General features: G+C 51.9%; 1 protein-coding gene and 1 long non-coding RNA gene across 2 annotated transcripts; one reads left to right on the forward strand and one right to left on the reverse strand.

The window, feature by feature from the left end:
• Window positions 1-7,401: 7,401 nt before the first annotated feature.
• On the reverse strand, window positions 7,402-80,489 carry ECE1 (endothelin converting enzyme 1). The gene is made up of 17 exons (XM_031663981.1): window positions 80,256-80,489; window positions 79,974-80,060; window positions 68,791-68,932; window positions 62,066-62,278; window positions 49,684-49,805; window positions 48,109-48,255; window positions 46,618-46,683; window positions 45,034-45,225; window positions 36,616-36,758; window positions 34,400-34,514; window positions 27,189-27,299; window positions 25,810-25,908; window positions 24,910-24,987; window positions 22,444-22,547; window positions 15,475-15,587; window positions 14,679-14,749; window positions 7,402-7,569 (listed from the first exon to the last, which is right to left on the reverse strand). The coding sequence occupies exons 1-17, from the start codon at window positions 80,307-80,309 to the stop codon at window positions 7,402-7,404; spliced, it is 2,025 nt and encodes a 674-aa protein (XP_031519841.1). The 5' UTR covers window positions 80,310-80,489.
• Window positions 80,490-136,186: 55,697 nt separating this feature from the next.
• Window positions 136,187-138,547, forward strand: LOC108584302. The gene is made up of 2 exons (XR_004183120.1): window positions 136,187-136,301; window positions 138,024-138,547. It is a non-coding gene; the product is annotated as an uncharacterized LOC108584302 (long non-coding RNA).
• The last annotated feature ends 3,648 nt before the right edge of the window (window positions 138,548-142,195 follow it).

The raw sequence follows: 142,195 nt of genomic DNA on the forward strand, positions 1-142,195 counted from the left end.
GCCAAGATTGCACCACTGCCCTCCAACCTGGGTGATAGAGTGAGACCCCATCTCAAAAAAAAAAAAAAAAAAAAAAGGATTTATCAGGACATAACCTCATTGTAAGTGGAGGAGCATCGGTACCACGTCCTGTGACTAAAATAAACAAAAGTGACAACAGCCTAATTCAGGCAGGAATATTAATGGTCCAGGAATCTCAGGAATGAAGGTTTGGGTCACCCCACCAGGCAAAGAACCATGACCAGATGAGGTGCTTGCTGAGGGAAAAGGAAATACAGAAAGGGCAGTGGAGGAAGGGAATTATAAAGACCAGCTCTGACCACATGACCAGTTGCAGAAATGAGGACAGTAATAACTATGAGTATTTCTTCCTTATTTTGTTATGAATGTTTGTATATAGATTAACCAAATATTTTTGTTTTCTTCCCTCTTATTCCCTTATCATCTAACATGAGATGTATTAATAATTTAAGCGGGGTGCAGGGGCTCACGCCTATAATCCCAGCTTTTTGGGAGGGCAAGGCAGGCAATTACTTGAGGCCGAGGAGTTTGAGACCAGTCTGGGCAACATGGCAAAATTCCTGTCTCTACAAAAAATACAAAAAATTAGCTGGGGGTGGTGGCGTGCACCTGTAGTCCTAGCTACTGGGGAGGCTGAGGCGGGAGGATTGCCTGAGCCCAGGAGGTGGAGGCTACAGTGAGCCGAGATTGTACCACTGCACTCCAGCCTGGGTGATACAGTGAGACCCTGTCTCAAAATAAACAACTAAATAAAATAATAGTTAACTTTATACTACGGTATTTAGGTTACAGGATATCAAAAGAGAAGAATGAACATTATCCAGGGATTTTGTATCTTCTCCTGGGGAAGGGTTGGTGTGTTTTTGGTTGCATGCAGGATAGTTGTACCATGTTAGGTGTAAGTACGACTTTGTTATTGTGTGTATTTGGAAATGAAGTGTGGTTTAAGGATATCAATGAGGAAAATTAAAATTCTTCCATGATTTTTAAAACTATTTTCTTTAGCCTCAGTCTAGTTAGTCTTTCCTACTAGATTGACTGATGGATTGATTGATTGACGGAGACAGACTCTCACTCTGTCACCCAGGCTGGAGTGCAGTGGTGCAATCACAATTCACTACATCCTTGACCTCCTGGGCTCAAGTGACCCTCCCACCTCAGCCTCCAGAGTAGCTGGGACTACAGGCACATGCCACCACACTCCGCTAATTTTTGTATTTTTTTGTAGACGGGGGTCTTGCTACAATGTTCAGGCTGGCCTCAAACTCGTGGGCTCAAGCAATCTTCAGGTTCCCAAAGCGCTGGAATCACAGGTATGAGCCATTGCACCCAGCTTCCCTATCTTTTTAAAAAAGAGATGGAGTTGCAGCCTCCTTTTTTTTTTTTTTTTTTTTGTGACAGGGTCTCCATCTGTCACCCAGGCTGGAGTGCAGTGATGTGATCTCAGCTCACTGCAACTTCTGCCTCCTGGCTCAAGCAAACCTCCCACCTCAGCCTCCTGAGTGGTTGGGACCACAGGCATGTGCCACCACACCAGGCTAATTTTTGTATTTTTAGTAAAGACAAGTGTCTTGCCGTGTTGCCCAGGCTGGTCTCGAACTCCTGAGCTCAAGCGGTCCTCCTGCCTCGGGCTCCCAAAGTGCTGAGATTACAGGCGTGTGCTACTGCACAAGTGCCCCCTTTATCCTATACCAATTCCCACATAGACACAGAAGTATTGCTTGCTGTCTAATCCATTCTAAGTGTTCAATTTCTCTATTCCCACACCAATACCATATATGTAATTTACTATCGCTTTATAACATTTTGATCGGGCCAGCTACTTCATTGTTCTATTTTCTCAAAAATGTCTTGCTTGGCTACTTTTTTTTTTTTTTTTTTCTTTTTTTTTGAGATGGAGTCTTGCTCTGTTACCCAGGCTGGAGTGCAGTGGCGCGATCTCGGTTCACTCCCGGATTCACGCCATTCTCCTGCTCAGCCTCCCAAGTAGCTGGGACTACAGGCACCCGCCACCATGCCTGGCTAATTTTTTGTATTTTTAGTAGAGATGCGGTTTCACTGTGTTAGCCAGGATGGTCTCGATCTCCTGATCTCGTGATCTGCCCGCCTCAGCCTCCCAAAGAGCTGGGATTACAGGCGTGAGCCACCGCGCCCGGTCTACTCCCTCCTTTTAAAGCAAGGCAGGAGCAGAATCCGGGTGAGTTTTGTCCCTGGCACGGGTGCCTGTGCAGGCCATCACTCTGTCTACCATGGGATGTAAATCCTGGGTCAAGGCTCACGTGGAATTTCTCCTGTCTAGGAATTCTTCTCTGGTCACCCTAGCCCACCAGGTTGTCCTGTCCCTGGCACTGGTGTATTGTGGGGTGGTCCCTTCAGTCACTTCAGCCATATGTTGCTTATGGCTATCTGCCCTCCAGCATCCTTTGATCCCCCTGTCCATGTAGCCAAGTCACTGAGCCCTGCTATGTGCCTGGCCCCCAGCCAGGCACTGGGCCGCTGGAAATGGTGCTGGCACCTCCATAGCCCAGAGAATTGGGACCTCTGTGTCATGGATTGAATTGTCTTCCCCCTCCAAATTCATGTCTTGAAGTCCTAAACCCCAGCACCCCAGAATGTGACCTTATTTGAAAATAGGGGCCGGAGGCAGGTGGATCACTTGAGAACAGAGTGAGACTCCATCTAAAGAAAAAAAAAAAAAAAGGCCAGGCACGGTGTAATCCCAGCACTTTGGGAGTCCGAGGCGGGCGGATCACAAGGTCAGATCGAGACCATTCTGGCTAACACGGTGAAACCTCGTCTCTACTAAAAATACAAAAAACTAGCTGGGCGTGGTGGCAGGCGCCTGTAGTCCCAGCTACACGGGAGGCTGAGGCAGGAGAATGGCGCAACCCAGGGAGGCAGAGCTTTCAGTGAGCCGAGATCGCCACTGCACTCCAGCCTGGGCAACAGAGCAAGATTCTGTCTCAAAAAAAAAAAAAAAAAAAAAAAAGGCCAGCTGCTGTGGCTCACCCCTCAATCCCCACTTTGGGAGGCCGAGGTGGCTGGATCACCTGCGTTGGGAGTTTGGAGAATCAACCCCACTGTCATGGAGAAACAATTCACCCTACCAAAACTACAAAAAATTAGCCGGCATGGTGCATCGTAGCCTGTAATCCCAGCTACCGAGAGGCTGAGGCAGGAGAATCGCTGAACCCGGAGGTGAGGCTGGTGGAAGTCGAGATCATGTCATTGCACTCCAGCCTGCAATGAGACCCAAACCTTGCTCTTGAAAAGAAAAATTGAAAAATAGGTCACCAAGTTGATGTAATTAGCTAAAATGAGGTTACTTCCTTCCTAGGGTTGGTTCAATCTAATATGACTGGTGTCTTCATGTGGGGAATGGACAGAGACAGCAGGCCTGCAGGGAGAACACCATACAGCTAATGAAGGCAGAGGTCCGGTGATGCTTTCTACAAGCCAAGGAGCACCAACAGTTGCCAGAAGCTAGGAGAGCCTTGAACCGAAGCTCCTCTCACAGCCCTTGTGGAGTCAATGCCGCCAACACCCTCATCTTTGACTTTGAGTCGAACTGGGAGCTGGCGTGTCTCAAGTTTGTGGTACTTTGTTAGGTGGTCTCTAGCAACCATACACTCTTGATAGAAGCCTGTGGAGTTTCCTGATACTGACTGGGAGGTTAGGAAGGGCTCTAGAGGAGGAGATGCTTGAGCTGGAGTTTCAAGGATGGTGGCTACCTGCAAGGGACATCTCCAGGTAAGAGGAAGAAACATATGCAAACCTCTGGTGGAGGTGAAGACCACTAGAGACTCTTCCTTGAACTTTTCTCTCTCTCTTTCCTTTTTTGAGGACAGAGTCTTGCTCTGTCGCCCAGGCTGGAGTGCAGTGGCACAATCTTGCTCATTGCAACCTCTGCCTCCCAGGTTCAAGTGATTCTCCTGCCTCAAAGCCCTAAGTAGTTGGGACTATGTAAGGCTGCAACTGCTGTGCCCAGCTAATTTTTTTGTATTTTTGTAGAGACGGGTTTCCATGGTCACCAGTATTGGTCTTGAACTCCCCGACCTCAAGTGATCCACCTGCCCAGCTCCCAAAGTGCTGGGATTACAGGAACCACTATGCCCGGCTTTTTCTTTTTCTTTTTTTTTTGAGATGGAGTCTCACCTACGCTCCAGGCTGGAGTACAGTGGTGTGATCTCGCTCACTGCAACTCCCATCTCCAGGTTCAAGCCATCTTCCCACCTCAACCTCCGAGAGCATAACATAGTGTGTGCACCCATCACACCTATTAATTTTGTATTTAGTAGAGCTGGGGTTTCACCACTTGGTCGTCTGGTCTCAAAACCCTGACCCTGCGATCCACCTGCCTTGGCCTCCCACTGATCTGCAAGCAGAGTCACCGCACCCGCCCCTCCTTGAACCTTTCTTTTTGATTTCTCCTACTGCCCGTCTCTGCCCACATCTGAGACCCGGCAACCCCTTGCCTGAAAGATAACAGAAAATTATTTTTACCAGGAGGGACCCTTTGGACCCAGGTGGTGATGCATCATTCTCACCAGCAGGTGATCACAATACCAGGTGAAGGAAGGGTGGTTGGGGCATGGGTACTGACCAACCTTCTGGCATTTGTCAGGGTCGAAGGTCCCTGCTCTCAGGGGCAAGTGCACCCAGCCCTGTAGAAGCAGGGTGTGCCCTGTGCCGCCCCTAGGACACAGAGCAACTTGGGAGGACAGACACCCAGAAACATGGCCCTCCTTAAGGTACTTTATTTCATTACAATAGTGCCACAAAAACCAAGGTAGCACAAAACACACACAAAAAATAGATCTCAGCCTCAACTCCATGTCCACGACTCCAGCCAGAGAAGTTAGCCCCATGGCTCTCAGGCCTAAGGGGAGGGGTCTCACTTCATCTTCCTTAAAGCTTTGGAGGGGGTACTAGCAGTGGTGGGCTTCACCCCTGTTGGGCCTGAGCCCTTCTTCCCCAACTCCACCACTGCCCCTCGGCAGACCTGAGCCAGGAGGTGGTTCTCATTCCCTGGCTGTACCCCAGCCCTGTGGACACCTGCCTGTGTCCGGGTTCAAGCCCAAGGAAAGGTGCTGATTACTGCAGGACCATTCTATGTGGAAGGCAGGAGGATCAGGGGAGGGAGGCAGAGGGGACTGGCTGGGGAGAAGCCCACCTCTATGTGGCAAGTGGGACCACGGCCTCCCACCCCAGCCCTTCCTGGTTCCCGTCTCCTCCGCAGAGCTACCAGGATTGCTTGCTGGGACCAGGCCTCCCTGAATTAATTTCGACACTCTTTTTGCACCAGCTCGGAGGCTGACCCCGAGGTGGCAGGCGCAGTCCCTGTGCTACCCGCTTCTCCTCTGCAAGTGGAGGCTTCCAGCTCCCAGGTGAGGGAACCCACCGTCCCGGCAGGCTGGGTCAGAGGCCCGCGCCGCTGAGGTGGAAAGGCGGTGGCTGTGGAGGGCAACGCGGCTGCCCCGCCTCTGTCTTGGGCTCTGCTTCCCACTGGACGGCAGAGACCGCCTAAAAGCTTCCACTCTGGTGGAGCTAGAATCTGCTGGCTGGAGAAGCTGTGGTCTCAAGCAAGGGACGGACACCACCGCCAGACTAAGCTGAGGGAACCTTCCTCTCACAGTCTCTTGGCTAAAAGCATCCCCTCAAAGGGGAGTCCATCCATCTAGCCAGTACCATCTTGATTCCAAACTCCAGGGCCAACAATGGACAGCTACCCAGGGTAAAGTCCAGTGTTCTGCAGCCCGATGCCCCACTGCTGACCTGCAGGCCAGAGCTCCTGGGCTGCCGGGTTAGCCCTGCAGGCACCGGGAAATGGGGTTGCCAGCCCAAAGCCCATCAGGACACCTGGGCGTAAATCTGAGAGCCAAGGAGCACTAGGGCAGGCTGCTCCTTGGGGTGGAGACTGGTGGCTGCAGCCCTGATAAGGCACTAGAGGGACCGACTGGTCCTGGGAGCCAGGCCCAGCCATGTGGTGGATGACGGTGCTTTAGAGGAGGGAGAGGATTTGGGTCCCGCGGTGAGAGCTGTTTTCTTTTCTTTTTTTTTTTTGAGATCGGAGTCTCCTTCTGTAACCCAGGCTGGAGGCAGTGGCGCAACTAGCTCACTGCAAACTCCTGCCTCCTGGAGTTCAAGCTTACTTTGCCTCAGCCTCCTCATAACTGGGATTACAGGTGCCCGCCACCACACCCGGCTTATTTTTGTATTTTTTAGTAGAGATGGGGTTTCACCACATTGGCCAGGCTGGTCTCGAACTCCTGACCTCAGGTGATCCTCCCACCTCGACCTCCAAAGTGCTGGGATTACAGGAGTGAGCCACCCACTCGGCCTATTTCTTTCTCCTTTCCCTGGGGAAGAGGTTGGCCAGACAAGACCCTGGTGTGGCTGGGACCGCTGCAGAGAGGAAATGGGCCCCTGAGATAGACATGGACAGCCTAGTGTTGGGTGGACCCAGGAGGGGACAATTGTGGCCAGCAGTGTATCTCCGATAGAGTTCACCCCTGCGGGCTCCTGCAGTCTGGCTTGTGTTTGGCACGCCCAGATGATGTTTGAGGGTCCTGACCTGGTCTTCATTTCTGCCATAGCCATCAGTCCCCGTTGCAGCTTTGGGGATCGAACTTCCTGCTAGGCTCCCACTGTTGACCCTTAGGACAGAGGCAGGCTAGCTGAAGGCAGTGCCCATGAGCTGGGACCTCCCAGAGTCGGGCCTCCTCTCTGCCTGGCCTCTCCACACCCTACTGGAGCCCCCCATGCCTCTGCACGAGGTGACAGGAGCTGAAATCACACATCCCAAGAGCCAAGGTCTGATTTGAGACTTGCTTGTGGCTCAGGGATCCCTGCCTGCCCAGCTCCCACAGGGAGTGGGAAGAGGGATCCCTGCTCAGCCCAGCTCCACAGGAGTGGGAAGAAAGTAAAATAGGTGGGCTTCCCTGTCCGCTGTTATTTAGAAACAGAACACAATAAAATATACCACCTTTCCCCAAGTGTTTAAATGCAAGCCCCTGAAGATTTCCAGTGTATTCACAATGTGTTTCAAAAAATAAGCCCAAAAATATATCTTGAAAGCATTTGACACAGTGGTATTTGTGGCGTATCTGGCGCTTGTCGCAGGGGGGCCCAGGCCTGACGGGAGCCACCCGGCCCGCCACCCGAATGCCTCGCTGAAGGGTGGTGCAACGTGTGCCTGGATGTCCGCCTTTCAAGGTGGGTCAGATGGTGGTTCGTTGAGAGACCATGGGCTCGGGTTCCAGCTGAAAACCCTCCAGTGCGGGAAGCAGAGCCCCGGTGGCTGCTGGCTGAGCAATGCCCTGAGGCTGGATGGGGTTGCCTCAGCCCTCTTCCTCCGCCTTGGCTCTCCGCCTATCCTACTCAGACTTCGCATTTGTGAGGCGGGTTCATGGGCTTGTTGTGGTGAGTGGAAGTGTTCTGAGAACTCTTTGAATTGGAGAGGGAGCCGACGACCCGGAAGCGCAGAGGCTGTGGGGGTCGGTGATGAGGCCTTCGTGGGAGCTCTCTGCAGCGGACGGAGCACCAGACCTTGAAGGACAAGAGAGGTCAGGGTCACTGCGGGCCCTGGGCTGCCAGACTGTCCCCATTACAACAGCAGGAGGCTGCAGTGGCTCACACCCGTAATCCCAGCACTCTGGGAGCCAAGGTGGGAGGGCTGCTTGAGCCCAGGAGTTCAAGGACCAGCTTGAGCAACATGGCAAGACCCCATCTCTACAAAAAAAAATTAAGGTGTGGTGGTGGTGCACTACGGTCCCAGCTCCTGGGAGGCTGAGGCAGAAGGGATCACTGGAGTTGGGAAGTCAAGGCCGCAGTGAGCTGGAGATGAGCCTGCATTCCAGCCTGGGTGACAGAGGAGATCCCGTCTCAAAACAAAACAAGGCTGGGTGTGGGAGCCATGCCTAGGATCCCAGCACTTTTGAGAGGCCAAGGGCGGAGTTGAGTTGGGAATTGAGACCAGCCTGGCAAAACATGGTGAAACCCTGGCTGTGCTAGAAATACAAAAATTAGCTGGGTGTGGTGGTGTGTCCTATAATCCTGCCAAGCACGGAGGATGAGGTGAGAACCACTTTGAACCCGGAGCTGACGTTACAGGAGCTGAGATCATGCCATCACACCTGCGGCTGGCTGCACCCAGGAGACCCGCCCAAAGCCAAAATTCAGAAAAACAACAATTGTGGGATGAGCCCCGAACTGATCCTGAGATCCCGGAGTCAGGAGGGACTCTGGTCAGGAAGAGAAAGCGGGCTGGTGTAGGGGCTGGTGCCACCCCATGCCAGCAGCCCTAACGGTTGTCTCCAAACTGTTTCTCCTTCTCAGCCAGCATCTCTGTTCGATCGCCCGCATTCGATTCCATCTGAAATGTGCTGACCGTGTCCGGAACACCTCAGTTGAAAAGCCGGATTTAGTCCAGATCTTCGTTTCCTGGCAGAACAAATTGTCTAATGGCCTGGTAGCTGGAGTGCCAGTAGAAGGGCTGATGAATGCCGAAAGTGAAGGTATGATTTGGGTATTTTTTGAGACAGAATCTTGCTGTTGCCCAGGCTGGAGTGCAGTGGCGGCTGAAACTTAGTTCAATTGCAAACCTCCTGTAATCCCGGGTTCAAGTGATTCATGCCTCAGCCTCCTGAGTAGCTGGGACTACAGGTGCCACTGCCATGTCTGGTTATTTTTTGGTATTTTTCAGAGACAGGTTTCACCATGTTGATCTGTGGCTGGTCTCAAACTCCTGACTGTGATCCGCCGCTCGCTGCCCAAAGTGCTGCATTACAGGCGGGCTGCTGTGCCTGGCTTGGCATCTGTATGTTTAAGAAATCTCTAGAACCCTAGGAACCTTAGCTGGTCCTGAGGATTTTCCGTCCTTCATTGACCAGATCCAGGAATCCCTTTCACTGGTACTTTTGGCCCTCTGTGCATCTCTCTAATGACAGCACATGCTGCAGACGTCCAGTGACTTCAAAGTCCTCACCAGGGGAACTTGCCTTCGGGTTTCTGGGATCTTGAAACATCAAGATGGCAGAATGTACCATGTGTGGCATAAGCTCTATTTGACTCACCTGTGCAAAGCCCAGGAAGAAGAGCTGGCTGGTGAGGCCCAGGGTAGGCAGCGCCTGCTCTCAGCCCCTGCCTCTTCACCCAGTTCTGCAAGCCTGGGAGGAAACCAAAGCTCAGGGTCTGCATGGCAGGTGGTAAAGGAGGGACTCAGTGAGTTCCCAGGAGCCCCCCCATGTCAGGGCAGGTACTAGTTTCCCGGGATCTGGGCCTGCCCAGCCTAGGAGCCCCTTCCTGATGTGCACTCCATTTAGCCCCATGGCTTAAAATACCTTCTCACGCACTGATGGCTCTCACATTTACTTCTCTGCTCCCAGCCTCTCCCCTGATGTGGTATATTTAACTGTGCCAGCTGGACAGTCAAGATGCATCTCAAACTTAACATGGTACAAAACAGAAGGCAGCACACGCCAAGACACACACACACACACACCTTCCCCTATCATGGTCAAGGTACCACCATCCATCATCTCACAGGCCCCAAAACCCAGAACGTGCGCTTCTTCACCTCTTCTTCTCTTTCTCTCACAGGATCACCGACCACTGCCTGCTCCCCCTCCCAGTGCTCTACTCCTCTGTCTCCTGGCTGGACAACCTCACAACAGCTTTCATCAGTCTCTCTGACTCAGGCTGATCCAGTTCCATTCCCTCTTCCTGCAAAAGTGCACCGAAAGTGAACCCAGGGAAGCTATAGCTGGCAACCCTCTGTGGACGGCCAGAGAGTGGGAGTACGTTACCTTTGTGGGCTAAGGGTCGCCATTGCACGACTCACCTCTAAGTGCAGTGGTCAGCCATATGGCCGGGCGCTGTGGTCACACCCCTGTAATCCCAGCACTTTGGGAGGCCTGTAGCGGTGGATCTACTTGAGGTTCGGAGCGCCGAGACCAGCCTGGGCAACAGGGTGAAATCCCATCCTGCCTAAAAATACAAAAATTAGCCGGAGGCGCTGGGTGGCTGTAATCCCAGCTACTGGAAGGGGCTGAGGCAGGAGAATCACTGAAACCATGGAGGTTGCAAGTGAGCTGAGATCATGTCAGGCCCAGCCTGGGTGACAGAGTGAGACCCTGTCCTCAAAAAAAAAAAAAAAAAAAAAAGCCACAGACATGGAAACAAATGGAGCCAGCTGTGACCCCCAAGAAGCTTCATCTACAAAAACAGCCTCATAGCTAGATTTGGCCCATGTAAAGTTATAATTGACTTGTTTTAGTTGTTTTTGTTTTTTTTGAGATAGGGTATCACTTGTCGCCTGTGGTTGGAGTGTATTAAGTATTAATCTTGGTTCTCTGCAACCTCCACCCCCAGGTGGCTCAGCTGCATCCTCCCACCCTCAGCCTCCTGGAGGAATCATCACAGATGCACGCCCACCTTTCAGCCAATTTTTGTATTTCTTTTTGGTAGAGACGGGTTTCACCATGCTGCCCAGGGTTGGCTTTGAAGTCTAGTTTGTGATCCACCTACCTCGCCCCAAAGCTGGGATTTGCAGGAGCCATGGTGCCCAGCTGACTCCTGCTTGATGCATTTCTATTTTTTGAGACAGAGTCTCCCTCAGCCCAGGCTGGAGTGCAGTGTACAATCTCGCTCTCACTGCACTCCATTCCAGGCTCAAGCAATCCCTCCTACCCTCAGCCTCCCATAACGGGCTGGAACCACAGATGCAACATCACCATGCTTACTTTTTTTTTTTGTATGGTGGTGAGACAGGGTTTGGACCGGTGCCACCCAGGCTGGACCCTAAAGTTGAGCTTTCATGCATCCACCTACTCCTCGCCTCCCAAAGTGCTGGATTACAGGTGAGCCACCGCACCTAGCTTGGCCTTTTGTGCATTTTATTTTTATTTATTTATTTTTTTACATTGAGTCTCGGTCTCTCAAAGCTTGTTAACACCTTAGGCTTGCAGTGCAGCCCAATCTTGGCCTCACTGCAACCCTCTGCCTCCCCGGGATTAAGTGATTCTCATGCCCTCAGCTCCTCCCAAGTAGCTGGGATTACAGGTGGCCAGAGCCACCTGAGCCCAGCTTAACCCGCTTTAAAGGATAAGTTGAGTCATAGCCACATATTCCTCTATTTTAAAACCCTATTGTGTCTCTATCATAACTCTAGGACAAAACCCAAGCTCCTTCCTCAGCCACAGCCACTGCCCAGATCTGGTCCCTGCATTCTCTGCACTCTGCCCTCGCTCTTATCTTCCCATCCTGGATCTGCCAGGTTTGTGTCTAGTTCGCGGGTCTCTGTGACCTGCTCTTCCTTTGCTGAGACCATTTTCCCAGCTTTTCTCCGCTCTTTCCTCATCGCAGGTCCAGTCGCAAATGTCGCAACCCCAGAGAAGACCTTCCCGGCCGCGGCCAAAGGCCCCCCATTATTCCTCTTAATTCTCATATTGCTTATTACTACTCCCCAGTTTATATTCATCGCCTTATCAATAGCTGATACTATCTTACAGATTTATTATGTATTTATTTTGGTTTTCTTCCCTTCCAAAGCCCACTATGGGTATAAGCTTTTTGTAGTTTAGTGATGAGTTTGTGTCACGCCCTCAGATTCTCAATACCTTTCATATTGACGGTGACTTTAAGCAACCTTAATATCCAATATTTCAACAGCTCAGCTTGCTTATTCAAACGGATTATAATACCTAACAGCAAAAGCTAGAAATTCGTGCTTCCCAGTGCCTTAAGAAGGCTCCAATAAATGGCCAGCTCTGCTGATTTCTGCTCTTACCGCTGCCAGTGAAGGCCTGTCTTTGCCCCTCTCTGACAGACACCTACTGTTCTTCTCTCGCGGGCTCTGTTACTCTCCCATTCCACTCGGGGAGCATCTCCTGAGTACCCTCTGGGGTCAGCCTGCCCAAATCATCTTGCTTGCCCTCCCAACAACCCAATAATGCAGTAGTAGCTAATCAGAGCCAAGTCAAGTGAGGCTCAGAGTGTTCAACTTACTCCAGAACCAGGACTTGAACCCAGAACTGGCTCCACCACCAGTGTCCCTGCCTTGGCTGCTTAGTCCCCCAGGGGCCTCCCCCAGACCCACAGGCTGACTTGGGTGGGTGGCCTCCTCCCCTGCAAAGGTGAGAAACAGGCAGGCTCTTCAGGCTGTGATCCAGCCCAGCCCCGTCCCAGTGTCTCTTGCCAGCCAGACCTGTAGCCGCACAGCCGCCCAAGTGCTAAGCCTCTTGTGGCGGGGCCTCACATCAGCCTCCCCAGCTACTGGTCCTCACCACCCCCATTTCAAGAAGAGGGAAACAGAAGTCGCGATGGCTGCTGTGCCCTGCCCCGGGCTGGGTTGTCCGCGGGATGATCCTCTATGGACAGGCATCTGGATGGAGCCACGCTGGGCCCAGAAAGGGCGGGGTGGCTGGGCTCTCACCCGATAGGTCACTTCTTGAGGCCCCCGCTAAGCATCACATGTTCTCCCCTTGTGGTGTGCCTGCTCAATTGGCCTCCCCGCTCACGCTTGTAGTTGCTGTACTGTTCACACCATGCACCCCTGGTTCTGACGCTTGAAGGCCTCCCACGTGGGACCAGTTCTCCACCACGGTCGGAGGTTCCCATCTTGTCATACTTCCCGTCCTGTGGGTCAGAGGGAGAACGTGCCTGGCAGGGAGTGGCAGATGGGACCTGTGCTACTCCTCCCCCTCTCCTGGTGAGAAGTGGTTCATCCGTCTCACCCTCGGCCCCCAGCCAGCATGGGGAGACGAGTCTCGGAAAGTGCCGAGGGACATGGATGGGGAGGTCACAGAGCGGGAGAGTGATGGAGAGAGAGATCCAGGGAAAGCCCCCATCGTGGGCTCTGAGGCTCAGTGGGCTTTGCTTATTTCTTTTTTCTTTCTTTTTTTTTTTTTTTTGAGACAGAGTCTCACCTCTGCCACCTTGTGCTGGAGTACAATGGCGCAATCTCAGCTCATGGCCACTGCAACCTGTGCCTCCTGGGTCTGGGGCGGACTGGGTGCCTCAGCCTCCTCGAGTAGCTATAGGGATTACAGGCAACATGCCACCATGTCTAACTGATTTCTGTATTTTTTTGTAGAGACGGGCTCACCATGTTGGCTGGGTTGGTCTGGAACTCCTGACGCCAAGTGATCTGCCTGCCCGGCCTCCCAAAAGTGCTGGGACAGGTGTGAGTCACCGCATTCCTGGCCTATTTCACCACTGCCTAACTGATCCTGGAGTAATGATGCCTAGCAAGAGGCAAGGATGGAGCCAGCCTAATTTAAACTGGCAAGAGCTCCAGGCCACTCCAGGTTCTGCCTCTTTCCATCTCCCTGGGGAGTCCCCAAGGTAGAGGCAATGAGGAGGATTTTGGACATTAGTTGGGGAGGAGGGACTGACTTCAAAGCCCTGATTGCAGTTGGATCAGAAGCCCTGGAGTGGAGAAATGTCCACTCCTCTGCTGTCCCTAATAGGAATCCCAAGTGCCGGACAACTTCCACGGAAGGGCACCTCACTCACACTTCACAGTCCTCCCAATCACCACGGGAGGTGGAACCATCACGCCTCTTTGGCAGAGACAAGGGCTTGGGGCCTTTAAGAAACATTGCACCTGCTAAACTTCATATACACCTCCAGCAGGTGCAGAGCAAGGATTTGAACCCAGATCCTTCTGTCTCCAAAGCTAACACCTGAAGTGAAGGGTGCAGAGCCTGTAATCCCAGCACTTTGGGAGGCTACAAGACGGGCAGATCACTTCAGGTCAGGAGATGGAGACCATCCCAAGGGCGTAGTGAAACTGCTCTCTACTAAAAATATGACATAAATTAGACGGCTAGGTGGTGGGCGCTCTGTAGTCCCAGCCACCGGGAGGCTGAGGCAGAAGAATGGTGAGAACCTCGGAGGCTGAGGCCAGGTGAGCCTGAGACCACACCACGCACTCCAGCCTGGGCAAGAGAGACTCCATCCTCAGCACAATAATAAATAAATAAATAAAAAGAAGTGAAGGTACAGAAAGCAGAGGCAGTGCCTGGAAGATGACCTGGCCCAGTCTGAAGGGGCCTCAAGGAACCTGTGTGTAAATACCAGGCAGTGCGTGATCATAATCATAGTCACTGTAGCCTCAAACTCCTGGGGTCAAAGTGAGCCTCCTACCTCAGCCTCCCAAGTAGTTAGGACTACTAAATTTTGCCACCACGCCACATGGCCTCTTTTTACTTTCTTAGTAGATAAGCATTTTTTGTATTTCCAGTTGAGAGGGGAGTCTCGCTTCTGTCACCCAGCTGAAGTGTACTGCACACACCAGCTCATCAAAACTCCCAGCCTCCTGTGATTCAAATGATTCTCCTGCCTCAGCCTCCCTGAGTAGCTGGGATTACAGGCACCAGCCACCATGCCCAGGTAATTTTGTATTTTAGTAGAGACAGGGTTTCACATGTTGGCCAGGCTGGTCTCAAACTCCTGACCTCAGGTGACTTGGCCTGCCTTGGCCTCCCGCCAGCTCTGGATTACAGGCATAAGCCACCATGCCTAATTCTAATTTTTTTTGCAGAGATGGAGTCCCAAGCAGGCTGCCCAGGCTAACCTAAACTCCTACTCTCAAGCAATTCTCCTAAAAGCACTGAGGACGGCAGGCACAGCCATCGCCCAGCTGGAAGTCGTACCTTGATCATCAAAAGCATGAGCCGTTCATGGCCCACTATTTGGCTGCCCTGGATGCCACCAAAGTTTGTTACTGGAGGTGATGCTTTGACAGGAGGGCCTCTCCCTCTTGCCTGCAGGTATGGGAACCCAGTTCCTGGGCTTGGAGAGCATAACAAAATTCCACAGAGCTCAGGTGAGGCAGGGTGTGGTCATGGCCTGGGAGGTCTCCAGCGCAGGGGCCCGCGGGAGGCTGGTGGAGGCAGAGGGCTGGGCGCACAGCCTGTGTGGCCCGGCTGTGCCCACTGGGCACCACGCGACTGTGCGATGCTGCCTATGACCGAACTGTTCCTCTCTTCTAGCCGCTTGCAAAGAGTTAGCCATGGGTCGCTCACTGACCAGCTCCTATTCATGAAAGTAGACCAAGGCTGGGAATGGGCCAATCGCTTTGCCTGGGCAGCCACAGCTGAAATAACAAATAGCAGACATGGGGATTCAAACGGGATAGCAGCCTTAACCTCCACCCCCAGCCTGGGACTGTGCCATAACATTGTCAGGGGGCCTCCTTTAGGTGGGGGCTCTCAATTCCCATGAGATGCCCTGCCCCACTGTGCATTTCCAGATCTCACTGGAGGGAAGGAAGTAAGTGAGGATTGCTCCTCTGCAACATCTCTGACCACCCAAGCCACCCGGGACACCACTGGGGTAGAGAGACTCCAAATGAGACTTGGCTTGGTCAAGTATGGGCCATGGGATCCGGGCTGGGGTTCACTGAGGGTTGGGGAAAGAATTGGGGTAGGGGCCCCAGAGGCAGCCTACTTGGGGTGAGGAACTGTAGAATGGTGCCTGTAGGATCCTCGGGCCGGAAACACAATCTCATTCCTTGGTGGGCAGTAGTAGGCGCTTCACCATGTGGGCGGGCCATGCTCCACCTGCACACACGCGGGAGGGGCCTCTGCATTGTGTGGGAGGCAGGTGGGGCCAGCCTGCGTGGAGCACTGCTTAGGGGATGGGGATCAAGGGTATTAAAATGCAGACTCTCCTTTGACCCCCAGGCCCAAGTGCACAAGCACAAGGACATCTGCCAGGACACTGTTTGTTTTGGCAGTGGCCCAGCCCTGTCACCTAGGGCTGGAAGCGTTGTGTGATCATGGCTGGCCTGCAGCTCCCTCAACTCTCTGCTTCAAGCCATCTCCTGCCTCGACTCCCAAAGTGCTGGGATTATGCTGGAGCCATTGCAGTCTCGGTGCAGGACTGTTTTTTAGGAGAAAACTAGAAACGTCTGCATGAAATCAGTTGTAATAATGATGTCACATCACACGGTGGAATACCAGGTTCTACAAAGAGCAGGAAGGGCCATTAGATTTTGAAATGTCAGGCACAGTGGCTCATGCTTGTAATCCCAGGACTTTGGGAGGCTGGAGGTGGGTGGATCACTTGAAAGTCAGGAGTTCAGGACCAGCCTGGCCAACATGGCAAAACCCCGCCTCTACTAAAAATACAAAAATTAACAAGGTGTGATGGCGACACTTGTAATCCCAGCTACGCAGCTGGCATGAACGGGCGCAATCCCTGGAGGTGGAGGTTGCAGCCGGGCTGCGAGCTTCGCGCCCACTGCACTCCAACCTGGATGATGAGCCAGACTGCCCTAAGAAAAAGAAAAGAAAAAAAGAAAAAAAAAAAAAGAAAAGAAAAGTGATTCTTTGAAAGTCACCATTGTCTTAGGCTTGAAGAGACGTTAGGCAGTTTTCAAAGCGGTTCAGACCTGGCGGGAGTACTCAAGACCCTTTTAGGATCTATGAAATCAAAATCCATTCATTTCATTTATTTTGAGACAGTTTTGCCCTGCCCAGGGCTGGAGTGCAGTGGCACGATCTGGCTCACTGCAACCTCGCCTCCCGGGTGTCCAAGCGATTCTCCCGGCCTCAGCTCCAGAAGCTGAGATTACAGGCCCCTCACCACCACACAAATCTGACTAATTTTTGTATTTTTTAGTAGAGATGGGGTTTCACTGCATTGGCAAACTCCAGGCTTATCCGCTTGTCTCAGTGCTGGGATTGGTATGGAGCCAATGCCCGGGGCTGAAATCAAAACTATTTTCTATACATACCGGCGCTGTGGCTCAAGTCTGTGTAATCCCAGCACTTGGGAGCGAGACGGGCTGATCAACAGGTCAGGAGATAGAGACCATCCCACAGCCATGTGAAACCCCGCTCTCTACGAAAATGCAAAAACTTAGCCAGGGAGGGGTATGGGCGCTGTAGTCCCAGCTACTGGAGGCTGAGGCAGGAGACGAAGGAACCCCTGGCAGGGCGAGCTTGCAGTGAGCTGACATCCTGCCACCGCACCCAGCCCGGGTAATGACCCGCTCCAAAAAATAAAGCGAAAAAAAATAAAAATGGCATGATTTCTTTCCATTGTGGCCGCCTCTGTGCATGGATGGCGGCTGGGGCACAGTAGGTGTAAACTGAGCTCTGACATGAACTGGTGCTGTGCCCGTGGTCACTGGAGCCCCGAGTTCCCGGCCAGGGGCATGGGCTCACAGCCAAAATAAAAAGCCAATTAGCCATTTTCACTTAGAACATCCTTGATGAAGTAGCTTGCTTGCTTTCCCTCTCTCCCTCCCTTCCTTCCTTTCTTTCCTTTCTATTTATTTATTTTGAGGCAGAATCTCACTCTGTCACCCACGCTGGAGTGCAGTGGTGTGACCTCAGCTCATTGCAACCTACACCTCCCAGGTTCAAGTGATTCTCCTGCCTTAGCTGGGATTACAGGTGTTGCACCATCACCCATGGTTAATTTTTTTGTATTTTTAGCAGAGACAGGTTTTCGTCATGTTGTTCAGGCTGAACTCCTGGCCTCAAGTAACCCGCCCACCTTGGCCTCCCAAAGTGTTGGGATTACAGGCGTGAGCCACTGTACCCGGTCATAATGATTAATTTCATTACATCTCAACCCCTGAATACAAGACTTCTTTTTTTTAAAAAGCGACAAGATCTTGTTGTGACACCCAGGTTAGAGTGCAGTGGCATGATCATGGCTCATTATAGCCTCGAACTCCTGGGCTCAAGCTGTCCTCCCGCCTCAGCCTCTCAGGTAGCTGGGACTACAGACACTCGTGACTATGCCTGACGAATTTTTTTTTTTAATGTTACAGAGGCGGAGTCTTGCTGTGCCGCCCAGGCTGGTTTTGAACTCCTCAAGCGATCCTCCTGCCTCAGCCTCCTGAAGTGCTGGGATTGCAGGTGTGAGCCACTGCACCTGGCAGAAGACGTTTTCATATTCCATGTGACCAGTGGGAAATCCACATATAAAGCATTCTGCTTTTTTCATGGAACCCTGTTGGTACTTTTAGGGTGACTGGTAAACTATGGAATTTCAGACTTGGATATCTGGCAGACATTTTCTTTAAAATGAATAAAGTGAGCTTATCACCTCAAGGAAAACAACTCAAGCCATCTGTTGCCAATGATAAAAATATGAGATTTAAAAAAAATGTTGAAGTTTCAGGCAAAAATTAAAATTTTGAAAAACTTGTATTGGCCACCACAAGTTTGACACCTTACCGATAATAATTAAAGGCTTTGCTCACGAAGTCAGCAGTGATACTAACAAATGTGGATTTTTTTTTTGCTATTGTATAGTGAAAGTATCACCATTTGGAAGATCTGTAAAACTTAGTGAACCATTGTTTTCCAAATGACTAATGCATGTTACAAAATCACACCTGGGTAAAAGATCTATTCAAAGTACAGGACAGACCAATGGAATTTAGTGTAACGGAGTATGAAAAGTTCATGAGGGTTGGGCATGGTGGCTCATGCCTGTAATCCTAGCACTTTGGGAGGCTGAGGAGGGAAGATTGCTTGAGCCCAGGAGTTCGAGACCAGCCTGGGCAACATGGTGAAACTCTATCTCTACAAAAAATTACAAAAATTCCAGCCTGGGTGACATGGTGAAACCTGTCTCTACAAAAAATACAAAAATTAGCCAGATGTGGTGGTGCGCACCTGTAATCCCAGCTACTCAGGGGGCTGAGGCAGGAGGATCACCTGAGCCTGGGAAGGTTGAGGCTGTCGTGAGCTGAGATTACACACTCCAGCCTGCGTGATAAAGTGAAAATAAGAAAAAAGAAAAAAAAAAGTTCATGGATGTGGTTTCAGATTCCATATTGCAATTAACCTTTTCTTTTTTTCTTTTTTTTTTTTTTTTGAGACGGAGTCTCGCTCTGTTGCCCAGGCTAGAGTGCAGTGACTGGATCTCGGCTCACTGCAAGCCCCGCCTCCCGGGTTCACGCCATTCTCCTGCCTCAGCCTCCCGAGTAGCTGGGACTACAGGCGCCCGCCACCTCGCCCGGCTAGTTTTTTTTTAGTAGAGACAGGGTTTCACCGTGTTCGCCAGGATGGTCTCGATCTCCTGACCTCGTGATCTGCCCGTCTCGGCCTCCCAAAGTGCTGGGATTACGGGCTTGAGCCACCGCGCCCGGCCGCAATTAACCTTTAAAAAATTATCACTTTTCAAGTTTTGGTGTAGTATCAGTAGAATGTACACAAGTACCAGAAAAGACTATTAAAATATCCCTCATCCCTCCCTTTCCCTTGCCTCACACTAAATTCCTATGTGAGGCAAGAATTCTTTTTTTTTTTTTTTTTTTTTTTGAAACAAAGTCTTGTTCTGTCACCCAGGCTGGAGTGCAGCTAGAGTGCAGTGGTGCGATCTTGGCTCACTGCAACCTCTGCCTCCCAGGTTCAAGCAATTCTCTGCTTCAGCCTCCTGAGTAGCTGGGACTATAGGCGCCTGCCACCACGCCCGGCTAATTTTTTGTATTTTTAGTAGAGGTGGGGTTTCACTATCTTGGTCATGCTGGTCTTCAACTCCTGACCTCGTGATCCACCCACCTCGGCCTCCCAAAGTGTTGGGATTACAGGCGTGAGTCACTGCGCCTGGCCAAGAATTCTTTCTATATATCAAAACAACATATGGTAACAGACTGACTGTGGAATCAGACATGAGAATCTAGTTGTCTTTGATTAAGCCAGACATAAATAAATTTGCAAAAAGTAAAATGATACCTCTCTTCTCATTAATTTTTTGAAAATAGTTATTTTCCATAAAATTTTAGTAACAATCAGGGCCGGGCGTGGTGGCAATGGTGCGATCTTGGCTCACCACAACCTCCGCCTCCCGGGTTCAAGCGATTCTCCTGCTTCAGCCTCCTGAGTAACTGGGATTACAGGAATGTGCTACCACACCTGGGTAATTTTGTATTTTTAGTAGAGACAGGGTTTCTCCATGTTGGTCAGGCTGGTCTTGAACTCCTGACCTCAGGTGATCCACCTGCCTTGACCTCCCAAAGTGCTGGGATTACAGACATGAGCCACCATGCCCGGCAATAATTTTTTTTAAGAGTGTAGAAGGATCCTGAGACCAAAAAAGGTTTTGAAAGTAATGGGATATAGTCATGAGGTATTTGGCATTTCAATGACTTCTCTGGTGCAGAGGGGAAGGGTGAGTAAGGAGTGCAGTGAGATGGATACCACATTTCCCCTAAGAGCCTAGACAGTCACTCTGCTTCCTCCAGGTGAGCCCCACAGCCATGGAAAGGTACTGAGAACTTAATTTATTTTGGGATGGGGTCTCATTCTGTTGCCCAGGGTGGAGTGCAGTGGTGCAATCTCTGTTCACTACAACCTCTGCCTCCCAGGTTCAAACGATTCTCTTGCCTCAGGCTCCCAAGTAGGTAGGATTACAGGTGTGTGCCACCACGCCTGGCTAATTTTTGTATTTTCATTAGAGACAGGATTTCACCATGTTGGCCAGATTAGTCTTGAACTCCTGACCTCAGGTGATCCACCCGCCTTGGCCTACCAAAGTACTGGGATTACTGGTGTAAGCCACCGTGCCTGGCCAAGAACTTTATTTATGTATTTATTTATTTTAGAGCCAGGGTCTTGCTCTGTAGCCCAGGCTGGAGTGCAGTGGTACAACCGTAGCTCACTGTAACCTCAGCCTCCTGGGCTCAAGCGCACGCTACCACGTCCAGCTAATGTTTTAAATTTTTTGTAGAGGTGGGGTTTCGCCATGTTGCCCAGGCTGGTCTCAAATTCCTGGGCTCAAGAGATCTTCCCACCTTGGTCTCTTAAGGCATTCGAATTACAGGTGTGAGCCGCGTATCTGGCCAAATGGAGGAATTTAAAATATCGTATTTACATTCAGATAACCACAAATACTTCAATGGGTAGGCAAGGAAATTTAAATACAAAAATTCAAGCTAAGTTAAAATACTCCAGATAAATTGGCAACAGAGCCTATGTCATGTTCTGAAGGTAAAAGCCCACCTTCTTATACATTGGGGGTGCCCTGGTTGGAGGCTGGAAATGAAGGAAATAGAGATGTTTGAACCCCTAGAGTCCACCAGGGGGCACCAGAGGCAAAGAGAAGTTGATTGCACCCTTCCCTAAGATTTATCCCAAATGTTTGCACTGAGAAATGGAAGGAACTTGGACTGAAGACTAGAACTGGGCTGACTACATTTAATGTTTTTGAGGAGACAATTTTTTTTTTTTTTCCAGGCAGGGTCTCGCTGGAGTACAGTGGCATGATCTTGGCTCACTGTAGCCTCGACCTCCTGGGCTCAAGTGATCCTCCCACCTCTGCCTCCCCAGTAGCTGGGACTACAGGTTCGTGCCACCATGCTCAGCTAATTTTTAAAATTTTTTGTAGAGACCACGTCTCCCTCTGTCACCCAACCTGGTCTTGAAGTCTTAGGCTCAAGCGATCTGCCCACCTTGGCCTCCCAAAGTGCTGGGATTGCAGGCGTGAGCTACTGTGCTTGGCCTGAGGAGACACTAAAAAAAAGGACAAAGACCAGGTCTCATTCTAGGTTATCCTGATTTAACGTCAGGAAGCTGTATTTTTTTGAGATGGAGTCTTGCTCTGTCACCCAGACTGGAGTGCAGTGGCACGATCTTGGCTTACTGCAACCTCCGCCTCCCGGGTTCAAGTGATTCTCATGCCTCAGCTACTCACTCCTGAGTAGCTGGGACTACAGGTGTGCGCCACACACCCGGTTAATTGTTTGTATTTTTAGTAGAGACAGGGTTTCGCCACGTTGACCATGGCTGGTCTCAAACTCCTGGGTTCGGGTGATGCACCTGTCTTGGCCTCCCAAAGTGTTGGGATTACAGGCATGAGCCACCACGTCCGGCCAGGAGGCTGTATCTTTGAAAAAGTTCCCCAGAGGACTCTGATGTGCAGTGAGCTTTGGGAAACACAGCTGTCAGGCCCATCCAGAACCTTCCCCAGGCCTCTTTGGGCACCCTGTCCTGAGACCCCACCACTCGTGCTAGTGAGGAACTATGGGAAAGCTGCTCTTGCCGGGGTCACCTTGGGGTCTGGCGCTCCCCAGAGTTCCTCCCATTTGACTGCTATGAGGACCCAAGAGCCAGCTCCTCCCATCCTATTCTGCAGATAATGAAAGGCAGGCTCCAAATCACAAAGCAGTGGAGCGGGGACACGGTGCCAGATCAGCTCCACTCCAGAGGCCGGGCTCACCCTGCCCACAGGCTGGGCAGACTCAAGCCCACCCCAGCTCCTAGCTGGGCCACACTTCTTTTGTCCTTGGTTTCTTCCTCTGAAAAGTGGGATAACAAGGGCATCCACTCTTCAGACGGCTCTCATGATAGCTGATCGGGTGCACGGTAAGGGTGCAACGAAAGCCAGTTCGTCCCAAGGCTTGCCCACAGGCGGGGAGCTGGCACCTTCCCGGCAGGGCCTGGGGGAACTCACTGATCTCTGTTGGGGGCTTTCCTGAGCTGGTCGGCAGTGACTCTCCATGAGAAGTTGAAAAACCGCATGGCGTTCTCAAAGTAGAGGTCTGGAACTGCGGTGTACTGGAAAAGAGGAAGTGGAGTCACAATCACGGTGTACCCTCGGTGAGAGGCATCTTCTAAGACAGGAAGCCAAGGGCTGTCATGGTTAGGGGATTAATCTGCAGGCTGGAGACTGGAATGCAGGGTTTGGGGCTGCAGGGTCAGTTCTTCTCTTGGCCTTCACCCTGGGACACCAGATGGAATGACACTGTTGCAGGATGTCCCTACAGCAGCACCTGGGCCCAGGTAAGAAATATCTCCCATGTTGTCCAATAGAACCTCCTGCGATGATGGATGTCCTATGCTCTACGCCTGCGCTGTCCAGTATGGCAGACAACTAAGTCTTTTTTTTTTTTTTTTTTTTTTTTGAGACGGAGTCTTGTTGTATCGTCCAGGCTGGAGTGCAATGGCATGATCTTGGCTCACTGCAACCTCCACCTCCTGGTTTAAGTGATTCTTGTGCCCCAGCCTCCCTGAGTAGCTGGGATTACAGGCGCGTGTCACCACACTCGGCTAATTTTTGTATTTTTGGTAAAGACGGGGTTTCACCATGTTGGCCAGGCTGGTTTCAAACTCCTGACCTCAGGTGATCTGCCCACCTTGGCCTCCCAAAGTGCTGGGATTACAGGCGTGAGCCACCACGCCCGGCCGCTACTAAGCATTTCAAATGTGGCGAGTGTGGCTTTTAAATTTAATTGAAACTAATTTAAGTTTTAATTATTTAAATAGCTACCTGTGGCTAGTAGCTACCATACTAGATCTCATAAGTAAAGTAGAAATCTATCTGAAATGTCAAGAGCATGACTGTACACCCTTTTCACTACTCGGCCCAGCCTTCTAGCTTTTATTCTGTTTTTTGAGACAGGGTCTTGCTCTGTTGCCCACACAGGAGTGCAGTGGTGCAATCACAGCTTGCTGCAGCCTTGACTTCTTGAGCATAAGCGATCTTCCCATCTCAGCCTCCCATGTAGCTGGGACTACAGGCACATGCCAACATGCCCGGCTAATTTTTTATTTTTTATAGAGATGAGGTCTCACTATGTTGCCCAGGCTGGTCTTAAACTCCTGAGCTCAAGGGATCCCCCCTCCTGGGCCACCCAAAGTGTTGGCATTACAAGCATGAGTCACTGTGCCTGGCTCAGCTCTTGCCAGGTGCAAAATTTTCCCTGGCTCTGGTAAAATGCTGGAGCCTCAGGGACACGACATGGATCCTGGGCTCTGCCCAGGATGCCTCCAGAGGCCCAAGGATTCTGCGTCATGACACCCTGGAGCATCTTAAATGATTCTCAAGGAAAAGACTGCAAAATGAGTCTCATGATCTCAGCAGGAGTTTTTATAGTCTTAGCTTCTAAATATAACCATGATGAGAGGTTATTAGATTTTTAAACGCCTGGATTCAGGCTGGGCACGGTGGCTCATGCCTGTAATCCCAGCACTTTGGGAGGCCGAGGCGGGCGGATCATTTGAGGTCAGGAGTTCAAGACCAGCCTGGCCACCAAGGTGAAACCCTCTGTCTCTACTAAAATTACAAAAATCAGCCAGGTGGTGGTGGCACGCGCCTGTAATCCCAGCGACTCGGGAGCCTGAGGCAGGAGAATCACTTGAGCCTGGGAGGCTGAGGTTGCAGTGAGCTGAGATAGCACCACTACACTCCAGTCTGGGTGATAGAATGAGACCCTGTCTCAAAAAAAAAATTTTTTTTAATGCCTGAATTCAAGTATTTCAATCACAAGAAGATATAAAACTTCATAATTTAAGGCAGAAGCACAATCCGCCTAATGGAGTGATTTGTCAAAAGTTCTAACAAGCAGAGATGTATCCACCACTTCTGCTGCCCAAACCAAGCTGGAAAATGCACCTGGGTTTATGATGCTTCCTTCCCATTAGCATTTCAAAGTCAAAATCAGAGGCCCGGGTTTCTGGGGAGGTGGGGGAGGACCATGGGGACAGGAGGCAACTGGAAGCACGACCAGGGAGGGAGGAGGTGGTGTGAGGGTTTTTCCACTTCATACCCCACCCCGATGTCTGAGGGCCACCAATTCTCCCTGCACCTTCTGGGGTCTGTTTCCTCCATTATTCCTACACATTAAATGGAGCTGACCACTTCCAGGGGGCACACAGCACGGGTTCCGTACTGACCGGTGGGCACTGCCTGATTGATGGTGGCTACGGGGAGGCAGGGCCTCCAGCTGACCCAGGAGCCAAATTAAGAAGAAGAAGAGGCTTCCTCATGCCTGACCTATCCCCAAACCCCACACCACATCATCCTTCTGTGCTCTGACAAGCATGCTGCCTCCAGCACCCCGTCTGCACCCAGCCCTGCCTCGGCCCTTTTCCGAGGGGGCATTTGGGAACGCGAGGGGGCAGGACAGCAGTTACTCACGTCATTAAACACTTTGTCCAGCTCCTTGGGGTCCATGATGAAGTTGGGGTATCCTATCATGTTGTAGATGGCATCGGCCTGGACAGGACAGATAGAGGAAGTGAGTGCCTGGCAACACCGACCAGGCCAGCCTGAGCTCCTTGGGTGCTGGGCTCACAGTCTGGTGGGCCAAGGGGAACCAGAGCCAGGCCCTGCCTGCCTTGGGCTTTCATGTCTTTTTCTGGAAAGGTTTCCCCCTTGCCAAACTTCTACTTATCCCTTAGGTCTCTGTTTAAATGTCACTTTCCCAAGGGAAGTGTTTGCTGATTCCCACCCCACTGAGGGTGCCAGAGCCTTCCCGCCCCACGGGACGTGCTGCATCTTCCTGCACCTTTTCCCCGTACACTCAGCGAGGTTTGTCTTCTACAGACCTCCATGCAATCATGTGCTTGAGGCCTACCCCGAATCCTGCTAGGCCTAGACCGCTCACCCCCTGAAGGCGAGACAGCATCCAGGCTGTGCTCCCGGATAGAACTGGCCTCTCCGGGCGCGGTGGCTCACGCATGTAATGCCAGCACTTTGGGAGGCTAAGGCGGGTGGATCACCTGAGGTCAGGAGTTCGAGACCAACCTGACCAACATGGAGAAATCCCATCTCTACTAAAAATACAAAATTAACCGGGTGTGGTGCTGCATGCCTGTAATCCCAGCTACTTGGGAAGCTGAGGCAGAAGAATCGCTTGAACCCGGCAGGCAGAGGTTGCGGTGAGCCGAGATCGCGTCACAGCACTCCAGCCTGGGCAACAAGAACGAAACTCTGCCTCAAAAAAAAAAAAAGAGAACTGGCCTCCCCTTCCCCCACCCGCCTCCATCTGTGCTGGACGCCGCAGCACTCCCTCTCCACGCGCCTGGCCAGCCTCACCTTTTCCTTGGCTGATTTTCGGGTTTCCTCGTCCATCCACTTCAGGGTGCTCAGACTTTCCTCAAACGCCTTCTTGATCTCCAGGATTATCTCGGTGGCCTGAGGAGATACACATCACAGCAGTAAGGTCTGGGCACTGGTCTCAAGTAAATGCAACGAGCACCCTGTGCAGAGGAATGATGCAGGGCCAGAGATTAAACTCAATTTTCCAAGCGTCAGGCTGGGTGAGAAGGGGAGCCACAGCTGTGCTTCCAAACCACGCTCCTAATGTGAACGCCCTGCAAGGCAGGACTGGCCTTCCACACACAGGGCTCCATGCTCCAGTAAGCTGAGGCCGAGCTTCAGGAATGTTGGAAAAGTCTGCTGCGGGCGTTTTCAGTGCCTTTAGTGTGGAAATAGGCACTGCAATTCTTCCAGAGAGGGGAGAACACACAGCCTCTCCCAGCCTGATTGGACCACAGCATTCCTTTTTGATGGATCGGGCTTTAAGATCTAGAGTACTCATGTTCCGAGGAGCAGCTTCAGAAATGCCATGTCAGGCTGGAGATGGACAGGTGCTCTCGGGGGTGACAATGTCATGAGCAGACGAGCTCGAAGATGGAAGGTTGAAGGTTCTAGAGAAGGGGAAGGCAGAGCTGTGCAGCAACAAGAGCAGACGGGCCAGCAGACCCCAACTCAGACCCTGGCAGCTGCTCACAGGCCAGTCACTGTAATGGATGTGAACCGTGGTTGGCTCACCTCCGGCTGCAGATGACATCGACATAATGAATGCTATTTGTCATCAAGATTGTAACAATAAAATGACCGCTCCCACTGCTTGAACCCTTATTTTGTGGCGGTGCTCAGTGTGTGACATCTCATTTAATTTCTCTCTGTGGGAGGAATGCCCCCGTCTCCATATTGCAAATGATGTAAGAACTGTCTCAGGCTACCCAGCCAGTGGTGAGGCCAGGATCTGAGCTTAGGCCGGGCTGTGTCCACCGCGCTCTGCCATGGCACTCCTCTGCCTGTCTAGAACAAACCTATCACCCACAGAATAAGAAAAACATCACCCTCTGGGCCAGGGCTGCTCTGCCAACATTCTCTCTGGGTCCTTTACAGCCCCTGGAAGTCGGGATGGCTGTCACAGCCTTGCAGGCTCCTGGGAGGCTCACGTGAGCTTGTGCAGATGAAGGGCCTGGCACTGAAGAGCTGCCATTGTGAGACTCCCATCACCCAGGGCTCGAGGAAGTGGGGCCTCTGCATTGAGGCTGTGGCCCCAGAGCCCTTTGCCCGGTAGCAGCAAAGGCCCAGGCTGGGCTGGAGTGTGAACTGACAGGTCTGCGCAGGGCCATAACAATTGTGACCTCACAGCCAATGTCCACGGGGGAGGCACTTACTATGCTCTTGCTGTCCTCGGCGAAGGTTGCTTTGACGAACATGGGGCCCAATGCAAAGCCCAGGTTGTTTTCTGTGTCACTCACGCAAAACTTCCAGCGAGGAAGACAGGTCTGGAAAACACAAGTTGGGGAGCTCACTGGACCCCAGCCCTTCATTTCCCGTTCTTTCCGGGAGGTGGTACCATGTGGGGCCCACGTTTCGTTCTGGAAGTTCAGGGAGAGCTTTCTGGCCCAGTAAAGTTATTTTAGTTACCAGACCAAGAGGCCACTGATACCCCTCACTGCTACCCCCTGCCATTTCCTGAATGCCAGGCTCTGTGCTGGGACTTCACAAGCGGTGTCCCATTGAGCCAATCAGTGACCCTCGGGTCTTACAAACCGTTTGACAGATGGGGAAACATACTCGGCACGGAGCAGCTGCTGGCCCAGGGTGCCCCACGAGTGACAAGTGTCACTGGGACAAGATGTGCCTGACCCCACATCCCATGCTCCTACCTACCCCCAGCTCGTCCTGCCTCCTGGGGAGACCAGGAGTCCTGGAGGCAAAGAGCCGTGGGGAGTGACTGGTCTACCTGAGCCACAGAAAAAACTTCCCCAGGGCCAGGGCTCCAGTGCCATTGAAGATCTTCTCAAATGAGAGCACCACAGCAATGCCGCAGGACTTTTTTTTATTTTTTTGGCAGGGTCTCGCTCTGTCACCTAGGCTGGAGTGCAGTGGTGCGATCACAGCTCACTGCAGCCTCGACCTCCCAGGCTCAAGTGATCTTCCCACCTTAGCCTCCTACATAGCTGGGACGACAGGTGCTTGCCACCATGCCTGGCTAACTTTTTCTATCAAAAAAAAATTTTTTTTTTTGTAAAGACATGGTCCCACTATGTTGCCCAAGCTGGTCTAGAATTCTTGGGCTCAAGTGATCCTCCTGCCTTGACCTCCCAGAGTGCTGAGATTATAGGCGTGCGTGAGCACCACGCCCAGCTCACCGTGGGACTGCAATGCCTTGATTGTTTCTTGGTCTCGCCTACAAGCCCCACAGTTGATACGACACCTCTGTGCAAACCGGAAATAGGCATCTGTGGGCTGCAACCTCCTGGGCATGGCCCAGGGACATGTGCCCGGCTAATGTCAGCCCCAGTCATTCCCCGGCCAGGCATCCCTCTGTGGGCAGTATGTGTGACCACATGTGGTGGCCCTGCTCACATAAATCCCTCGTGCGACACAGGAAGCGATGTCCTCTTAACCCCAAAGAACAGGTGGTTAACAACCACCCACGCTCAAGGCAGCCTGATTCATAATGGCCCTAAACTGACAACAGCCCAAATGCCCATCAGCAGGCAGATGGATCAACAAAATGTGGTATTTTTATACAGCAACATACTACTTGGCAACAAAAAGGAATGAACTAGCTACCGATACATACGACAGCATGGATGAATTCCACAGACTTAAGCAGAGCAAAAACAGCCAGGCACATCGTGTATAATTCCATCCACACCCAGGGGCACCAGCCTTGGGGGCTGGGGGCTGACGGGAAAGAAGCATGAGGGCACCTGCTGCTCAGAAGGTGCTGAACAAATGGGTGATGGGAATGTTCTCTATCTTTCTAAAATTTTTATACTTTTTTTTTTCTTTTTTCTCTCTCTTAGCATGCTACGCCCAAGGCAGAAGGGGATATTCTCTATCCTGATTGTGGTAATGATGGTTTACATGGGTGACTTCACTGGTCATACTCATTGAGGCCAGGTGCAGTGGCTCGTGCCTGTAATCCCAGCACTTTGGGAGGTCAAGGTGAATGGATCACTTGAGGTCAGGAGTTTGAGAGCAGTCTGGCCAACATGGTAAAACCTCGTCTCTACTAAAGATACAAAACTTAGCCAGGCGTGGTGGCATGCACCTGTAATCCCAGCACACAGAAGGCTGAGGCAGTAGAATTGCTTGAACCCAGGAGGTGGAGGTTGCAGTGAGCCAAGATCAGGTCACTGCACTCCAGCCTGGCCGACAGAGGGAGGCTCTGGCTCAATTAAAAACAAAAACAAACGAACAAACAAACAAACAAACAAAAAAGGCTGGGATAGTGGCTCACACCTGCAATCCCAGCACTTTGGGTGGCTGAGGTGGGTGGATCCCCTGAGGTCAGGAGTTCAAGACCAGCCTGGCCAACATGGTGCAACTCCGTCTCTACTAAAAATACAAAAATTAGCCGGGTGTGGTGGTGGGCACCTGTAACCCCAGCTACTTGGGAGGCTGAGGCACGAGAATCGCTTGAACCCTGGGGGTGGAGGCTGCAGTGAGCTGAGATCGCGCCACTACACTCCAGCCTGGGTGACAGAGTGAGACTCCGTCTCAAAACCAAACCAAACCAAAAACTCACTGAACTGTATACTTAATGTACACTGCATTTTTCATTGTATGTAAATTATGCCTTAGCTACAAAAATTTCTTTTAGGCAAGAAAGAAGGAAGGAAGGGCCCCTCTTCTCATCTCACCCACGTTGTTTTTAGTTTTCCCAACTACATGTCCATTTGGATGCCTTGCCCTCAGCCTCTCCCTCCCTCCCCGCACTGCCCTCCTTCGGCTGAGAAGCCCAAAGCTAGACACGTGGTCTGTGTCTGGCTGAGGCCGAGCACACAGGAGGTCAGGACTAGGGGGACTCTAATTTGAGGCTCCGTGGAGGCTCCAGGCTGTGAGGGCTGAATCACAGACAGACTTTCTTATGCGTCGTCCTCTCTGGAGATTCTCTGGATAAACCCATTCCTTCACACGAGTTTTCATTCATTTACGCATCCAGTGTTCTACAGGCAGTTCCCCTGCAACCTGACTGTGCTGGGTCTTTGGAAGCTAGAGATCAATCAACAGTGAGCCTGCACTCCCGGGTCTCAACTGAAATGCCCAGAACACCCAGTGAGAGAAACAGACATGTAATAGCACCATCCAAGCAGTAATCGCAGTAAAGTGAAACAGTGGACTGAGTGCTTACTGTGTGTCGGGCCCTACCGCATATACTGCTTACGGTAAGATTCTCCTGCCTCAGCCTCCCGAGTAGCTGGGATTACAGGTGCCCGCCGCTATGCCTGGCTAATTTGTGTACGTTTAGTAGACACAGGGTTTCACCATGTTGTCCAGTCTGGTCTCAAACTCCTGACATCAGGTGATCTGCCCGCCTCAGCCTCCCAAAGTGCTAGGAATATAGGTGTGAACCACCACGGCCAGCCTCTTTGTTTCTTTTTGCAGATAAAAAACTGTGGCACAGGCCAGGCGCGGTGGCTCAAGCCTGTAATCCCAGCACTTTGGGAGGCCGAGACGGGCGGATCACGAGGTCAGGAGATCGAGACCATCCTGGCTAACACGGTGAAACCCCGTCTCTACTAAAAAAATACAAAAAACTAGCCGGGCGAGGTGGCGAGCGCCTGTAGTCCCAGCTACTTGGGAGGCCGAGGCAGGAGAATGGCGTAAACCCGGGAGGCGGAGCTTGCAGTGAGCAGAGATCCGGCCACCGCACTCCAGCCTGGGTGACAGAGCAAGATTCCGTCTCAAAAACAAAAACAAAAACAAAACAAAACAAAACAAAAAAAAACTGTGGCACAGAGAAGTTAAATCACTTGGCCAAAGGGATCACCCAGGGAGTAAGTGGTTGAGGTGGAATTTTTTTTTTTTTTTTTTTTTTTTTGAGATGGAGTCTTGCTCTGTCTTCTAGGTCGGAGTGCAGTGGTACGGTATTCAGCTCACTGCAACCTCTGCTTCCTAGGTTCAAGCAATTCTCCTGCCACAGGCTCCCGTGTAGCTAGGATCACATGTGTGTGCCACTACACCTGGCTATTTTTTGTAGTTTTAGTAGAGGTGGGCTTTCACCATGTTGGCCAGGGTGGTCTTGAACTCCTGGCCTCAGGTGATCCACCAGCCTTGGCCTCCCAAAAGTGCTGGGATTACAGGCATGAGCCACTGTACCCAGCCTGAGGTAGAATTTGAACTCAGAAAGTCCAGCTCCAATGTCTTCCTTCAGAGCCACGCTCTCTGCCTACAGGTCACGAAGTCCTGGAAGTCCTACAGGATGGTGAGAAAAATCTCCAAAAGGAGCAAGGGTCAGGTCGATCTGACCGGTCAGGAAGCCTGCATCTTGGAGGTGATCTATGAGTCAAGTCTGGGAAGATAAGGAGCAGCCAGGCAGCCTCCTCCACGCTGACCTGGCTGCATTTTTTTTAAACCTCTTCCTCACTGTAATACAAGGAGCCCTCAGCAAGGGGTTCCTTCCTCCCTGCTGGAAGTCTCAAGTCACAAATGGGTGACAGCTGATGGGAAACAGCTGCGTGCAGTGCTTCAGCAGTCAGAACATACTTCACAGGGATCCCCCGTGTAATCTCAGGCGGCCCTTGGCTATGCAAGGCAGGGATCTGTTGCCCCTTTTTACAGATGGGAGACTGAGCCCCTGCCCCAACGAAGCAATCTGCCTAAAGTGTGGTTAGAAGAACCAATTCAAACACGGATCTTCTGACTCCAAATTCCATGCTGTTTCCTCATGGCAGGTTCCCTCCCTGCCAGGATGAACAAACGCACACACCACACTGCTTTCCATATTCTACGCTTTTCCCAAATGGAGGCCATTCACAAAGGTGAGGTCTGTGAGGTGAGGTCAGGAATGATCTCCAATTGCAGATTTTAAAAAACTGAGGCTCAGAGATGTATAAGGACTACCCAAGGTCACACAGCTAGGAGGTGGCTTTGAGTTGGGCTGAACACAAGCAGGAGGGACCTGGCCTGGGCCCAGACACTGTCACAGTGGGGGAGTAGGGAGGGCTGGAGATTAAGAAACAGGCAAGCAGAGGCCTTCACCCATCAGCCCTGGGGTATCCAGAGATCCCTGCTCAGAGCCTCCCACTTCAGGATTCCCACTTGCCCTTGCCTCTCCTGAGGCCTCCCTGTGTCCCACCTGCTCCAAGTGCCACATTCGAGCAGCACCCTATGCTTCGAAGGTGGCCCAGGGAAGCTCACTCCATAACTGACTAATTAATTAATTTTTTAAAAAGTGATGGGGTCTCACTCTGTTGCCCAGGCTGGAGTGCAGTGGTGTAGTCAGTGATAGCTCGCTGCAGCCTTGAACTCCTGGGATCAAACAGTCCTCCTGCCTCAGCCTCCAGAGTAGCTGGGACTACAGGCATGCACCATGTGCCTGGCTTGGAACTTTTTTATCTTGCAAATCTGAAACTCTATATTCATTAAATAATAATTTCTCATCCCTCTTCCTCCATATCAGCCCTTGGCAACCACAGGGAAGCTTGACCTTAACTTTCATTTCCTGCAGAGCAGAGGCTGAGCGCTACAGAGCTTAGGGCTATGGAATCAGATATGTTGGGTTTGATAGCCTCTTCTCCACTTATAAGCAACTTTGAACAAGTCCCTTTCCCTCACTGAGCCTCGGTTTCCTCATCTGTAAAATGGAAGAGGATAATAGCTGTTGTAGGAATTTATAATGCCTATAAAAGGTAGATATCCAATAACTCTATCTTTGGTTATTATTATCATTATGGTAAGTGAGTAGCTGAAAGTGTCTCAAAGTTGTAAACATCAGACCTGGGATTTTCATTCAAGCTTGCTGCTTTCTTTTCTTAAAATAAACAGATAAATATTAAAAAATAAATAAATAAAGAGACAGGGTCTTGCTATGTTTTCCAGGCTGGGCTCACATGATCCACCTGTCTTGGCCTCTCAAAGTGTTGGCATTACAAACGTGAGCCACCATACCAGGCCCCTGCTGCTTTCTTGCTGGGTGACTAAGAAAGTCCCTTCACCTCCCTGAGCCTGTTTCGTCATCTGTAACCTGGGAAGGTGAGAGATGATGTGGGTGTATGTTCCACAGACAGAACGATCTCTGGAACCGTCATCCTGGGTCCTGATCAAACCTCTCCGTAGAAAGTCCCCTGGGAGGCCAAGTTCTGCAGGGAACAGAATCCCGGCTATGGCCACATCTCTAACCCAGGGCCAGTCCAAGGTAGATGCACGACGAGCAGGAAGGCGAGATGGCCGGGCAGGGCAGCAAACCCCTGTTCCCACTTTGCCCTCCGCAGGACAGCATGGCTCTTGTGGCCAAGGTCTGGTGGTGCCCTCGGAAGCGCCTCTGGTTAGAAATGGGGCCTGTTCCCAGCTGCCTTCTCCCTCAGTCCCCTTGCTGCCAGAGGTAGGTTTGCATGGGGACGGGAGAGAGGACGTGTGGGATACATTCCAGGGCTCAAAGCAGGAGCCCACATCCTGCCATTCTCTGCCAATCCTCATCTGGACTGGACTCTGGGAAGGGTTGCAGGGGTGGGGTCCAGCTGGAGTCAGCTCTGCCTGCTCTCTGGGGAGGATTGCTAGGGTCTTGCTAGCTGCTATCTGGGTTGGGGAAGGTGTGCCAGGTGAGCTTGGCATACCAGCCTCTACTGCTCTGCAGCTGGGGCCTCTTCCAGCCGCTCTCTGGGGCCCGGGCTTGATGTACCCCATCAGCACATATGAGAACTGGTCAGTTCCTATCACCTCCCTCAGACGGTGTGGGCTCTTGGGGTACAGACCCCAGCTCACCTGTCTCAGTATTCCCATACTGGGCTCAGAGCCTGGCATATGGTGGCAGAAGTTCAATGAGTAACTATTAGTTGGCTGCATGAGTGAGAGGGTGACAGATACTTCCTTGGGGAGAAGGTAGAAGTGGCTGTGAAACTTTCCACTGGGGCTAGGTTCCCCTGTGAGAGGGCAGGGAAGGTCCCTGAAGCCTCTAGAAGAATGGACCCTCAGGGGTCCTGGTGGGGGGGCATTTGACGGCAGGTAGAGCCCACCTGGCCTGGGGTTTCCCAGACTACAAACTGGGAGGAAAACAGAAACACTGAACAGTCGCGTGGTGCTTCCAAGAACCAGGCACTGTTCTGTGTTTTACGTTTCTGGGGAAAAAGTAATACTATTGGGGGTCCCCTGTGCAAAGTGGGGATAATAATAGTACCCACCGCACAGGCATTGTGAGGATCACAAGTTGTTCAAGGAGAGCATCTATCATCACTACTGGCAACTACTTTTGGCTATAAATTCGCTAAGTGGCTAGGACTCCTCTTTACCCTTTACTTGGCATAATCACTCCTTCTGGAAGCTTCTGCCCACGCCCAGCTGGCTAAGGTCCCTTCCCGTGCTCCCACAGACGCCTGGGCATCAAGTAGGCGCTCAGCCCATATTCAGGCATACACAGTAGCAGGCTCACCTTCTTGGTCCCGTACATGACTTCCATGAACTTCTCATCAGCGTCCTGAAAGCGCTGGTCGAGGAAGGAGCTTGTTTTCCGCACCAGGTTCCAAATCATGTAGTTGTTGAGCAGGCTGCGGGGAGAGGAGGCCAGAGAGACTCAGGGGTGCCTAGGCAGGGAGCATCGTGGCCCTTCCCCCGCTAGCCCCTGGGGGCTCTCAAACTCGGCCTGTGACCCCAGGCCCCTTCCAGCCTGCCCAGGCTTGGTGGGTTACTGCTCCCTAACACGTGCAATGTAAGTTCTTCAAGGGAAAGGCCTGGGTCTTCTACTATAGGAAACGCCTCAGTGTTTAGTGCAATCACTTATATACCACAGGTGCTCAATAAATGCTTGCTGCCTAGCTGCTCTGTCTGGAAGCTATGAAGCCCCAGCATGGAGACCCACCCCAATGGTGTATGCTACAGGGCTGGGATGGAGAGGTGACTACCACTTCTACAGCTTGGAGGTGCCCCAGCCAGAAGGCCTGACAGGCTAAGAATAGGAGGGGTAGGAAAAGAAACACAGCCCAGCCAGGCCAAGGTTTCCACGATGACAGCTCCCACTGCCCCACCCCCAGCGCACAGGGAACCTATCTGTGGCTGCTGCCACCATTGCTAAGAAGTCACCTTGGGACTGTAGTGAACATCTAACCTCTAATCAGAATCAACCAAAATGCCCGACAATGAGAAGGAGGAAGTAAAGAACTGTATTTGTACATGACAGAATACTATGCAGCCATGAACAATGATGGTTGCAGAGGTTTTGAGATGACAAGGGGGAAAATGTTCAGGATACAGATCAAGGGAAAAGGAGACTAGACATTTAGTAATGATAATGAGAAAAAAGACCACATATTAGAAAATCCATCTCTCTTTCCCTCCTCCTCCTGCCCTCCCCCATGCTTTCTCTCTACATATATACACACACACACACACCACAAGATCAACAGCAGTCATTTAAAATTTTTTCAGAGTCTGGTGAGGTGGCTCACACCTATAATCTTAGCACTTTGAGAGGCCAAGGTGGGAGGATTGCCTGAGCCCAGGAGTTTGAGACCAGCCTAGGCAACATAATGAGACCCCCATCTCATTAAACAAATTTTAACAAGTTTGGGGAGTTAGGAAAAAAATAAGTTAAACAAAATAATTTTTTTTCCTATTTTTTGGGTAGTTTTCAAAAAAAATTTTTTTAAATTCTAAGTACTGCTGGGTGGTGGTGGCTTATGCCTGCAATCCCAGCACTTTGGGAGGCTGAGGCAGACAGATCACTTGAGGTCAGGAGTTAGGGACCACCCTGGCCAACATGGTGAAACCCCATCTCTACTAAAAATACAAACATTAGCTGGCGTGGTGGCAGGCACCTTTAATTCCAGCTGTTTGGGAGGCCGAGGCAGGAGAATCATTTAAATCTGGGAGGCGGAGGTTGCAGTGAGCCGAGATCACGCTACTGCACTCCAGCCTGGCTGACAGAGTGAGACTCCATCTCAAAAAAAAGAAAAAAAAGAAAATCGTAAGTATTAACTAAAAATAATAGCCAACATTTACTGAGTCCCATTACATGCTAGGGACTGTATTAAATCACCTCATATGGATTGTTTCACTTGATTCTCACATCACCCCTAAATGGTAGGTGCTAGGTTTTTCTGTTTGAGACAGGGTTTTACTCTGTCTCCCAAGCGGGAGTGCAACAGTGCAGTCACAGCTCACTACCACCTCTGCCTCCTGAGCTCAAGCGATCCTTCCACTTCAGCCTCCCTCTCGAGTAGCTGGGATGACAGGCACGTGACACCGTATCTGGCTAATTTTTTATTTTTTGTAGAGACACCTTCTCGCCATGTTGCCCAGGCTGGTCTTGAACTCTGGGACTCAAGTGATCCTCCTGCCTTGGTCTCCCAAAGTCCCGCAATTACGGGTGTTCGTGCCCGGCCACAGGTGCTATCTGTATCCCCATTTTATGGAGGAGGAGAATGAACTTAGGAAAGAATAAGAAATTTGCCCAAGGCTACAAAGCTGGTAGTTGGAAAGAGGCTGGGATTTAAACCTGCACCCATAACCAGGATGTCCTGCTGCCTCTCATAAAAGCCCGCCCAGATCCCACTCTCCTGAGTCAGACTGTCATCCCCACCCCTGCCCAGCCTGCCCAAGAAGAGGGCTGCCTGTGAGAGGCATGCCCCAGGCCACTGGGGGTTCCCTTACCATTTGTCGGTGTTGTTGATGAGAGTGGAGACCTGCTCAAGGTATTCCTTGTCATAGACCACAATAGGCTCGGATTCGTTGATCTCCACAGGGTAGAAGATGGTGTTGAGAAAAGGTAACCAGTTGATGGCGGGTGCCAAGGTCTGCAAGGGAAAAGGACAATGTGACCCTGTGGGGCTGCTTCTCCTCATAGCCCAGGTCTCCAGGATGGGCTTCTACAGGAAGCAAAGGGAAGAGCTTGGGCTTGGCGCCATCTGACAGTGCACTGGGCAGAGAGTCAAGCAGAGCCTGGAGGACTTTTGTCAGAGATGCTGTAGGTAGAATTCTAAGGAGTCCAACACCAAAATTTAACTCGAAATGCAACGAGGATGGAATGAGAAGATGCAGCAGCTACCGCTACCATTCAGCAAGCGTCTCCTGTGTGCCAGGAGCTGTGGCAAATGATTCATGCATACGATTCCAACCGGTCCTCGCGAGAGTCCGAGCAGCAGGCACTATTATCCCTGCTTCGTGGATGAAGAGACTGAGCTTCAGATAGGCCTCAAACAGTTGAGCATGTAGAATCTGCAGCCAAACTGCCTGGGCTCATCTTCTAGCTCTCTTCCTTGCTAGCTGTGTAACCCTGGGTAAGTTAATGAACCCTTCTGGGCCTCAGTATCTTGTCTGAAAAGTGGGGATCACCACAATAACAGAATCCACTTCACTGAGTCATTTGTGAGGACTGAACAAGCTTATGCTGTCTGTTCTATTCAACATGGGCTTCTGTAACATCAGTGAGCTTCCACATGATTGGTAAATTCAGGATGACAGCAGGATAACGTGTGAGCTGCCTTGGTCTGAAGGTGATGTTTCTCAGGCATGGGATTGGGAAGGGTTGAACGCCAACCTTCAGCAAGAAAGGAAAAGCCCTCAGCTCAGCTGATGCACACAGCAGGCTGGTCAGCTCTACCTTTTCTTTTTTTTTTTTGAGACAGAGTCTCACTCTGTCACCCAGGCTGGAGTGCAGTGGCACGATCTCAGCTCACTGCAAGCTCCACCTCCCGGGTTCACGCCATTCTCCTGCCTCAGCCTCCTGAGTAGCTGGGACTACAGGTGCCCGCCACCATGCCTGGCTAATTTTTTATATTTTTAGTGGAGATGGGGTTTCACCGTGTTAGCCAGGATGGTCTCAATCTCCTGACCTCGTGATCCGCCCGTCTCAGCCTCCCAAAGTGCTGGGATTACAGGTGTGAGTCACTGCACCCAGCCTACTTTTTTTTTTTTTTTTTTTTTGAGACGGAGTCTGTCTCTTTCGTCAGGTTGGAGTGCTGTGGTGCCATCTCAGGTCACTGTAACCTCTGCCTCCAGGGTTCAAGTGATTCTCCTGTTTCAGCTTCCTGAGTAGCTGGAATTACAATAGGCACCCACCACCATGCCTGCTTAATTTTTGTATTTTTAGTAGAGACAGGGATTTGCCATGTTGGCCAGGCTGGTCTTGAACTACTGACCTCAAGTGACCTGCCTGCCTTAGCCTCCCAAAGTGCTGGGATTACAGGCATGAGCCACCGCGCCCAGCCTGGTCCGCTCTTTTAAGATGACTGAAAATAAGCCCTTGCGCCTAGGGCTTCCTCTCCTCACAGAAGCTCCTTCCAGCTCTGTAACTCTCAGCCTCCAGCAGGTTGCACTTTCTCTGTGACCCTAAAGGCGCTTGCTCAGAGCTCCCTGTCTTTTTTTTTTGAGACGGAGTCTCACTCTGACACCCAGGCTGGAGAGCAGTGGCATAATCTCAGCTCACCACAACCTCTGCCTCCTGGGTTCAAGTGATTCTCCTGCCTCAGCCTCCTGAGTAGCTGGGATTACAGGCATGTGCCACCATGCCTGGCTAATTTTTGTATTTTTAGTAGAGATGGGGTTTCACCATGTTGGTCAGGCTAGTCTCAAATTCCTGACTTCATGATCCACCTGCCTTGGACTTTCAAAGTGCTGGGATTACCAGCACTTTGAGCCACTGTGCTAGGCCAGAGCTCCCTGTCTTATCTGCAGGGTCTTGGTGTCCACAGCTAGCACTTCCCAATTGGCACTTTCCCCAAGGCAGCCTCCAGCCATGTTGAGGTACTCCTTAAGGTTCCAATTATTGTTTTGTTAGGATTCTGGTTACAAAGTTGCACAACTTAAAAAAAAAAAAATTGTGGTACACTTGGGAAGGTGGAGGCCAGTGGATCACCTGAAGTCAGGAGTTCAAGACCAGCCTGGACAACATGGTGAAACCCTGTCTCTACCAAAACCACAAACATTAGCCAGCTGTGATGGTACATGCCTATAGTCCCAGCTACTCGGGAGGCTGAGGCAGGAGAATCGCTTGAACCCGGGAGGCGGAGGTTGCAGTGAGCCCAGATCACGCCACTGCACTCCAGCCTGGGCAACAGAGTGAGACTCCATCTCAAAAAAAAAAAAAAAAAAATTGTGGTAAAACACATATAACATAAAATTCACCATCTTCACCATGTTTAAGAGCACAATTCAAGGCCAGATGCATTGGTTCATGCCTGTAACCTCAGCACTTTGGGAGACTGAGGTGGGCAGATCGCTTGAGCCCAGGAGTTCAAGACCAGCATGGGCAACATGGCAAGACTCCATCTTTACGAAAAAAAATTAAAAATCAGCTAGGCATGGGGGCCTGTGCCTGCAGTCCCAGGTGGGAGAACTGCTTGAGCCTGGGAGGTCAAGGCTGCAGTGAGCTGAAATCACACCACTACACTTCAGCCTGGTTGACAGAGTGAAACCCTGCCTCAGAAAAAAAAAAAAAAAAAGCACAGTTCAGGGGCATTGAGTCCATTCACACTGCTGTGCTACCATCACTACCACTATCCAGCCACGGACTGCTTTTTTTATTATTATTATTTATTTTGTTTTGAGACAGAATCTTGCTCTGTCGCCCATGCTGGAGTGCAGTGGTGCAATCTCAGCTCACTGCAACCTCCACCTCCCGGGTTCAAGCGATTCTCCTGTCCCAGCCTCCCAAGTAGCTGGGACTACAGGCACACGCCACCACCCTTGGCTAATTTTTTTCTTTAATTTTATTTTTAGTAGAGATGTGGTTTCACCATATTGTTCTCAGGCTCGTCTCAAACTCCTGAACTCTGGTGATCCACCTGTCTGGGCCTCCCAAAGTGAGGGGATTACAGGCGTGAGCCACCACGTCTGGCCCCACAGATTTCATCTTGCAAATGTGAGACTCTACCCAATAGGCAATAACTTCCCACTGGCTCCAACCCTCACCCCTGGAAACTACCATTCTACTTTCTGTCTCTATGAACTTGCCTACTCTAGGTACCTCACAGAAGTAGAATCAGGCAGCATTTGTCCTTTTGTGATTGGCTTATTTCACTTAGCACAATATCCTCAAGTAAAGTTGCCTAACTTTTGCTCTGCTCTTGTTCTATTTTCTCCACCTGTACTGCTATTTCTAGTGTATGATTTTACAGAACACAAGGAACTACATATACTGCTATAGCAAAAATGCCTGTACATGTCAATCACTTAGAAGGGTATGCCTGGCATTTGGCAAGCAACCCATCAATGTTGGCCATTACTCTTTGCTCAGGGTCTCCCATGTATGTTCCTTGGCCTGTCCAATTCCAAATTCTCTTTTATTTTCTTGAAAAAGGACAAAATGCAAGACAAAGGAGGTGAGAGAGGCTCCACATATGGCCTTCATGCGGAAAAATCAATCAATAAAGTAAAATTGATCTGCAACTTAAGACCAGTCTATAGCCCGTTGGTAAATACCGATGACACTCCCTGTGAGACAGGTAGCCATAAACCCCCACTTAACAGATGCTGAATTTGCAGATGGGGTAAGGTGACTGTCCTGAGGTCACATAGTTAACTAGCCACTGTGGAGGTCTAAAACCCAGGTTCACTCATCTCTTTGGGTTTAAAAGGGCAACTCAGCTCCTGGGGAACAAGGACCTCAAAGGACAGGTGAATTTGTGAGGAAGGCAGGTCCTGAAGGCAGAGGTGTGCTGGTAACGCAGTTAATAACTGCACCGGGCACAGTGGCTCATGCCTGTAATCCCAGCACTTTGGGTGGCCGAGGCAGGAGAATCACCTGAGGCCAGGAGTTCAAGACCAGCCTGGCCAGCATGGTGAAACCCAGTCTCTACTAAAAATATAAAAAAATTAGCCACCAGGTGTGGGGGTGCACACCTGTAATCCCAGTTACTTGGGAGGCTGAGGCATGAGAATTACTTGAGCCTGGGAGGCAGAGGTTGCAGTGAGCCAACATCACTCCACTGCACTCCAGCCTGGGCAACAGGGCGAAGCTCTGTCTCAAAACAAAAACAAAAACAAAACAGTTAACAACTGGCTCTCAGTTTCTGGGTAACTCTTCCCCCCATGGCTGATGGTAAAATACCTGCGGAGCTGGGAAGAAAATACCTGCGGTGCAGGGGACTTGGGGGCCAGGGGGTCCCGGTGCATCCCTGCCTGCCTGGCAGCTAGGTGAGCTGGGAAGAGCCCTGGGCTAAGAATGAACAGACCTGGATCAGCGTCCCCAGGAGGCACCAGCTCTGGGACCTCCAGCCTTTTTCCATTCTTTCTCTAAAATGCAGACAACAGCCTCCCCTCCCAGAGCTGATGGATCTGTGCCTCTTGTACCTGCTTGCCCAATAACCCTGAGTTTCTTTTCTTTCTACCTTGTCCTGTCTGCCGTCCTCCTGGCAGGAGGCCCTTAGGCAGGTAACCTCTGAGGCTAATCTTTAACATTTCTATGACTACAAAAATTGGAGCTGTGCTTGTGAGATCTTCAAACAGGGCTCCACCATGAGAACCACCTGACTGCATGACCTGCTGGCAAAGTCCTTGGGAAAATCGACAAGTTTACAAACTGTCAGTGTTTACACAGTGAACGAGAGCTTCATAAACTGCAGACAACTGGAACTCTCTGATCAAGGTACAGATATAAGATGGTGAGAAACCCCTGTGTACTCCTGAACACAACCCTGGCCCTTTAGGGAATGCAGGTGTTCTGTGCAGGGAAGTTCCCATGACTGTGGGATAACATGTGTTGACTACCAGGATTTTCACATTTTCCATCCTGACTGCTTTAGCGAACTCCTATCTTAAACACATGTGCCTAGCTCCATCTCCATGGAGATGGCTTTTTTAACCGACTAGGACATTCCACTTGTGACTCACACCCTCTGGGGCACACCAACGAGCTCCATTTTCCACACCTGCAGCCAAGGAGTACTGTGGGTCACAAACCAACCAAATCAAATAGGTTTGAAACTGGGAGAGAAGAATGCTTCTCAGCTTCATCTTAGCGGGAGAAACGGGTAGAAAATGCGGCTCAGGCCCAAATAGCCTTTGGCGTGAGGGTCCTAGAAAGGAAGGGGAAGGTCCTCAGGCCCCCAGAAGTAATGGAAGTGTCTGATTCACAGCTCTGAGTTCAGATTCTGCTGGGGACTAGCCTGGAACCATTCTGTACCCCAGTAGGGCTAGCCTAAAACCACACTGTGAAGCCTGGCGTGCTTTACCCTAAGTTACCTGGAGTATGGGAAGAAAACCACATTTCCAGACACCAGGGAACAAGACATTCTCTGTCCCAGAGTAGAATGAATCAAATTGATTTCGTGCTGGGGACCTGAGTGACATGGCTAATAACAAAGGAATAATAACAATAATAATGAATATAACATGTTATGCTTGTACTGGGCTGTGCAAATGAGTTTACTGAATGAAATCTCATCCTTTGCCTCAACTTATTCTCCTACAACCCTGTGGCAGGCCAGGAAGAGATTCTTACTTAGAACACACGCTTCAGGGGGCCAGGACTTCTTTATTTTTTATTTTATTTTTTTGAGACAGAGTCTCACTCTGTCACCCAGGCTAGAGTGCAGTGGTGTGATCCTGGCTCAATGCAACCTCCACCTTCCGGGTTCAAGTGATTCTCCTGCCTCAACCTCCGAGTAGCTGGGACTACTACTGGTGCACACCGCCACACCTGGCTAATTTTTGTATTTTTAGTAGAGATGAGGTTTTACCATATTAGTCAGGCTGGTCTTGAACTCCTGACCTCAGGTGATCCACCTGCCTCGGACTCCCAAAGTGCTGGGATTACAGGCCTGAGCCACCATGCCCAGCCAGGGCGTCTTTAAATGTCAGACATAATTTTAAACACATGCATATATGCCCATTTTTTCTGGGAGACAGTCCATGGTTTTTTATCTGTTCTCAAAGGACTCCGTGACTTAAAGTTAAGAACCACAGGCCGGGTGCAGTGGCTCATGCCTGTAATCCTAGCACTTTGGGAGGCCAAGGCGGGCGGATCATGAGGTCAGGAGTTCGAGACCAGCCTGACCAACATGGTGAAACCCCGTCTCTACTAACAATACAAAAATTAGCCGGGCGTGGTGGTGCCTGCCTGTAAGTCCAGCTACTCGGGAGGCTGAGACAGGAGAATGGCTTGAACCCGGGAGGCAGAGGTTGCAGTGAGCTGAGATCATGCCACTGCACTCCATCCTGGGAGACAGAGCGAGACTTTTTGTCTCAAAAAAAAAAAAAAAAGAACCACAGTCCCTTGTGAGGACAAGGGCTATGTCTCATTTGTGTTCTGGCACACAGCAGGGGTGAGTGGATGAGCCAAGCCCATTTTACAAGGCAGGCAGCCAAATTCACATTAGAATTTAATCAGAAATACCTGTAAAAACATAAGGAGAGAAACCATATATTTCCTAAAGATCTTAATTGAACTTTGGGTACTTAGAACACAGAGGCTGTTTGGCCAGGCGTGGTGGTTCATGCCTATACTCCCAGCACTTACAGCTCCAAGGGGCTTACAGTCCTCTGAATCTAAGCCCAGGGCTTGTGTACTGCAAGCTGCTGCGTCTGCTAAACTCCCCCACCTTGGCAGCTGTGCAGCTGGGAGGGAAGAAAGGCCTTTCTTCCTTTGCTTGGAAGAAGGGAGCAGAAGCAATGGTGATAGGAAGCCTGGGGGGAACCTGGTGGTCATGCTGGGCTGATGTGTTCAGGGCTCCTGTGCCTTCTCCGCTATTCCTGGCACAGACAGTTGGCATCATGGCCACAGTAGGGGGCTGAGGCACTGGGGGGCCCCTCAGGCTGAGAATCGGGCTGGAACAAACCAAATTATAATGCACAAACAACATCACCCTCAGCCTCCTGGCCTCAGAGCAGGAAAATAATGCCAGATGGTATCTAACAGCAGCTGCTGATCTCCATCCGGGCCCATGCAGCACCACTCAGCCTCAGGCCAGTTTCTCTGGGAGCTGAAGGGCAGTCAGCACCAGCAGGAGGCCAGGCTCCCCTGACCCTCATTGCAGGCCCTAGCATGGCTTGCACCTCCGCCTGGGACACCCAGTGGCCTGGAAATGCTCACCCATCATTAGACTCGCCTTCCCTGACTTCCCACCCTTGGCTCCCAGGGCCCACTGCTTTTGCCCAAAGCACTCAGCAATGAGACGGGGTTGTTTCTAGCTGGTGTCCCCCACTAGCCTGGAAGCACATGAAGTGCAAGGTCCCAAGGCGGCCCCATATACACCTGTCAGATGGAGGAGGGAAAAGGGCAGGGACCTAGTGTTCTTCCTGAAAGTAGAAGGAACGGACAGGTCGAATTTGGCTGGTCAGAAGGTAAGGAAGGAGGGAGAAGACACTCTGGGGGAGCCCCCCCGCCAGCAGAGAAGCAAGACCTAGCCACGCATTCCTGGGTGATGTCAAGAAACGGGAAGATCAGTGGTGGCCACTCTGCTGATCCCTCTGCAATGCCAGCTGATGCTCTGGAAAGAAGGAACCAGCAGCCTATTCCCTCCAGACCCTCAAGGACCAAGCAGCTGCCAGAGGGCAGTCTTTGGCAGAGGCTGAGCCCCTGGACGTCGGGCTTCTCCAGTGGACGTCCGGCTTCTCCAATGGGTGACAGAGAGCATTGCAGATCTAATGCCCTGTTGTACAGTGAGCCAATCTGAGTCATTTGGCTGGCTCTTCTGCCACTTAGGAGCCTCTGGACCTTGATCTGGCTCAGGAAAGGGAAGAGTAATGACGGAATTCACACCACACATTTAGTAAGTGCTCACTGTAACCAGGTTCGAGGCTCTTGGTGCTGAAGAGACTGGAAAGGCGCTGTCAATGTAAGCTGGTGTGGTCGTGACCCTGAGTCTCCCAGTAAACACTATTAATTACAGAGAAGCAGCCTGGTGTCGGCCAGGTGCCTATTTTGGAGTCACTTACTAGCTGTGTGCCCTTCAGCAGGTAACTTGACCTCTCTGAGCATCAGTTTTTCCATCTGTGGACTGGGCATAACCACCATCCTTCGTCACGTAGTTTCAAGGACTAGATGAAATGAGTATAAAAGCCGCCAGCCCAGGGCCCTGACTGAAGCCTGGTGGCCATCCCAGCCTCCCTAGCAGCCAGTGCTCAAGTTACCTGCAGCTCGGCCGCCGTCACTTTGTGGTAGATGAGCTCCTCGTCACGGCGCTTCTCCTGTGGGATGGTGATGTTGGCCAGTGCCGTCTCAAAGTCCAAGATCTGCTGCATCTGGGGCCGGATGGCCTCCTCGTCCCCGCCGCCCAGCAGCTTCCCCAGCTGGACCATGTAGTTCAGATATCCGGTCAGCACCTGCAGGGCCCATACCCCAAACTGTCAGTGGCTGCCCCTCACTATCCACTGGACAAGGGTTGCTGAGCGCCCAAAGCACTCAGCAATGAGACGGGGTTGGGGGGGCTTGGCCAACTGAGTCTGGCACAGGGAGCCAGGGGACTGCATAGTGCCCCCAAGACACCCGTGGGGCCAGGTGTGGTGGCTCACACCTGTAATCTCGGCACTTTGGGAGGCTGAGGTGGGTGGATCACCTGAGGTCAGGAGTTTGAGACCAACCTGGCCAACATGGTGAAACCCCATCTCTACTAAAAATACAAAAATTAGCTGGGCATAGTGGCGGGCGCCTATAATCCCAGTTACTCAGGAGGCTGAGGCAGGAGAATCGCTTGAACCCAGGAGGAGGAGGTTGCAGTGAGCCCAGATCATGCCACGACACTCCAGCCTGGGCGGCAGAAACTTCGTCTCAAAAAAAAAAAAAAAAGGAATAAAGACACCGTGGGAGAAACAGCATTCAGAATGATCTTGGGATCGTGTCTCTCCGCTGCTTCCCTACAGCCTCCAGTAGAAAGCCCAAAGTCTTGGCTCATCTCACAGGTCCCCACCTGGGCTGGTCCCTGTCTTAAAGGGCTTGTCCTGGGGCTGTCATTCCATTCTTAGAATGTACCTTTTCTGACTACTCTCCACCCGTGTTCCAGGATCTGAATTAGGTCCCCACAGTAGACTTTCTCAGCTCCCCTTTCCCTTAGTTAAATAATACCTGCCTCCCCGACCAAACCACAGGCCCCACGGGACGAAGGCTATGGTGGTCTTGTCTGCCACCATCTCCCCAGCATCAGGCACTCTGTGGGTGCTTGGTCAAGTACATGCAGGCAGAAGAATGAAAGGACAGATAAGTGAGTTCCAGGCGAGATCGCCCCAAGAGCACCGCAAGAGGCAGGCCAGGGGGAGGGAGAGCCGTGGGCTTCGGAGCACGTGGATCCGGATGTGAATCTCAGGCTCGTTATTTACTGGCTATGTGACCTTGAGCAGATCACTTAGTGTCTCTGAGCCTGATTCCCTCTTCTGTAAAAGGCCAGACAAAACTAATTCCTGTTGGACAGATGAGGCAAATGAAGCTCAGGATCCGCAGGGTTAATGGGAGGGTCACAGGTGATATACAAAGGGCCAGGCGCCCACAATGCGGGCAGTTGTTATTGCTGCCTCTGCCTCTCTCTAGAACCAGGACCAATGATACCTGTCTCTTGCCCCTTGTGTCCACGATGCCTGAGTGACAGCCAGCCTAGGGGTGTTCCTCCCCTGCCAGGGTCTGCCTGTTTCACCTATCACGTCACTGACACCCCAGGCTCCCCTAGACACTGAGCAGGAAGGACCATCCTGGGAGGCGGGCTGGGAGGGGAGAGGTATGCTCACCTTCTCGTTTTCAGTTTTGTTCAGGTAATAGTCTCTTGAGGGCAAGCCCAGGCCAGACTGGTCCACCTGACGAGAGAAGCAGGCATGAGAGGGAATTCGTGTTGCAATGCGTGTCTCCACTGCACGGCCTCCTGCCCTGAGAATGGCTGGTATGTGGCAGCAGAGACCCAGCTCAGGCCCCTGCAGAAGCAGGACTGCTGGCTACAGTCACTGAGAAGCCCACTCAGGGACGGGATGACACATTCCTGCCTGTACACGCGGCACCCCCCGCAGGGCTCCTGGGCTCCTCAGAAGGGCTGGACAGAGCCACCCTCCTTTTTTAAACACCTCCTCGCCTCAGCAAAGTGCCTCTACCTCCCCAACACTTTCCAAGTGGTTAAGGGTCACTTAAAAGCTGTGTGATCTTGGCCAAGTTACTGAACCTTTCTGATTCTCAGGTTCCTTATCAGGAAAATAGAGAAAATAAAACCTAACCTTCAGAGCTGGAATGGGGATTGAAGAAGACAGTGCTGGTCAAGTGCCTGCCAAGCAGGACGGGAGGGTCCATTTCTGCTTGCTACTATCGGCGCCCATGGCCACATCTTGGCATACCTAGGACGGGTGTTACTGCAATCCATTTGATTTATAGGGTAACTGCAGCTGTGAGAGGTTGAGGCACTTGCCCATGGTCACCCAGTGAGTGAATGGTAGAGATGGGCTGGGAACTCAGTCTTTAGGATCCCCAGCCTGGGTTTCTTACTTCTGCATCGGAGGTTGGGGCAGACCAGTGTTGGAGCTCCCCTGGGCAGGCTGACCCTCTGTCTGGGGCATGCTCTGACAGGGAGAGATGGATTCAAAACCATTCCAAGAAGAGTCACAAAGAGCAGACGCTAAGGAGGGGGAAACCAGGATGTGTGTTCAGCTGTGTCCAGGAGTTGACAGTTGCCCTTGGGGTCCACGGAAACTCATCAGCACCCGAAGGTTCAGCTCTGTACAGTGCCCATCTACGCAAAGCCAGCAGCCTGCAAAGATCTCACCAATGAGGCCGGGCGTGGTGGCTCACGCCTGTAATCCCAGCACTTTGGGAGGCTGAGGCGGGTGGATCATGAGGTCAGGAGATCGAGACCATCCTTGCTAACACAGTGAAACCCTGTCTCTACTAAAAAATACAAAAAAAATTAGCTGGGTGTGGTGGCGGGTGCCTGTAGTCCCAGCTACTCAGCTACTCAGAGGCTGAGGCAGGAGAATAGCATGAACCCAGGAGGCAGACCTTGCAGTGAGCAGAGATCATGCCACTGCACTCCAGCCTGGACGACAGAGCGAGACTCTGTCTCAAAAAAAAAAAAAAAAAGGAGATCTCACCAATGGGGCCTCTGGAAATAACCCAGGCTCAGAAACTAGAAGACTGCCCTCCCACCCAGTGCAAGTCTCTCCTACGCCAGGGCCCACTAAACTCAAAACAGGAAGAGGTCGTGCTCACACCCCCGACCGCTGTGTTTCAAGCTAGCTCACCTGGATCACGTTGCTGTTGGAGTTCTTGGAATCGGCACTGACGTAGACAGAGAAGAAGGGTGAGGTGCGGTAGTGGGCAGTGACCACCTGCAGGGTGTCCTGGAAGTTGTCCTTGGCCCAGGGACCTGTGATGTTCCAGCCCCCAAGCTGTGGGGAGGGAGAGCAGGCAGGGAGGTGATGAGGTGGCGGGGAGACCCAGATGTGAATTCTGGTTCTGCAGCTGACTTGCTCTGTGGCCCTGCAGCAGTCACCTGACCTTTCTGAGCCTCAAGAGCAAAGGAAAGGATTGGTCTTCACTGGGGGTTTCCGACCCATGGGCTGGAGACCCACGGATGGAGCAAAGGCTTATCCTAGACAAGCCAGGCATGAATCCAGCCGCTCCCTAGGTGGCTGGGATGAGAATGGGAAAGAGACTTTTCCTGGTTCAAAGTTTATATTTTGGATAATGAATTGTGTGAATGTGATTATATCAAAACATAAATTCAACTGTGCCTCTGGGGAAAAAAAAAGGCTCCACATGTTTAAGAAGGTTGGTAAACTATGGTCTACTTTAGTCTCAAAGTTGGGGTTAAAAAAAATTTTTTTTTGAGATGGAGTCTCACTCTTGTTTCCCAGGCTGGAGTGCAGTGGGGCCATCACAGCTCACTGCAGCCTCCACCTCCTGGGCTCAGGCCATCCTCTCACCTCAGCCTCCCAAGTAGCTATGACTACAGGTGTGTATCACCACACCTGGCTAATTTTTAACTTTTTTTGGAGAGATGGGGTCTTGCTATGTTGCCCAGGCTGGTCTTAAACTCCTGGCTTCAAGTGATCCTCCCACCTCAGCCTCCCGAGAAAGTTGGGATTTAAAAAAAAATCTCCCTGGTCTTCCCTGGTTTGGCCCATGGGACCTGTCCAGAAAGGAGGGGACTAGCCCAGTCCCCAGCGTGTGCAGCCACCAACCCTGCTGCAATGCTTTCCTGGAGCCAAGCTAAGAGGCGAGGCGGTCCAGGGAACACGAGGCAGGCAGAAAACATCCATGGACACCTTCTGTCTGCACCGGGGAGCCTCGGAGTCCGGGAGGTGCCCAAGAAAGCAGGAAAGATGTCTTTGCCTGCTCAGGAGGAAGCAGGTATAGGAGAGTGGCCTGGGTCCCTGCTCACAGGGAGGGCTCTTGTTCTGGGCCAAGACTCTCTGTGGGTCTTTCTGGAACAGGCACACACCCCTCCACACACACACACATAACCCCTGAGGAAAAAGCAGCAGCAACGTGGAGGAATATTTTCCCTCTAAACATGGCCCCTGTCCCACACACAGATGCACAGAGAGACACACAGACAGATGACAGACATCCACAACAGATGCTGACACACACCCTCACACAGACACATGCACAGACATCCCACCCACGCAGCTACGCAATGTGCTCACACTCACATGCGCTCTCACACACTTGCTCTCTCTCTCTGTCTTTCTCTCGGTGCTACCGGCTGGAGGTATGAGATGGGCCAGTGGTACCAGAGGACTGGAGTGGAAGCCAGGGGGCGGGTAGGTGGCATGGGCCGGGGCTGGGGAGGGAGAGCCTGAGGGACTCACCCTCTCAATCAACTCCATTAGAGGTTTGGCCCTGAGCTCCTCGATCCTGGTCTCGTTCATGCACGCACGGTAGTACACTTGCGCCTTTCTCTCTGCCTCGCTCACGCTGGCCGTGGAGTTTTCTGGAACAACACACAGTGGAGTCTGCAATGTGGCCCCACTTGCCCACTGGGTGGCTTCAGGGCAGTCCCTCTTTTCAGAGCCTTGGTGTTCTCAGCTGCAAAGGAGCTCTGACATCCGCCTGTCGGGGTAGTGGTGAGGAATGCCGTCACCACGGGTACATGAGGGCCCCTGGGCAGAGCCTGGCAAGCTGGAGGCGCTCCCGAAATTTTGCTGACTGTAAAGAAAAAGAGTCTACCGCGTTTCTCTCCCTCTGCCGGCTGGGTTCACAGACGTGTCCCCACGTTGGCCGCACGTGCCCACCAGCAGGACAGCGTGCTTCCCCTGCGGATAATGTGTGGTACGAACACCCCTGCCCGGTGCATGGGACAGAGGCCAGTCCTGGTTTTCTGATACCAGATGACCTTTCTTGTGATAAAGACTGAAGTTGGATGGAAACTCAAAAGGCTCATTCATTTTGAATTTACTTTTCGCTTCCTCCTTGGAGGGGCTGGGCATGTTCACCAGGCTTACAGCCAACTCCTGGGGCCGTTTTCCACCACCCTTGCCAACTCCAGCAAGCAGCATCTCCCTTCTGCAGTGGCTTCTCAGACCTTACCCCGGACACCCCGGAGATTCCTTTCCCTTCTCCCTCACCTCAGTGTCCTGGTCCAGACGCCACCTGCTGAAGGCAATGCTCTGGTGGGTGCACCTGGTGAAGATGACCACTTCCTGCTGCTCAAGTCCACCAGAGACACACTAAACACTGGGGCTCTGTGCCCGAGCCTTCTTCTCAGAGCCCTGCTCCAGACTATGCTGGATTCTCCAACCCCCTCAATTCCATCTGTCCCTCTTGCCTCCTCTGGGACACTCTTCACTGCTCCCTCATTTCATGTTCATTTCTCTCTGACCCCGAAGCCCCTTCCTTTGCCTCCTTCAAGGATCCCTCAAAGCCCGGCGCCTTCGCAAAGACTTTCCTGGCAGAACGGTATCCATCCACCCGCTGCCCAGATACTAGATGCTTACTCTATGTTAGACCCTGTGCAAGCTGTGAGACAGAAGAGAAACCGTCTCTGTCCCCAAAGAGCTTCTGTATGGCACCCTGTTAAAATCCTACTCAACCCCAAGGCCTCCATGGGGACATCTTTTCAATGAGGCCTCTCCTAAGATGCTCATTCCCAGAGGCGCTCACCGCTCTGCGTACCTGTGTCCACCATTAGACCATGAGCTCCCTGGGGCAGAAAGTAGGTCTTATTTATGCCTGTAAAATTGAGAGCCCAGCCCTGTGCCTGGCACCCAGCAGAAACTCAAAGAAATGACCACAAGACACAACAGTGCTGTGAACAACGCACGTGGCTATGGAACACAGAGGAAAGTCACTCCCTTCGGAGGGGTGGGGAGAAGGGGGTCTCCAGAGGGCGTTCCATTTGAGCTGGTTCTGCAAGTTGAAGTGGTTCACCAGGTGGAAGGCAGGGGAGAGGGCACTGGGTTGCGCAGAGCAGGACAAGACAGTGTGGGGACAAGCAGGGATGCCTAAAAGGGCAGGCGGGCTGCTTGGAGAAAAGAAATCTGTCTGGCGCAGCCACTTGGAGCAAAGGACATGAGTCACTTCCTGGCCAGTCTTTCATCAGCTTTCCCAGCCTCACCCCGAGAGCTCCCTGCCCCCCGATTCCCACCATGAATAGCACCACGGCTTTCACTGGTCAGAGCATCAAGCCCCAGTCTTGCTGACTGGGGTGATGGCCCTGAAAGGGGGACGGGACCAGTTTGGGGCCAGTCTGAAAGAAGACACAGAGACAAGAGAGCCCCTTGAGAGACAGGGTCAGGGGCCTGAAAGAGGGGCTATGGAGGGTTTACACAGCCCTGGAGACCACAGGCTACTGTGTTGCCAAGTGCTGGAAACATCTGCATGTCCCCCAGGCACCACGGCAGCTCCAGCTCGGAGAAGAGGACTCTGTGAGGGGAGGGCGGAAATGGGGAAGCTGGGATACAGAGGATCAGGGAGAGCAAAAGGGGAGTGCCTCGCCCCTCCCAGGGCCTCGTTCCTATGGCAACGCTCCCAGTGACGCTCTTGGAAGAAAAAGCAGGAGAATCGTCATTGCTCACCAGGCCTCAGACGCAGCGTCTCACCCTCTACATCTGGCTCCGGCCACAGCCCTGAAATGCCAGGGTCAGCGCTGGGGAAGGCACGCTGTGTGCTCTGGCCCATGAGCGAGCCTGGCATCTCCCTCCCCCAAGGCCACCAAGATAAGAGACCTAAAGAAAGGCTCCCAGGAGCAGCCTGGCTGTGCTAATCACAGCGAGTTCCCAGGCCCTCTTCCTAACACCTGTCCTCAAGCCCCGAATCATCACCGGGAGGGAGGAGTGCCTCCTTCAGTCACAGCCTCCCTTGTTCCTTTGCTGAGAGGCTGCCCCAGGCCAGGTTCAAACTCCATTCCTTTGGCCCCCCACCACCTGGGTGCCAAGCTCACTTGCTTTCCCACATTGTTTACAAAGTTCCTTTTGCCTGGCAGCCGCCAGGGGTGTGGGGGACAGTGGCCAACGTAACTGGAGGCCTGTCCATGTGAGGCACGCAGCGTGGGAAGTGAGGCAGATGGCAGCCGAGGACTCACAGCAGCATCTGATTATGCACGGGGCGAATGCTGTGAGAAATCCCAGAGGCCTTGAGCGGGAGGGCGGGAGGAGACCAGGACAGCCAAGCAAGGCCCCGAGGAAGCTTCGCTTGAGCTTCGGGCTGAAGGATGAACTCAATGTGGAGTAGAAGGAGGGGCTGTGCGTGGGCTGCCCCTCTGCCATTCCATGTCCCTGCAGCCCCAGAACCAGCCCTGGACAGGCACCTAGCAGGCCCCTAGCAACAGGTGGTGGCTGCAAGAACAGAGCCCAGTGTCCCTTTCTGGAGAGGAAGGACACCATACCTGGAGGACGAGAGGGTAATGAGGCCGGGTGCCCACCTAAGATTTCCTTTCTTTTTTCTTTCTTTCTTTCTTTTTTTTTTTTTTTTTGAGACAGAGTCTCCCACTGTCACTAGGCTGGAGTGCAGGGGCACAATCTCGGCTCACTGCAACCTCCGCTTCCTGGGTTCAAGCGATTCTCCTGCCTCAGCCTCCCGGGTAGCTGGAACTACAGGTGCGTGCCACCATGGCTGGCTAACTTTTGTATTTTTAGTAGAGACAAAGCTTCACCATGTTGGCCAGGACGGTCTCCATCTCTTGACCTCGTGATCCGCCCACCTCAGCCTCCCAAAATGTTGGGATTACAAGTGTGAGCCACCACGCCCGGCCAAGATTTCCTTTTTTTAAAAGGATATCAGGCCAGTGGGGCAGGAGTGGACGGGATGAGGGCGCCCCGCCAGGAGTTGGTGTTCACACCCGCTCCGTGTGTGTCATCAGTATCCCCACTGCCGATGCTGGCTGGGGCATGGGCCCTGGTAGAAGGTACGGTTCCTCTTCCTTCCCCTGGTTCCAGGAACCCATGGGGACAACCCACAGCACACTCTACTACCTCTTCTTTTTCCTCCTCACTCAGGGGGCACCTACTATCCTGCAGGCTCCAGGGGACAAGGCCCCAAGGGAGGCTGCCAGGCAGGAGGCTGCTGCAGGGGGCCAGGTGAACGAAGGTGGGCGCTTGGCCAGGATGGTGGCAGAGAAGGGGGTGAGAAGTGTTTGGAACATGAGAGAAAGGAGAGCCAAGAATGGAGCCAAGTTTCCTTGGCCTGAGTGAGAAGCTGCTGACACTGGGGAATTGCAGCCTGAGGATAAGGGGTAGGCTTAGGAAGGAGCTTCAGTGCACACAGCTACTGCCTAAAGCTCAGCTCCAGACACTCGAAGTTTGAGGCCTCTATGAGACACCCAAGGGGAGCCCTGGTCTGGGGAGTCTGTAGAGTGAGTTGTCTTGAACTCCTTTTAGTCCAAATTAGTCACTGGAATATACCAATTCCTTTTTTTTTTTTTGACATGGAGTCTTGCTCTGTCATCCAGGCTGGAGTGCAATGGCACGATCTCTGCTCACCGCAACCTCTGCCTCCTGGGTTCAAGTGATTCTCCTGCCTCAGCCTCCCGAGTAGCTGGGATGACAGGCAACCTCCACCATGCCTGGCTAATTTTTGTATTTTTAGTAGAGACAGGGTTTCACTGTGTTGACCAGGCTGGTCTCAAACTCCCAACCTCAGGAGATCTGCCTGTCTTGGCCTCCCAAAGTGCTGGGATTACAGGTGTGAGCTGTCACACCTAGACCCAATTCCTCAAATTGGTCAGAGGGCTCTATATCATGCATCCCCAACGGGGGCAATATTGCCCCCAGGAATTTATTCTTGCAGAACAAAGCATCTTACTCTTTTTACTCTGTGTATATAGACCAAGAGCAGCAACAGACATTCAGAGTACCTGTGGCATTAACATTTCATGGAGGGATAAAATGATAACTGCAGGTTGAGAAATGAATGCCACCCTGGGTGACAGGATCTGTGCACCCACCTGTCTCCAGCTCCTGCCCCACATTCTTCTCCCCATGGCTGGATGGCCTCTTCTCTCCTTAACTCAAGCGTCTGCTCAGACGTCCCTTCTGAGAAAGCCCATCCCTTCCTGATCGCTGCAGCTACAATGGCCTCTTCCCTCTCTGGCCCCACGCCCTACTTGATGTTTTTGAGTCCTTCTCTTTACAATCCTATCATGTATTTAGTCATTCATTTGTTTACTGTCTGTCTTCCCTGCTGGAATGTAACTTCCACAAGAAAAGCCTGTCTTATTCCTACATAATCCCCAGCCCCGAGCAATGCCTGGCACACAGAAAGTGTCTGACGCATATAATCGGTGAGTGAGTAAAGGAATGAATGACAGAGAAAGACAGCACTACAGCCTGCAGGAGTGGCTGGGTTTCAAAGTGAAATGAGTGGCTCATGCCTGTAATCCTAGTACTTTGGGAGGCCAAGGTGGGCGGATCACTTGAGGTCAGGAGTTTGAGACCAACCTGGCCAACATGGTGAAACCCTGTCTCTACTGAAAGTACAAAAATTATCCGGGCATGGTGGCGGGTGCTTGTAATCCCAGCTACTTGGCAGGCTGAGGCATAAGAATCGCTTGAACCCAGATGGCAGAGGTTGCAGCGAGCTGAGATCGTGCCACTGTACTCCAGCCTGGGCGACAGATCGAGACTTGGCCTCGAAACAAACAAACAAACAAAACAAAACAAAACAAAAAACAAAAAACAAAGTGAAATCAGGCACACACCTTTTTCTGAATAAGACAAAGGTCTCCAGGACTGTGCCAACCCTCCATAGCCCCTCGTTCAGGCCCCCAACCCTGCCTCTCACGGGTGCTCTTGTCTCGGTATCTTTTTTCAGACTAGCCCCAGGCTGGCCCCGTCCCCTTTCGGGGCTGTCACTCTGAGTTCAACAAGACTGGGGCTTGATGCTCTCTGGTCTCCTTTAAGACACCCCTTGCTCATGTTTACTTCCCAGAAGATTTCATGGAGGCAAAGCAGCAGCCAACCCCCAACAGTGTGGCTCCCGGCACGTGCTGGGGACACATTTTGGAGATGGTGGCACTTCCGTGGCCCCAGTGGTATGAAGACCTTTTGGCAGCCTAGGGCCAGACAACAGAGCTCCACAACGCCTAGGTACTTCCTTCCAGGGACCCTGAGTTCCAGAAGCTTCCTCAGTTCCCACCCCAAAGTCCCAGAGAGGAAGACAGAGCACCATTTCATCGGCTGCTTCTTCCTCTGGGAGTTTTCACTGGAACGCCCTCTCCACATCACTCCTCAGGGAGGAAACGAATGCCCAGGCAGGCAGAGCCGTGGGCTATGATAGGGGTGTCTGGGAATCCCCCACATGCTGCAGGAATAGGGGTGTCTGGGAATCGTGCGGCCTCCCTTGATGCAGTGGGACCATCTGGCCAGGAGCCTGTGGGGCCCTGACTCCACACCAGGGCAGGACCAGTGTTTGTTTTAGATAAAACCAGAACCCGTTCAGTCACAGGCCTCAGGAGCCCCATCCTGTGCTGGGGGGAAGGGGTGCTGATAAATGAGACGTCTTGCTCTGCAAAACAAAAAGAATTCCACCACCTCCACCGCTCACAGCGTCTACAGCAGACCCTGTGCTGCTGTCACAACCTCACCCTGGGCCCCTGAGGGAGATATCACCATCCCATTTCAGAGACAAGGAAAGTGAGGCCCAGGTGGGTGAAGAAACTGGCCTATCAAGGCAGAGCTAGTGGGTAGCATGCTGGACTTCTAAGCCTTCCTAAGAAAGTGAACTGCTTCCTCTGTAGATGGGCATAGGCATGGCTGTGTGTGCATCTTGTCCTGACGATTTCCACAGTGGCTGTTATCACACTCCATTTACAAGTAAGAGGTTGGGTAACTCATCCAAGGTCGCAGGAGTGGTTGCAGCCAGGACTGGAGCCTAAGCCTTTTCCGCTTCCCTGTCCTTTCCTGCAGGTTGGCTCAGAAAACCAGAGGTGAACCTGAAGCAGCCCAGCTGCCCCTAAGAAGCCCTGGACACTCCCCCCCATCCTCACATTGTTGAGTCAATGCCATAATTTGAATGTGTCCCCTCCAAAATTCAAGTTGAAACTTAATCCTTGAGGAGCAATTTTAAGAGGTGAGGCCTTTAGGAAGTGATGAGGCCCTGAGGGCTCTGCCCTATGAATAGATTAGTGTCTTATAAAAGGGCTTGAGGGGGCCAGTTCCCCCCTCTTCGGTCCCTTATGCCATGTGAAGACACAGTTCATGGTGCCATCTTGGAAGCAGAGAGCAACCCTTAACAGAGACACTGAACGAGCCTGTGCCTTGATCTTGGACTTCACAGCATCCAGAACAGTGAGAAGTAAATTTCTGTTGTTTATAAATTATCCAGTGTATTAGTCTGTTTTCACGCTGCTGATACAGACATACCCAAGACTGGGCAATTTAAAAAATAAAGAGCTTTAATGGACTTACACTTCCACGTGGCTGGGGAGGCCTCACCATCATGGTGGAAGGCAAGGAGGAGCAAGTCATGTCTTACATGGATGGCAACAGGCAGAGACAGAGGCTGTGCAGGGGAATTCCGTTTTTAAAACCATCAGATCTTGTGAGACTTATTCACTATCACAAGAACAGCATGGGAAAGAGCCTCCCCCATGAGTCAATGACTTCCCACTGGGTTCTTGCCACAAAATGTGGGAATTGAGGGAGCTACAATTCAGGATGAGATTTGGGTGGGGACACAGCCAAACCATATCATCCAGTCTGTGGTATTTTGTTACAATAGCACAAACAGACTAAGAATCAATCAATCCACATAAGCATTCCCTAAACAGGAAGGCAGCACCCACTCCTGTAGACACCATACTGGATAGAAAGCACTCATGATGCAGATCCTGTCCATAGATGGCTTCCTTCCAATATGCACAGGAAGATCAAACTCAATTAGACAGCAGGTATTGGGAAAACATGTCAAAATAAAAATACAAGAGATGTCACAGGGTGACATCATTAACTGCCACATCACCGACATGGACACATGTAATGCTATTGGAATACTGTGTGTGTATCCCCCAGGGAGACCAGAAGGCAGACTGCTAGTTTTTTCTTTATGGAATCTGTGTTGCTTGAATTGTCACAATAAGCATGCATTGATTTTTTTTGTATGCATTCATCTTACAGTATAAAATACAGTAAAGCAAACACGACAGGTGCACACAGTGTAACTGTAGCTCAAGCCTAGAAAGGCCGTTTGGTAGCCACAGAAGACAATGGGGGCAGCAGGTTTCAGAAAAGTCTTGGAGGCTTTGGAGGGGGTGGTGTAGGCACTGTAGCTGGTGGAATAATCCGAGCCACAAGCACAGTTGGAAAGCCCAAGGCAGGGCCAAGTCTAAGGGCTGAAGGGGCTGGCTGTTTCCTTCCTCTGATGAGGTGAGGCCACTACTCTCATTTCCCCAAAACCTAGGAGGACAGCCCATGCTGGCCACTTTGGGGAGCGGCAGAGTGAAGTGCGATGCATCTGTGTGTCCTGCAGCTGAGGTCACCATCCCCAGCTGGCAGACTGCCAGGTCATGCCAAGGTGGCACCTGGCCTAGTTCGGCCCACCTGCTACAGATCTGCCTGGATTGTCTCTGAGGAGGCTAGCATGAATTCACCTGGCAGAGAAATGCATGGCTTGCCCAAGGTCACACAAGCAGATGGTAACAGCTATCCTGCCGGACCGGCTGACACAATCCACACTGGCACTCTAAATGTCCCTTCTCCCCTCTCTGCCTAGAGGGAAGCCCTCCCCTCAGCAGGTTGGAGTGGCCTGGGCACCTCCGGCTTGTTCCCATGCCCATCAGCTCTGGCTTCTTTCCGAGGCCTGCTGGCTGACCCCTTTGTCTTGGAGAGGCTGAACCCAGCCTGGCCTTAAGCCCAAGAATGCACTGGCCCACACTCCTGCATTTTTTTGCCACCCACTCACCTGCCATCTGCCTTTTCAGGAGTTTCCATGTATCAAAATCCCCAGGTATCAAGCCCAAAGTTGAGGGGCCGTTTCCAGACTAGTTCCGAGGAGTGAGCCTTTGGGGAGGGGACCCCAGGATATGCCTTCTGGGGAAGCCCCTAGTCAATATGACATGGGGGTGACCCCAGCTCCTGTGTTCATTGGACCTGGGCTGGGGCTTGGCTGGCCTGGGCTGAGAGCTCAGTGAAGCAGCCGCTGGGGAAAGGAGGCAGGCAAACCACACTTCTTGGCTGCTCTCCCCGCCAGCAGTGCCGACCCAGGGCCTCTCCCCGCTGAATCTGACAGTGGAGTGAGTAGAGAAAGAACACAAGCTTTGAGGCCCCACAAGTCTGGGTCTAATCCCAGCCTCACCATTTCCTAGGAAATACATTTCCTTCATATTCATGAGTCTCATCTGTAAAATGGGCAAATATAGCCTACTCCATGAGTTTACTATGAGAGTTCAATGAAACAATACAAGTGAGATACTCAGTGTGTCACAGCTTCCTGATAACACAGCTTCCTGCACCTCCTTCCTGATAACTGGGTCTACACACCAGTGCTTCTCTAATAAATAAGCAATAATGACTCTGTTCTTTGCCCATCCCATTAACCCTTAGAGCATCCCTACTAATGATCTGAGTTTCAGTTAGTTCCCACTTTATAGGTGATGAGCCGAGGACCTAAAAATCTGGGTGACCTCTCTGCAGTCATACAGCTTGTTTGTAAGAAGTCTTGGTTGGAACTCATCTACCACCACCAAGGAGGGCAGCTGTGCTTTGCTGAGCACCTACTAGGTGCCAGGCTAGTATTCCGGTGTATTCCGGTGCTGAGCACTTTGAATCAACCCAGGCAAGTCAACACTCACAGTAAATGCACGTGTGAGGAGGCAACATTATCCCGATCGCACAGATAATCAAACCAAGTGGGAGGGAAGCCAGGCCACTTGTCCAAGGCCACACGGGTGATAAGCAGCTAGCACACCAGGGCTGCTTGACTTCAAAACTCTGCGGTCTGGCCTCCTGGTATCACTGGACCCTGGACTCGGGGTCATGGTTGAACGCATGATTCTGGGTTGTTCCATGGCCCATTTGATGCAGCTCCCCACCCACGGCTTAATCCTCAGGAACGGTGGGGATGGACTCAATCTTGGCCCAGACCTAAGGTTCTCCCAGTGAGAACCAGCCCCAGAACCAGTCAGATCAGAACCCCTAAGATGCACAAGAGCCCGTTCTGGGCCTCACTGGGAAGCTAGAGGGCCTGACCGCTGTCCTGCCCCATCCTCTCTAAACGCTAACTGCTCCCCAGAGAGTGAGCCCCTCACCATTTTGGACTGGTGGTATGTCCTTGACAAAGTCACTTAACTTCTGGGAGCCTCAGTTTCTGCATCTACAAAATGGGAACAACAATTCTGAAGTCTGGGGTTGTGAGGATTAAGGAGGCAGTGGCTGTAAAGAGCCTGGAACAGTGCACAGCACACGGCGGACATCCGTGTCTCTCCTTCCTTCAGGCCCTCAGGCTCTGCGTTCCCTGCAGGTTCTTGCAGGCACTGCGGAAAGGGAGCTATGTCTGTCCCTTGTACCTGAAGGAGGTGGTGTGGGACAGGGGAAAGGGCACACAAGGCATCAGACAAGTCTCAGCTCTGCCACTCACTAGCCTATGATGAGGACCTCTCCAGATCTCGCTTTCCTCATCTACCAGTGGAGTGAACACCACCTTCCCAGATTCCACCCTGCAGGATCAAATGGGATGGCGTCTCTCTGTAACCAGTCAAATGCTGTGCAAAGGTCAAGGATGAATAATAACAGTTACATCAATACAAACAGCAGCCACCACGACATGCCAGGCCTAGGCATGGTTTAAATACATTTAAATGTATTTCCCATTTAATTTTCAAAATTCAGAGGAGGCATGGTTCCCACTGTACTAATGAGAAAACAAGCCAGGGAGGTGATGTAATTGATCCAAGACCTTATAGTAAGTGGCAGAGTCCAGATTTGAACCCAGGTCCTGGTGACTCTGAAGCAGAGGAACCGACCCACCTTGTTATACTACCTGGACTAGGGGCCCTGCCAAGCCCCCGGCTGTGATGTTAGGCACTGGACAAGGGACGTCCTTGAGTTCCAGTCTTGCAATGACAGACATATTTGCCTTTTAAGCATCTGGTTCTAAAATGAAAAGTTACACCCCCTTTCGAAGGCACTTTGGTGGCATAAAGCAGGCAGGGGGACATCTCAGGCTGGGGCTTTCCTGCTTCAGACACACTGAGCTTCAACCCCAGATCCATACGCACCACCCTGCCCATCCTCGGGGAGTTAGGCGGGAGGTGGCTGCTGCTGCTGCCTGGGGAGCTGCGGGAGGCCAGGAGAAAGGGTGCGTGTGTTTTACCTACTGCAGCTCTGCCCTGTGGGGCTAGGGCAGGAAAGAAAGAAAAGGTCTCCTTCACCCGGTTTGCCTACTTTCCCTGTAATCTAAAAGACTCAGTTACCTTAAATTGATAAATGTCCATTTAGAATTATTTCCGCTCTCTTAAGATTTCTGTCCCTTTAAGAAGATCTGTCCCCTTTTGGGTATCTTCTGTTGCACCTATCTACCTTTGAATAGCTTAAAGATTTTTAAAACAGTAAGTATTTGTGTGATCTAGGTTCTCTTGTTGATGGCTAAATTGACTGGCTTTTCAGAATCCAGCCTCTCCCAGCATTTAGGGTCCCAGGACGGAACAGGGGACAGCAGGAGAGGGAGACAGCCATGGTCCCAGCTGTGCAGGGGTTCAGGTGAGCAGCTTTGTGGTACAGCACGGCTGTCGTGATTTCACACCAGAGGAGGAGCCCAGTGGGCAGCCGGGAATTCAACAAACATTAACTAAGGATACAGCTGCAAACAAGACAACGTGGAGCTCTAATCTGAGGATAAAACCATCCACACAGGGGTGAACTAGAGGTGCCCAAGGCCTAGTGAAGTGCAAAGAGAACTCTGACCAGATGGCTTACCATGCAAGCCCGATCACCATGAGGCTAAGGATGATTCCCGCCTACACTGAATAACTAACTCTCTGATGAGCTGTTGTTAGAACTTTCATTGGATCACAACCTTAGAATCTGATCTAGTGTGTTCAGTCCCGATCCCTTTTGCTCACAACTTTCAAAACTCGCAGTCAATACTAGTCAAAAGCTATGACAAGCTTGAAGCCACAAAAGTAACGAACACAGCCACCAGTTCTTGTGTACACCCTACGTGCCACACACACCATGCTAATGCTTCACACATGAGAGCTCTAGTTCTCAAAACTCTGTAGCTTGGATCTTATTAGTCTCATTTTACAGATGAAGAAACTGAGGTTCAGAGATACATGACTTAGGATCATACAATGAATGAGAGCAGATACGCTAACCCAGATTCACCTACTCCCAAGTCTATGGTCTTCCATTCTGCCAGGCGCCTCTTTTCTTATTTTTTAGACAGAATCTCACTCTGTTGCCCAGGTTGGAGTGCAGTGGCGTGGTCTCGGCTCACTGCAACCTCTGCCTCCCAGTTTCAAGCAATTCTTCTGCCTCAGCCTCCCAAGTACTACAGGCGCATGCCACCATACCTAGCTAATTTTTGTATTTTTAGTAGAGACAGGGTTTTGCCATGTTGGCCAGGCTGGTCTGGAACTCTAGGTCTCAAGTGATCCACCCACCTTGGCCTCTCGAAGTGCTGGGATTATAGGTGTGAGCCACCACACACGGCCCATCCTGCCAACCTCCTCCTTTAAGCAGGTGTGGTTGGGAAGCCGGCTGGACCAGCTGACAGCTCCCTGCTGTGGCCCATTCATTGGTCTCCATGCTAGATGCTTACCGAGGAGGTGCTTGATGATCGCCTGGTTGTGTTCCCAGAGGTTGCTGAAGGTCCCCCAGCGTGAGTGGCCATCAGGGACCGGGTTGGCTTTGATCCAGCCCCCACAGGCATAGCTGAAGAAGTCATGGCAGGGGTCCACTGTGGGGTCCATGGAGCTCAAGATGGAGCTGGTCACTGAGACACAAGCTTCGCTCAGGCACACAGAAGGGGATCCTGCAAGGGGTCAAGGACAAGAGGCCAGTGAAGGGCAAGCAGAGAAGAAGCAGGGAGGGCAGAGAAGCAGCAGGGAGGGCAGAGAAGGCGGCTTGGGGCCCAGTGGTCACATGTCCCACCCCAGCCCTGACCACACAGATTTGGAACTGAATGGTCACTAGAGCCCTACAGAGAAATGATTTCCGCCCATTTAAAATTTGCTGGCTTACAACACAAGACTTCTATTCAGCTGTCTAAAATCCTTCTTACGGCTAACAGGCACCCAGCACCCAGGCGTTTCTCTCAACCAACCTTTTCCTCCATAAATATTCATTGACTCTTTATTATTCCTTGATGCTCAACAAATTTATTCATTCATGCATGCATTCATTTATTCAGCAAGCTAATGACTATCTTCCAGGTTCTTTGCTGTGTCTAGAGTGCATGTGTGTGCGTGTGTGCATTCTCCTGCATGAAAGTGTGCGCCCATGCCCGTGTGTGTGTGTGTGTGTGTGTGTGTAGGGTACTGGGGTACTGGGCATAAAAAGGCAGAGTCCTTTAATCCAAGAGCTAACAATTCAGTTGGGGATATACACATAAATCAAAAGGGAACAGGAGGAGAAATGTCTGTCCTCCTTTCTGCAAAAATAAACTGAACATTTACTATGTGCCAAAAGGGTGATGTAGACAGTATGGATGACAGGACATAGGCAGGAGGAAAGCCTATTAGGAATAGAAGGAGGAAACAGGAAAAATCACTCCAGCGTACAAGCAGGAGAGTGCGTACAAGCAGGAGAGTGCATACAAGCAGGAAAGTGCGTGACTTCAAGGAATCCTCAAAAACCCAAAGGCTAAACAACCCTGAGAGACTGGTTTGCCAGAGGCAAGAGGAAAGTGCCAGAGCCCAACCTCAACGTTGGCGGCTGAGCTCTCCCAAAGGACCCAAAGCCTGGGTGGCCTGCGCAGAGGCCTGGCCTGAGGCAGCAACACGAAGCTGACTGTGCAGGACCGAGAATCACAGGCCCAGTCCCATCATCCATCCACCCAGGCTGTGCTGATGACCAAAGGGACTTTACTGAATGTGGCCATGCACTGGGCACTTTGCACACACTCGGGATCTCATTTAACTCATTACAAGCCATCAGCTGCAGGCATCGTCTCCCTGGTTAAAGATGAGGAAACTGAGGGAGTGAATGGAACAAGGTTGCCCAGCTATGCGGGAGGGAGGAGAGCTGAGAGCTGGGCCCAGGCCTGTCTCAGTCCAGCCATGCCAAGGCTGTGTTTTTCTGCTTTCCTTCCCCACCTCTTTGCCAGTCACACCAGGGGCTGGTGCAGCCTGACTGCTGAGATCTGTTTCCCCACCACACAGGGAGGCAGTAAGGCAGGGTGGGCTTTGGAGGCCACCAGACCTGGGTTCAAATCCAGCTTTCTACTTTTGCCAGTGAGGCTTTGGGCAAGTGACCTCATCTCTCCATGCCTCAGTTTCTCTATCTAAAAGTTAGGAAGAAATGTAGGACCAATTTCACAGATTTCACAGTGATGATGGCCACGGCTGGGCACGGGGTTTCAGCTTCCTCAAGTCTCAGGGTCTGAAGTTTCAGGCCAGTCTTTAGAGAGCAGCAAAGAACGCACGGGCTAGTAGGGGCAGTGTTCAACTCACTCAGGAACATAAGGCCAGTGGGCAGAGGTTCACTTGTGGGCTTATCAACATCTGATGACAAACACAAAGTCCTTCAGATGGGTGGCTGACAAAGGGCTCAGAGCAGCCACACAACAGCAGGAAAATCAGGGTGATTTGACTTTGAGATAATCACACAACAATTAAAAATTATAGTTCACAGTTGAGAGGTGTGTCATAAAAAATTATGGAGCCATTACGCACGAAAACAGAGAAAGGAAATGGTGGGGGTGATAGTGCCATTTTAAGTATCTTTAAATCAAATCATCTTAATCACAGTTGACTGCTCCACTTCAAACTCCAGGGAAGCACCAAAATCTTTATGGGGCAGGGAGAGAATTTCTATGTAGGTTGAAAGAGCCTGCTGAGTATTACGATATAACTCCATACTTAGAGAAGGAAAAGAATACCTATTGTTTTCATACATCAGACCACAGGAAGGAAAATTTTACAATATCTTGGCTGGTGGCGATGCCCAGGAGACGGCTGAGAGTGAGCCTAATGCGGGAAGACGCATCAGCATCTGTGTGAATGTGTCTGTGTGCGTGAGAGAGAGAGACTGATTAATTAACTGATTAAGGTTTTTGCTGTTATCATATGGGGACTTGGGTTTAAAAACAAAACAAGAAACTAGTCCCAGAAGTCAGTCTCAGAGGCTGGGCTCGGTGGCTCATGCCTGTAATCCCAGCACTTTGGGAGGCTGAGGCGGGCGGATTACCTGAGGTCAGGAGTTCGAGACCAGCCTGGCCAACGTGGTGAAACCCCATCACCACTAAAAATACAAAAATTAGTCAGGCATGATGGTGGGCACCTGTAATCCCAGCTACTTGGGAGGCTGAGGCAGGAGAATCTTTTGAACCCGGGAGGCGGAGGTTGCAGTGAGTCGAGACTGTGCCACTGCACTCCAGCCTGGGTGACAAGAAAGAGACTCTGTCTCAAAAAAAAAGCAGTCTTAAAAGAGGTTTGAGTTCTTCACTAAGTGTCTATTTTGTTGGACACTGGGCTAGGGACCAAGGAGGTGCTTAAGGAGGAATGGCTTGATTATTCAACTATTCCATCGTTTGCAGAAAGTTCATGAAATATTCCTGGCCCAGGAGGTGCTTCATGCATTTTGATGACTTGACCCCCTTCCCTCTCTGGGTCCCTCAGCGGCCTGGGTGCCTGCTGTGCTACTGTGCTATGTCATGGCCATCTCCTTGTCCACCTGTCCTACTAGAATGTGAACTTCAGGGCAGGCCAGTATCCTACGTGTTTTTATATTTCCATTGCCTAGCATTGTATTTGGCAACTAGCAGCCGTTTAATACGTGCTTTTTTTTTTTTTTTCTTTTGAGACAGAGTTTTTGATCTGTCGCCCAGGCTGGAATGCAGTGGCACAATCTCGACTCACTGCAACCTCTGCCTCCTGGGCTCAAGCAATTCTCTTGCCTCAGCCTCCTGAGTAGCTGGGATTACAAGCGTCCACCACCACGCCTGGCTAATTTTTTGTATTTTTAGTAGACACAAGGTTTCACCACATTGGCCAGGCTGGTCTTGAACTCTTGACGTCAGCTGATCCACCCGCCTCGGCCTCCCAAAGGGCTAGGATTATAGGAGTGAGCCACTGTGCCTGGCCTCAATATGTGTTTTTGAATGAATAACCAAATGAATGAAAGGCCTTATTCAGCACTGTTCACCACCTGCAGAGGCAGCAAACGTCTTTCCTTTGGGACACGCATGATCAATTGAGAAGGCAGAAACAGATCTTAGATTTAATTTACAGACATTCATCTGGACAGAGCCTGGCCTCAAAACTGTGTAGAATGCTTTCTTAAAAATATGTTCTTGGAGCCGGGCGCGGTGGCTCACGCCTGTAATCCCAGCACTTTGGGAGGCCGAGGCGGGCGGATCATGAGGTCAGGAGATCAAGACCATCCTGGCCAACACGGTGAAACCCCATCTCTACTAAAAATACAAAAAATTAGCCGGGCGTGGTGGCGGGCCCCTGTAATACTAGCTACTCAGGAGGCTGAGGCAGGAGAATGGCATGAACCCAGGAGGCGGAGCTTGCAGTGAGCCGAGATCGCACCACTGCACTCCAGCCTGGGTGACAGAGCAAGACTCCGTCTAAAAAAAAACAAAAACAAAAACAAAACAAACAAAAAAATTATATATTTATATATATATATATATATATGTGTGTGTTCTTGGAGAATGTATTGTTTGTTTTGTTGCCTCTGTTTGCAAAGCACCAATGTTTCTGGAAAGGAAGCATAGCAGGAAGGTAAGTAAAAAATGTAAATATGTGCTCAGACATTCCCAGAGGCTGGCCTTCAGAATCATCAAAAGATTTGCTTTTTTTTTTTTTTTTTTGAGACAGACTCTTGCTCTGTCGCCCAGGCTGGAGTGCAGTGGTGCCATCCTGGCTCACTGCAAGCTCCGCCTCCCAGGTTCAAGCGATTCTCCTGCCTCAGCCTCTCGAGTAGCTGGGACTACAGGCGTGCACCACGACAGCCACCAGAGCAGCTGGACTACAGGTGTGCGCCGACATGCCTGGTTAATTTTTGTATTTTTTAGTAGAGGCGGGATTTCACCATATTGGTCATGCTTGGCGAACATCTTGACCTCAGGTGATCCGTCCACCTTGGCCTCCCAAAGTGCTGGGATTACAGGCGTGAGAGCCACTGTGCCTGGACAGATTTGCTTTGACTGGCTTGGTGTTTGCTCAGATGTGGCCAGCACCAGCACGTGGGTAATGAGGTTACTGTTAATATCTGCGGTGGCCACTGCTTTCCCAGGTGGCTCAAGGGTCACCTGATCCTCTGCCCAGCTCCATTCCAGGGGAAGAATGTTCCTCTCCCAGGTCCAGGCTGGAGAAAACCCTTCCGAGACCCAGAGAGGGACACAAGAGAGGCAGAAGCAGGATTCCTCCCAAGGGACCCCACTGGGCAATAACAACAGAAATGTTTTGGGTCTAATCATCAGGAGCTGGACCGTGGGGACTCCCTCCTGCTTTCTGGCAAAGACATATCTTGGGAGCTCCGAGGGGCAGTCTCAGGGCAACACTGGCTGCCAGAGTCTGGCCAGCTCCCGCTGCTCCAAGCCAAGAGTTGTGCAGACGCGCTGGCCAGGGTCCACACTGACCAGCAGGGGGTTCTGAACGAGAGTGGATTCAGGATGAAACGACATGGCAGTGGCAGGAGAGGACGACGAGCTTGTATCCTGTGAGTAGAGGAGGCACGCACACACACAAACACGCACCAGGACAGAATCACACAATATACACACACTCAGCAGAGAAAGGCTGTTCTCAGCTTGATCTTCCTTCTTACCCTTTTGTTCATTCAAACATTAATTTATTCATTTTACTATCTGCACACCTGTGGCATAGGCACTATGCTAAACACATCGGGCTAAAGGCCTGAAAGCTAGTCATTAGTTAGTCACACATGCATTAAGCACCTGCTGAGCCAGGCACATTTCGTAAAACACCATAAACCATTAGACAGTCAGTTAACTAATCAAGCAATTGTTTCTTAAGTACAACCTATGTTTGTGGAGTGAATGGATACCTTTGTGCCTAACCCAGGAGGGATGGAAGAACGCTCAGATGAAGTCCCTGCTCTTTTCTAGGCCCCGAGTCCCCTCCCCACCCCGGTGCAGCGTGGCCACCCTCGCAGGCCAGCAACTTCACAGAGGGAAGGCTCCACACAGCCTGGAGTGGACGTTCCCAGATCCCGAGAAAGCTCATAGTTTCTCTCATGGGGTGAGAGACTGAGTCAGTGGGTGGGATGCTGAGCAGAGCCCCTAGAGGCTGCTCAACCAGGTGAACCATCTGCCATCAGAAGAATAAATGTTGGGGCAACAGGGGACTGAGAGGTCCTGGCATTGGCTAATTCCCCATCCTTATTTCTAACTTGGATCTACCCTTTCCCACTTCGTAAGTGTTTACTGAGCATTAACTCTGTGTGAGGCACCTGGCTAGATCCACTCAGTCGGAAACAGAGAACCAGTCTCAGACCCCTACAGCAGGATCAGAGGGGCCCAATTGTATCACCATTCAAAATGGGACAGACAAAAGCACCGACCAAGGAACACGACAGGCAGCTGGATCCCGGAAGGGCAGCTCTCCTGGGGGTGCTAATGTGCTCTGGAGCATACTTGGATTACAAAGGGAGGTGGAGCCTGGGCTTGAGCCCAGTAGCCTGTGGGTGAATTCCAACCTCCGCATTCAAGGGCCCCACTCGATCCCCCATTAGCCACGTAACCTTGGGCAAGTCACTCCATCTGAGTGCCTCAGTTTCCTAATATGGAAAAGAGGCCAAAAGTAACCACACCTCACAGGGCTGCCCTGAGGAGGAAATGAGATTGCATCTGAAGCGGGTGCGGTATTTGGGGTATTTGGTCGGAGGAAAGAATTTAGTAAACAGAGGGCATTATTGTTATTTTATTGGAACTAGAGATAGCACACAATGTCAGCCTATGTGTGTAATTACCCCACATCCTAGCAACAACACAAGGCACCAGCTATGTGACATATGTTATCTCTAGTCCGCAGAGCCATCTCCCAACTGGGCACTGTTTTCCCATTTAAATTAGAGAAGACACAGGCTGAGAGAGTAAGAGGTTTGTCCAAGGTCACACAGCCAGTAAGTTGCTGGGACACGATGTGGACTCAAGTGCGAGATCTTTATACCACCCACGCTGCCCACTTTCCAGGTCTTGGTCCATCTCAGCACCTAGATCCCCCTGGAGCTGGCTCCCTCCTTGGCCTTAGAGGCCTGCCCCGGCTTAAGCAGGGAAGCCCCCCTTGCCCAAGCTGACAGAGCCAGGGACAGGAGTGAGTCGAGCCCACCATGCAACACGGAGGCACCTACTTGTCTGGTACTGGATGCCCAGCGCTGCCAAGCAGGCCACCAGTCCTGCCGCCAGAAGTGCCACCAGTACCACCAGCCGCTTCTCCACCTGGGTCCGCGCAGCCCAGCACCTCTGGCCACTCTGGGGGCTGTGGAAGTTCACCTGTAGGGAAGGAGGCAAGAGGGGCGGGGAAGACGTGAGCCCCAGGTCCCGCTTCCCTCGGAGGAAGGGGCTCTGCTGCAGGCCCAGGCCCTGGGGAGGCATCAGGGCTGCCTCCTGTCTCAGGGGTGGTCTGGTTCCCACAGATTCAACCCTAATCCAAGAAAGGAACAGCCACCCTGCTCAGCTGCTCAGATCTGCTCCCAAACATCAGAGAGTCAAGCAGCTCGGCCCCGACAGGCTTGTTTTTTTGTGTCACTTGATATGAGTGGAAGGAAAAAACTACAGCTTTTCCCTGTTTCTCTAGTAAGGAGTTCAAAAAGAACAGGATGTTTGGACTTCCAGGCATCCAGTGAGTACCCAGCTGGGCTCTCCGTAGAACCCCCACATCAGCGGGTCAGGGACAAGGGTGACACGGCCACGGCTCACACTTCAGAAGCACAGACCTCCTTAGCTCATTAAACCCTCATAATCCCACGCAAAAACACATGAGCCACCTTGTTACTTTTCTTTTTACAAGGAAACTGAGGTCCACAGAGGTCAGACCCTGGCTTCTCACCACCCAGCTGAATGGGGACAGCTGGGATTGGAACCCAAAGCTGTTGATGCCTGAGCCCACCAGTGGATCAGAGGTGGGTCCTGGGAGATGTTGGCAGAGATGCAAGGAGAAATAGCTCCATTCAGGTCCTGAAAGGGAGGAAAAATCCCTCCAGCCTAACAGTCTAGCTAAACAGGAAGGGAGGCACAATGAGAGGAAGTGCAGGGTGTGGCAGGGCCCTCCCTGCCCGAGGAGGGACACACCAGCCAGCAGCGATGGGAGCCGTCAGCCTAGACCTCTCACACCCAAGGCAGCTTGGGGCTCCCCTCTGTTCCAAGAGGTGCTTCCTGCAAAACCCATGGCCACAGGACAGGAAGGGTCTCCTGAAGGTGGGGTGACATGTGTTCAGTGACACTGTGTCATGTGCTAACAGCTGAGCACCAACTCAGGGCCATGTTGGAAATACACAGCCCAGCAGGGAGGCAGATAAAGAAACAGACTGGGGCTGGCAGGTGTTCAATCAGGGAGGGCTTCCTGGAAGGGGAGATGTCTGGCCTGGGTTGGTGAGAATAAGTAGGAACTGGCCAGATAAGAGGGAATGGAAGTGGAGAGGAGAGGAGGGCCTAGATGCTAAGGGGCACAGAAAGCCAAGTTAAGAGCCTGGACTTCCTCTTGAGGACTGGAATGACATGATTAGACTTGCCCTTTGGGAAGGGCAGGATGGAGGGAGCAAGGCTTTCCAGGAAGAGGGAGAGCTGTCAGGGAAGATGAGGAGACTGAGACTCTGACCTGCAAGTGCCCCACCAATAGCCTGAGGGGTGCCCCTGGTGCCCGGTCAGAGTCCTGAGGGAGTCCCACCCTGGCACTCGGGGATCTGAAGTGGGTCACCTGAGAGAAGGGTACTGAGAAGCCACGTGGCCATGGTTAGGTATTTACTGGGCAGGAAACGACTGGGATTTGCTGCACCAGAGACAGAGGAACACAAGCACTTTCTGTGGGAAAAAAAAATTGGGTTCCAAAACTGAGAAAAGGGACCAGGCGTGGGGGCTCACACCTGTAGTCCCAACACTTTGGGAGGCTGAGGTGGGAGGATCACCTGAGGTCAGGAGTTCAAGACCAGCCTGGCCAACATAGTGAAACCCCATCTCTACTAAAAAACACAAAAATTAGCTGGGTGTGGTGGCGGGCGCCTGTAGTCCCAGCTACTCGGGAGGCTGAGGCAGGAGAATCGCTTGAACCCGGGAGGCGGAGGTTGCAGTGAGCTGATATTGTGCCACTGTACTCCAGCCTGGGCGACAGAGCCAGATTCCATCTCAGAAACAAAACAAAACAAAACTGAGCAAAGGATCTTGGGGCTTAGAGACACTTCTGTGCAGGCCCAGGAGGCTAAGACACTGAAGCAGCTGGGTCAGTTAGTGGGAGGGACGCCGCCTGCTCAAATCCTTCAAGAATCTCTTCTAAAACAGTGAGCAATGGAAGTTTCAGACCATGCTATGTTCATGAATGAAAAGTTCAGGCTGTAAGGGCCTGGCGCAGAGACAGACAGCCTGGTGTGATGCTAACATGTACACTGTACTCAGAAGTTTATCAAGTGCTTTTTCAGAGTAATCAGTTATCACACACACTCTACCTTGGTCACTGGTATTCAGAAGGGCCCCAAGGACTTGAAGCAGGCACTGCCTTGTCTAGGGACGCTGACGTATGTGTCCTGTTGCCCCTGAGTTTGTTTCATCCTTCCTCCTTTAGGCCTCTCATGCCCCCATTATCACGGCTCAGCTCACAGGGCACAAGGAGGCCGTGAGACTGTTTTTGTTTTGTTTTGTTTTGTTTTTTGAGACGGAATCTCCGTCTGTCAACCAGGCTGGAGTGCAATGGCACAATCTCGGCTCACTGCAACCTCTGCTTCAAGCGATTCTCCTGCCTCAGCCTCCTGAGTAGCTAAGATTACAGGCGTGTGCTACCACGCCTGGCTAATTTTTGTATTTTTAATAGAGATGGGGTTTCACCATGTTGGTCAGGCTGATCTCGAACTTCTGACCTCGTGATCCGCCTGCCTCAGCCTCCCAAAGTGGTGGGATTACAGGTGTGAGCCACCACGCCTGGATGAGACCTTGGTTTAAGAGGTACCCATCAGCCAGGCTTAGTGGTTCATGCCTATAATCCCAACACTTTGGGAGGCTGAGGTAGGAGGATGGCTTAAGCCCAGGAGTTCAAGACCAGCCTGGACAACACAGTCAGACCCCATCTCTAAGAAATAAAAACAATTAAATTAAATTAAATTAGTAGGCGTGGTGGCACACACCTGTAGTCCCAGCTACTTGGGAAGCTGAGGCGGGAGGATTGCTTGAGCCTGGAAGGTCGAGGCTGCAGTGAGCCATGATTGTGCCTCTGCACTCCAGCCCGGGCAACAGAGCAAGACCCTATCTCAAAAAAGAAAAAAAAAAAAGAGGTCAGGCGCAGTGGCTCACGACTGTAATCCCAGCACCTTGGGAGGGTGAGGTGGGTGGATCACCTGAGGTTGGGAGTTTGAGATCAGCCTGGCCAACATGGTGAAACCGCATCTCTACTAAAAATATTAAAATTAACTGGGCATGGTGGCACACGCCTGTAATCCCAGCTACTGGGAAGGCTGAGGTGGGAGAATTGCTTGAAACTGGGACCTGGAAGCTGCAGTGAGCAGAGATCACGCCACTGTACTCCAACCTGCATGACAGAGCGAGACCCTGTCTTGAAAACAAAAAAAACAGAAAGAAAAGAAAAGCCAGCACCCTATGCCTGGTGCTGGCTCCAGGGAGCCAAAGGACACAGCCACTAGGCTTGGGACGCAGGGAAACCTCACCTTATCTGGATAGGAGATAGCTAGGAGCAAGGAGCAAAGTCATCTGTGGAGAGAAGGGAGAGAAGCAAGCAATAGAACGGGGAAGATGAAAGAAACAGAGGGAGAGGAAAGGAAAAAAAGAATAATGGCAGCAAATAAACACTTGAGGGCTAAGTGTCTGGGATCATATTAATTCGATTTTGATGGTGCAATTCTATCTTCATAACATTCTTTTTTTTTTTTTGAGACAGAGTCTTGCTCTGTCACCCAGGCTGGAGTATAGTGGCGCCATCTCGGCTCACCACAACCTTGGCCTCCCGGGTTCAAGAGATTCTCCTGCCTCCGCCTCCCGAGTAGCTGGGACTACAGGGACGTGCCACCATGCCTGGCTAATTTTTTGTATTTTTAGTGGAGATGGGTTTTCACTGTGTTAGCCAGGATGGTCTCAATCAATCTCCTGACCTCGTGATCTGCCCGCCTCAGCCTCCCAAAATGCTGGGATTACAGGCATGAGCCACAGTGCCTGGCCCATAACATTCCTTTTTTAAATTTTTTTTTTTTTTTTTTTTTTGAGACGTAGTCTCACTATATCACCCAGGCTGGAGTGCAGTGGGGAGGTCTCTGTTCATTGGAACCTCTGTCTCCCGGGTTCAAACAATTCTCCTGCCTCAGCCTCCCAAGTAGCTGGGATTACAGGTGTGCACCACCACGCCCAGCTAATTTTTGTCTTTTTAGTAGAGACAGTTTCACTATGTTGGCCAGGCTGGTCTCAAACTCCTGACCTCAGGTGATCTGCCCACCTCAGTTTCCCAAAGTGCTGGGATTACAGGCATGAGCCACTGCGCCGGGCCTAGCTTCACAACATTTCTAAGACTAGGTATTAGCGTTAGCGCCAGAAGAAACACAGGAAGTTGGGGCATGAAGGCAAAGAGAGAGGAGAGAGAACAGGGAGGCAACTCACGTCTCCAGGACTGGCAGCTGCAGGCCTACCAGGACGTGCTACCCTCCTGCAGGGGCAGGAGGTGGAGCTGGCCTTCACTGTTTGATGAAAAGTGCTAAATCAAAACAAATGGTGTTCACTGCAAAATTAAATTAAAATTAAGCCAGAATTGAATTAAAAATTCATAGTTTCAGGCAAGAATAGTAAGCAGACTTTGAAAATGGGGTTTTTAACCTTTGTCTTGTTCTTTGCTTGACTTGTGCTATAGGCTATGGGCCTCATGGTTTCTGGATGAGCCTTGTCTCTGAAGGCAGAAGGAATCCAGATGCCTCTTCCTGGGGCGGGAGAAGTCACCTAGAGGTACTGGACCAGGATCAGGAGGCCTCTCCAGGGCAGGTTGGCCAATTCCTGGGTGCAATGGAAAGGGCTGGGCCGTGAGTCAGGGCATCGATCTGCTTCCAATGGCTGCTGGCCTCGGCTGAGTCTCTTTTCTTTGCATCCCTGTTACACCTGCCCAGCCTCCTTCATGGGACTGTGGAGGGGATCTGTGAGATGAGGCCACAGCATGGGGAGATGTGAGTGGTTTCTCAGTTTTCTTTTGGAAATGAGGTCCTGTCAATCATGGTAGAACTGGCCTGAGCAGCTTGGAGGGTAGGAGGATTGGTGGCGGGCAGCCCAGTCCCTCTCAGGAGAGGGTACTGTGAAGTGGCCATCCGCTAAGAGGCAGCGCTGACGCCTGGAAGACGCAGATCTGCTGTAGATGCTCAGCTCACTGGTGGGCTTAATTTCCTCTTTATTGTCATGGGAAACAGAAAGAGAATGAGAGGGAGGTGGTGCCCTCAAAACAGAGAGGTAGAGAACAAGACAAAGAAATGAGAGAGCCAGAGAAACAGAGAGAGTGAGAGAGCTAGAGTAAGGGAAATAGGGCAGCGCTACCCAGCCAGGAGTTCCCGGGGTTTCCACAGCCAAGGGAACAAAGCCCTAATCTGGGACACATATTTGGTTACAGAAGTGAGTGCTTGGCTCACCTAGGCTTACAGCAAGAACAAGTTCTGCAGGTGAGGACGGGGCCCACTGCCTGGGGCCCAGGAGACAAGCCAGGAGCAGAGAGGGTGGGGAGCCAGGCGAAGCCAGGTTTTCCGAGTCAGGTCGGGAGGGAAGGCAGAACCCAGCAACCTGGGCTGCAGGAAGCAGCAATGGGAGTGGTTTGGCCAAGGGTCTAGCAGGGATCCCACCCGTCTGCAGCCCAGAAGCCCAGCCACCCGGGAGCGCTGGCAGGGGCACCAGGCTCGGCTCCCTGGAGTAAATAAGCCTTTGAGAGCAAGTCGACTGTGACAGCCCAGCCCGCGAGGAACCCTGCCTCCGGAAGCGCCGCAAAGTCAGTTTGGGGAAGTTTCTTCCAGTAAAGTTTCCATGAGGTGGCCTTCTGGCTGAGGCACTGGGGTCAGTCCAGAGCAAAACTCATGTCCTGTGTCCTCTTGTCTCCGCCTGAGCCCTGTCTGCCACCCCACCCAGATGCCTGACTTTAAATGACTGGTAACAGCTTAAAGTACGACCTGTTGCAGGTAGGGGAGGGCACTCCTCACATCTTAGCAAGAATCAAAGGCTGATCAAGTACTTTCTAGCTTTCCTTGCCTCCCAGAAGGAACACCCAGCTCCCCACAGCATGGGAGAAAGACGGTAACCCTGAGAAGTCAAATATCCCACTGCGTGTTGCTGGGTAGTCTCTGGGCCTCAGTCTCCCATCTCTAAAATGAGGAGGGTGGATGAGGTTCCAGGTATGACTTCTCAGACTCTAGAACCTCAAGGCTTTAACAGGCAAACAGAGTTGACAACTCCAGGTAAACAGACATGTCTTTTTAAAACATTGAGTGGGCCTGTCCCTGAAATCACCCTCGAAAGACAGCTTTGGCCAGGCATGATGGCTCACATCTGTAATCCCAGCACTTTGGGAGGCCAAGGTGAGAGGATTGCTTGAGCCCTGGAATTCAAGCCTGCAGTAAGCCATGATCACGCCAATGCACTCAAGCCCGGACGAGAGAGCAAACAAAGAAACTGGCTCTATAAAATACATATAAAAATTAGGGGCTGGGGGCCAGGCAAAGTGGCTCATGCCTGTAATCCCAGCACTTTGGGAGGCCAAGGCAGGTGGATCACCTGAGGTTGGGAGTTTGAGGCCAGGCTGGCCAACATGGTAAAACTCTGTCTCTACTAAAAACACAAAAATTAGCCAGGCATGGTGGTGTGCACCTGTAATCCCAGCTATTGGGGAGGCTAAGGTGGGAGAATTGCTTGAACCCAGGAGGTGGAGGTTGCAGTGAGCTGAGATTGCACCACTGCACTCAGGTCTGGGCAACAATGCGAGACTGTGTCTCAGAAAAAAAAAAAAAGAAAGAAAGAAGAGGGAAGAAGAAAGAAGGAGAAAGAAGGCAAAGGGGAGGGGAGGGGAGCCCTGTGCAAGGTGGGAAAAAAATGAGAAAACCATAACTAAGAATTTAAGATCTCACCTTTCCTTTTTTCTTAACAACAAAAAAAGACGGTTAGAAGTAACTGAATGAATTTCAAAGGTTTCGGTAGACATGGCCATCTGCTCCTCAGTTCAGGCTGCAGGTGTAACTTCAGCTATTTCCCTTCCTGCCACCGAAATGGTGTATGTTCAGGTGTGGGATGATCAGGCAGCTGGCTTTGGCAGAGCAGAGGCTTCAGAGAGAAAGCTAACATATTTAGATGTATATTATTATATCATGTCACCCATAGTGAGTTTCTATAATAATCCTCATAATAACCAAATCCTTTTTCTAAGCATTATCCAAAATGCTTTCCCTCATACTGTCCCATTTGAGCCTTTACAACAGCTCCAAGAGGTGGGTAATAATATTAACCCCATTTTACAAAGGAAGCTGAGGAAGTGAGTTGCTTTCAGGTCTCACAGCCCAGAAGAGCCAGAGCTGGGCTCTAAGTTAGAGCTAACTGCCTCTGAATTCTGTGCTTGGTCCAGAATGACTCACTTTAGTAGACTGCAAGTAATTTGTGCCTAAAATATGGGATAAAGAAAAAGAAAAGGTTAGGCACGGTGGCTGTAATCCCAGTCCTTTGGGAGGCTGAGGCAGGAGGATCACTTGAGGCCAGGAGTTCGAGACCAGCCTGGGCAACATGGCAAAACCCCATCTCTATTAAAAATACAAAAATTAGCCAGGCATGGCGGCATGTGCCTGTAGTTCCAGCTATTTGGGAGGCTGAGGTGAGAGAATCACAGGTCAAGGCTGCAGTGAGCCCAGAATGCGCCACTGCACTCTAGCCTGAGCAGCAGAGTGAGACCTTGTCTCAAAAAAAAAAAAGAAAAAAAGAAAAAAAGAAAGAAAAAGAAAAATGCTCTCATGTGAGGTACAGGTAGAATTTTGCTCTGGTTAAATTCAATACTGGCCAGCAGGTCCAATAATAATAAATAAATGTGGCAAGTAATAAAGTAACGAATGTGGCAAGTTTGGCTGAAAAACGGAAGTTTCCATTTATTAGTTATTGGTGTTGATCACCTGGGACTTCCTAAGACTAACGGACTTCAAAATCTTGAAAAATCAAATAGCTTATTTTTTAGCTGTCCATCAAGAGAAGGATTTGGGGTGAAGGATCTATTTTTAAAAGTCTAAAATTGAGAGCACAGGCTAGACGTGGTGGTTCATGCCTATAATCCCAGCACTTTGGAAGGCCGAGGCAGGCAGATCACCTGAGGGCAGGAGTTCGAGACCAGCCTGGCCAACATGGCAAAGCCTCATCTCTACTGAAAATACAAATATTAGCCGAGCATGGTGGCGTGCGCCTGTAATCCCAGCTACTCCAGAGGCTGAGGCAGGAGAATCGCTTGAACCTGGGAGGCGGAGGTTGCAGTGAGCTGAGATCGTGCCACTGCACTCCAGCCTCTACAACAGAGAGAGATTCTGTCTCAAAATAAACAAATAAATATAAATAAAGTTGAGGAAGAAGTTGTGTTGCTAGCAACCGGCCCAAAGAAAATAATCTGAAAAGCTAAAAAATGGGTCACCCATAGAGTGACAGCAATGGAGCCTAAGGGTCCAACTACAGTGGAGTGAATAAGTATAGTTTTATATGTTGGTACCATGAGGTGTTACGATTTTTAATGGCAGCATGTTTCGGGAGTTTCTGACAATGTAGAAGATGCTTATGAAGTGGCACTGAATGAAAAATGAGGGATATAACACTGTATATTTAGAGTGAGTTCAACTATGTTTAAAAATATATACATACAAGTGTGAAAAACTAGAAACCGTTATCTCCAAGTGGCAGGATTACTGTTCCGTTTTTAATTCCTTTTTATACTTGACTATCTTTTTTTCTCCCCCCAGTGAGCATATAAAGCTTTTACACTGCAGGGAAAAAAAAAAAAAACGATTGAAAACATTAAATTAATAGAATACTCTGCCTCAAAAATGGAGATGAATGGGTTCTTGACTCAGAAAAGCAAGCACTAGCTAATTTATGTTCACTTTGGGGAAGTTGTGGCGGGGCCACGCAAGCCAAGCTGGGTACCCACCAAAATGTCCCAAATCCTTGGGTAACCTCTTTGCCTTTTCCTACAAGGAAAGTGGAAAATGTATCCATTTAGGGACACCGACACTAACTCCAACCACAGACAACAGTGATGCGACCCTAGGAACGTCTCTAACCTCTCTCTCTACCTCACCTTTATCATCAATAACGTGGGCATAAAACAATAATCCTAGCAGGCCCTGTATAATATGCATGACATCCACTTTCCCTAACATCCATTTCACAGTGAGGCATCACCACTGAAAGAGATTAAGCCACTTGCCCAAGGTCATGAGTGGAGTACGAATTCAAACCTGGGTCACTGGCTTCAGAGACGGGGCTCCCCCTGCTTGGCCGGGGGCCCTCCCCAGACAAATGTGCTATTTCATCTTAAAAAGGCTATACCCCAAACAGGCTGCTGTGAGCATAACAGCAACACGGCATATTACTTTGCTGAATTCTGAAATGCTTTCGTGTTGATATATTTAGACCCTTCTGTGGAAGATGAGACTGAAAAACACTGCTGATTAGATTCTGTTTTGATTTGTGAAGGGAAAAGCACCTGCCCCAGAAATCTAATTTCCTGCTGGCTTCAGCCTTTTATGAAGAGTCCACTGGGAAGGGGTTTGAGACAGACGGGGTTTGATGTGTCACTCCCGGATTTTTAGCTCTGTGACCGAAGGCCAGTGGTTGCCCCTCTCAGAGCCTCAGTTTCCACATCTGTAAGTGGGGACAGTAATCCCTACAGCTCTCAGGGGTGTTCCTGAAGGTTAAGCATGGGTACCACATCCCAGTGGGTAGAGCACTTGGGACCGTGAGTTTGGGTCCCCTGGGCCTGACTCCTGGAGGAGGAACTCCATCAATGGTGTCTCCCTGCACTGGGAGGATTATTCACTTCTAAGAGGCGTGTCTGAGTGGAGAGGGCCTGGCAACCTAAGTGTCCACTCATCCTAAGCTCGCCTTTGGGAAGAGTTGTGTGCCAGTTCACTAAGCGCCCCCAAGATTCTCCCGAATACCTCCCTTGGTCTACCTGGCAGAAGTCCTCCGGGAATTGGGGTGCCCCAACTCCTCTTTCTACACTGGTTTCTGAAGAGCCAGATCACTGGGTCTCCTAGGGTGTCTGCATGGTTTCCAACACCTTCCCATGCACCTGGCTGGCTCCAAACCCCTCCAGCACTGAGGTCTTGGCCACAGCTGTCCCAGTGCAGCTCCCCAGGGAGGGGAGGACAGAAAGCAACCTTGCTCAGTGTCCTGTCACAAGGCAGGGACGGGGGTGGGGCCCTCCCCTGGAGTGGGCAGATGAGATGCCCACAGGTGCAGACCCTGGGGAGGAGAGGAATTGGACTTCCTCAGTAGGATGAAAAGTGGCAGGGAGAGGGGGCAGAGGACAGGTTCCTGGCCCCAGGAAACTCAGGTATTGGGAGGGAAAGAGGAAGAGGGTGGTACTGCCTCCTGGATAAGGTGACCAACTTTCCCAGTTTGCCCACGACTGGCGGAGTGGGTTCCAGGGATGCAGGGCTTTCCATGCTAAAACAGAAAAGCTGTAGACTGCCGGTAATGAGCCTGGGCAAGTCCCGGGACATTCACAAACTGTGCCTTCTGTGGAAAGGGAACTGGGCCAGTTCGGGTCTCAGGGGTGCTTTTTTTTTTTTTTTGAGACGGAGTCTGGCTCTGTCGCCCGGGCTGGAGTGCAGTGGCCGGATCTCAGCTCACTGCAAGCTCCGCCCCCCGGGTTTACGCCATTCTCCTGCCTCAGCCTCCCGAGTAGCTGGGACCACAGGCGCCCGCCGCCTCGCCCGGCTAGTTTTTTGTATTTTTTAGTAGAGACGGGGTTTCACCGTGTTCGTCAGGATGGTCTCGATCTCCTGACCTCGTGATCCGCCCGTCTCGGCCTCCCAAAGTGCTGGGATTACAGGGGTGCTTTTAACTCTGCCACCTGGGCTGTGGCCCCAGAAGCAGGTGGCCGGGAGGATCTGGGGATGGCAGGGGCAGGTGAGGGGAAACTGGTGGGCTCTGGAAGGCTTCTCCCCGCGGAGCTCCAGCTGCGGGGAGGCGCGGCCCCTCCCGGATGGCGGGACGGGGGAGGGGAAGAGGCGGGGTAGGTAGGGACTGGGGGCGCGGCGGCAGCAGCAGCGCGCATGCCCGGACCCCGGACCCCGGACCCCGGGCGCCGGGGCACCGGTTGGGAGCGGAGGGCGCCTACCTGCAGGCCGTTGGGATACGCGTCGCCCTCGGAGAGTGAGTCCACCAGGTCCTCCTCGTCCAACGTGGCCCGCTTGTAGGTCGACATCTGCAAGGCCAAATGCAGCACGGACTCCCTCAGCGCCTCCATGGCTCTCGCGCCCGAACGGGAAAGCGGCCCCGACCCCCGCGCCGCCGCCGCCGCGCCCCGCCCCAGCTAGGACACCCGAGACCGAGACCGGCCCGCGCGGGGAGGGGTCCCGCCCGCCTCCCGCCCCCGCCCTCCGGGCCGCACCCGCCTCACCCCCAGCGCCGACAGCAGGGCGCACACCGGGGGCGGCGGCCACAAGCCCCGCATGCTGCGCCCCAGACGCCTGGTCCCGCTGCCCGGGTGGCCGGGATGGGATGGGCCGGACCAGGAGTTGCACCACCTTTGCGGGCGGGGCCTGATCAGTGCGTCGGCGCCCGGTTCCCAACCGCCGGCCTCCCGGGGAGACCCCAAGACCCGAGAGGCCCGGGGGAGATGGGGACCCCTCCCTTCCCCGGAGGTCGGGAGAGGAGGCCCCCAAACTGAAGCCCCTAGCAGGCAGGAAAGGCCCTCACAGTGAGCTCTCCTTCGAGAAAATCTTAAGTCCCCCTTCAACAATGGGGTCCCCAGTGGCAGATAACAAAAGTCTCAGGAAGGTGCCCTCGATTTGGTCCAGAGCAATCAAGACAGGTTCCCCTCAGCATCACTTAGACACACTTAGGTGTGTCTAGGGGGTTAATGCTAGAAAGACCAGACAAAAAAGGTGGAGTAAAAAGGTAGGTGTCCCCTTTCAGTTCCCCTTTCTAGCTCAGAGGCCTTTAAGCCAGTTTGTGAATGAGTTTCAGAAAATTTCTCTGAACTCCCTGACACGGGATGAAAGAGCTGTGTGTGTGTGCATTTGGATAGCTGCAGGGTGGTCCGGTGGTCACCCCCGTGCTCAAAGGTATCGCCCTCCCTGCAACACAAGAGAACCACTGCTCCAGGGACGTCAGAAGCCAGGAAGGGGACCCTTCTTTCCCATCTTCCCCATCAAGAGTCTGAGCCTCAGCCAGGTGCCTCTCCCCCCAGCCCCTGAGCCCTCTCCTATAACCCTAAGCAGGGAAAGGGGGTTCTCTCAGATATGAGGTGTTCAGTTAGGGACTCAGCCCTAGCACTGTCCCAATCAAGAACCCCAGAGAGGTCTAACCCAGCAGATTTCCAAAGGACTCTCCACTTCTAGCAAGATGGGAATCCCTGCATTAATGAGTACTTTTCAACTTTGCAAAGTACATTTCTGTTCATTCCAAATGTGATTCTCACAGTCACACATATGTGTGAATAAACAGGTTTAGAGGGGTGAGGGGCCTGACATCACAGGGACAAGTGAGGGCAGTGGCTTCTAATGGTCTCCTGGCTTCCACTCCTGCCCTCTGACAGCCCCCTCGGCAGCCAGGGTGAGCTTTTAAAATGAAATCTGGCTGAAGCCAGGCGCCGTGGCTCGCTCACGCATATAATCCCAACACTTTGGGAGGCCAGGGTAGGTGCATCACTTGAAGTCAGGAGTTCAAGACCAGCCTGGCCAACATGGTGAAACTCTGTCTCTACTAAAAACACAAAAAATCAGCTGGGCCTGGTGGCATGCACCTGTAATCCCAGCTACTCAAGAGGCTGAGGCAGGAGAATTGCTTGAACCTAGGAGGTAGAGGTTGCAGTGAGCTGAGATTGTGCCAGTGTACTCCAGCCTGGGTGACAGAGTGAGACTCGATCTCAAACCAATTAACAAAAAAACCCCACAGAAATCTAGCTGGGTGCAGTGGCTCACATCTGTAATCCCAGCACTTTGGGAGGCTGAGGCAGGAGAATCACTTGAGTCTAATTCTAGGTCAGCCTGGGCAACACAGACCCCAATTTTTTTTTTTTTTTTTTTTACAGGCGTGGTGGTACGTGCCTGTAGTCCCAGCTACTTGGGAGGCTGAGGTGGGAGAATCGCTTGAAGCCAGGAGGTGGCAGCTACAGTGAGCTGTGATTGCATCACTGCACTCCAGCCTGGACGACACAACAAGATCTTGTCTGAGTAAATAAATAAAATAAAAATAAAATTCTGATATTACCACTCCCTTGCTTAAAACCCCTCCACTGTCCCTGGAATCAAATCCAAACCCTTCACTGGGCCCCATGGCCCCTGACCACTCTGGGCCCTCATCTTGTGCTACCCACCCCCCCACCTCCTCATGCAGTTCCTCAGTTTCTACAGTTTTCCCCTTCCCCTAAGACCTTTGTAGCTGCTGTTGTCTCTGTCTGGAACATTTTTTCCTCCTCTCTACTCCTCCCATGGTCACCTCCAACTTCACATCTCAGCCTAGTACCTCCTCAAATGTCCCAGGAACCCTAAGCAGTCCCCCAAATTCTCCATTACAGCATCCTGTTCGTTTTCCTTTATAGTACTTGTTGCAGGCTGTTTTGTTTTGTTTTCATGTCTTTATCATCACTCTCTCTGCCCCTCCCCGGAATCCACAGCTTTACTGGGGCTAGGACCTTGTCTGGCCTGTCCAAAACAGACTTTCCGTCCCCCGGCACAGAGTAGGTGCTCAACAAACAGTTGTTAAAATCAAAGGGGGCACAAGTAGAGGGGAAGTGCCTTTAAGTTCTCAAGAATTCTCCTGCATCTAACTTCATAATACCTACAGAAATAGGGAACACATCTAAAGGTCACAGGCCCTGGGGAGGCAGGGTGCATGGGAAGAGTCTGAATTCTGGAGACTTCTGCCTCACTCCCACTGGGTGCAAGAGTTTCCATTACCCATCCCAGAGAGGGGGGGGACTCTGAGGCTGCTTCACTTACTGCTGGGTTGCTTTTTCTAGAATAGGACACTTGGTTATACTACATACCAGGTGTCGATCGCCAGAGGAAAAGACTTGAAAAAGAAGTTCAGTTGACCGAACATCTCCCCTGGGCACTTGGGTGGTGTAAGGGATTCACCCGGGTGGTGTAAGGGATTTGTCAGTTCTTTTACACCCACCATCTCTTTTAAGCTTCTCACCCTTCCCTGGGAAGCAGGTATCACTGGTTCCTTTTACAGAGAATGAAACTGAGGTTCAGGGAAGTAACTTGCCCAGGTGCGGTTAAGCGATGGCTCCTCCTCCTTCTGTCTCATTTCAGAGACTTCCCCCTTCTGGCAAGCTCTCCTGACTACCCTCCAGGGACCCCAGGCAGCATTTGGTCCCTGGCTCTGTGTCCCCACACAGCCACCCTACCCCATGCTGCCTTTTACTGCACACAGCATTTTAGACAGAATCCTGATGGCAGAGGCTCGGTCTCGTGGGACCCTGTCTCCTTAAGGGCTTAGGCTGGGGCTGGAACCTCTACAGATGTTTGAGCGAAGGCGGGAGGCAAGGGAGGGAGGCCGGAAGCCACCCCAGGGACTCTGATGTCTACCCTGCAGCAGCCTGTCTGTGGACAGATGACACAGGAAGCTCACGGAACTCCCAAGCAGAAATCAGCAGAGATGGAGCCCTGGTTATTTTTCAGCACACAAAAGCCAAGGGCCCCTTCCTGAGATGCCTGCCTCAGTGAAACTGAACCCACCTCAGATGGGAAAGGCTTGGTGGGCTCTGCTTGGTGGGAAGTCCACAGTGGGTAAGTAACATTTCAATAGCTGCCTGGGGCCCTTCACCCAGGGCCTTCCATTCACTACCTCAATGGCTCCCCACACCCACCTAGGGCCTCAGCCTCACAGGTATCACTTCCAGCTTACAGAACAGGGGAGGGGCCTGGACAGACCAAAAACCGACCATGCCACTTGACAAATTCTCTCCTAACCCCACAGTGCCTCGTCCCTGAGATGGGAATCATCACCTCTGCTTTACACATGAGATGACCCAGGGTTGGGGAGGAGAAAGGACTTACCCCTCAGCCCCGAGTCACCTGCCTGGAGACTGAGGGAGCCAGGATGTGAATCTTCCCCCTGCCAAACCCACTGACTCTGTTATGCTGCCTCCAGAGAACCTGAGCCCCGCGGCGAGAAAGCGGCAGAGCTGGGCCTCGAACCTGGGTCCTGGACTCTTGGTCCCGTGCTCCTTGTGGAAGGTGGAACTGCTTCTTCAGGTGGGAACCTCACAGAGTCTGGGTGCCCTGGGCAGACAGGCTCTGGGCTGGCAGGGCAGCCACCACTTATTCTCCCTAATTGTCTCATTTGCGGTTGTGGGTGCCACACCTGGCCCCGAGAGCGTTGGGGAAGGAAAAGAACCTCTACTTTGGTCTTCTCAGTTCCCTTCCTGGCACTGTGCAGTCGTGGAGGAGAAATCTGGGTTGAACCTGGGTCTGTGTTGATGAGAAGGGCCTGGCAGAAACCAAGAGTGGAGGGGTGCAACCACAGCTCCCTGTGGACTGCCCCGTCCTCAGTCCCCAGTGCCCCAGCCGCACAAAGGAAGTGACGACAGCCAGATGAAGGTGCGACAGTCCCCAGCTCTGGAAACTCCACCCTGGGAAATCAAAGGCCTGGGGTGAGCAGAAACGAGAAATATAAAAATGCACAGGTTTCTGGTAACAAAAGCCTCCTGGCCTGGTGGCACCTGGGCATGACCCCCTTTGCCCAGACGACATTAGTCACTCATTTGGCTCTTGTGTTTGGATGGCCAAAGGCGGGCGATCGTTAAGGCATCTTGGGGTGTGAGGTGGAAAACGGAAGCCCCACAAGTGAAATTCTGAGGCTTGGGACTGAGCCACACCCTCCACAGCTGTTTTCACATTGTCTCTAAGCCTCAGCTCCTTAGAGACTCTGCCCTTTGTGGCCAAAGTCCCCATCAGTTACTACTTTTGGTGCTGGTAATTGGCTGGGATCTGTGAAATCTTCACATGTCATCTAAAACACACTCATATTATCTGGTAGCTAAACACTTATATTTGAGAGATGCTATAATGTAGCGGGTAAAAGCTCTGGATCGAAACCTTATTTCAGATCCCCAATCTGAACTTCCCAGCTGTGTGACCCTTAGCAAGTGACTCAGCCTCTCTGTGCCTCAGTACTCATCTGTCAAATGAGGATGATGATGATAATAATAGTACCTCCCTCATAGGACTGTGGTGACACTTAAATGAGGTAATACAGATAAAGTGCTTGGCTGGGCATGGTGACTCATGCCTGCAATCCCAGCACTTTGGGAGACTGAGGCGGGAGGATTGCCTGAGGCTAGGAGTTCAAGACCAGCCTGGGAAACACAGCGAAACCCTGTCTCAAAAAAAAAAAAAAAAAAAAAAAAAACCCCAAGTAAGACAACTTTGGGCAAGGGGTAAGATATAAAAATATGGCTATTACTTCTAAAGATATGCCACTCGACATTTATTATTATTACATTATCCATTATATTTCCCAGTATTTTTCACCAGAGAAATTTCCATGTGATTAACTCATTTTTAAATTTACTATGAAGTTCCTGAAAGTGTAAACTGCTTCTTTACTTTTTGATAACAGGAATCGGCTTGTATCTCTCTTTTCTTTGGCTGCCAGGAAACTCATAGCCAAATCAGAAACTCGCCTATGGGCACTTTCTTGGCCTTTATGTTCAGCTTTTTCCTTGTCCACATTTTCCACTCTGTTTTCCGTGACTCTGATTTTCCATTTGGTATTGCATGTTGTTTTACTGAATGTATTTTATTTATAACCTATCATGAATCCTTTGTGGAACAGAGTTAGAAACAACATTTATCAGGCAGTTAAGACAGACCTGAGCCCAATCACAGGTTTCCTGGCTCATGTGACCTTGGACATGTTGTTTTCACCCTCAGGTCTCAGTTTCCTCGTCCATAAAAGGACCATTGTGAATACCGAGTAAGCTAGAACGTGAACTGCCTGGCATCCAGCAGCCCGGCCCTGCGGGAACCGCACCACAGGGACACGATGCACAGGCCACCTCTTTCTGCTTGCTTCTCCTTGTCTTCCTCCCCACCCCTCCCATTTGCTTCTGCCCTCATCCAGATTTTCCAGTCTTGACCTTATTCAGCCAACATTTGTTGTTACTCTAGCCCTGCTGTAAACTCAGTGAAAATAACAGACTGCCCAGGTGATGGAGGTTAATATCAACAGCAAGAAGTCAAATATGAGTTATTAATAGAAATCATGTACCCTTCGGCCGGGCGCTCATGCTTGTAATCCCAGCACTTTGGGAGGCAAGGCGAGCAGACTGCTTGAGCCCAGGAGTTTGTGACTAGCCTGGGTAACATAGTGAGACTTTGTCTCTACAAAAAATTTTAAAAAAATTAGCTAGGTGTGGTGATATCCACCTGTGGCCCCACTACTTGGGAGGCTGAGGTGGAAGGATTCCTTGAGCCTAGAAGGTTGAGGCTGCAGTGAGCTGAGATCATGCCACTGCACTCTAGCTTGGGTGACAGAGCAAGACCCTGTCTCAACTACAAAAAAAAAACAAACAAACAGAAATTTAAAAAAAAAAAAAAATAGTCATTGACCTTGACATTGCCCAGTTCTCAAGGCTCTTTGTGTCTTACAATCACCTTGTGTCCTTTTTTTTTTGAGACGGAGTCTCACTCTGTCACCCAGGCTGGAGTGCAGTGGCCAGATCTCAGCTCACTGCAAGCTCCGCCTCCCGGGTTTACGCCATTCTCCTGCCTCAGCCTCCCGAGAGCTGGGACTACAGGCGCCCACCACCTCACTGGCTAGTTTTTTTGTATTTTTTAGTAGAGACGGGGTTTCACCGTGTTAGCCAGGATGGTCTCGATCTCCTGACCTTGTGATCCGCCCGTCTCGGCCTCCCAAAGTACTGGGATTACAGCACCTTGTGTCTTACAATCACCTTGTGGGATAAGTCCTGGGATCCCATTTTACAGATGCAGAGACTGAGGCTCAGAGAAAGGAAGCAGCTTAGCTTGTCAGAGCTGGAGCCCAAACCCAGATCTTCCTGGTCATCTCGGTGCTCACCCCCTTTTTTTGTGCCTCCTACCCAGAGCCTGGCTCTCTAGGCTAACTTCCTTCAGAGGCTACGGGCCACCCATCTGGGATGTGGGAGAGAGGGACAGATATAACTGCTGGGGGCTGGAGAGGGAGACTCCCCTTTCTACCATCCAAGGCTCAGATGGAACTGAGGGCCTGTGCATGGGAAGGCAGCAGGTGGGCAGGGGCTGGGGAGGCCTCAAGGTGAGACTCAGGGAGACACTCCAAGGCCAAGGGCACAGGGCAGAGGTAGGAGGTCAAGGTTGCTAACTGCCCCTTGGAGAAGGCAGCAGCCCTTCCAGCCTGTGAGTCAACCACCCTGGCGTGGCCCGGAGTCCCAGGGCTGGGCTCCCGTGAGTGTGCTGGCAGCAGGAGACTTGCCTCCACACACACAGCGCTGGGAAGCACTCACTCACGTGGCCCGGTGTTGACTCAACTGCCAGAGGCCCTGGGGGCATGGGAAGTCTTACTTAGTGTTGCTGGCCCATTCCTCAGTGCCTGCTGTGGAGGCCACCGCATGCCCAAGCCCCAAACCTGGTCAGCAGCCTCTCGCTCCTACCTGATACAGGCTACTGACTTGCCCACCCTGTCTACCTGCCTGACAGCCTCCATCAGTCATCTCCCGTCCTCTGTCCAGGGGGCTCTGTCCCCTCGGGATACCTTCCCTGATGACCCCCTGACCCCCTTGATCTCCTACTGTAGCTGCCTTTAGTCCTTCAGCTCCTGGCTAACTCCTGGCAGAACTTTCTTTTTCTTTTTTTTTTTTTTTTTTGAGACGGAGTCTCGCTCTGTCACCCAGGCTGGAGTGCAGTGGCACAATCTTGGCTCACTGTAACCTCTGCCTCTCGGGTTCCAGCGATTCAATTCTGCCTCAGCCTCCTGAGTAGTAGGGACTACAGGCACCCACCACTATGCCCGGATAATTTTTGTATTTTGTTTGTTTGTTTGTTTTGAGACAGAGTCACTCTGTCGCCCAGGCTGGAGTGTGTTGGAGCATCTCGGCTCACTGCAAGCTCCGCCTCCTGGGTTCACGCCATTCTCCTGCCTCAGCCTCCCGAGTAGCTGGGACTACAGGCGACCGCCACCACACCTGGCTAATTTTTTGTATTTTTAGTAGAGACAGGGTTTCACCATGTTAGCCAGGATGGTCTTGATCTGCTGACCTTGTGATCTGCCAGCCTCAGCCTCCCATAGTGCTGGGATTACAGGTGTGAGCCACCGCGCCTGACCTAATTTTTGTATTTTTAGTAGAGACAGGATTTCACCACATTGGCCAGGCTGGTCTCGAACTCCTGACTTCAGATGATCCACCCACCTCGGCCTCCCAAAGTGCTGGGATTACAGGCGTGAGCCATGGCTCTTGTTGCTGTTGTTTTTTTAAGAGACTAGGTGTCACTCTGTCACCCAGGCTGGAGTGGAGTGGTATGATCATGGCTCACTGCAGCCTCCAAACTCATGGGATCAAGTGATGCTCTTGCCTCAGCTTCCTGAGTAGCTGGGACCACAGGTGGGTAGCACCATGCCTAGCTAATTTTAAACATTTTTTGTGTAGAGACAAGGTCTCATTATATTGCCCAGGCTGGTCTCTCAAATTCCTGGGCTCAAGCGATCCTCCGGCCTCAGCCTCCTAAAGTGATGGGATTACAGGCATTAGTCACCACGCTCGGCCTGGGCAGGACTTTCTAAAGAGGGACTGCATCACACACTGACTCCCTGGAGCTGGCAGGATGAAGCCCACGAACCTTGGCCTGGCTGGCTAAATCCTCCCTCCTGGCTCGCTCAAGAGTTTGAGTCTGTCTTCTTTCTCCGGCTGGCTCCTCAGCTTACGCGCTTTCCTCCAGGCAGCTCTCTTGGGCTTCGCAGTGACCCTTCCTCGGTGCTCCCCAGCAGCATGCTTCTAGCATCTCATCCCAACAGACTGACCAGCAGCTGTGTGAGGCTGTGTGGCCCTGACCAAGTCACTTCACTTTGTTTTTATGCTTTGGCTTTCACATCTTTCCACGGATGTGAACGGAGATGACCATGGTGCCGACCCCAAAGGACCCTTACACGTCTTAAAAAAGTGAGCCACGGAAAGGCCTCAGCCCAGTGCCTAGCAGAGAAGCAGCACATGGGAGGGAAGGAACGACTAGAGAAGCCCCGTGGTGTGCCAGGCACTAGACCTGGGACTCGGCGGCACGTGTCAGCTCCTTGCAAGTGTGAAACGACTGGAGTGCAGCGAGGGTCAGTAACTCGCCTTAAGTCACACATCTGGTAAACAGCAAAGCCTGGATTTTAACCTAGGTTTTCCCATTACATCGGATAAGATGGCAGTCACCACCTCCTTCTAACCCACCCTGCCTCACCTGCTCCATCCTTACGACTTCAGGTGTCACCTCCCAGCTGGATTTAAGGGGCTGAGTTGTCCACTCTGATCTTTTCCAAGCACAAACTGCAAAGCAGACCAGAAAGCAGCTGGCCCTGACTCCAGGGCTACCCACAGATGCCCCTGTACCTCCTCATGCTCCTGTGCTCCCGTGTGATGTCCTGGGCTGTGCAGGATGACAAGGTTGAGGAAGTCAAAAGCTGAAGAGACCAAGTGCTCCCTGACAATTTGCCGATCTAATCACGTACAACTTAAGACAAAGTTAACCCATCTCACTGAATGATATGGTATAATGGTGATGACTGAGCTGCCCGCTAATTATGCTCAACCAGGAAGCAGCTCATGGAGTTGGTTGTAATTAGTATTTGTGTTACACAGGTGGGTGCGTGGGTGGGTGAGGACTGGGCAGAGGGAGGAGGAAGTAGGTGCGGCAGGAAGCTCTGGGGACTCCTTGGATCCATGAACCCCATGCCAGCCAACTCATGTGGTTGATCCTGTCTAACCTTCATGATGGCCTCATGATGTACTGTTATCTCTCTTCTAAGGTGAGAAAACAGGCTCAGAGAAGTCCAAGTCCATTCACTTGTCCAAGGTCAGAGAGCTAGAAAATGACAGAGCCAGGGTTCCCTCTTCAGCCCAGGAGATGTCTTGGACAGCAGAAGGAACAGGAATAGGGCTGGGAGGCTGGAGGTCCACATTTGGGCCCCAGTTCTGACACTGCCTTACCGTGGGCCTCAGCAAGTAGCATCCCTCTTCAGGACACAAAGAGATAGTATGTCTGTCAGGTTACGGGCGGCTGAGGGTGTGGACTTGGGAGCTAAGCTCCTTGGATTCTAATCCTTGGGCAAGCTACTTCACCATCTGAGCCTCGGTGTCCTCATCTGTAAAATGGAGATGACAACAGTGTCTCCCTCATAGGCTTGTGAAGATAAAATGAGTATCAAGACTTAGAACAATGCCTGAATATTATTGTCATTTATGGGGAGAAATGAGTTTTGCTGTCCATTTTTCATCTGTAAAATGGGGAAGTAGTTGCTGGATCCGAACAGTGGTTTGCAAACAGATTTTCTTTCATCCCATAGCGCCCTTTATTTAAAAAACTAAACACGGCAACCCAAAATACAAAAGAGATGTAAGTGGAGCTGAGCTGCCACTTAGGCACTCAATGAGCTCATATCCTGACCCTGAACCCAGCTCCCTCAGGAGTTCTAAGGAATGGAGTTTGAAAAATCACTCAACTGTCTCTGAGAACTGGTGGCTCTAAGCTCTGAGATCAGGGGTGGGGCGGAAGCAGGAAACCATGGCATGGGCCAGGCTGGTGCTCACCCACTGGAGGCAGCACATGGGGGCTGTGGGACACGCAGAGTTCCCTGCTGCTGGCCTGCCGGCTGCCTCCATGGCAGCTGGACAACTGTCTCCCCAAGATGCCACTGAGAAGCAGGGAGAAGAACACCAGGCTTGGAGTCAGGTGGGTGGCTCTGGGCAGGTCGTGTCCCTCTCTGGGGCCCATTTTCCTCACCTGTAAGATGGGGATGGTAACACTGCACTCATCAGGTGTCCTAATGATAAAAATTGCATCACATGCGTGAAAAGGCTTTGCAATGGAAAGACTGCCCCGAATGACCTTTTTTTTTTTGAGGCAGAGTCTTGCTCTGTTGCCCTGGCTGGAGCGCCGCAGTAGTGCAAACTCAGCTCACTCCAACTTCCGCCTCCTGGGCTCAAGCAATTCTCCTACCTCAGCCTCCTGAGTAGCTGGGACCCGAGTTGCTGTGCCACCACATGCAGCTAATTTTTTATATCTTTAGTAGAGACAGGGTTTTGCCATGTCGGCCAGGCTGGTCTCAAACTCCTGACCTCAATTGATCTGCCTGCCTTGGCCTCCCAAAGTGCTGGGATTACAGACCTAAGCCACCATACCCAGCCCTGAATTACTATTTTTGCTCCTTTCTGGTAGATTTTTTCTTCTTCTTCTTAAGAGCGTAGACTCTGAAGCCAGACTAAATAGGTCCAAGTCTCCACTCGAGCACCACTAGCTGATTGCTCAACATCCAGCTACTGAGCCTGTTTCCTTGGAGTAAAATGAAAACATAAGGCCGGGCGCGGTGGCTCAAGCCTGTAATCCCAGCACTTTGGGAGGCCGAGACGGGCAGATCACAAGGTCAAGAGATCGAGACTATCCTGGCTAACACGGTGAAACCCCGTCTCTACTAAAAAAAAATACAAAAACTAGCCGGGCGAGGTGGCGGGCACCTGTAGTCCCAGCTACTCGGGAGGCTGAGGCAGGAGAATGGTGTAAACCCGGGAGGCAGAGCTTGCAGTGAGCTGAGATCCAACCACTGCACTCCAGCCCGGGCGACAGAGCAAGACTCCGTCTCAAAAAAAAAAAAAAAAAGAAAACATAAGGCGCTTTGTTAGTGCTCGGTACACAGCAAGTGCTCCATTAGTGTTTGCTGCTCTTGGGTTTCGTGGACAATAATGGCAAACTTGCTCCCTAGCACTCATGTCCAGTGTAGACGAAGCTGAAGAGGGCGTGTCTCCTCCTGACCCTCTCAAAGTAAACAGGTGAAAAGCAGGAGTGAGAATGTTTGGGTTCTGAGTTCACAAAAAGCAGGAGTGAGAATGTCTGGGTTCTGAGCTCACATATGGACCGAGCTTCCCTAGGCTGGCTTGGGGCTGTGTCTGACTTCTGTTCTTAAAAAGCCAGTTCGGCCGGGCGCGGTGGCTCAAGCCTGTAATCCCAGCACTTTGGGAGGCCGAGACGGGCGGATCACGAGGTCAGGAGATCAAGATCATCCTGGCTAAAACGGTGAAACCCCGTCTCTACTAAAAAAAAAAATACAAAAAAACTAGCTGGGCAAGGTGGCGGGTGCCTGTAGTCCCAGCTACTCGGGAGGCTGAGGCAGGAGAATGGCGTAAACCCGGGAGGCGGAGCTTGCAGTGAGCTGAGATCCGGCCACTGCACTCCAGCCTGGGCGACAGAGCGAGACTCTGTCTCAAAAAAAAAAAAAAAAAAAAAAAGCCAGTTCATGCTGGGTGCAGGGGCTCACGCCTATAATCCCAGCACTTTGGGAGGCTGAGGTAGGGGGATTGCTTTGAGCTCAGGAGAGAGCAGCCTGGGCAACAGGGCAAAACTCCATCTCTACAAAAAAAAAAAAAAAAAATTAGCCAGGCATGGTGGCGTGGTCGCTCACATCTGTGATTCCAACTACTCGAGAGGCTGAGGCAGGATAATTACTTGAACCTGGGAGGTGGAGGTTGCAGTGAGCTGAGATCACACCACTGTACTCCAGCCTGAGTGACAGAGTGAGACCTTGTCTCCAAAAAAAAAGGCCAACTCAACAGCCATCTCCTGCAAGTTCTGTGATGCCAGGCCCTCACCACAACCCTGTGTGGTAGGTAGCACTGCTCCCATTTGACAGATGAGGAGACTGAGGCTCAGAGAGGTGACATGGCCACCTTGAGGTCAGATTGCCCCTTCCAGGCCAGGCTCAGTGGGCTCCCCTGATGTAGAGCTGCAGGAAAGCACGTGAGGCCCAAGCACCAGCCCAAACTGCATGGCATTCTAGCAGGCAGTGCATTCTCAGAGTGGGGAGACCCAGCGGGCGTTAGGTCTTAGTCAGGAACCAACCTTGGCCCCAAGGGAACCAGCAGTTTAACAGGCTAAGCTCCCCATGTCCAGCCCCATGCCATCTCCTCCAGGAGGCCCTCTCTGACCAGTCCTGCCACCTCCCCCTCTTCTGGCCCAGGCCCCACACCAAGCCCTTGCTGTGCACCAGGCTGGTGCTAAGCACCCCACACACATCACTCTTTTTAATCCTGCCAACAACTTTCTGGCTCTGTGACCCGGGCAGTCTGAGCCTCGATTTTCTCATTGGTGAAACAGTGATGATAACAGCACGTATCTCAGAACTGGGTGTGAGGATCAAATTAGGAAAATCCAGTAATAATGACAAATACTTATTTGGCACTTACTGCATATCAGGCCCTGGCTCACTGACTTACAGGTAAGATAAGGGCCAGAGAGAAGAATCTGATGTGTCTGCTGGCCCCTTCCCACCACGCCCCTTCTCAGGCTCCAGAAATGACCACAGACCATTTTCCCAAACCCCTGCCTTGAGGAATGCACAGAACGCCAGAGTGGGAGCCAGGAGTCCTGGCGTGAGTTCAAGCCGAGTGCTCCCTGGGCCTCAGTTTCCTCCCCTGGCCCACCCTGCCCCCTTTAGAGGTGGAAGGTGATGACGGAAATGTGGCAGTGTTTTGCCCGGTGATGCTTATATTCTCCTCCCCTACCTTTCCCAAATGACAGGCTTGTCCAGATGAATCACCAGGGGGCAGGAATGCCCCAGCTGTTGGCTCCTGGGCAGCAGCAGCCTGCCCTGGCCCTGGGCTGGCCGATTTCTCTATCCTCATCTCCTCTACCCCACCAGGCTCCTGCTATTTCTGCCCCCACTTGCCTGGTGCTTTCTGTGCCTCTTATGGCTCCTCATCCACCAGGCTTCCATCTACCCAGCCCCATGGCTCCTTTCCCAGAACTCCCTAAAACTGGGCTCCACCAACTGATAGCCAAGGTGTCCAGACATGCAAAGTGCCCAAGCCAGGGCAGTCCCAGCAGGGTGGGGCCGAGGTATTCTCTCCTCACCTGTTCAGGGAGGTGGCACCGTGGTGGCTATCAAAGCTCCACCCAAGTGGCATAACCATCCCCAGAGGCCTCACCCTCCACTCTTGCCCTTGAGGGGAGCATCTGTAGTGGTGGGGAACACAGATTACGGAGAAACAGTCAGAATTCAAATCCCAGCTCTGCCAAGCACTCACTCCGTAACCTTGGACAAATCACTTAATCCCTCTCTATGGCTCAGCTTACTCATCTGTAAAATGGATCTATTCATCAACTGTTGCAATGATTACATGACTTAATAATAGAGAGCACTTAGAACAGGACCTGAAACAAAGGAAGCACTCAGGAAATGCCAGCTGTCATTATTACTAACATTCCAGCTGGCCTAAGGCAGAACTCATAAACTGGCCATCCACAGGTCAAACCTGGCCCACAGATGTGAATTATTTGGCCTACGGCGCTAGAAATTTCGTTGTTGTTGTTTTTTGAGACAGGGTCTCACTCTGTCGCTCAGGCTGGAGTACAGTCGCACCATCTCAGCTCGCTGTAACCTCCGACTCCCAGGCTCAAGCAATGCTCCTACCTTAGCCTTTCAAGTAGCTGGGACTAGGAGGCATGCGCCATCATACCTGACTAATTTTTTATATTTTTAATAGAGATGGGGTTTCGCCATGTTGGCCAGGCTGGTCTTGAACTCCTGATCTCAGGTGATCTGCCTGTCTTGACCTCCCAAAGTGCTGGGATTACAGGCGTGAGCCACTGTGCCCCCAGCTTAGAAAAGTTTTTGAAATGTAACATTTTGGAGATATTATAAAACAAAGGAATAGTTTCAATTTTCCTTTAAAAAAAAAAAAAAAAGATGACGGCAATGCTGGGACCACATTCTCCACGTGGTGGCTGGGGCTGAGGAGTGGCCACCTCCTCTGGACAGGTCACGAGTCCCTGGGGTTCCACAGCCCACCCCAACCCCTCATCTCCTCCTCACTGTGGCCCCAGGGTGAGCTGTCAATTTTCATCATGTCAATGTTGTTTCTTATTTTTAAAAAAGAGAGAAATATTTATCATATCCTTGTCTTGGTCAAAAGTGAAATGATTTACATGTAGTTTCAAAACAAGAAAACTAAGCCATATGGCGACAGACATCAGAACAGCGGCCACCTCCGAGGATGAGACTTACTGGAAGGGTGCATGAGGGAATGTTCTGGGGAATGGGAATGTCCTGGAAATACCCTCTATCTTGATTCTGTGGTTACACGGGTGTCTACATTTGTCAAAACTCCTCAACCCTCACTTGTGCATTTCACTCTAATGGAAATTACACCTGATTAAGAAAAAAAAATGGAAAACTGAAAGATAGGTCTGGAGGGGCTCACGTTTCAAGGAAAACAGAAAACAAATGTGTCTACATTTGTCAAAACTCCTCAACCCTCATTTGTGCATTTCACTCTAATGGGAATTACACCTGATTAAGAAAAAAAAAATGGAAAACTGAAAGATAGATCTGGAGGGGCTCATGTTTCAACGAAAACAGAAACTGATTCCTTTATAGTGTTGAACATACTGACGATTGGGAAAGAAGACACAACTGAAGATGCCTCTGGAAAATCAGCCCAGTCCTGTGCTTGGTCCCTGCTTACATCTGAGTTTGAGACCCACAGGTTAAGGCCTTGAATGCCATATCTTCAAAAACCTATGCAGAACTCCAACATACAACATAGAATCGTCATGAGCCACATGTGGCTATTTCAATCAAATTAGTTAAAAATAAAGTGAAAAATTCAACCCTCCTTTGCACTGGCCACATGTGAAGTGCTTCATAGCCACACCCAGGCTCGACAGCATAGACATAGGCCATTTCCATCATCCCAGAAAGTTCCATTGGACAACACTGGTATACACACTGTCTACAAAGCCAGGCTAACTTCTGGTCTGATTAACATCTGGATCCCTGGGCAGGGCAGGCACCATGAACACTGCTGTGCAGTGCTTGACAGAGAGCAGGTGCTCAGGAAATACGAGTTGAATGAATGAATGAAGGCAAAAGAAATAAACAGACTTGAATGAATCCCAACTCGGGCCTCCAACAACTGTAAACATTCCAGCAAACCTCCCCTCTGAGTTTTCATTTCCTCTATATAGAGAACAGCATAACAATCTGTCCCTCACTCTCAAAACTGGGCACATACACCGACATCCTCAGGGTCGCTCAGACCACCAGGGGCCAAGAAGAACTCACGGGAGAACCGCTGTGTCAGCAGTCCCATCTGGAAATTCTAGAACAGGAGGGAGGCAAGGGAGCTGTGTAAGGGACAGTGGGAGCATTTCAGTTTGTGAGAGTGGCCTTTGGAAAGGGCGGGTACGGGTGGTAAAGAGACAGCAGGCTGGGCTCCACTCTGCGGGTTTGGGAGGGAGGGCTGCTGAGCACAGGGGAAAATCTACGTTTGCCCCCATGCCTGGTGGCTGCAATCTGAGCTGGGAAACAGCATCAGACACCCATAAATACTGCTGTGGTCATAGTGGCAGGACAGAGAGCCACTTCAATCCCCAGAGAGAACCCTCTGTTCTGAGTGGCATGGACCCCCAGCAGGGCAGACTGAGACAGGGCCTGCCTAGGGCTGCTAGGAACAAAGAGGGCTGGCTGGGCCCTGAGCAAGGAGCTGGTCTGGGTTTGTCTTCCCAGCATCCATCCTTCTCCATATCCAGCCATATGGGGCCTCCTGGATGCTAGGGATGTCAGTGTCATTGTCTGTGTATTCATTTGCTCATTCATTCAACAAATATTTATTATGTACCTACTATGTGCCAAGAAATGAGCTTCCTACCAGGAATACATTAAACAAGACAAAGCCTTTGCTGTCAGGAACTTGAATTGTAATACAAGGAGAGACAATAAACAATGTTACTAAGAGTCGCAGTAATAACAATAGCATCTTACATTTATTGAGTGCTTACTGTGTACCACATACTATACGTTGTTTTTTGTTTTTTTTTTCAGATGGAGTTTGAAGTTTCGCTGTTGTTGCCCAGGCTGGAGTCCAATGGCACGATCTCGGCTCACTGCAACCTCGGCCTCCTGGGTTCAAGCGATTCTCCTGCCTCGGCCTCTCGAGTAGCTGGGATTACAGGTGCCCGCCACCACGCCTGGCTAATTTTTGTATTTTTAGTAGAGATGGCGTTTCACCATGTTGGCCAGGCTGGTCTCAAACTCCTGACCTCAGGTGGTCTGCCCACCTCAGCCTCCCAAAAGTGCTGGGATTACAGGCGTGAGCCACCGCATCTGGCCATATTACTGACCCTATTTTGTAGGTGAAAAAGCTGAGGCACAGAAAGGTTACTGTCAAGATCATCCAGCTCTAAGGTATTTGGGATTTGAACCCAGGCAATGTGACTCCAATTTGACCCTAACCAGTACAGTGACGGCCTCACTGCAGACAGCGATGAGTGTTTCAAAGAAAGGGCAGCAGTGAGGTGTGCTCAAGCCTCTGGGGAGGAGTCGAGGAAGGTCTCCATGAGCCCTGTCTGACCAACCCCCCCAATCTACAGATGAACTAACTGAGGCCCCCCGGACATGCTGAGTCAGGGGCACAGTCAGAACTAGAGGCCAGGCTTCTGCACTCCTGGCCCAGTGCTCCTTTCAAAGCCCCGCACCTGCGCCATGAATGCTAAGGGCTCAGCAGCGAGGACTGGGCCAACCTTAGGATGACTGAGGTCCACCGAGGACTCCCTTGTAGCCCTGCACTCAAGACGCTCCCCTTCTTCTGGGCCCAGCATGGGTTTCAGCACCCAGAGTGCTCCCTGCTTAGAAATCCTGTCCACATTACCCCAGCCCAGGCCCTGTAATGCTGGCTTTAACATTTCCAAAGCAGGCTCGTTCGCTTGAATTCACTTTTGCTCTTCACAGCGACTCCGAGGGGTTGGAGCTAGCATCTCCACGTCATGGGTGGAACACACATCTCAAGGTCAGACCCACTTGGCTGCTTAGCAGATGTGTGATGTTGAGGGAGTCACGTCACCTCTCGGAGCCTCAGTTTCCTCCCTCTGCACAGTGAGGGTGGCAGTGGCTTCCTTGCAGGGGGGTTATGAGCATCTAGTGAGATACCACTAGAGTCTGTGTGACGTGCCAAGCACAGTGGCTGACACATATTAAGTATTTCATAGAAAGCAAGTTTTAAACATGATCACTAGTCATTGATGTGAGCATGTCAGCAGCAGAGGGGCCCCCAGGAGGCATTCTTGTCACTTGTCCCTACTGGATCTGGGGCTGGGGCTTCTTTGTACCTCTGAGGTACGAAGTGGAAGCTCTGCCTGGCCGGCAAGACCAGACCTGCTGCAGTGGCCAGGCTGCACCCACGCAGGGCCGCTGCTCCCAGGGCAGGAAATGGGAAGGGACAGATAAGCCTCTGTGAAAGGTGGCCAGGCACAGGGGAGAGGCCCTGCCCCCTTGAGAGGCTGGCCCCGCCTTGAGCATCCTTGTTGGGCAGAGATCTGGGCAGGACAGAAGAGAGGAGGAGCCTGGCTCAGTTTTGCTGCGATCCCAATGGGTCACATGCCTTCTGGATCCCCCCAGAAGGTTCTAGAATGGGGTCACCCCTCAAAACCTCCCTGGCTCGCTCTTAGCTTGGAACCATGAACGAGCTTGCTCCCACCCACGTGGGAAGCAGCTGCCCTTCCCCTGGAGACATTTTCCACTTCTCTACCTCCAGACCTCTGCTCATGCTGTTTCCTCCATCTGGTAAACCTCTCTCTGCTGTGCTGTCAGAAAATGGCCAACCTTCGGAGACTCAGCCAAAACGGCATTCCCTTTGCCCCAGCTTTAATTTAACAACCATTTGTGGATGCTCTGTAGATGGGCTGTCCTGCCCTCATACACCCTGCCAGGGCCTGGCCACTGGGGGACAACCGGAAGTCTTACTCTCCAGCCCCCACCCCGGAGGCCACCTGTGTAGGACCCCTAGGGGTTGCTGGGATCCTCCCCACAAATGGCAAAGCACTCTCTATTTGGGGGAACAGCCCTTCTCTGGAATTGGGGGTAAGAAGAGGAAGGGGGTCTTGTGAGAAGGAGGGGCCAGGAGGCCTGAGGGAGCTCTGGCGTGTGTTCAAGAAACCCTTTGGGATCAGAGACAAGGTCAAAGAGGCAGCCCTCATGAGGCTGTCCAGAGCCCTGGACATGGACCCAGGAAAATTGGCAGGGTGACCGCAGGCAAGTCACTTGCCCTTGCTGAGCCTCAACCTCCTCATTTGTGAAACAGGGCTAGTATCACCAACCTCTGAATGTGACGGTGAAAAGCCTTGGTGCATGGGAGGGGCTTGAGTCTGGGTACTGAGGGGTGAGCCGGGGCCTGAGCCGATGCTAAAGGTCCCCCAGGGCTCCTTCTCTGATGCCATGTCTCAGAGCCTCCTCCCCTTCCTGCCTGCCCAGGGCTTCCCTCGTTAGCAGTTTTAAAACTCCCCAGTACCTGGGCTATGAGCCACAGCTTCTTAAAGTTCCCCATCTCCTGCAGCGGGCTTAGTTGGACCCAGCCAGAGCCCATCATTCACTGTTTCTGGAGATTACCACAGTTTGCAGAAACAGCAGGGCACCTAGCAGGAATCTGGCGCTGGCTCCTCGCTAGTTGAGGCTGGAACTGGGCCAGGACAGCACCTCGTGTCCTCTAAAAGGATCCACAGGGCCTTCCCTCTCTCCTTTCCCCTCACTGAGGCACACTGGGGCTCCAGAGTTCTGGGGCTACATCCCAGGCACAGGCACTGCAGTCTTGTCCCCACTGGGATATGAGACACACAAAGAACTCTGGGCTGGAGTCAGGGGAGGATGGTCACTCCCCCTCTGTGGTTAAGGACAGAAACTCTGGAGCCAGACTGCTGGTGTTCAAACCGTGGCTCTGTCATTCACCAACTGTGACCCTGAGTGAGTTACTTAACCTCTCTGTGCCTCTGTCTTCTCACCTGTAAAGTGGTAAATCATAGTACCCGTCCCACCAGGTTATTGGGAAGATGCAGTCAGTTACCCAGAAAGCGTTTGGAGTAGTGCCTGGTATGCAGCGAGCGCTGGCTTGGCTGGGTGAATGAATGGGTGCATGAAGAAATAAGTTAGCACGTTCGGAGCTCTGCTCTGTGGCACATGAGGTCCTTCAGGATCTGCCCAGACATCAGCACCCGCCATTCTCCCAAGCGGATCATGATCACATCCTTCCCATCAGCTTCCTCGGCTTGACATAACCTCATCACTGCTGTTAGTCCCAAGAACTCCTTCAACACATGCTTCAAATGCCACCTCCTCTCTGAAGCCTCCTCAACCAGGACCCTCAGGTCTGTTAGTGATAAAACTCAAACCCAGCTGGATTTTCTTTCTTTTTTTTTTTTTTTGAGATGGAGTCTTGCTCTGTTGCCCAGGCTGGAGTGCAGTGGTGCTATCTCAGCTCACTGCAAGCTCTGCCTCCTGGGTTCACACCATTCTCCTGCCTCAGCCTCCTGAATAGCTGTAACTACAGGCGCCCGCCACCACACCCGGCTATTTTTTGTATTTTTAGTAGAGATGGGGTTTCACTGTGTTAGCCAGGATGGTCTCAATCTCCTGACCTCGTGATCCGCCCATCTCAGCCTCCCAAAGTGCTGGGATTACAAGTGTGAGCCACTGCGCCCAGCCCCCAGATGGATTTTCTAACAAAACAAACATCTTGGCTCACGTTGACTCAGAGGGAGGGAGGGAGGAAGGGAGGAGCATCAGGCAGGAGAGAATCCAGGAGTTCAGACGCTGCTGCTAGATTTCTCTCCCCTACCCCGATTCCATGCCTCATCTTCCCCTTGTGTGTTACCTTCACTCTCATCTCCTGAGATTAGACATCCTTCACACCCAGATAATTCGGTCAGTCTTACCTTGTGGTAGCTGAGAGCCCTAGAGAAAAAAAACCTTCTCTCTCCCTGGGCTGAATTAGAAAATCCCAGGGAAGAACTCTGATTGGCCAGGCCTGTTTCCTGCGTCCTCCGCTGTGACTTCGTAGAGACCAGGCCTGATGCTGTGATTGACAGCCTGGTTAATATCACAATGAGTCAGGGAGGAACAATTCCCAAAGGAAGGGGCTGCTGTTAGCAGAAGAAAGGCAAAACAACCTGTGTCCACATCATCCCTCCTGCCACCTCTGGCCCTGTGCTTTCACTGCACTCTGCACACACCTCCAGCAGACCCTGCCGAGCTCCCAGGGATGATTTGGGTACTTGAGTATGGGTGACTGTCCCTATGACTGTCCCTGCCACTGGACCATAAAGTCTTAAAGGGCCAAGGCCCTGGTCATCTTGGCTCTCCCTGCCCTCTGCTCTGCCCCGGATCATAAACTACTTTTGACAAACGAAGAAAATGAAGGATCATGGAATAGAAGGGGTTGCGTAAGGGGCCAACCAGGATGAAACTCTTCATCTAGGCTCTTCCAACCCTACCCTGCAGCCTCCTCCCTCAGCCCCACAATTAGCAACATGCCCTACAAAAACACGTTGACAAGGAAACCATCACCCCCACTCAGGAGGCAAGAGATGGCCCTAGTCCAGTCCCCCTGCGAGGAAAGCTGGACCTATGTTCAAAACCAGCTTCTGTCAAAGACATATTCTGCTATCGTGGGCAACCAGGCTGGCAGTGAGGATGAAATGAGAGAATTTAGACAAAGTGTGTGGCACTTGATGAATGGGACTTGATGAATGGGGGCTGTTGTTTTCAGAGCGGGGCTCCCCAGCCAGCTCAGGGCCATGGCTGGGTCTGGCTGGCTGCCCACACCACAGGGCCTGCAGGGTCACACCCCCAGTGCCTCCCTTTTGTTGCCCAACATGCAGGAATGTTCATAGCGTCTGTGCCCTCCTCTGTCCACCCATTTATAAACTCAGTAGGCGTGTCCCATGCACCACCAACAGCACAGGCTTCTAGGGCAAGTGAGAAAAGAGCATGCAGGCCGGGCACGGGAGTTCATGCTTGTGATCCCAGCACTTTGGGAGGCTGAGGCAGGAGGATCGCTTGAGATCAGGAGTTCGAGACCAGCCTGGGGAACATAGTAAGACCCTGTCTCCACAAAAAATAAAAAATTAAAAAAAAAAATTAGCCTGGTGTAGTGGCTCATGCTTGTAACCCCAACACTTTCAGAGGTTGAGGTGGGTGGATCCCTTGAGCTCAGGAGTTCAAGGTCAGCCTGGACAACATTGCAAAACTCCATCTCTACAAAAAAATATAAAAATTAGCAGGCGTGGTGCTGCACATCTGTAGTCCCAGCTACTCAGAAGGCTGAAGTGGGAGGATTGCTTGAGCCCTAGGAGGTTGAAGTTGCAGTCAGCAGTGATTGTGCCACTATACTCCAGTCTGAAAGAGTGAAACCCTGTCTCAAAAAAAAATTTTTTTTAATTTTAAAAATTGGCCGGATACAGTGGCTCACACCTGTAATCCCAGCACTTTGGGAGGCCGAGGCAGGCGGATCACTTGAGGTCAGAAGTTTGAGACCAGCCTGGCCAAACAGTGAAACCCCATCTCTATTAAAAATATACAAATTAGCTGGGCGTGGTGGCTCAGGCCTGAAATCCCAGCACTTTGGGAGGCCGAGGCGGGCGGATCACGAGGTCAGGAGATTGAGACCATCCTGGCTAACACGGTGAAACCCCGTCTCTATTAAAAATACAAAAAATTAGCTGAGCATGGTGGCAGGTGCCTGTAGTCCCAGCTACTTGGGAAGCTGAGGCAGAAGAATGGCGTGAACCTGGGAGGCGGAGCTTGCAGTGAGCTGAGATCGTGCCACTGCACTCCAGCCTGGGCGACAAAGCGAGACTCCATCTCAAAACAATATATATAAAAATTAGCCGGGCATGGCAGTGCATGCCTCTAATTCCATCTACTGGGGAGGCTGAGGCACAAGAATTGCTTGAACCCAGGAGGTGGAGGTTGCAGTGAACCGAGATCATGCCACTGCACTCCAGCCCAAGCGACAGAGTGAGATTCTGTCTTAAAAAAAAAAAAAAAATTAAAAAATTAGTCTCGTGTGGTGGCACATACCTATCATCCTAGCTACTCAGGAGGCTGAGGCGGGAGGATCACTTGAGCCCAGGAGTTCAACACCAGCCTGGAAAACATTGCAAAACCCTGTCTCTTCAAAAAAATAAATAAATAAAAATTAGCTGGGCATGGTGGTGGGCACCTGTAGTCCCAGCTACTCAGGAGGCTGAGGTGGGAGGATTGCTTGAGCCCCAGGAGGTTGAGGCTGCAGTGAACTGTGATTGCATCCCTGCACTCTAGCCTGAAAGACAGAGTAAAATCCTGTCTCAAAAAAAAATCTGAAAAATTTAAAAAATTAGCCTGGAGTGGTGGTACACACCTGTCATCCTAGTCACTCATGAGGTTGAGGCAGGAGGATCGCTTGAGCTCAGCAGGTCAGGGTTACTGTGAGCTATGATTGTGCCACTTCTCTCTGGCCTTAGTGACAAAGCAAGACCCTGTCTCTCAAATAAATAAAAAAAAAGAGCAAGCAGCATCTCCAGCTGATACAGCACATGCGCTGTCCCGTCACTGAGAGTAGGAGGATGGAGCAGGCTGGAGTGTGGTGGACACGGGTCTATACTGCCTGTATTCAAATCTCAGCTCTGCCTCCTACTACCTGTTTGACTTGGGCAAGTGATGTGACCTCCCTGTGCCTCGGTTTCTTTATCAGTAAAAAAACAGAGCTAATAATAGCCCCACTCTCACAGGTAGCTATGAGAATTAAAATAGTTCAAAGATATAAGTATTGTGAACACCGACACTGCTATTTGATCCTCTCATGCAGATGTAAGGTAAATATTATCATTGTCTCTCATTTTGCAGATGTTAAAACTGCAACTCAGAGAGGGGTAGTGACTTGCTTGGATCACACAGCCAGAAAGTGACAGGGCAGGACTGGACACCAGGTCTGTCTGACTCTACGCTACCTGTTGTTTACACTCTGCCCTCTGCAACCCACTGTTCTCTCCTGGATTCTGAAGCCTCTGTGCTTGTCCCCCCACCTGCCCACAATGCCAAGGCCAACTCCCCTTTTCTAGCCCCAGCCAATCAGGGTGGACCTGCAGCCAAACCAGATGCTGCTGAGCTGGCGTTGCCTCGGTGACCAGGAATATCTGCTGAACAAGCCCACCCCAGGCTCAGCTTCCCATCTGGTCCCCATTACACCCCATCCCCCTCAGGACACATGTGTCATGCTTGCCTGGGGGGATGGAGGGACCCTCGGAGGAAACGCCTGGCTGGGGAGAGGAGGGCTGATTCCGGCTGACAGTGGGGGGGAAATGACTGCATTGGCTCAGGAGGACATGAGCTACCCTGGCTGCAGTCTTGGTCCAGAGTGGTCCCAGGCCCAGAGCAGAGCTGGGGGGTATGAGAACTAGGGAGAGGAAGACATGGATGCAGGTGGGAGTGGGGGAACAGGGAGCTGAGCACCAAGCTCAGATCCAGTGGGAACAAACTGCTCCGCTCCCTCAACCTTGGAGTGGAAAGAGCAAAGGTTCTGGAACAGACAGACTTCAGCTGGATTCTCTGTAATTTGCTGCTGTGTGACCCTGGGAGAGTTGCCTTACCTCTCTGAGCATGTGTTCTCATCTATAAAATGGGGACATGTGAACCTACTTCACTAGGCTATGGTGGGAATTAAGGCAATAATCCATGAAAAGGCACATGGGGAATTCAAGAGCTGCCTCCTAAAGAGAGGCACTGCCAAGGTAGTGCCTGTGGCACAGGAATATCCTGGCTCACGGAGAATGGGCATGAGCAGCTGGAATGACCCTGGAGTTCAACCTGAGCAATAGTGTGGCCTGGGTTACAGATGTAGGGGCAATGATGACAGTGCTGAGGCTACAGCTGTTGATAAACGGTAACACCAATGACAGAGCAGCAGCAAAAGCCATGTCTTCAGCAATGACTTCATTCTAGGTTCTATCCCAAGCACTTTACATGTGTTTTCTAATTAATCATAACAGCAACCCCATGTGAAAGATGTGGAAGAAGACACAGAGAGGTTAAGTAACCAGTCCAAGGTTGCACAGCTGGTAAGAAGATGGGATCAAATTTGAACCCAATTTCTACACTATACTCAGGCATTATGGGACCCTGCAGAATGGAGTGGGAGTTCTGGGCAGGGGGCCCTGGCTAGGCCAGAAGAGTGGCCCTTCCTGGATCACTCACACAGCAATATTCCCAACCCCCCTCCCGGGCCCCCAAACTCCTGGCTCGGTAGAGATCCAGCCTGAGCTCCTCCTCTCCCTCCAGGGCTTGGCTCAGTTCAGCCTGGTTTGGGAGCCAATCTGCTGTTGCACAATGAACAATTAGAAACAACTTTTCTTTTCTTCCAAGAGAGAGATCAGCCCAAGCCCTAGTGACAGGGACACAGTAGGGCTTCTGACAGAACATACTAGGTATGTCCCCAGCCCCTTGCTGGGCTGGGTGACCCCTTTCCTGACCCAGCCAAGTCAGGAAATCAAGGGTCAGACAGCCCCTCTCCATCTTCCTTTGTCATCTAAATCCAACCTCCCCTCTAGGGAAATTCCTGACTGTCCTGACTCACAGCTTTCACGTGTTCCTAAGACCCCAACGCCACTGATTCTTTGTCTATTCAGCCAGCACCTGGCCTGCGCCATCTCCATGGGATCATGTATCTTTATCTACTGCAAGCAACTTGAGTTTGTTTGTTGTTGTTTTTGTAAACAACACTGTGTTTATCCTTCTCAATACCAAATCTAGTCCGGGGCACACAGAAATTGTTTGACCCACGGTCTGCTTCTTGGCTTGGAGAACTCCTATTCACCCTTCAGAACCCAGATGAAATGTCACCTCCTCTATGAAGTCTTCCTCTGTGTCCCATGCTGCCCCATCTGTATATATCTGTAGTGATTTGTATGTATCCCTAGTAGAAAACCCTCCCCTGTACTGTAGCTAATAACTACTGTCCAGGCACTGTGTTAAGACTGTCACACTCATTAATTTCAAATCTACCTCTCTGCAAGACAGAGTCAATACCTATTTAACAGATGGGGGTGATAAGGCTCAGAGAGGTTAAGAGGCTTGTCTAAAAACACAGCTAGTAAGTGGCAGACCTGTGATTTGAGCCCAGGTCTGCTCATGTCCCAAGCAAATAATTCTTTGGTTGGTCAGGCTGCCTCCGCCATCCAGTTGCATCTGAATCCTATGCCTACTGGGGTCTCAACCTTTGCAGTTCCCCCATGGATCAACCTCAGAGATGAGCTGTCACTCAGCCCCAGCGTCTGGGGCATCCCAGGCCAAAGGTGATCTACTAGCTGGTGCCACCTCACCCTCACAGCCTCTAGGACAACCTGGAAAGTCCTAGGGGCTTGTATATAGGCAACTAGGCATTAAAAGCTGCTCCCGGGCATGGGGGCTCATGCCTGTAGTCCCAGCACTTTGGGAGGCCGAAGCAGGCAGATTACTTGAGGTCAAGAGTTTGAGACCAGCCTGGCCAACATAGTGAAACTCTATCTCTACTAAAAATACAAAAACTAGCCAGGTGTGGTAGCATATGCCTGTAATCCCAGCGACTCGGGAGGCTGAGGCATGCGAATCACTCGAACCCAGGAGGCGGAGGTTGCAGTGAGCTGAGATCGTGCCACTGTACTCCAGCCTGGGCGACAGAGCAAGACTCTGTCTCAAAAGAAAAAAAAAAGCTGCCGCCCTTTTCCCCATATTCTAGCGTTCTGTGAATCCACTCCCTCTGTCTACACAGGCAGCTTCAGGAAAGAGTGCAGGTTCTGGAGTCAGCCAACCTGGGTACCGGCTGTAGGACCTTAAGAATGGGACTTAATTTCTCTGGTGCCACAGTCAGCTTACCTGTGATTTGGGAGAACCCCTCCTCAGTGGACTGAGTACGACTGTGCAAGTTGAGTACCTGCCACAGTAGCTGGCACACATCCCCTTGTCTAGGGAACAGATTTACTCCACGCACACAATGCACCAGACACTGTTCTGGGTGCCGTTTACAGCGGCGAATCAGAGGAACATTCCTGTCCTTAAGGGGTTTTTCACCCTCATAACAGCAACCCCAATATTGTTGGCCTGTTCTCTCGGTGAGGAATCCCATGATGCCGTGGGTTTACCTGATTCTAGTTTTTTGTTTGTTTGTTTTTTGAGATGGAGTCTTGCTTTGTTCCCCAGGCTGGAGTGCAGTGGCACGATCTTGGCTCGCTACAACCTCTGCCTCCTGGGTTCAAGCAATGCTCCTGCCTCAGACTCCTGAGTAGCTGGGGTTACAGGCGTGCGCCACCAAGCCCAGCTAATTTTTGTATTTTTTTATTAGAGACGCGGCTTCACCATGTCGGCCAGGCTGATCTCGAACACCTGACCTCAGATGATTCGCCTGCCTCGGCCTCCCAAAGTGCTGGGATTATAGTGTGAGCCACCATGCCCGGCCTGATTCCAGTTTTTAACATACATAACACATATACTTCTTAGAAACTCTCCTGTGGTTGCCAGGAGACATGAATAAGGAACTCCCACACAGCACGCACTGTGGTTGTGAACGAGAAACAGTCTAAATGCCCATCTATAGGAGCCTGGATAAACCGTAGGGGAGTCACATCATGGGATGGAATACTACACAGGCCTGAAAACGAAGTGGCTGCAACTCAAACACAATGGGAAGAGAGGAAAGCTGCAGAAGTCAACATGGAGCCTCCCACCAATTATTTAAAGTTCAAAAACAGTGAGAAACATGTATCATTTAGGGAGGCAAAAGCAGGCTGGGTGTGGTGGCTCACACCTGTAATCCCAGCACTTTGGGAGGCCAAGGTGGGGAGGTGGTAGGATCACCTGAGGTCAGGAGTAACAGTATCAAGACAGTCACTGAAGAAAGTAGTTTCCCCTGGGAGAGAGAGTGGTAAGAAATGGACTGGGCGTGTGGGGGTATGGGGGATTCAACTGCATTTGGGAAGTTTTATTCCTTAAGCTGAAGGCTTATATACCAGTGTTTGGTTTTACTGAGCCTGATGCTTTTAATATGTCTGATATATTTTGCTGCCCACCAGAATAGGTCAGACAGACTTGGGCTTCGAGCCAGCCCTGTGCTTTGCTGCCATGTGATCCCAGTCTTCTCTGTGAAGTGGGATCCCATCACCCAGTGTTAGGTCCCAGGACACTTCTGAGAATTAAACAAGGTCGTGTCTACAAAGGGCCTGGCATCTGGTGGCTGCCATTGTTCCTGCTGCTGTTGGAAGGGTCTCCCAAAATGAACAGGCAGAGTTGAAGGCCAGCTCGCAGGCCTCAGATGGGGAAAAATGTTTGCTCGTCACAAGGCCAGGCCAGCCCGCGGCGACGCTGAGCTGGTGACGCATCTGTGGCTCTGGGGATTGAGCAATCTTGGTCCCTTGACCGGGATGGAGTCATGGGCCTAGGCTGGCTGGAGCCTCTCTACTGCTCCCAACCCGCTTCTCAGACTTTGTGTTCCTGGCCTTCTTGGGACCCCTCCAGGCTGGCAGCCACGCCCTCCTGGCTCCATTCCTGCCCAGTTCTCCTCGGCCTCTCCTGAGCCCCTGCTCCCCATCTCAAGGTGGGGTCCTAACTGCCTTGCATCCACACAGATCCTCTGGAGATGCGCTAGTGGGTCAGGGCAGTCAAGGGCTCTGCGGGCTCAGACAGGTCATCTGACTTCTGCAGGTCCCTGGCTTTAGCAGGTGTGGTCGAGGGTGTGGGGTACCGGTGTCTGTCTCCTGGTTCAAATCCAGGCTCAGGGTGTGACCCCAATGTTCTTGAACTTAAACCAGAGCCACCGTGATCTCTTTCTCAAAGTGGGGACAAAACACACGCAAAGCAGGGTCTGCCCCTCAAAGGTGCACCTTGAAGGTATCAGATGGCACAGACGAGGTCCCCTCACTGGCTGCTGTTACGGTTAAATGATTCTTCCCAGCTCTGCACAACCCAAGTGATAGCTGTTGGACTCGGAGATGAATATGAGTGAGGGAAACAGTGGGGGAGAGCAGTGGGCAAGACCTGGTGTGGCAAGTGGGGAGCAGGAGGCCCTCGTGTGGATTCGCAGAGACCCAAACCCAATGAAACAAGTACCCTGCTGGCGCATGCGCAGGGACTTATCAGGGTTCCTGAGGGCCCAAGGGCATTTCTAGGGCACAGTTTGCGGAGGGCAGCAGGGTGGGAGCAGCTGTGAAATTGGGTTTCAGGTCATGATCCAGTTGAGAAACTTATTTCCTTCATCCCTGCCCTTTCCTGACCCTGTCCCACCCCCTTAACAAAGGTCAGCCTGGCCTAGGGGTGTCCTCCCTGGAGACCTCGACTCGGTTCTGCCTTGGTCTCTCACTGAGTCTTTGGGGCAGACCTTCCCCCTCTCTGGGCTTCAGTTTCTCCATCTGTAAAATGGGTGGGGTCATATTTCAGGTCTTAGCAACTTCTAAAATCCCATTTTTTTGAAGACTTAGAACCAGTAAGCCTGCCTGACGCCCACTTCACAAGCCTATCCAAGCAGAGGTGGCAAAATCCTCCTCCCTGGGTGACAGACAGGCGAAACCCCTGAGCTGGTCACACCAGCCCTCCAAGGAGCTAACCCGACCAGACAGTCACTTCAGCCTGGCCAGGCCCCACGCAGTGATGTGCCAAAAAGCGGACCAGGGACGGGATTTGCGGCAAGAGCTTCAGCTCCCCAGAGGCTGCACTTCCATCGAGGGAGACGCCGAGCCAGGGTCAGAAGAAAGTTAGCATGGGAAATGTGACGTCAGCAGAGGCAGATGCAAAGGAATACTACCCAAAAATGCTTTCGTAAACTCCCCTGCCCAGGAAGCCAAATTCTGTGGGTTTTCAGTGGAGCTGGGTCTCTACAATCTCCCGGGCTCCATTTTCTCATTAGCTAAGTCAAAATAATAAAGCTAGGCCAGGCACGGTGGCTCACGCTCGTAATCCAAGCATTTTGGGAAGCCGAGGTGGGTGGACTGCCTGAGCTCAGGAGTTCGAGACCAGCCTGGGCAACATGGTGAAACCTGTCTCTATTAAAATTCAAAAAATTAGCTGGGCGTGGTGTTGTGCACCTGTAATCCTAGCTACAGCTACTTGGGAGGCTGAGGTGGGACAATCACTTGAACCTGGGAGGTGGAGGTTGCAGTGAGCCGAGATTGCACCGCTGCTCTCCAGCCTGGGCGACAGAATGAGACTCTGCATCAAAATAATAATAATAATAATAATAATAATAAAGTGGACTACGCAGGGCTTTTCTAGAGACGTGATAAGACCTCGTGTCTAAATGACCTGGTACACACTAGGGGCTCCATAAATGCTGGCTCCGTGCCACCCCCACCTCTGTCCACCAGGGTACCCCTAGCACCAAGGGCCAGACTCCCTCTGCTGTCCCCCATCTGCTTCTCAGACTTTCTGCTCCTGGCCTTCTTGGGAGCCCTCTAAGCCAGCAGCTGTGCCCTCCCCTCTGTGAACTGGGCAGGAAAGCCAGGCTCCATCCCTGTCCAACTCTCCTCAGCCTCTCCTGAGACCCAGCTCCTCATTCTCGCCACTCCCTACCAGGCACCGGGAGGCACTGCTTACTGTTCCCTAGTTTGTCTTGGTCCCCCAGTGGGCCAACAAGCAGTCTGGATGTTTACATTAGTGCGTCAGGGCCCGCTGCCTGCCGAGACAGGCTGAACAAACACACGTGGTCCCACGGCTTCTGGAGCCAGCCCCCACACACCACTCGCCACCCAGGCTGTCTTGAGTCCACAGGTGTCCCCACCCCACTCCAGATCTTCCGTTTACACTTGGCAGGAGTGTCCCATCTTTTGGCTTCCCTGGACCACAGTGGAAGAAATATTGTCTTGGGCCACACATAAAATACACCAACGATAGCTGATCGGCTAAAAAACAAAGGTTCATGCATAAATCTCATAATGTTTTAAGAAAGTTTACGAATTTGTGGTAAGCCGCATTCAAAGCCATCCCGGGCCACAGGTTGGACAAGCTCATTCACAGATTCTCCCCACGGATTCGGTTTGAGGTTTGCTGCGTCCAGCTGATACCTGGTGAGACACTAACCCTGCCCACGACTATTTCCAGGCTCCAGCCGTCAACAGCTGTGTGGGCTCAGACAGGTCACCCGACTTTTCATTTATAAAATGGGGATGGTGACAGGGCCAACTCCACAGAGGACTGCTACAATCAGATGGGATAATGAGAGGTAGGCACTAAGCACGTTGCCTGCAGGGCTCATGGAAGGTGCTAGAGAAATAAGCTTTTAAAAAATTTTTATTACTGTTTTATGAGTAACTGAAGAGTTTGGCCAGAAGTCAGTGGGTCCTGAGAATACGACCTAAAAATAAATAGAAAATTCTTGGCCAGACTGTGCCAAGCACTTTCCATGTATTATCAACGCCTTGCAGCAACCCCAGGAGATATGGTGTATCATCATCCTTCATTTGCACAGACAGGGAACTAAGGCTCAGAGAGGTTGAGTCACTCACAGGGGGTCACACAGCTCCCTGATGGACACATGTGTCTGTTCCAGAGCCTGTGCTCTTATCTTCCACACTCACCCACGCTCCTATAGGGGCCACAGCCTCATCTCTGTGTCTTTCCTCCCCATACTTCCTTCATTCTGGGGAGGGTTCCTGAGGTCCCCAGCCTCCTCTAGGTCATGGAGTCCTGGGAGCTGTCAGCAGCGTGGATCGGCTGTGCAGCCTCCCCTGCCTACTGCTCAGGTGGCATCTTGAGGACCTGTGATGCTCTTCCCCTGCCCTGGGTCTGAGCCTCTAGGACGCTGCTGCGGAACCTCCTGGTTGAAGAGGGGAAAGGAGCTGTCTGTAACTCATCATCTAACCCATGCCGGGAACCGCACAGATATTTTCCCACATAATCTTCATGGTCACCCTGTGCTGGAGGTACTACCATCCCCACTTTACAGAGGAGGAAACTGAGGTTCCAAGAGGTGGAGTCACTTGCCGAGGGTCCCATAGCTAGTGCGTGGCGGAGCTGGGGACTCAAACCCAGGTTGCTCTGACTCAAAGCCCACAGTCCTGCTGCTCCCCAGGCTGGCCCCTGCTCCTGGGAGAGATAAGACCCCATATAAACAACCCTAACATAAACCAGAAAGCCAGGCAGGCCTTCAGGAGGCCCAGATAACAGCCGGGAAGATATACAAAGAGGGGCTCAGGCTTCCTGGGGAAATCTCTGTGTGAATAACATAAGAGGAATTCCCCACTGGGAGGAGCAGGCCTGGGGCCCCCCAGCAGCCATGCCCTGGAAGAGGGTCTGTTGGGGACCCAGTCCTGACCACAGGAAAGACAATTTCCAGTGCGGTGGCCCACGGGTGCCTTCACAGGTAATCAACATGGAATGAGCACCTGCGGTGTGTTGGGCCAGGCACCAGGCTTGTCATGCACTTATTATCTTACTCTATTCTTTCTGCAGTCCTGTCACACAGGATTGATTGATTGATTGATTGATTGAGACGGAGTCTTGCGCTGTCACCCAGGCTGGAATGCAATGGCGCAATCTCGGCTCACTGCAACCTCTGCCTCTCGGGTTCAAGTGATTCTCCTGCCTCAGCCTCTGAAGTAGCTGGAATTACAGGCACGTGCCCCCATAACCGGCTAATTTTCATATTTTTAGTAGAGACAGGGTTTCACCATGTTGGCCAGGCTGATCTTGAACTCCTGACCTCAAGTGATCCGCCTACCTCAGTCTCCCAAAGTGCTGGGATTATAGGCATGAGCCACCGTGCCCAGACTATTTTCATTTTAGAGAAGGGGAAACTGAGGCTGAGAGAGGGGAGAGTGCTTCCTCAGGATCTAAGACCCTTTGGAAGGGGCAGGTTGGTCTGATTCCCAGGTCCGAATGGAACAGAGCTGCATCCCTGGCCACCCTTTGATCTGGTCTTGTCTCCCTCCTCCTCTACCTGAGGCTCCCTCACCGCTGCCCCACCTGGCTCATGTCGGGAGCTGGAACAACTTCTGAAGTCAGCATTACATGCCCCTCTTACAGAGGAAGAAACAGGGGCTCAGAAAGAAGTGGCAGGGTGGCTTCCCAGTGAGATGGACTGGGGATGGGGGTGTGGATAAAACCAGGAGACCCCACACCCCACCGGAGCCCAAAGTACAGCTCCCTCCCTAACAGCTGGGGACAGGTCAGTGCCACTCACCTCTAGCTAATGCTTCCATTCCCACAACCATGGGTACCTTGTAGAGGACTTGGTGGCCCTTAGCCCAGCAGACGCCCAGGCAGCCTGGCTGCACAGTTGCCATGGAAACACCAGCGGGTTCTTGGAGGGCAGGAGAGCAATCAGCGCTTCTCACCTGGCCAGTGCAAGGCGCAGGCTGAGGCACAGGTTGGGGCTGTGCCAGGGCCCCCCACATGTGTCACACTCCAGGGCCCCAGGGCTGTGACCAAAATGGTAGTGCCACTGCTGGCATAGGGGATGGGGACGCCAGTGTGGTGGCACTGTTTGGCCCTGAGGAGTTGGAAGTTGACCTAACCACCTAACTGGGGAAAAGGACAAGAAAACCCAGCGACGGAGAGGAGAGGCACAGGAAAGGCGGCAGACAGAGAAGGGCCTCTTGTCGGGAAGGACAAGAGGTTCCGATCTAGCACTCTGCTGAGAGAAAGAAACGGGGACGCCCGCCGGGAAGGGAAGTGGGCACGGCCCCCGGATGAGGACGCACGTGGATCCGCCCTCTGCTGGCATTTGTGCGTGTTTGGTGAAAACCCCTCACTGGGGCTTTGCAGGGAGGGCAGGCCCCAGGGCTCAGGGGTTGGGGTCATTTCCAAAAACAAGGCTGCTTACACTTTCCCAAAGCACCCACACGGCAGAGGAGAGCCAACCCGTGCCCTGGCAGGTTTGAGGACAACAGCTAAAAGCTCTGAAAAAAGCTTAAGCCTCATTTTCTTTTGAATCTCAAAAATTCATGCCAATTCTGCATTCTACTCCAAAATAGCACCTTTTTATTTTATGATACAAGTACCCTACTCAGGGCACTTGTTCCCCAGGGCAATCTCACACACTGGTATGAGAAGCTCAAATATAGAAATTAAGCATGAAACCTCAAGAGTGGATAAGCTGACCTTGAGGGCGTGGGTGGAGAAAGACCCTAGCCTCCTAGAACAACACAGCTGGAGTGGGGGGAGGGAGGAGGGTTATGGATCAAAATACACAGAGCCCCGACTGCTCACATTCATTCACTCATTCATTTTCCTCTTATCCTCTTTAAAATCGTGTGCCTACTATGTGTTAGCACCGCTCTCGACGGATATAGCAGGAAACAAAACAGACAAAATCCTTGCCTTTGGGCCAAGCGCAATGGTTGAGGCCTGTGACCCCAGCACTTTGGAAGGCTGAGATGGGAGGATCACCTGAGCCTGGGAGTTCGAGACTGCAAAGAGCAGTGATGACGCCACCGCACTCCAGCTTGGGTGACAGAGTGACACCCCGTCCCAAAAAACTAAAAATAAAATAAAATAAACCTTGCCTTCGTGAAACTTATATGCTAGTAGGAGACAGAATAAATAAGACAAATCAAATACGCAGCATGTTAGACTGTGGGAGGGGCTAAGGGGAGCAATGAGGTAGAGAGTGGAAACAGAAAATGGGAGATGGGGGCAATTTCCTTTTTTTTTTTTTTTTTTGAGACATAGTCTCACTCTGTTGCCCAGGCTGGAGTGCAACGGCACAATCTCAGCTCACTGCAACCTCCACCTCCCGGGTTTCAAGCTATTCTCCTGCCTCAGCCTCCTTGAGTAGTCGGGATTACAGGCATGCGCCACCATGGCCGGCTAATTTTTTTGTATTTTTAGTAGAGATGGGTTTTTGCCATGTTGGTCAGGCTGATCTCAAACTCCTGACCTCAAGTGATCCACCCACCTCGGCCTCCCAAAGTGCTGGGATTGCAAGCATGAGCCACTTTGACCGGCCTGTTTTGTTTTTAAAGAGACAAGGTCTCACTCTGCTGCCCAAGCTGGAGCGCAGCCTTGACCACAGCCCATGCAGCCTCGACCATAGCTCATGCAGCCTTAACCTCCTGGGCTCAAGCGATCCTCTTGCCTCAGCCTCCCAAGTAGCTGGGACTACAGATGTACACCGCCACACCCGGGCTCATATAGCTTCTTAACTGGGTGGGCAGAGGAAGCAGGGGGCAGAGGCCCATCCCCAAGGAGAAACCATCCATCAGTGGGGGACTGACAGGGACACTCCACCCACTTAGCCCAGTGTGCTTCTGTCCAGGGTGACTCCAATGGCTGCCACAGCTGTGGTTTACTGACTTCAGGTCTGACTGCCCTCTCCAGAGTTGCCCTAGAATCCCTTTGCCTGCAGCTGGAGTGCCCCTCAGAGCTGAGGAACAAGTTTGGAGAGGACCAGGAGGGGCTCTCCCCACCCCTACCCATTTCCCACATGAAGATAAATACTTCAGGGTTGAAAAAATGACTCATTCTCCCCAGAGAGGGCTGGAGCTGAGCTGAGTCAGGCAGAAGGAGCCCGCGGGTCACTTAATTGGCCTCCCTGCTCTGGCGGAGATGGCTCTGGGCCCCAGGAAGCCAGGGACAAATGGAGGCGGAGGTGGCAGAGATAAGCAGCTAGGAGTGTGCCAGCCTCTCCTTCCCCAACCAAGTGTGTCATTGGGTGTCACCCAGCACTGCTCAAGTTGAACCTGATGCAGAAAAAAAATTCCTCTGGACTTTCCTGAACGAGTTTTATGGCTGACTCACCGCCACCTGGAGACTGCAAGAAAAGTCACAAATCACGAAAGGAGAAAAACAGTTCTCGTTAAGCCATGTCTTCAACAGAGTTATCAGAGGTCGCCAGGAGAAAAGCATACATGTTTTGTTCTGGGTTTCCTTATCTAAAGAAACACATTACACAATAGAGGGGGGTTGAAACTGGTTGCAAAACTGCAAAATCCAATTTTGTGTACTGGATTCAATTTCTTCAATAGCTGACACTAAACACTGAGAGATGTGGCCCTCGTGACCAGATGAGCCATAAACTGGCTCCAGGGCCACCAACCTGGCACCTGATGGCTTGTTTCTGCTCCCCACTCTTTCCCTCCATGCATCTTTCTCTGAGCTTCTGCTCAAGGCAGGTGCCAGGACAAGCCACAGTCTCTGCCCTCAAGGGGTTCCCCTTCAGCGGTGAGAAGTAATGTCACAATTAAAGGGCAAGAGGGACCAGAGGACAGAATAGTGCCAGTTCCTCATCCAGATCGAAATTTGCTTCCAACTGCCTGTCACCACCCCAGAAAAGGCACTGCCTGCTCCCCTGCAGGCTTCTCATCCTCTTTTACTGGCCTCCCCTCTCCTCGCTGTGCCTGGCCCTCCTCCCTCCTCGCTGTGCCCAGTCTTTTTCGGCCACAAGCAAAACACCCTCAGCCTTGAAGTCAGATGCTCTACAGAAGCCTGCAAAAACAGACTCAGGAGTTGTGTGGCCTTGACCGAGTCACCTCACCTACCTCACCAAGCCTCAGTCTCCTCATCTGTTAAATGGGGACACAATAGGACCCACTTCCCTGGAGTTGACTGAGGTATGAATTGAGTCAATGCATTCATTGCTCAGCACACGGCTTAGCTCAAAGTTAATGCTCAATAAACTGTGGTTCCCACCTCCTGCGCCACAGAGCAGACATGAAACAGGTACGAGAAGCAACCGGAACGGGCAGCAGCAGAGCATCACCACACAAGGGGTCCTGCCTACTGTCCCGATGCAGAGGCTCAAGCGGTGCCCCGGCTGCTCTCTGAAACTGCCGGTGGCACTTTCACCAGCCACCTCGTTTCCAAACTTGCTGCCAGCTTCCCCTAGTGCAGTGATTTTCACAATGGAGCTCCTGGCTGTGGGAAGGGGGCTTTCTTTGACTTGTCCTAAAATGGCCTCACCTGGACCCAGTGGGGTGTGGGGACCAGGGGGCTGGGCCTGGACCTATAAGTATGTTTCCTGCCTCCTCTCAGCCCCCATCCTTCTGCCACCCCACGTTCTCAGCCAACAATAGCTGCTTCCCAGGCTCAGCTGCCACACAGCACAAGCTCCTTGAGCAAAAATACCCACGCGGGGGAGGGTGGGGAGGTACAGGAGGGGCCACAAACGGGGAGGCCTGGGAGAAGGGGTGGCAGGATCAAGCTTGTCTCTTGAGTGCCTACTGTGTGTCAAGCTGAGAAGGGTGAAGCCCCTGGGGGTTAGAGAAACCTGGGAGACCGTGGGGTGTGTGTGTCGGGGGTGCTGGTCTCTAACACAGCAGAGCCTCCAGTCTCCAGAGAGGGATCAGACCCAGGTCCAGGGTCTAGGGGTGAAGAAGGGGTCCAGGGAGAAGAAGGTGCCTAAGCAGGGAGCAGGTCTTAGAACCTAGTGAGAAAAAAGGGGGGCCTGAACCCCAAAGAGAGCTCCAAATCTTAAGGAAAACAGGGGCTCAGGTACGGGGAGATGAGGTTCATAATAGGGGGGTTATGACTATTTCAGGTTTCAGGAGGGAGATGGTTTGGAGCAGGGTAGGGAGGTGGAGCGAGGCCTGCAGAGCTGAGAATCCATTTAACTGAGCAGCATCTCAGAGGTCTTAGGTGCCAACTGGGGTGACAATGCGGAAGAAAACAGAAATCCTAAGATAGCAACCAGCGGCCTGCAGTTACGGAGCCTGGATGGGGGAGCAGCTCCCCACTGCTGGGGAGACCCCACCGGGCACAGAGAGGGTCTCCCCAGGCTTTGGCCCCTGCATCTCCTTTCTCTTCATGGCAGGGGCATCAGCTCAGGTCCCTGGAAACACCCCCGCTCCCCAGCAAGGGACTGTGTCCGCACAGTGGCTCTGGTCCCAAACCCCACCTCTGTGGACTCCATCAAAGCCTGGGGAGGGCAGGGTCCTGAGGGGCCCTGGTCTCGCTGGGGTCGCATAGGTCACACGGAAAGAATTTGGAGGTCACAGCACTGCCCTCCCTGTAGACGCTTCAAAGCACCCCACTCCCTTGAAGCTGCCAGACTCTGCAGGGAGCGGGGGCATGGGGAGGGACGCAGCCACCAGGAGGCTGGGAAGAGGGACTCTGCCAGAGCAGCTGCCAGGAATCTGGGGCCCGGAGTCCAAGTTTGGCTGGAAGGCCCTGGGACAGGAGGCTCCAGCTTAGCGTCTGGCTCTAACGCTTGGACTGTGTGACTCTGGTGGCTCATGCAACCTTTCTGGGCTCTATGTTCTCATTGGTCAAAGCGATGGGCTGATCCCCTGCCCCACTCCAACCAATCACCAGGCCCTGCCCACTCTACTCAGTTTCTCTGTCTGCCTCTCCCTCACCACTACCACCGGCCTGGGCAAAGTCACCATCACCTTCTGATGCCACTCTTGCTCTCCCCACTCAAGTAATCGGATCCTCTTAGCTCCCTGCTGACACCCCTTCGAGAGCCGGGAGACCCCCACCCTGCTCGTTATACATTTTTGCCTTTTCTTACTTTGAGGGCACAAATGGAATCCTTTGGTGTAGAGGAAAGTAAAGCCTCACCTGGTCTGCACGGCCCTGCGGGACCCGCCCTGACCACCCTTCAGCCTCACCCTTCCTCTCTACTCCAGCTACACAGCTGGGGTCCCCAACCCTCCAGGCCTCAGACCAGTACCAGTCCATGGCCTGTTAGGAACCGGGCTGCACAGCAGGAGGTGAGCTGCGGCTGTGGGTGAACATTACCGCCTGAGCTCCGCCTTCAGTCAGATCAGCGGCAGCATTAGATTCTCACAGAAGTGCAAACCCTATTGTAAACTGCACACGTGAGGGATCTAGGCTGTGCACTCCTAGGAGAATCTATGAGAATGTAACTAAGGTGATGAATCTAACTAACATGAACTGAAGTGGAAGCTTCATGGACCTCAGATCATCAGGCTTAGTTAGATTCTCATAGGGGAAACCATCCTTCCTACCCTGTCCATGGAAAAATTGTCTTCCACGAAGTCCAGTGCCAAAAAGGTTGGGGATTGCTGCTATATATCACTCACCCCAGGGCCTTTGCACATGCTGTTCTCACAGCCTAGAATCTTTTACTCTGCATTTCTTTGCCCAGTTAACACTTAACACACCTTTCAGATCTCTTCTCAAACCCTTCTTCCTCAGGGACATCTTCCCTGCTCCTGCTCTCTGCCGGGAATGGCTCCTCTGACATAAACTCCCATAGCAACCTGATTATAATTAGAGATCTGTGCAATTGTCCAAGACCATGCCTGCTTGCTGACCATTCTAGACCTTGTGCCTGGCACACAGTGGGTGTTCAGTAAATGGCAGATATTGTCACCACTGATTATCCCCCATTTACCTATGGTGGTGTTTGGCAGATGCCCCCAAGAATCTGTGGGCCAGGTGTGGTGGCTCAAGCCTGTAATCCCAGCACTTTGGGAGGCCGAGGTGGGTGGATCACCTGAGGTCAGGAGTTCGAGACCAGCCTGGCCAATATGGTGAAACCCTGTCTCTACTAAGAATACAAAAAATTAGCCAGGCGAGGTGGCGGGCGCCTGTGATCCCAGCTACTTAGGAGGCTGAGGCAGGAGAATGGCGTGAACCTGGGAGGCAGAGGTTGCGGTGAGCTGAGGTCACTCCACTGCACTCCAGCCTGGGCAACAAGAGTGAAACTTCATCTCAAACAAACAAACAAAAAAGAGTCTCTGTGTGGGAGGGTGCAAAAGCAACCACGTGGGGTATCAGGAGGAACACAGGTCTCGGCAGCTGAGGGGTCTGCTTTCTAATCCCAGCTCTGCCACCACAAGCTTTGGGCAAGGTGCCTCCTCTCCGAGCCTCAGTTTCCTTATCCAATTGATCTAAAGGTGGAATGGACATGCTGGCTGTCCATCGTGACTGCTACGAATCTCTCTCTAGACTCCCACCTCCCTTTGCATCCACTCCCCCTACCAGGCGATGTTCTGATGGCTGAAGAGACCAAATAAAATGCCCAGGATAGTGTTGGACCCAGAGAAGACATGTCATAAATTAGGATTTCTAGCACATTCTATGGTCCACCAGCATCAGAATCAGGCATTCTGCTGGAAATGTAGGTTCCTGGACCCTCCCCCCATACTTACTGAGTTAGAATCTCTAGGATGAAGGCAATGAATCTTGTATTTGTAACCAACATTCCTGGTGATTCTCATGCACATTCCTGTTGAGAAGAACTGAAATCAATGCAACCTTATGCTTGCTACCGCTAACTTGCAATTCCTAGGTGTCCTGATTACCAGCACAGAGGTGAGACTCATCAGAAAGGGGCGTGGCCTTCATAACCTGGTATTCTTCCTGATGGCTTAAAAACACGAGTACAGGCCTCACAGTTAGATTGAGGTGCAAATTCCAGTCCCTCTAATTACTGGCTTAGCTGTATGACCTTGGACACATGGCTCAACCTCTGTGAGTCACCTTTCTCATGCTTAAAATGGCAGTAAATTACCTCTACCTGCCAGGGTTGTTGCAATGATCTGAGGAGGTGCTTTATGCAAAGCAGTTCATGTACTCAGGGCAAACAGTGGAAAAACAAAACAGGAAATGCTTCTGTGTCTGTCTGTGCCTCCTACCTGCCACAGGAGAACTGCGGGTAGAATCTGTGTACCCTTCTCAGGACACCACAAATCCCAGTCACTTAGAGAGACAGAGACTGCCTATAAGGCTAGTCAACTCCCAGCCACCCTTGCAGAAGCGGGAGAGAGGGGGAGTTTGTGAAGAGCAAACGCAGGAATTGGATGGGAAAATGGTTGGGTGGTTGTCTAGGGCTCGTGTGGAGTGACCCAGGACCCAGAAAGTCTCATCTCCCAAGGCTAGGCCTTGGAGGGCAGCAGGGCCAAGCATGCCACAGGCAAGAACACAGACTCTGTACCCAGACTGTTCAGGTTTAAACTTTGGCTCTGCTACTATTAGCTCTGCCTGGCTGGCAAACTCCTACTCATCCTTCAAGACCCAACTTAAACATCACCTCCCTGGGTCAAGTTGGTGATCTATTCCTCTGGGCCTTCAAAGGCTCCTGCCCATATACTCGCCAAATATTTTTTTTTTTTTTTTTTTTTTTTTGAGACAGAGCCTCCCTCTGTTGCCCAGGCTGGCGTGCAGTGGCATGATTCGCTCACTGCAACCTCTGCCTCCCGGGTTCGAGTGATTCTCAGCCTCCTGAGTAGCTGGGACCACAGGCACACGCCACCATGCCCAGCTAACTGTTTCATATTTTTAGTAGAGATGGAGTTTTGTCATGTTGGCCAGACTGGTCTCGAACTCCTAGCCTCAAGTGATCCACCCACCGCGGCCTCCCAAAGTTCTGGGATTACAGGTGTGAGCTACCGCCCCCGGCCAACCTCACCAAATACTATTCAGCAATTTACCTGCTAATTTGTCTATCTCTCCCACAGGCCTGGGAGCTCCTGGAAGGTACAGACGCTGCCATGCCTGGCACCGAAAATGTACTCAGCAAATGTTGCTTCAGTTTGAATTCCAACTTTTCCAGCCTTCTGAGTTTCCTTTCTCTCCCCATTAAATGCTTCCTATGCTAATCCTTCTTCCTCCTCCTGACTCAAGTCCTTTCCTTTCTGGGCCTTAAACTTCCACACCCTCTTCCTTGAAGGTCCCTATCCCCTCACCCCTGAGCTGATGCTGAACGCAGGCTGTACAGGAAGGCCTAAGATTAATTTCTTCACTTTTGCTGGCTGCAAAGGACTCTCGTGGAAGGTAAGGCGCTCAGAGTCCATGAGATTGGCTAGTCACAAGGACTACAACCAGCTGGGTAAAAGTCAGTTATGGAGGAAGCACAAGTTGGATTCAGCCAGGCGTCGTGGTTCACAACTGTCATCCCAAACTTTAGGGGTCAGAGGCAGGATGATCACTTGAGCCCGAAGTTTGAGACCAGCCTAGGCAACATAGCGAGACCCTATCTCTAAAAAAAAAATTAGGCCAGGCACAGTGGCTCACGCCTGTAATCCCAGCACTTTGGGAGGCCGAAGTGGGTGGATCGCCTGAAGGCAGGAGATCGAGACCATCCTGGCCAACATGGTGAAACCCCATCTCTACTAAAAATCCAAAAATTAGTCGAGCGTGGAGGTGCAGCACCTGTAGTCCCAGCTACTCGGGAGGCTGAGGCAGAGGAATCGCTAGAACCCAGGAGGTGAAGATTGCGGTGAGCTGAGATAGCACCACTGCACTCCAGCCTGGTGACAGAGCAAGATTTTGTCTCAAAAAAAAAAAAAAAAAAAAATTAAAAACTTAGCTGGGTATGGTGGTACACGCTTGTAGTCTCAGTTACTCAAGAGGCTGAGGTGGGAAGATCGCTTCAGTCTTCGAGGTTGAGGTTGCAATGAGCCACGCACAACAGTGCCATTGCATTCCAGCCTGGGTGATAGGCAGAATGAGACTTCGCTAAAAAAAGAAAAGAAAAAAAAAAAAAAGCGTGGACTCTGTAGCCAAAACTGCCCAGGTTCCACTCTAGCTCTGCCAATTACTGACTGAGAGGAGAGATACATTACCTCTCTGTGCCTCAGTTTTCCCACCTACAAAATGGGAATAATGATGATAAGTACCTCACAGGGTTGATGTGAAGATTAAGTAAACTCATAACATAAAATATTTAGCGCTATACCTGGCACATAGCGAACACTCAAGAAACGCTATTGTTATTACTGCTAAGATGGGTAAACACCGCGGATAGGAAAGAATGGAGGATTACTCAATAAAGCCCTAATGTAGCCAGAAGTTACTATTACGTCACTCCCACAAGGAAACATCAAACATCACCAGTCCCAGGAGCCTCCTCAGAAGCAACCTGCCAGCCTCCGGCTCGTCATTCTCTGATAGTATCAGGGCCATTTTGTCCCACTTTCCTCCATGGACTTGAGCTCACTAAGGGCAGTGTTACTGCACCCTCCCCCACCCCATCCTCAGCACCCAGTGGTGTGCAGCAGGGTTGTAGGAAATATCTGCCAGACAGACAAGCTTACGATGTGGTCCAAGTCCCCTCCCCTTTCTGGAGAGGCCTGCTGCACTGGGAAAGCAAGTCCCCAATGCCATAGTGCAAATCCCTAGAAAGCCCGCATCCCTTCCAATCCCAACCCTGCCAGACCCTGGGAATGCAGAGATGAAAAGGCAGGGGCTCTGCTCCAGCAGAACCCTGTCTAGTCATAAATCAGGTGACATTTATTAGGCACTTACTGTATTGCAGGCACTGATCCTGGCACTTTACAAGAATCTCGTCGCTTATTTAAACAACTCTCTAAGCTTGGCACTATCCTTATTCCCATTTTACTTATGCAGAAATAGAGGCTGAGAATTAAGTACTTTGCCTGAGGCTGCTCCAGTAAATGGCAGAGCTGGGATTCAAACCCAGGCAGGCCGGGCCGGAGCTTGAACTCTTGATCTGTGTTAGTCCAGGGGGAGGGGGGAAGAGGCAGGGAGACAGACAGGAGAGGGAAGGGAAGGAAGGAGGGAGGGAGGGGAGGAGATGGAGAGGGGAGGGAGGGGGAGGGGAGGGAGGGAGGGGGAGGAAAGCCAGTCCAAGGACTGAGAGAAGGGGTGAAATGGGGCTGGGAATACAGGGATGGGGTGGTGGATGGTGGAAAGAAATGGAAGGAAAGAAATAGAATGGACAACACCAAAAATGTTAGTGCCATCTAATTCTTGGAGTCTAGCACCAGATATGCACCATGCATGCTCTGAGTGCTGCTCCTCTCACTGAATATTTGCAATCGTCCTGGGAGGGACTGTTATATCCTCACTTCACAGACGGAAAATCCAAGGCTCAGAGAGGAAGACAATGCCTAAGCTAAAAGTCCTTTGCGACAATTCAGTTGCAGATCCAGGGTTCAAGCTTAAGTTGATCCCATGGGTTTTGGTCTTAACCACTAGGTCACACTGAACAAACAGGTATTGGTGGTGCGTGGTAGGCATCTGATGCAGAAGGTGGGGAGCTGCCCAGTTTTTCACCTGGGACCTGCACTTAGTGCCTGTCTATGCCTCCACCTCCCCCACCCCAATTTGGGCTGAAGGCAGACAGCACAGCTCCAGCCCACCAGAGCCGTGTGTGTGTGTGTGTGTGTGTGTGTGTGTGTGTCACTCGTGGCCTGGCTAAGGAGTCTCTCAAATATAATGGGGAAATAAAGCAAGCAGCAGAGAGATGGGCCAACCATGGCCCATTCTCATCTTCCATCCCTAACTGCGTTCATCAGAAAATAGCACATGTGAGGGCCAGCACGCAGCCATTCTTTCTGGTGCTTTAGGAGGTTAGGATGACAGAGCCACAGGCCGGGCGCGGTGGCTCACGCTCGTAATCCCAACTTCTTTGAGAGGCCGAGGCAGGCAAATTACTTGATGTCAGGAGTTTGAGACCAGCCTGGCCAACATGGTGAAACCCCATCTCTACTAAAAAATACAAAAATTAGCCAGACATGGTGGCACCTGCCTGTAATCCCAACTACTTGGGAGGCTGAGGCAGAAGAACTGCTTGAACCCAGGAGGTGGAGGTTGTAGTGAGCTGAGATCGTGCCACTGCACTCCAACCTGGGCAATAGAGCGAGACTCCGTCTCAAAAAATAAATAAATAAATAAGAGACAGAGCCACAAAGGTAATAACAGCTCCCACCTCCCAAGAGTCAACTCTGTGCACCGTCCTATGAGCTTTACAACCTGTCATAAATTATCAACCACTTTTCACAACACCACTGTGAGAATGGTGATACCATCATCTCATTTCATAGAGGAGAAAACCGAGGCTCAGAGATGGTCACTCACTAAAGGTCACCCAGCTGGGACTAAGCGACAGAGCTGGGACTACAACCCACATCTGTCTGGCTCCAAAACCTCCATACCTCCATGTCACCTAGAAAGAGTGCTGGATGAGGAGCCAGGAATCAGGGCCTAAGTCCTGCCTCCAACCTGCTGTATAGCCTCAGGTAAGTCTCTTTCCCTTTCTGAGCCTTAGTCTGCCCTGTGAGGAAGTTGGCCTAGATGACCTCCAAGTCCCACGTCCTGTGACTGTGAACTCTCATGCCCTCCTCTCTCTGGCTCACACCCACCACACCGGAAGCCCAACAGGATGCCAAGTAACCACCCACTGAACGCTCGGGGTGAAGGAAGATGAAATGCCGCTTTCTCATGGTCATCTTCCACCCCAGACCAGCCCAGGAAACAAGGAACCACAAAGCCACAGGATTCCCTCCAGCGTGGCCTTGTGAACAGCAGCCCCGGGGCAGAGGGGCTGGGCATCCCTTTGCGGCCATCTCTTCCTATGCCCTCACTTCTCGGCAAGGTGTGCGGAAGCGAGGGAGGCAGGCTCCAGCTCAATGCCCTCTGGCTCTGTTTCTCCGGGTCCCCAGGGACTGGGATGGTGGGAACTGGTCACTCGGGGAGAATCCCAAGCCCAGCCCGGAAGGCTGAGTTCAAGTGGAGGTTCAGACAGGTCTGTCCGGCTCCACGGGTAACTTCTGCCCACTGTGCTCTGCTGCCAGCGAGGTCTCGAAGCATCTGGGATCCCTGGCTACCTCTCTCCCATCCCTGAGGTAGCTGCCAAAATCCCAGATCCTGCAGAAACCTAAGCCTCCTCACCCTCAGGCCAGGCCCGCGCTCCTGCCTCCCTCCTGCCCCCTACAGTCCATGCTCTACACAGCAGCCAGGGTCTCTCCAAACAGAAACCAAACCCAGTTGCTCCTCAACGTGGGGTCCTCCAGTGGCTTCCCACCACTTTTAGAATGGAATGCTGACCCCTGCCCCACAGACAAGGCTATCCATGGCCTGCCCCTCCAGGCCCACCTCTTCCTAGCCTTCCCTCTGCTCTCCACTGCCTCTGCCCGGCCACACCAGTGTTCACCCCTACATGTGCCAAACTTGCTGGTCCGGCTGCTGGGAACTCTCAACTCCCCCGTCTTTGCCCGGCTGCCCCCTCCTCAACCTTCAGGTCCCAGCTCAGACGTCACCTCCTTTCCTGGTCACTCCTCTAGAGCAGCCCCCTCCCCTCACAGCCGCTCTCCACCACATTGCCGTGTTTTCTCTCCTTTCTTCTCTCAGAGTGATCCTTCTGGTGGGCGGCTTTCCCTGTCTGGTCTCCAGCTTCCTCCCCTGGAGTGCAGCTCCTTAGGGGCAGGCATGTGACTGCTCCATTCTCTTCTGTCCCAACGAGGCAGGGCCTCCTTTGGTCCTCAAAACCCTGAAGATGAGGACTCTGCAGCTCTGAGAGGTAGAGTGAGCTGCCCAAAGTCCCAGAGCCAGGGAGTAGCAGGATTCAGACCCAGGGCGACCTGATGCCAAGCCTCAGTGGGTGGGGCTCTCATGGCTGGGGGCCTACTCTGGAGGGCTCTCATCCGGGGGAACAGAGTCGCAGTGAGGCTCTTAGGGTGGGTACCAAGAATGAAGGGCCCACCAGCTTTCCCAAACGGTCCTTCTGCAAGCTACAGGCCAGTGGGGGCTCCTGCCTGGGGTGGGTGAGACCCTGGGGGTGAAGAGGCACCAAACACCAGGAGCAAAGGCCCCCAAATGAGGGAGACCACAGACACGGGGAGCAGGGGAAGCTTCAACCCACCCAGTGCTTGACGGAAGGGGAAAGTGAGGACTAGGGAGGGGAAAGGACTAGACTGAGGTCACACAGCCAACCAGTGGGTCTCCAGGGCGGGGGGGCCCTGAGGGACAGCAGGTGAAGCCCAAAGCCCAGGGTCTGGGCAGAGTGCCAGCCCAGAGCTGCCAGGCCCTGGGGGCAGGGGCAGGGCCACAGAGTGAATCTGGGGCATTAAGACAAAGAAAGGACTCAAATTTCTTCCTTCTTTCAAAAAACAATTACTGGGACAGGCAGTGGCTCATACCTGTAATCCCAGCACCACGGAATGCTAAGGCAGGTGAATCACCTGAGCCCAGGAACTCAATACCAGCCTTGGCAACATAGTGAGACCTTGTCTCTACAAAAAAAGGTATCAAAAAATTAGCTGGGTGTGGCGGTGCGCACCTGTGGTCCCAGCTACTCAGGAGGCTGAGGTGGAAAGATCACTTGAGCCCAGAAGTTCAAGGCTGCAGTGAGCTATGTTCATGCCACTGTACTCCAGCCTGGGTGACAGAGTGAGAGACCCTGTCTCAAAAACAAAAAAACGAAAAACATTCACTGAGGCCGGGCGCGGTGGCTCACACCTGTAATCCCAGCACTTTGGGAGGACCAGGTGGGCAGATTACCTGAGGTCAGGAGTTCGAGACCACCCTGGCCCACATGGTGAAACACCATCTCTACTAAAAATACAAAAGATTAGCCAGCTGTGGCCGGGCCCAGTGGCTCACACCTGTAGTAATCCCGGCACTTTGGGAGGCTGAGGTGGGCGGGTCACGAGGTCAGGGGATAGAGACCATCCTGGCTAACACGGTTGAAACCCTGTATCAACTAAAAATACAAAAAATTAGCCAGGCGTGGTGGTGGGCGCCTGTAGTCCCAGCTACTCTGGAGGCTGAGGCAGGAGAATGGTGTGAACCTGGGAGGCGGAGCTTGCAGTGAGCCGAGATCGCTCCACGGCACTCCAGCCTGGGTGACAGAGTAAGACTCTGTCTAAAAAAAAAAAAAAAAAAAAAAAAATTGCCAGGTGTTGTGGCTGGCGCCTGTAATCCCGGCTACTCGGGAGGCTAAGGCAGGGGCAGGAGAATCGCTTGAACCCGGGAGGCGGAGGTTGCAGTGAGCCGAGATTGCGCCATTGCACTCCAGCCTGGGCAACGAGAGTGAAACTCCGTCTCAAAAAAACAACAACAAAAAAAGAAAGTTAAACATGTATTGCCCCTCTGACCCAGAAGTTGCATTCCTAAGTATGTGCCCCAAAGAAATGAGTGCTCAGGTCTGCAAAGAGATACATACGAGAATGTCACAGCAGCCTCAGGCTGGAATCAATCCAAATGTCAGTCACGGACATTTACACGTACATCCACCCAATGTGGCACGACTCAGCCTAAAAAGAAGCAGATACTGCTACAGGCGACACGGACAAACCTCGAACATTCCGTGCTGTCCAAAGCTGAAGAAAACCAGGCACAGAAGAGCACACATGAATGAACCCACACAGAGAAAGCTCAAAACCAGGCCAAACTAGAGGGCAGTGGCCACCTGCTGCAGGGGACTGATGGAGGAGGCACACGGGAACTGTGGGAATGGTTCATGCTTTGGTCCAGGTAGTGTGCAGGTGTGCGCATTTGTAAACTGTGAGCTGTACAAGATGTGCATACGTTACTGAAGTAAATTATACTATACCACAATTTTTAGAAACACAATCTCTGCCCTCACGAGGTCCAGTCTGGCATCCAGTGCCATCATAACAGTCATGACAATAACAGCAGGTGACACCGACTGAGTCCCCTGTATGTGCCAGCCCTCATCTGGGCTACTCTGAAACAGGATCTGATTGAGCGCTTCTAACTACTGTGTAAAATACTGCCCCAGAAGCTCCATATTAGAGACAGGAAAATAAAGCTTGGAGAGGTGACACACACTGTCCAAGGTGACAATGCAAAAAGTGAGGATGCCATGTTTGATCCTGGGCCCATCAGTCTCCAAGGCCCACTCCTGCTGCACGGGCAGACTCCGCCTCCCTGCCCTCTCCTCCCCACACTGCCTGCTCAGATATAGCACCTGAAGGCAGCCAGTCCTCACCCCTCGCCCCCTCCTCTCCAGTGCTGGGAGGAACAGCTCATGGGTGTAATGGACTCAGAGCTTCTGTGAAAGAACTGCTGAGGAAATGGGTCCTTCCTTCCCCTTCCGCCCCCTCTGCCCTCCCTCAACCCTTTCACAGTCACGTATCTCTGAGGACATTTCAGCCCTGGACCTCTGCCCAATAAGAAGGAACTCCAATGGCCAGGCAGCTGGGGGTGTGTGTGGTGTTGACCAAGGAGCTTTCTCAGCCCCTGGACACCCTAGCCCAGCCTGCGGCCTCTCAGAGGACCAGGAGGACATGAGGTTAGAGTCAACACCCTTGGTTCCAGTTTCCAAGTGACGCAACCCAGTGTCTGGATTCAGCGAATCATAAAATGTTTATCTGGAATCACAACCAACACCATGACCATTTAATCAAACCTTATCCTGTGCCAAGTGCTGCAAACATAGCTCATGAACGCTCACCAACAAACAAAATGGGTACCGACTGCTAGGCTCTCATTTTACAGAGGAAAACTGGAGCTCAAAGGGGTTAGGCGCCTTGCCCCAAGTCTCATGGTGAGGAAGTGGTGGGGCTGGGATTCAAACCCAGATTTGCACAACTTTGAGTCTATCCTCTGAACGAGAGTATTATACTTGTCATCCTGCATGTCATTACTGAAGATGGCCCTGGAGTCAGTCTGCTCCAGCCATGTCATTTCACAGATGGGAAGACTGAGGCCCAGGAAGGGAGACTGCAGTTCGGGAACACAAGAAGGATTAGTGGCAGAGCCTGGGCTGGAAGCCACCCTGGCCTTGCTTTCAATGACCAGATCAGAGCCTGGGAGCAGGCCACGTGCAGTTGGATGGGCAGCTAGAGGGAGTAAGGCAGGGAAGTGGGAAGCTCTGGTTCCAGGCAGAGGTAAATATTGACATGACTGTGTTTACACTGTAACCTAACTCCGCCTGGCTGCCACCCCAGGCCCACCCTCCTGCCTTCCCAGCCAAGGGGGGAAGGGAATTTGTGGGAGGAGGATGGGGAGAGAAGGTTTCTGGGCCAGGGGCTGCTCCAACTGCTTAGAGGGCTATGTGGTCAGAAAGGCTGGGACACCAGGTGTTGCGGGTGGGGGGTACCGGAGACCCAGGCCAGGAGACCAGGTGTTGCCAGACAGGGAGGGGCTGTTAGCTGAGCTGGGGAGCTCGGGAGCTGGGGATCTGGGTGTGGGGGAGCGGGGAGCTGGGCTGGGAGTCACAAGGCCTGAGTTCAAGTTCTAGTTCTGCCACTAATTGGCAGTGGGAATCCAAGAACAGTCAGGGAATGGGGAAGAAAAGGTCTAACTGTCAAGTGCCGTGCAAAGGTGAACAATAAATAACCAGCATTTTAGCCTGGCCAGTGTCCAGCCCCAATTAGTTCTCAATGCCTTTGGCTACTGGCTCAACCGTCCTATCCCTGTCCCAGCGGGCTTTCCCAGGAAGGCCAAGTTTCTGCCAAATTGAGTGGTAGCTTGGGACTGCAGCCATAATCTAGAGGAATCGGGGAGCCACTGTCTTGCTCCCATCCCTAATTCCCTAAGTGACCTTTGAGCCTCAGCTTTTACAACTCTGAAATAAGGCTCGCTCTCCTCCCTGGGGTTGGTGTGGAGAGCAGATTCCATTTAAGTGCCAGGCACATAGTAGATGCTCATTTTGTCTCTCAGTCTTCCCACGTGTAAAACAGGGGCCTTGAAATAGGTGGTTCCTAATCCCCTTTTCATACAAGTGCTCTACGGTCTTTAGAAGGCCCAGAAGCCAGGCCCCCCTCCCTGATGTTAGACCCCCACCAAGCTGATTTCCTGAACATTCTCCAGAAACTTGCTCCCCTGTTTACACCTTCCCCCAGGAAGTCCGAAGGGGCCATGTTGGGAGGAGGGAGCCATTCCTAGGCTTGTCAGCCTACCAAGACAGGCCTGGGGCATCCCAGCCACCCTGCCCTCAGAGGCCCAAGGAAAGGGCAGGCCTCCAGCCCCGGACTCCCAGTGCCACCCTGACAGTGGGGTTCTGCCAGCACTGGTTGTTCATTAAACTGTGCCCCTCAGACTATTAACTCTTCAAGGACAGGTAAACCGCCCCTCCTCATTTTTATGCGTCCAAAGCTCGGTGTCTAAGAAACACTCCACCAAGTTTTGCAATCTCTTCTGGGAAGGCTTCCCTGATACACACCTATGGCCAGGATGACTCGGGAGCTGCATCCCCAGGTTGGCACGTAGCATTTTCTACCTCATTTCAGGCGATTTGGGAACTTGTTCTTTCTCCTCTATTAAAGGGTCTGGAGACCAGGGCCCTTGGCTGATTATCTGCCTGGAAGGATGAGGGGAAAGGTCAATGAGTGTAGGAGAAGGGACTGTGTGGGACCTCTGGGGCCACAGCCTCCTTCTGTCTTCGCTGCCTGCTCTGGGCAGCATGCCGGGAGTGTGGTTTGGGCTAGAGGAGGACTGGATGGTGCCCGCAGCACCACCTTTCCCCTAGGGTCACTCCAGTTCCCTCCTCACTGGTTTCCCAGCCTTCAGCCTCACCCCTTCTACTCACTTGCCACAAAGCAGCCTGTGACCATCTCAGAATGCAAATCCGACCATGTCACTCCCCTGACTCTAAACTCCTCAGTAGGCCAGGTGTGGTAGCTCACACCTGTAATCCCAGCACTGTGGAAGGCTGAGGCGGCTGGATCACTTGAGGTCAGGAGTTCAAGACCAGCCTGGGCAACATGGCGAAACTCAGTGTCTACTAAAAAAATACCAAAGGTAGTCGGGCATGGTGGCGCGCCTATAATCCCAGCTACTTGGGAGACTGAGGAGAATCACTTGAACCGGGGAGGCAGAGGTTACAGTGAGCTGAGATCGCGCCACTACACTCCAGCCTGGGTGACAGAGCGAGACTGTGTCTCAATAAATAAATAAATAAATAAATAAATAAAATTTAAAAAATAAACTCCTGAGTGGCTCCCCACTGCCCCGAGGATTGAGCGCCAGGTCCTTCATATTACCATCCCTGAGTGTACCCTCCGGGGCCACCTCCTAAGCATAGTCCTCTGCGCTCCAGCTGAACCATCCCTGAAGGTACAGCGGTCTGTACTCTGGCGCATTCCGCTCCCTCCACCCCCCGCCCCCCAACACTCTTCCCAGTCCCACTCACTCTACATTATGGCTTTAATGCCATGTGTTCAGGGAGCCTTTTCTGATCCTCAGGTCAGGTTCCCGGTCCACTCCCACAGCCCCCCGCGTGTCTCCTTGGCAACAGTAATTGCGCTTGTAATTTCCTGCTCTGCATCTGTCTGCCTGCCTGTCCATCAGACTATGGGAGAGAAAGACCTATAGTCTCACTCACACTGACCACAGCCCCCATGCTTCGCGTTGTGCCGAGCAGACCTGTTTGGTGAGTGAATGAATGAAGGAATGAATGAAGCCCTTTGACTATGGCCGGGGGCTTACCCAGTCAATTGGAGAGAAAAAAATTGAGCAAAAGCACAAAAAATTGTAAACATTTGCTCATGGTTCCTCTCTCACCGTAGACGTGAAAGTGTGGACTTGGCCAAGCTGGCTTTCTGGGCTAATGCCCAGAACATTCTGCCAAGCCCACCCTGTAGCCCTCTCATGCCTCAAATCCTGTTCTTCCCTTGGCCTCCCCAACTCTGCAGGGAAAACAATGTATTTATTCTTTAACAAAAGGTAATAACATCCTTGCTTACCAAAAGAGTGTAGCAATGCAAGGAGGCCTCAGTAGCCCAGTTACCAGCAGGGGCACAGGCTGCCCAGGGTAAAGTACGCACGGTGCCCTGGGAGCCGCATCTGGAGTGGCTGAGAGGCACCAGAGTGATGTGGGGGCATGTGGTTAGTCTCCTAGCTTCAAACAGTAACACTTCTCCCTACTTTTTTTTTTTTTTAAAGATAGGGTCTCACTATGTTGCCCTGGTTGATCTTGAACTCCCGGCCTCAAGTGATCCTCCTGCCTCGCCCCCGAAAAATGCTGGGATTACAAGCGTGAGCCACCGCCCCCGGGCTCCCGCACATTCTTAATAGTTCCCACAGTGTTTCCACATCCGTTGGATCCTCACGACATCTTGAGAAGTGGAGCAAATCTGCCCCACTTTGTAGGAAAGGGGGCACAGAGTGGGGGAATGGCTGACCCAAGGTCACACAGAAAGCTGGTAGTACATGAGGATTCAAACCTGAACCCTGGGTCCTCAACTGCTGTATAGTAAAGAGCATTCTCAACTCACAGCGGTAGCCTCAACTCAGCCCCAGCTTGGAATGTGAAGGAACATTCTCAAGGTGCCACAACTACAGACGGGGGATGATGGGTTGGGCTTCCTTCTCCAAACTGTTTGCCAGGTTAACCCTCCAAAAGTCAAGGAGGTTTGTGCCTGCTCTGGTACTCTCTTGCTCTGTGACCCTGGGCCACCTCCTTCACCTCTCTGTGCCTGCTGCAGGGTAGTTTGAGTACAACTGGAGGCAGGAGATATAAAAAGCCTCCTCGGAATCCTCGGCCCATGGCCTGCACTGGGAGTAAGCAGGGGAGAGGGTCCATCCGAGGCCTTGGAGAACAGAGGCCTTTAAGAACAGCACTGACTCCCTGCCAAGGGGTCAGAGACGTGGGTGGGGAGCTGGGGACCATCAGGGAGATTCAGCCAGGACAACAGGAAACACATCACACAGACACAGACACACACACATAGATACACACACAGACACACACACACACACACCCTGCAAACACGCCCCATTAGGAATCCAGGGGCCAGGGACAATTTGGCCACACTGCAAAGTAAGGAGTGCTGGATTTGTTTAAAAGCTGCGGAGCAGGAGATCCAGGGAATAAACACTTGATCAGTCCCGTATCACCCCCGCCTCAGGAATGACAGCACGGGAACCAATGTTTAGAGGAAATTAAAACGACAGGAGCCAGGGAGGCCTGACATCAGCCTCCACCCCATGCATGCAAAACCGGTTAACAATCCACCATGGACTTCCTCAGCCTCGCACTCTCTGGCCCCAGCAACCTTTTCGCCCTCTTTCTCTTCTCTTTCCTGGTCCTTCCATAGCCAGGTGCCAGACCAGCCCCATTCTGGGCTTTCTAGGAGCCTGTCCTGTGCACTCACACCTCTGCTCCTCTGTCACACAGGTCCCCCTCCCGGGATATCCCTTCCAGTTCAGATGTCACCTGCTCCATGAAGCTTTCTCTCATCTCTCCAGCCTGGAGAGAGCCCTGCTTGGCATATTTCTACCTCTCCAAGGGCGTGCCAAAGAGCCTGAGGACCAGTGCAGACATTTATGGCCTGGTGGACGCTCCCTTAACACTGTTTATTCGGTCAATTCTTTCCTCCCTCACACGGGGTTTGGCTTAGAGTAAGGTTCAACACATCCTGGCTGAATGACAGACGAAAGTATCACGGTCTCCTCCCTACAACGTGACAAACTTTCATCCTTCTTTCAGACCAGCAAATAGGTGGCCTCTGTCCCTGTGCTGGAAGAGCCAGCACCTAGCCCTGGACAGATAGATGACGGGCCTTTGTTCTTGGATTCCAGAGACATCCCCCAGGCAAATAGGTTAGATGTTAGGTAGAACTTCCCAGTGTGGGTTCAAGGTTGGAAAAGAAGGGAAAACTAAGCAGTACTGAAGCAAAACACTCTCACTTGGGTTATCTCACCCTTCGGAAATAAGCGTTATCATCTCGTCTTGCAGATGAGGAAACTGAAACTCAAGGGTGATGCTTCAACTAGACCAAAGTCCCTGTGGGGAAGGGGAGGGGATGGGGCTCAAACACAAACTGGTTTGATGCCAAAGCCTGGGCTCTTCACAATGGGCTGGCGGGCTTCTTGGGTTGTAAGGATCTATAAAGTGTCACCAAAGCAGAGTGAGGGGACCTCTTTCTTTTTTTGGTGGTTTTTAAGGGAGGAAAAATTTTCTTTATGAGTAACTAAGGGTGGGCTTAGAGGCAGAGGGGATCGATCATACAACCTCAAAGTCTCACGGCCTTTTAGTGCCCATACACTGAGACTTTAAATCCAGTGCTGGTCCACAGATAGTGCACTTCCTGTCACGGAAACGTCTAGGCAGGGCATTACAGCGGAGATTCCTAATGGAGGAGGTAGGTTGAGTCCCAGGTGGTCTCTAAGCACCTTCAGGTATAGAACTAAGCCATAATTCCACTGCTTCTGACTCTAGTGAGGCAACTGGTGGTGCCTAAGTGAGGAAGACCCTAGCTGGGTGAGAAGAGAGAGGCCTTGGAAGGGAGAGATGGGGGGGGTTGTAAGGGGACTCCAGCTCTGGGCAGAGCAGGGGTTGGGAACCACTGTGGGACTCTTCAGCTTTACAGGGGGTCCCCTCCTTCTCCCATCCAGGTGCCCTCGGGCTTGGCAGCATCATCACAGAGAAGAGGAGGTGGCTGGATCACAGGTACTGGCAGCCACCGTCCCAGGCACATGCCCTCCTCAGCCCTATATGGTGACTTGGACCCACTTCACAGGGCACAGTACAGAACTAGGAGAGGGAATCAGAGTGGCTGGTCCATGGGGAAAGAAGCCAAAGAGAAGTAGATGGCTCCCTCCCCGTGACGGAGAGGCCAGCACCCTGCCCTGGACAAGTGGACAAAGGGCCTTTGCTCTTGGGGTCCAGGGACAATGCGCCTCCCAACAGCCCCCCAGGGAGCCCAGCTTGGATCAAATGAATTTCTCTTCTGGGACTTCAGAGAGCCCCATGAAACGCCCCTCCCCAGTTCCCCTTCTCCCCGGTACCCCTGCCTATCGCAGTCAGCACTTGGCCTCGGCAAGTCCCTTCTCTGAGGACCCATCCACCGGGAGATGCTGGGGAGACCGGATCGCTGGGTGCAGGGCTCCCGAGTGTTCCCTGGTCTCTGACAGCACCGACCTAGCTGTCCCGCCACCACCTACACCCCTTAGGCCACAGCTGGATCAGCAGTCCCAGAGGGCCGCAACGTAGCCCTCCGAATGCGCCGGGCGTGGCCACCCACGGTGCCCCAAGGCGAGCCCCAGACCGACCTCAGTGTCCCGGGACGCTCAGGTCCAGCTGCATCCAGGCACCTCGGAATCGCCGCCACCCGCGAGCCCGACCCAGCCCGGCTGCCCTGGGTCTCCAAGCCAAGCCGAGTCCAGGGACTTCAGAACAACCCAAACCAGACCGCAGCAACCGTCCCCAAAGCGAGTCGGGGACCCCAAGCCCCCCACATCCGGCCGGGACCAGAACCAAGCTCGGCGCGGCCGCCCCCGACGGGACCGAGCGCAGCGCCGACCGGAAAGCCGCGCTCTGCCCAGGCGCCCCCCGACTGCACGCCTTCCGAGGGCCGGGCGGGGGCTGCCGCTGCAGCCGGCGCCCAGCCCCCCGCGAGTCAGGGCGGCCCCGGGTGCCACCCGCGGCGCCGCTGCCCGGGACCGTCGAGGCTGGGTTGGACCAGACCAGACCTCCGGACGCGGCACTCACCATAGCTCGCGTGCTCCTCCCCGGCTCCGCGCCGCTCCCCGTGCCCGGCCCCCGATTCCCAGCTCCGGACTCCCGGCTCCCAGCCCCGCTGCTCGGACACCTCTGCTGCCTGGCCCCGGCGGCGCGCTCGGCTCCAGCGGGCGAGCTCGCGGCTTCGGCGCCGAGTCCCGGAGGGGCGGGGCCGCCGCGGGGCCAATGGCAGGGCGCGGGGCCGGGGCCTGGGTGGCGCAGCCAATCACAGCCGGAGGCCGCACTCCCCGCGCCCGCGCGGGCCCTTAACCCTTGGCGCGCTGGGAGCCGGCTGCCCGGGCTGCGCCGGGACCCTGGAGGGCGGGCGCAGGCGGGAGCTGTGGCTTCGGGGTGCGGGGTCCGGACCTTGCCGAGACCGGCGTTGGGAGCAGGCAGAACAGACAAGAGGCTCGATTGTGTCCGGTGCGGGGCGCCGGGAGCCTCGGCGACCTTTGTCTCCTGCCTGGCTCCTGCACTGGAGTGTGACCCAGGGCGCTGCAGCTGCGTGTGTGTGTGTGTGTGTGTGTGTGTGTGTGTGTGTGTGTGTGTGTGTGTAAGAGGGAGGAGAAGAGGAGACAGAAACGGGGGGAGGGGTGGATTCCGAGTGCCCGTGTGTTTATGTGTTAAGGAAAGCCCTGACTATATTTGGGATTTGTTGCTCTGTGTGTGTGTGTGTGTGTGTGTGGTGTCCGCTATAGTTGGTGTTTGTTGCTGTGTGTGTGTGTGTGTGTGTGCTATATTTGAGATTTGTTGCTGTGTGTGTGTGTGTCCGGTATATTTGGGGTTTGTTGCTGTGTGTGTGTGTTTGTGTGTGTAAGAGAGGAAGAGGGAGAAGAGACAAAGTGGGGGAGGGGTGGGTTCTGCGTTCCCGTGTGTTTATATGTGAAGGAAAGCCCTGACTATATTTGGGATTTGTTGCTCTGTGTATGTGTGTGTGTGTTTCTGCTTTATTTGGGGTTCATTGCTGTGTGTGTGTGTCCGCTCTATTTGAGGTTTGTTGCTGTGTGTGTGTGTCTGCTATATTTGAGGATTGTTGCTGTGTGTGTGTGTCTGCTATATTTGGGGTTCATTGCTGTGTGTGTGTGTCTGCTATATTTGAGGATTGTTGCTGTGTGTGTGTGTCTGCTATATTTGGGGTTCATTGCTGTGTGTGTGTGGTTCATTGCTGTGTGTGTGTGTCTGCGACGGAGGATTGCTGTGTGTGTGTCCGCTATATTTGGGGTTCATTGCTGTGTGTGCTGGTCTGCTATATCAGCCTGCTGCCGTGCGTGCTCGCGTCCATGATATGCGAGGGAGGAATGGTGGGCGAGAGGCTATGCCTCCAGGCATGTGAATTTGCAGGTCCAGGAGAGACACTGTCTCCATGTATAGGTTTTGTGAGGGCAAGGGAAGGAGGAAGGAACAGAAGACAGCCTGCCTGTGTGTGTGTGTGTTATGTGGTCTGCATGTTTGGGTCCTGTTGTGCATGCCTGTTAATGTGGTAGAAAGAAACGTGGTGTCCCTGTTGTAAACAAGCTGAGAAAAAACCCTGGGGTTTTGTGGTGTAGTTTGTGTGTGTTGTGTGTGCCCACACAAAAGAGGGACGTGGCTGTGATTTGGTACAGCTTTGTGTGTAACCCAGTTTGCAAGAGACATCGAGATAAAAACATTGCGTGTGTGGTGACACTGTGGTCTTTGTGTGTGACCGTTGTGTAGCTTTTGTGATCATCTATATTTGGGTTGGGCTGAGAAATAAACTACTGTGTATAATGCATAATGAGTGCATGTTCGGGACAAAGGCCTCCTGGTGGCATTGGGATTTGGGCTTTGAAGGATCTCTAAGAGTTCGTTAGGCCATACAGAATGTTCATGAGGTCAGAGGAAAAGACCCGGGGAATCCTGTCTATCAGCCAGCCGGGTGAGGAGGCTGTAGTGGTGGGTAAGGGGGTGAATTTGGAAACAGATAACTTATTGCCAGCAGGGAAGAGGAGGAGCAGCTTCCTGCAACCCCTGCCCAGGTGCTGACCCAGAGTGACCCTTGATGTGTCTAGGCATACAGAGTCAGTTTCAAAGCAGACCATCTGCTCCTGGGCAGCTTGTGTGGAAACCGGGAGGGCGGTGGGCGGGGAGGGGGAAATAACTTTCTATGTTGCTCCCTCCTTCCAGCAGCATTCCGAATTCTTCAGTGTGGAGGACTCAGGGAGGTCGAAAAGCTCCTTGAGTGCAGCAGTTGGGAGCATGGTGAAGAGGGGAGGGTCTGGCCATGTCCAAAAGGTGACCAGACCTGAAGGTCCAGAGCCTCCTCCATCATGGGGAACTTAAACCATCAGCTTCCCTGGCCTGGTGTCCGATTCCTGACCATTCCTCGGGTGTCTTCCTGAAAATCATAGCCTGATGCCTGCAGAGACATTGAAGATCCAGGGATACACACGAATGAAACCCAGCTATCCTGGCACTCCACTTGCCAGCAATGTGATTATGGGGGATGCTCTTCTCTCTGAACTCCCGTTTTTGCCTCTGTAAAATGGAGTTCATAGTTCTTGCCCACCTCACTGTACTGATGTGAAGATACAAGGAGTTAATGTACCTTGTGGGCCTTTTGTAACTTACAAACTGCTAGAAAGCCTTTAAGCATTGCTCCATTTACATAGAGTTCAAAAGTAAGCAAAATTAAACCTGTGCTGTCAGAAGTTAGGTTTGTGTTATCTTTGGGGAGGGAATGACTGGAAAGGGGCACCAGGGAAGCTTCGGGGTGCTAGTAAGGGTTAGGTATGGAGGAGGGGGTAGTTCAGTTGTGAAAAATTGAGCAGTCTCTTTAGGATCTATGTGCTTTTCTGTCTCTGTTATTCTCCAACAAGAAGTTTCCAAAAGAAAAAAGGGCCAGGTGCAGTGGCTCATGCCTGTAATCCCAGCACTTTGAGAGGACAAGGCAGGCAGATCACCTGAGGTTAGAAGTTCAAGACCAGTGTGGCCAAGATGGCAAAACTCGTCTCTACTAAAAATACAAATAAATTAACCGGGCATGGTGGCGGGTGGCTGTAATCCCAGCTACTCGGGAGGCTGAGGCAGGAGAATCACTTGGACTGAGGAGGCGGAGGTTGCAGTGAACCGGGATCACGCTGCTGCCCTCCAGCCTGAGCGACAGAGTGAGACTCCATTTAAAAAAAAAAAAAAAAAGGCCGGGCTCAGTGGTGGATCACTTGAGATCAGGAGTTCGAGACTAGCCTGGCCAACATAACAAAACTCCATCTCTACTAAAACTACAAAAATTAGCTGGGTGGGGTGACGGGTGCCTATAATCCCAGCTACTCCAGAGGCTGAGGCAGGAGAATCACTTGAATCCGGGAGGCGGAGGTTGCAGTGAGCTGAGATCGAGCCACTGCACTCCAGCCTGGGCAACAGAGTGAGACTCTGTCTAAAAAAAAAAAAATCAGAAGGTCAGGTATAGGTATTATAACCACATTTTAATCACTCATGAAATGGACATTCTGGAATGCTCTATCAGCCCAGGGCAGAGTACTGGGGACACTAGATTAAGTAAGGTGTGGTCCTGGCTCTATGAAAAAAGCAGAGGAGAGGCCGGGCGCGGTGGCTCAAGCCTGTAATCCCAGCACTTTGGGAGGCCGAGACGGGCGGATCACGAGGTCAGGAGATCAAGACCATCCTGGCTAACACAGTGAAACCCCGTCTCTACTAAAAAATACAAAAAACTAGCCGGGCGAGGTGGCAGGCGCCTGTAGTCCCAGCTACTGGGGAGGCTGAGGCAGGAGAATGGCGTAAACCTAGGAGGCGGAGCTTGCAGTGAGCTGAGATCCGGCCACTGCACTCCAGCCTGGGCAACAGAGCGAGACTCCGTCTCAAAAAAAAAAAAAAAGAAAAAAGCAGAGGACAGAGGTGGTGGCTTTCTTGCCTCCGAAAGGGGCACATTAAGGAATGGGGCAGGGCAGGCAGGGAGTGAGGGGCAGCATGCCCAAACCCACTCCAAAGCCACTCACCTGGCTTGACAGCAGAATCAGGACTAGAACCAAGGCCTCCCAAGGTGATGGCTGACTCTCTTCCATTCTACCAGGCTGCTCCAGAAAACGCAGCCCCTGGTCTTATGCTGCTCAAAGGGAAGCAAGTGAAGTTTGCTGCCAACTCTGACCCTTACCCCCAATTCTTCCGGGATCCTCAGAGATCACCTCATCCAAACAGCTTTCTGGGAATGGCCAGCCATAACACGTGCTAAGCATTTATTCTTATGCGCCAGACACTGTGGCAGGTGCTTTGCAGCATTATCTGAGTGATTCTGACAATTCTATATGGTAGATGTTATGATTCCCACATCACCTCCATATTGCAGGTGAGAAAATCAATGTTCAGAGAGGGAAAGTGATTTGCCCGAGGAGACACAGCAGTTTGAGGGGCTTTGCTCCTTTGCTGGCATGCAACTGCTGCTGTGCGCATTCGTGGGCTCGCCACGCCCTCTGACCGACACGGGTGGTTGTATGACAGGAGAAGGTGTCGCTTGTTAGACTGCTGGAGACTGAATGAGATGTGGGGAGTTGCCTCTTCCAAATACTCAAGCCTTTGGGCACAGGGTCTGCCCCATCAGATCATCAGGGCTCAAATGCAGAAAACCAACCTGAACTGGCCAGAGCCAAAAAGAAGGAGCTTCTTTGCCTGTGTAACTCAAAGTACAGGAGCAGAGCTAGCTTTAGGCATGGCTCCAAGAGGAGCTCAGATGATGTCAGTAGGATTCAGTCTCATTTACTCTGTCTCTAAAGACGGCTTCCCTCCCTGCTGGCCTCATCTGTTGGCCTCATGATGACAAGATGGCTGCCCGCAGCAGTGGCTCACATCCTACTCTCTTATCAACTCCCAACAGAAACAGGGACTCACTTTTTCCTACAGTTCTAATAACCGTAGGAAAACTGAGTCTCGTCAACTGCCACTGAGACGAGTGTCAATTCTTCTGCCAATCACTGTGGCCAAGGGTTCTTATTAGCCAGGAAGTGAGACCCTGGAGATAACTGGCATTGTAGTTTAGGTGTGGGTTTCCAGCCATGCAGCCTCAGGACTCACCAGGATCCAAAAGGAATCTCCCAGAATGTGTGGAGAGACGTGAGTCACAGACGTTCAGTATATGGCCACGGCTATCACTGGCATTATTCTTCCTCCGCTTTGCCTCTGTCATCATCTTGTACAGAATAGGTGTTTGGTAATGACTAATACACAGTAGGTGTCTAGAGAATCCCTTTCGTTTGGCTGACTTTTTGCTTTTAGAGTAATACCACGTGCCAGGTCAGAGAGAGGCTGGACACACTGAGCGACCCGCAGGCACGCAGACAGAATGAGACTCACTGCAAGAGCTTTTGAATTTTTAATGTTGTTTTGTCTTCCATAACTGAGCTGAAATACTGTCTAGGGCACCCGGGGAAATCACCAGACTCTCCAAGGAACAGTAACCAGCCTGTCTAAGAGGATACAGTCACGAAAACAGCAGAAGCAGCTCTGAAGAGGCTGGCAGGGGAGGGGACTCCGTGCTCAGAGGCAGGGTGCAGGCAGGCAGAGCTGGTCAGGCTCAATGAGGCTCTTCCTGACTCATCTAACCCTCCAGTGAGGTAGCCAGGACCCCTCCCCCTGCCCTGGGCCCCTGGTGAAAGACTGGGGATCAGGCTATCCCCCCTGACCCCCCTCTCGTGTCTCCCTGGGCCACCAATTACTCTGATTCAACTGGGCAGTTGAGTTTCTGTGAAGGACAGAGACCCACGAAATCCAGTAATCACTGCTATTTATCGAGTCTGTGCCAGGCGCCATACTGCGAACTTCACATGATTTAAATACAAGAGCGATGGAATATACTTAGGATACTTAACTTTATCGCCGCTTTTACCTTACTTTTTCTTCTCTCTGCCCTGATTTCCTTAATTAATTTTGGAAAAAAAAAAGAAACTCTATTTTTTCAAATTTCGAATGTAATACATGGTCACTCTAAAACAGACAATACGGTCCAGGCACCATAGCTCAGGCCTGTAATCCCAACACTTTGGGAGGCCAAAGCAGGAGAATTGCTTGAGGCCGGGCATTCACCAGCCTGGCCAACGTAGTGAGACCTTGTCTCTACTAAATATAAATATATATATACGTACACATATATATTTTTTGTTTGTTTGTTTTTGTTTTCAGATGGAGTTTCGCCTTGTTGTCCAGGCTGGAGTGCAATGGTGTGATCTCAGCTCACTGCAACCTCCGCCTCCTAGATTCAAGCGATTCTCATGCCTCAGCCTCCCAAGTAGCTGGGATTACAGGTGCCCACCACCATGCCCAGCTAATTTTTGTATTTTTAGTAGAGACAG

The sequence above is a fragment of the Papio anubis genome, chromosome 1 (genome assembly GCF_008728515.1).
Source record: "Papio anubis isolate 15944 chromosome 1, Panubis1.0, whole genome shotgun sequence".
NCBI lineage: Eukaryota > Metazoa > Chordata > Mammalia > Primates > Cercopithecidae > Papio > Papio anubis.

What these genes read in the sequence shown, in the direction of transcription:
- ECE1 (XM_031663981.1), bottom strand. Translation starts at nt 80,309, where the DNA reads ATGCGGGGCTTGTGGCCGCCGCCCCCGGTGTGCGCCCTGCTGTCGGCG. An exon ending in CGTATCCCAACGGCCTGCAG is followed by an intron (nt 68,933 to 79,973) that starts GTAGGCGCCCTC and finishes CCTTCCCTACAG; the next exon opens with GTGAACTTCCACAGCCCCCA. An exon ending in TCTACAGTTCCTCACCCCAA is followed by an intron (nt 14,750 to 15,474) that starts GTAGGCTGCCTC and finishes CATCACCTCCAG; the next exon opens with TAACAAACTTTGGTGGCATC.